Raw genomic sequence first — 144,179 nt, 5'->3', positions numbered from 1 at the left:
AATAGAAAAACTTTGAATTTGCCAACAAACCTGGTAAATTGCTAGCATGGCAACACAAAAGAGAAAGAAAGAATTAGACAATAAATAATTATTGTTGATGAGGATAAGTATCTGACTAGCCCAAAAGAGATAAGAAAAGCATTTCAAATTTTTTATACTTCTTTATATTGTTGTGAGAAGAAGGACATTAAGAAATACTCTTAATGTACTCTTATGTAAGTGACTGTAATATACCCTGAGTGTCTAAAGAAAACCAGCTAATCTTGAATGCACCAATATCAATTTTGGAATTGCAGGTCACAATAAACCAGATGAAGATGGGCAAAGCACTAGGACCAGATGGACCGACCACAATTTATTATAAAAAGTTTCAGGATGCACTTACAGAATAGAATAGAATTTTGGTATCTGGCGCAGTTCCAACTTCCTGGAAAGATACATTTATTACTTTGATCCCTAAACAAGACAGTGACCTAACAAAGACTAAAAATTACAGACCTATTTCTTTATTGAATTGTGACTATAAACTATTCACCACAATTTTGGCTGATAGAGTGAAAAGGACATTGATTGAGTCAGTCCACAGAGACCAGGCTGGTTTTATACCAGGCCAACAAATGAAAGATAAATCTATTTCCAGATTTTGTTGCTTGCTTAGGACTTTAAAACTGTATGTAGGTTAGTGTCACACACATGGCAGACTACAATGTCCAGCTGTTGGAATGTGTTCTGCTTTGCCATTCATACGTTGTGAAGGCCTGCTAGTAAACATATATTTCCCAGCTTTGCCTGTTAGTTTACTGACAATTTAAAATCCATAGCATTCCTTATTTATTCTTATTAGTTTAACTAATAATAGAAATAGAGCGTTAGGAGTTTAAACTGTAAACGGCATTTCCGTGTGCTGCTCTGGTGTCGGTGTTCCGTTGCGCCGTCTGCGGAGCGGACAAACGCTAGCTCCCTTGGCCTGTAAAGCGAGATGAGCACTGCAACCCCAGAGTTGTCTGCAACTAGACTTAACTGTCAGGGGTCCTTTACCTTTGCCTTTCAAAACTTCAAAAACAAATTAGTAAAGGTAAAGGGACCCCTGACCATTAGGTCCAGTCGTGGCCGACTCTGGGGTTGCGGCGCTCATCTCGCTTTATTGGCTGAGGGAGCCGGCGAGCATGACTAAGTCACTTATGGCAAACCAGAGCAGCACACAGAAACGCCGTTTACCGTCCTGATGGAGTGGTACCTATTTATCTACTTGCACTTTGATGTGCTTTCGAACTGCTAGGTTGGCAGGAGCTGGGAATGAGCAATGGGAGCTCATCCCATCATTGCGGGGATTCGAACCTTCGACCTTCTAATCAGCAAGTCCTAGGCTCTGTGGTTTAACCCACAGTGCCACCCGTGTCCCCAAAAACAAATTCTTAGCCTCCTATTTTAATAGATTCCTATTTGAGATTCAAATTTATTGTGGCCTCATTTTTCATTCAGTGAAAAAAAGCTTGTTCTCATCAACACCGAATGTGTCACCAACAGGGGCAAGGAAAGGGTGTGGCTATTGGGCACCTTATTGCTATCCCCTCACACATTCACTTAATGCATGCAGAGGTTTACCCTTTTCATAAATCTCCCCATAGTTGTTCCTCAAACATAGTTGTTCCTCAACCAGGTGCCTATCAAATGTTTTGATCTAGAACTCGGATCACCATGAACAATTGGTCATGTTGGCTGGAGTTGATAGCAATTGTAGTACAAAATCTTGTGAGGTGACTGTGTTTTTGAATTTACATCAAAATGCAAGAGAACCCATAAGCTCTATTACCAGAGAATAGGGATAGCAGGTCCTCTCATGGACACTTTTGCATTGGGGTTTATACCAACTACAATATTTGGATCAAATCCCAGTTAAGTGCATTAGAAAACAGCTCACCTCACTCTGACATGCATCAAAGGCTGTTCCATTTGTCTTCGGGTCCAAATCCAAATTCTGTTTTGCAAAAAATGAAGCTTTGTGCCTCCCTCATTTAGAATTATGGGGAATTTAAACACAACAACTCTAACTCCTCCCTTCCTTTTTCATGGAATTAAATTTGCAATTAGTAGTTCCTCCTAAGTAGATAAAGTCTGTTGCAGTGCAGACCAAGAGTTCCAGGTGTTTTGTGTCTTTAAACTGTATTTAAAACAAAAAACAAAACAACAAAAACCAGGAACTGTATGTAACATTTTTGAGCATAGTTGTTAATGATGCGTTTAGTGTCATATCTGGTCTGATCTTTAAGCAATACATCCCAAAAGACAAAAATAGAAACTGATTTATCGGGGTCAAGTAAGAGGAAATATGTAGTTTGAGTTGGTTTAATTTTAAAGATGCCAACCCACAGAAGCAGCCCTTTTGTTGATATTATCTTTCCTGTAAATAATTACATTATAATTGTGCCTATTAGTCATTCCATTTCCAAACCATTAAATGCAGGCTATTTATATATTTTTCACTAAGACACATTTTAACTACTTCTTGCACAAAAGTATTTATATTTGAAATTAAAGCTGGGTTCTTTAAGTTTATGTATAGGCTGCATTTGTGCTTCCAGATGTTCATCATATTACATTTTTATTTTACTTCTAGTTTTGGTGTTTGACATGCATTTGACATGCCTTTTGGCATGCATTTGACCTCCCACATGCTTCACAACCCCTTCCTGCTTCATTTTTGTAAGCACCCCTAGAAAGGCAAACCAACAGGAGGCTTATGAAGCCCAAGGTGGACAAGCCCAAGCACATGGCTAGTGGTGAGCTGTATTGGTCTTGGAGGGTAACATGTTGTACAGGCTTCATTAGGCTTTCTCAGTTGAGAAATAAAAGAAATGGGACTTGGGCAGGACCTATCATTGCTCCAGGCATGGAATTCAGTAATTGGAGGGTATGGGCCCAAAGGTGCTCTTGGGTGGATCTCAGCTTTCTATGTTTACTAAGATGAACAGCTAAAAGGAATAGCTGGGGGCAGGGGGACTCAGTATTTGCCTGTTGCTTTCTTAGAACCCCCCCCCCCCAAAAAAAAAAAAATATCCTGAGCAGACTAGGTGTTTCTCTGGTCAGTTGGCTGCACAAGATAGAAATTTAGGCCCATGAAATATGCTTCAAAATCTCACACCATTATTGAAAATAGAAGGTATAACAGAGGAAACGCCTGAGAAGCAAGTTATCCCCCTGTTCTATTTTAATAAACTCAGAATGGGATTGCAGCCTGAGCTCTGTTATACATTCTGATTCTCAGCCAGGTTGCTAGAGTCATTTTACAATTTTCCCTTAAGGCAGGAGACAATAAGTCTTGAGATGAAACATTTAGCTTGTCCCTGTTAACTCTGGGGGTGACGAGTAGACCAGGCATTCTTCCAGTTCATTATGAATGTTCAGCACACAGCATGGTAATATTCAGTAGCACAGGCTTTTTATGTGTGCACAGTAGTGTGGGTGATGAATACACGATGTGGAATTGTGAATAACTTCACACAAAAACAAACAGGCCATTGGCAAGAATAGTTCAAGGGGAGTATTTCTGTAATGTGACTACTTGATGGTTTAGCAAATAAACTAATTCCAACTTTAATGATGTCTTTGCATCTGGCTGCACTAGCTGTCCTGAAATTCTGTCCCTGGTAAATTTATCACTGAGGGAGGAAATCCTTGGGAATGGTTGTCCTAGTAATGGGGTGAGCCCACAGATTGCATGGTTTTGTGCACCAACCCCAAAAAGGACTTAAGTCTGTCTATTAGGGTTGCCATACTTCTGGGGATTCCTGGACATGTCTTCATTTGGGGATTCTCCATGACCATCTGGTGGGAATTTTACATTTTAAAGCAAATGTCCTGAATATTGGTTTTTTTAATAAAATAAAAAGCTGGTTCAGGCTCTAGTTCTGTCACAGGTGACCCAGGTTCAGGTGGCTCGGGCTCAGCAGTGGCAGAGGGGCTATTGGGTGATTGCCTTATAAAAGCTCAACAACTTTTTGTGTCCTAATTCTTACCTCTTGAAATATGGCAACCCTACTATCTGATGTTATAATTCTTGATGCCTTGTAATTGTTCTTCAGATGGGTTCCAAGCGCAGTACAATTGGGTTTGGTTTCAAGGGTAATGCATATACACAAAAAAATGCATATAGCCAGAACTGCATTGCTCTTGGAGCCAACCCACAGTGAGGGAGCCAATCCCAGAGCCAGTAGGCTTTGCCCAGAAGCAGTGGTGCTGTATCGGGAGGGCCAGAGGGGCTGTTGGTGGAGAAAGTTGGTTGTGCAATAAAATAGGCTGATATATTCAGGATCTTCAGAGATTTCCACATGGCTATATGACATCTCATATCTTTTTATGCCATGGTAATTTGGGGTCTCTAATTCAGTTTCTTGCTATATACTCCCATCAGAATACCTCATGTGAAAGTGTTACATCTTTGTCGTTGTCAGAAAACATCAAAGATAACATTAAGGAGGCAGCTCAGCAGGTACCTATTTAGTGCAAGTGGTTAAAATTTTTGAGCCTAATTCAAGGGAATGAAGACAGAAGTGCCTGGCGTGCTCTGGTCCGTGGGGTCACGAAGAGTCGGACACGACTGAACGACTAAACAACAACAAGGGAATACTCTCTTTGTGGATGACAAGTTGCTGGTTAGTACTGGATGTCACAGGGGAAACTTCTAAGCATGGAGTTATAGAACAGGGAACTAGGAGAAATTTGTCTGAAGAGTTCCATCACTGCATGAAGCAGAAGTGAAGGCTTTCACCCATGATACAGGAGAGCAACAATAAGAAGCTATAAAAAAAACTGAAACTGTGAGAACTTGAATACTGACAAATTAATTGTTCAATGAGGACTCCATATACAGTATGTTAGGACTAAGCCAGAACTAATTAGCTGGTTTTGAAATGTTTCTCTTGTTTTTGCTAAAGATGTATTGAGTTGTCAGTGTTACATTGTTCCACCAAGCAGACCTAGCTCCACCATCACCCATTACCATTTCAATTGCCTTCTTCAAGTTTGGTTAATGTCTGTAGTTGAGAGCCACTTGTATCCCTGCTAATATTGTCTGTTATCCCAGCACCTATTTCCATTGGATTATTTGACTACTATGTACTGTTACCTTTTGAGGAATTCTAAATCAAAGCATCTGTTGTTATGTACAAGTGATATGGTGCTTCTAGTAATTAGCTAAGGGGGTTATAATTCTCACCCAAACACCGTTGATGCTTCATCAGCACTCCTAAAATGGAAAATAATGATGTCATAGACAAAAGTGTGTTAAAAATTCCAAAGGGTTCAGCTCTGTTCCTGCATAATTAAGTCTCAGCAGCCAGAACAGTACAACTAACAGTGAGGACATGCTTCGTTCCAGCTTCTCTATGCATCTCAAGGGAATAATATGATACACTGGCATTTTCTAAACAATGGCACTATGAAATAATATGCTGTTAAGCATATTTGTGTTGATATTTTAGAACTATTAGGAACCCTTACCAATGCATTATTCAGGAAAAAATGGTTGACTATTTTATCTTTCCATTCTACAGCCCTTTCCTGTGCCACTAGTTGGCAAGGTTCTCACAATGATTTAATTTATTGTGCTGGGCTGCATGTACCAATAAAACAGGGGATATTGAAAAGGTCACATTAGACCACAATACTGTTGACCTTCCCAGCATAAAATGAAACATTTAAATTAAAATATCCCATTGCTATTGGAGAAGAATACAGGAAAACAGTGACTTCATATTTGATTCCAGGGACAATTCTCATTGCATTGATGAAATGTCACAGCTTTGGTCAAATGCCTGCCAGCTTATTCAAAGAGGTTTTCTTTGTGTGTGTTTTAAAGGAACTAGGTATGCAGGAGTTTGGCTCTGGCAAAACACTGTTGAAAACAGAATGCTGGGCAAGGTTGGCCCATGGTCTGATCCTGTGGGGCTCTTCTTCTTCTACATTTGGTCTAGAAATACCAGCCTTGATTTAGCAAGTTTACTTAAGGGGGAAAGGAAAATTAAATCCACAACCTTTTGTCTTTACCCCAAGGATCATCCCCTGGGAGCACATTTTTCAACTATTGCATATAAGTGAATGGCAGCTATTCATTTGGATCAGCCTGTGTGAGCCACCAAACCCACTTCAAGCCGCCTGCTATGTGCTGTCTGCAGGGAGCCTGCAGCCGCCACCCCCTGTCCATCTCTGCTTTGTAGCAAAACATTTTTATTGCACTTCTGGCCACCATAAGCAGCTGGTGTCCTGAAACTGGCTTTGTGGCACTTAAATTGTGCATGCTTGATCCAAGAACAAACTTTTTCAATGAAGCAGCTCCGAGTTTCTTATCCTTGATGACTTCTAGCTATTACATTTCACTTTCATGTTGGACTTTTCACACCTGGAAGTATATTTATAGCAAGATGACATTCCTTACCTTTGGCACAGTATTAATTTCCTTTCAACACTTTACATCTCCCCAGTGTCCTTGCTTTATCCGCTTGATGTCAATCAATACTACATTCCACAGCACACGATTCTAGTAATTGTTTATGAGAACATAGGAGGGCTGTTCCCAAACTGCAGCTCTGCTTCTACAATGGACTTCCAGGCAAGCAACGGAGCTTCTCCTTCCTTTCCTGCCGCTTCCAGCCTCCTACGTGCCCTCAAAATAATCTCTGGAGCATTGAGATGGGGATGGAAGGGAAGAAGGTAAAATGCAAATTTCTGTTGTGGCATCATGATCCCACTGGCACAACATTGGATGCAACCTCTAATGTTTTTTTGGGGGGGTTGCCAATTAACTTTAATTGAATTTCATTTTTAGAAGCAAATTAATATGAAATTTAATACATAATTTAAAAATTGACTTTCCACCCCCTTTTCCATGGTGTTGGTATTCCCACCCTTCTATGCTGCATTTTACTTTTATCTATTCCAAATTTCTTTCATTACTATTACATTTTATTTTCCATCCACTGCTCATAATTTAATCCTGCCCACAATTCCATTTAACATATAATATTTTCAAATGTCCAAATAGGGAGGTTTTTTCCCTTCCAAATCTAATTCATTCCCATGAAATCTTCTTTGCTGTCATCTTTGCCACGTCCACATAGGTTTTAAAAATACTTTTCATGTTGCTATTCCTTCTGCTTTCATTCTACATGCATGTGACGCTGCCTGCTGATCTACGTACAGCCATATATCGTTTCCTCTTTAAAAAAAAATCCACTCTTCTTTTTTCCACTCTGTTGAACATTGAAGGGGGTGGGGGACGGGTAAAACATCTTTGGAGACTTTATGAAGAGCCCTTCCTTGTCATCCTTATTTGTACAGTGTGTTGTTGTTATGTTTATTGTCCCAATGCAAAGGGCTTTGGGTTTCTGGGAGCAGTCATTCCTATTTCAGTATAAATCATTTCCCAGATTCCCTTAGTCCTGTCAGAGTGAAATCACAAGCCTCACGTTGAAACCATTTTCAGCTCTTGGCCAGACTAAACACTCCTTATTTATCTTTCACATAGTCAGGTTCCCATCTCGGAGCCATTTTATTGTTGGTGTTTTTCCAAGTTTTTCTTTTCTTATAAAATGTTTCCATTTTACATGGCTATGTCCAGTTTATACCCCAACACTCCTTCTTTGGTTTTAATACTTTTTATTTCATCAGCTGGGATGAGGGAAAGAAAGAAAAACCTTAAAAACTTTACGAGCAATAAACGCAGTCCTTCCCTCAGCCCCTCTTCCCTTCTCTTCCACGGCGACTAATTAGCATTCTTTCTCACTCATAAATCAAACAGCCAGAATTTTACCTTGCAGCTTCTTTTGCACCGTTTCTGAGAGGGCACCTTTAACTTTAAGTCAATTAATCCAAATTGTTCTGACTATTAGGAAGTCAGCCACTTCTGTGGAGCTTCTGAGGCATCTCAACAATGGAGCCTGCAATGGCATTGCTTGTGTCTCAACCCTCAACCTGCCTGAGAGGCATCCTCTGACTCCTTCCAAACCAGGAAAGGGATGAATAATGACGTCCACGGCTAACCTTCACCCCCTGTACCACTGGGGTGGGTGGGTGTGTCAGGGGGCACGTTTGCCTTCACCCAAGTGTTCTCTGCTCCCAGAGAAGCAACTCCATGCAGCCATGGCTTGACCTGGAAGTATAATGTTTGAGATTTTTTAAGGATGAGATTTTAAAAAATATTTTCTCCCCTGAAATGCTTGTGAGTTTTTAAAAAAGCCAGCTAACACATTGTTATGGAATATAAGTGCTACAATTGATGCTACAGCTTTTCCCAAGAATCCTTACAGGATTCATCAGAGAAAGCCATTAGTGCACTCACTGGTGTAAAAATTGCATGATACCATGAATCATTTAGCAGCAAGCTACAGAAGTAGCAGGGGATTTTTTTTTTTTTTAAATGAAGGTTATATGTGCAAGCTAAGTTGCAATACATGAGCTTTCAACATGAGCCTTCAGCATTACACTCTCTGGCATTCAATGAAATAAGGATAACAAAAATGCAACGTCCTTAGAGGCCTTGTTACACTGACACCAGCAGGACTTGATATCCTTAGAATGGCTCCTGTTTTTCAGCTGTAAAGGATCTGTTTTATTTGCTGGATATAGATAGGAAACGCCACATTTCTCAGGAAACTGCCACCAAAAGTTGAAAGGTTATCCCAGGGATCAAGGAGGAATTTTGAGGGAGTCCTAGAGTGGCACTTCACTTACTTTCACACTGTTGGACAGATTGTGTTGATGTGTGTTATTTGGCTGTTTGGCATTCAGTGTGGGCAGGTAAGGAAAAGAAAATAACTTATTTCAGTGTCACCCTGAAGCATTACGGGGATAGCGGTACTCTTGAGTCATCACCCATAGCATGAGGCTTGCAAGTACCCTTAGGAGTGCCCTTAGAACCTGACCTGCACATCATGATGAATGCTGGTCATGCTGAATGCACTGGACAGTGGGGTCAATTACCCAGTGCTCACTTAGCAAGCAGGAAGACATTTCTTTCCTTCCTTGGCTGAGGAGCAAATATTCTGCTGGTTTATATGCCTGGCAGGTGGGGTGGAATGAGAGATGTTTCAATCTTATGTAATCATTGATTCCCCATGTCCACACATAACTATTTAGCTTATTGCAGAACCTCCAATTCGTTATATTTTACCAAACAAAACTCTTTTTTTACTACATGGTAGGTTCTTCTGAGTCTTCTTTCTGGATGTGGGGGCAAATGAACCACTGTACTCTATGTTTTGCTACATCTTGGCAGCTGTGATTTTATTCCCTAGTCTAGTTCATAAACGAAGCACTGAACATGATGGAGCAAGAGATAAATTAGGTCTGTAAGGTTTTTGGACTTCTTGCCATGTCTGTGAGCCAAACACTTATGGAGTATTTGCCTCCCCTCAAATAGGCATGGCCAATATGCACTTTACATGTTTGTACCCAGCTATAGACTATGGAACATATACTGCCTCTCATTGAGCCAGAAGACATATGGACAATATTTATTTATTGTTCAATATGATTTAAAATGAATATGAATTGCTTCCCAGCAAAAACAAAAACCTCCCAGTTTATATTTTAAGTGTGTGACCCCTTTTAAAATACTTTGAACAGGGGGCCTAGTTACTGTTTCTGTGGTAAAGGGATGCATTCCATTTTAAAAATAATTATTATTATTAAACTGTATATACCAAAGATAAAAAGTATAAAGAAATGCTGCTGTGGCAGGTTGAAAGCTGTACAGAGTTGGACATTATCATTTCCCTTGTTGTTCTCAAACATTACAGAATTTTAAGTTTTTCCATAATTATGTTTTGCTGGTTTAGATGTATTCTTTTAAAATAAGTAAGCTCAATCATAGTTACTATGGAACAAATTTTATCAACCCATTCAAATATAGTAGGAGATAGGCTTTCTCCAATTTTTAGCTATTATAATCTTAGCAGCAGTTACAAGGTTGAGCACTATTTCTTTACCATGTTCCATAATAACTTATTTTAGATAACCAAGCAGAAATATTTTAGATTCCAAGGGTATAGGTTATCCTAACATATCAGAGATCTTAGCTGGAACAGATTTATAGACTGTTTCTATCAGAGAACAATTCAAAAGTTCTGTTTGTAACCTGCCTTATTTAATCCACATGTCTAACATTTATCTAATCCAATATATTAACTTCAATTTATAAGGCATTAAATAACATTGAAAGAGGGTTTCAAAACAGTTCTCCTCAAAATCTGAAATCCATTTTCATTGTATCCTAATTATTCTTTGATCCAAATCTTGCACTAATTTTCTCATACATGTATCTTGTTCTGATCCAAGTCTAACCATAGAATCTTGCAATTAAGCCTTTATTCAATGGGTGTTCAATTTATTCAATTTATTGTGTGTAGCCAAAGGCCTTTACACTGTACAGAAGGGAATAAAAATAAAGCTTTCCTCTGAAATCACAAAACATAACCAGTAAAAGTTTGCAACATATAAATTTACAACACAAGGTTTTAAAATTAGGAAGCATTAACATATCTAGAAAGGAGCTTCTTAGCTGCCAGAGCAAATCTGGCTACCAGATATGTAATTTGAAGATTTTTATCAGCTAAAAGTTTGGCTGTCACTTTCTGGAGGGATAGGTCTGAGAAACAGTTTAGAATCTCCAAATGAAGAAATATTTAGCCCTCAGTCCACATGACCTCAGAAATTGGATCTTTGACCAGGACACCAATCAAGATAGAGCAGCTATTATAACTGCCTGCTATTCTATTTGGTATATAGTTTTAATTCTATTAATGTTTAATTGCTTTTGAATTGTTTCTTTTTCTTTATTTTTAGCTATTCTTGTTTTTATCTGTAAGCCGCCTTGAGTCCTGCCAGGGACATTACTGCTGCTCAAGTTGTTTGACCTGCCCCTTTGCTTTGCCTGTGAAGGAGTTTTCTGACATCAGCCCTGGCTTTAGGTTTCAATGAAAGCATTTTTCGAATTCTGCCACCAAAAATACTATTTATGTGATCCGGTGCCCTTGTCATTTATTGTATGTGGGTAAATGTTCTAGATCTTTAAAGACTAGTATAGGGGAACATAGATCTCACATTAGGAATGCTGTGACAAGTTCCCCTCTAGTGGGACACTATCTCCAGAAAAAGCACAGTAACACTGGCATACAATTTTTGCCATTTTGCAACTGAGGTCTGACCCATACAACAGAATTAGCACTGGGAAGGTACTCTTGAGACAAGAAATTAAACTTATTCATCTTCTCCATACAATCACACTGCATGGGTTGAATGCATCTTTTGATTTGAGGTGTTTCTTGCAATACCTCTTTCAGAAACCCTTCGCGCTTCACGGTCTCTACTCATAAATATCCACTAGTGGGCTTCCTCTGTGCTCTGCTAGCCAGTACGCAACAGTTGCCTCTACTTGTGCCCGTTGTGGGACCTTGTTAACTTCACAGGGTGAGTCAGCTTGCTCATGGTCCGGAAATGTTCTCATTATATTGTTTGGCTTGGGTTGCTACCATTTTCTTTTATATTGTCAGCTGAAGAAGGAGTTTCTCTTTGAAACTGGGATTACCGGGCTCCAGTCGTTTGCCACAGCTTCTCCACTGCTTCCAATAATTTTCTTGCAGCAGAGATAATGAAAAGATATCATTAACTGTAATACTGTACTTATTTTGATGATTCTGGAGTACTGCTTGTATGTACTACATGCCTTGTAATAGCCGGTACATTGTGACTAATACATATGTTGTACCTTGCTTGCCATATATTGTGTGTATGCTGGCCTGAATCTCTGTTTTTTCTATTTGTGTATGTTTTTATACAATAGGTTCCTTATTTTTATGCCCACCAGGGGAAAAGGCAGGATATAAATAAACAACATAACACCACCACCAGTAGCAGCAACAGCAACAAGGCATAAAACATCATGGATAGCTCTGTTGTAATTTCTAGGATGTTTAAGTTGAAATTTGAAGAGGGAAGACACCCTAATCTATCAGGCCATTTTCCCAAGGGAAATTGCTTCTACCAAATCCTTCCTGGGAAAATATATAGAACTATATTTCCTGAGTCTCCTTGAACCAGGAATATTACATGTACAGTGTTTTAGGAAGGAAACATGAGATCTAGGGATTCATGGAGCAGGGTTGGGGAAATATGGCTCTTCATATCTGCTTGTATTTTGCAATCTGTCCTTGGAAACATCAAAAAGACTTTTTTCCCCTGAGTAGTCTGAAGCAAACATCACTGAAAGTTAGTGGGAGGTTTGTATATACAAATGGTGGTTTGTATGTAACAGTACAAAATGGGGTCTTAGAAATAACAGGCATTTGTGTCAAGAAGTCTTTCATATTCATAATAAGCATCCTAGCTCTGTATACCTTGGTACTACATTATAATACTTTATGGTGTTGAACATACACATGCGCTAAATTTGCATTACATAAGCTCATTTTTCTTTCTCTTCTCTGACCTTCCTTGTATGGTTATCCTTTGCAGTATATTTGTCAGTGTCTTTCCTATTTTACCTGTCTGGCAAGCTGTCCATTGCCATCCTCATAACATCTGTCACAAATGGCTGTTGACACTATTCCTGTAGTCCTTCATTTGTCGCCATGTCTGTGGGATGTAATTGCCACATTTATCTTAGCTACCTGTTGTCAAGTAACAATGCTATTCCTCTTGGATGCAGAAGCTAATGTCTTCCTTGTAGTTCATTTAGGTTTTCATCTCTGAAAGTGTTTATATGGTCAGTGAATAGATGACAATGAGATCCCTTCAGGAATATTTTTTCTAGTATCATCACATATCGTTTTAACAGAAGGAATTGGCCAACCATGTTGCAGCAGATATTTATCTACTTTAATCTTGAACAGTTGTTTTCATCATAAGCTGTTTGGGATTCTTTCTTAATAAGAGACAGGGATATAAAATTATACATAGCTGTACAGAAAAAAGTAATATTTTGAGATATATTTCAGTATATAGTAGGGCTAACCAACATGGTGCTCCCCAGGTGCTTTTTAAAAACTCCCATCAACCCTAGATAGCACTGACAATGTTCAGGGAAGATGACTCTGGAGGGCACTCAGTTGAGGAACGCTTGTTATAGAGTATGTAAAGCCTGCAAACGTGTCACTTGCCATACCTCAAAAGCCCACAATTTAAAGAGCATTGGTTTTAAATGTTAGCAGTTCACTTTCTAGAGTGGTAGGAGTGGTAGATTGCTCCTCCCACTCACTCTAATAGACAGGATTTATTGTCAATCAGGTTTGTTGAGTTGTCAATCAGGTTTGTTGAGTTGTATGGGAGAGACCAAACTGCGGGTGGCAGTGGAAGACAGGAGTGCCTGGCGTGCTCTGGTCCATGGGGTCACGAAGAGTCGGACACGACTGAACGACTAAACAACAACAACATGGGAGAGAACAACCTCCTACAAGCCAGACAATGTACTTGCTAAGCTTCCTTAAAAAAACTTTGAGAATGGGAGGGAAAAGCTTTCCCCAAACAGGTCAAATAAAAACAGGTCAAATAAAAACATCAGGGAAAATGGCCAGGACAGAATTTGAAGCACCCAGGGTGGGTTGTATTACTTCCTACTGTCACAGAAATCGAGCTTGCCACAGAAAAGACCTATGTTCTTTTTCATATGGTGGAGGACGATATCCACTGCTGGAATGTCTCTAAGCAGACTAACCTCAGGGTGCAATCATACTGAAATCTAACTACTTGTTGGAACCCCCTCGGCTGAAGCATAAGTATTCAGCCTGTCGTGGTGAACAAAGGATGACATTGCTGTCAATGTTGCCTCCCTAAAGAGGTCGTGGGAACTGAAAGTGGCAGAGGTTGCAGCACTCCTAGTGTGTGGGACCATGGAGAGAGGTGCAAGCCTTGGCAAAATGGGAAGTATGTTATTAGAGAATTTCTACCTCATTGTTGCCAGCTGGAAAGGCACAAAATCCTTAGTGAACCTGATGCTAATCTGAACAGCACAGAGTACATTGAGAGTATATATGCCCTTCTTTTTCCTTTTGGACAAAATAGCTGGGAGCAAAAAGATGACAAAAATCACTTTGAGGATGAATGATAGTGTAGAGTATCTGTGAGGAAACTAATGGAGTCTGGCTGAATGATGCATAGCTGTTTGCACACAAACAGGGCCTCTACTTCAGATACACACCTGGCAGAAGTCACAGAAACCAAGTACATGACATTCCAGGAGAACAGTTCGAGGACACCATCCAGAAGGGCTCAACAGTGATTTGGCCCTCAGCACCCTTCTTCAGTAGGATAGCTGCAAGTAGCCTTAGTACCAAAGCCCTTCTCTAATTTCTAATGTGTGAGTGAGCAGGAAATGTTGTGCCTTTATAATAATACCAATCTGGGCTGAGATCTCGGTCTACTTCAATAGGACCTTGAACCTCAGTTGTCTCTACCATAAAAAATCTGTCTGGAGAGATGAAAAGTACTGGAGCATACTCATGTTCTGATCTAGGTCACAATCTGCCTAGATTAAATCAGGTGAGTTTGCACTGGAATCCAAGTTTGGCAGATTCCTGCTCCCATCCATAGTCTAGGTGGGCATCCCTGTGTTGGAAACCATGCAATGAAGATGGCCTCCTTCAAACATGTGATAATATATTTTGGTTTGGGAGCACTGCATGCACAGCAGTTCTGAGCGGGCAAAGTCAGCTCTGCACATACCTACAGGTAATTTTGCTGGTTTCACAGTATATGCCTAAAGAGGGTTACTGTCTTTTAGATATAGGATTGCATCATTGTATGCACTACTATCACTTGTTATATGATTTTATTTTTTAATTTCAGTGTGTTTTTATTACATGTCTCATTTAACACTTTAGGCATGACTGAAAAACAGTGTGAACAATTCAGACAAAAATAGCAAAAGAGGAAATATGCTTCAGCACCATGGACAGCTGTGCCATGAAGTACAGAGGTACCTCGGGTTACAGACGCTTCAGGTTACAGACGCTTCAGGATACAGACTCTGCTAACCCAGAAATAGTACCTCGGGTTAAGAACTTTGCTTCAGGATGAGAACAGAAATCCTGTGGTGGCAGCAATGGGTAGCCCCATTAGCTAAAGTGGTATCTCAGGTTAAGAACAGTTTCAGGTTAGGAACGGACCTCCAGAACGAATTAAGTTCTTAACCTGAGGGACCACTGTACAGTAGGCTGAAGAACCGCCCCCCCCCCCCCCAGTTTGTGATCTTTGCAGCCAGCAGAAACTTAACTTGGAACTAGAGTTCAAGATCCTATATCTTGAGTACAACAAGCACCCAATCTGTTCCCCACACAAGAGGAGAATACCAGATTCTTCATGCCAGGCCTGGTCTATCCAAAGGTTTAATAATACTAGGCAAGCACAGTGCCCAGCGTGGCATACCCTTGTTCTCTTCCAGACCAAAGAGGGCTACAGGCCTCAGACACAGACAGCTTTGTATATGCTATTAGGTTTGGTTCTACCTTTTTGATGTTCCTGAATGAAGCCCCAGATCCCTTGGCAATGTTAAAGAAAGGTTCTTCTATCTAAGCAATATCATATTAATATTACATAACATGAGTGACTTTTTTCAATTGTACATTGACCCCTTATTCCACTTTCCAATTAGAGAGAGTTATAACTGAAGTGTGTCATAATTCTAGCTTAATTGAAAATCTGATGATCTGCACTGCAAAAGAGAAGAAAAATTATATTTTTAAAGGTATATATAAATGTTTATAATTGTACGACACCTAAAGTAAGAGCAAGCTATGAAGGAATCAATTATGTTTTAACATGAACTTAACTTGAAAGACCAAAAAAAAAAAACCTCTTACAATTATTTCAACTTAAAATCATGGATCATAAACATGCTGGGCAAGCAATCCTTAACAGAAGAGAAATATTATAAGTGGTGCCTATTTTCTTGCTCCTGGCATCTTCTTTTCTGCAAATATCATTATCATTATATGCTGTCAGAAATTATCAATATATAATGTTCTTACATTGCTGCTTATTATAACATACTACAAATGCCTTAGCTAACACCCCCATTAGCTGAGTACCAACTGTTCATGTGAATTTTGACCCTTTATATCCAAGACTCCCACAGTGTTGTAATTCTCATATCTTATTATAATATATAGCCCATAACACTGCAAGCTAATAACATAATAGCACAGCGAAAGTTTCATAAGGAGAGAAAGATTGTAGTTACACTAACTTCTGTAAGAAAAAGTAGCTTATTGTGATGAACATACAGATTAACTTCAAAAACAATAGACATTTACATCAATATCTGGTACCTATTACATTAGGCAGATTGGGGCAGATGAGCTTTGACTGCTATAAGATAATGTAATGAGCAGTCCTAGTCATTGTCATTCACAGCAAATGTTTATACCTTCCTCTGCTGGTACCACACATCACTTTGCAGGCACAGCTGCTTCCACTAGACATATACGAGTTATCATTTTCCACCAATGACAATAGGGATGGGGGAGAAATTCAATCTGGTTCATATTTTAATGTGATACTCCCTAGTTCCCACCTCCCAAAACAATATGCAAACTGAAATGCTGCTATTCTTTGCAATGCACACTTCTCCACATTTTGCAGAGCTGTTTTCTTAGTGTAGACTACTAATGCAGAATCACTTCGCAACAATTTCAGGAGGCTACTCGTGTGTTCATATTCTACTAATAGACGTGACTCTGACTACTTAAATTTAGCTCACACATGCAAACTAGCAGTTCAAAAGCACACCAGTGCAAGTAGATAAATACAAACTGCTGTGGTGGGAAGGTAAATGGTCCTCAGTGTGCCAGTATCAGTTTAGTCATGCTGGCCACATGACCCAGAAAGCTTCCTGTGGACAAATGCCAGTTCCCTCGGCCTGAAAAATGAGATGAACGCCGCACCCCATAGTCATCCTTGACTGGACTTAACTGTCCAGGCGTCCTTTATCTTTACCACACTTGGATTGGGGCCATAAGTGTTAAATTTGTTTCCTCCTCTCCAAAAACTTTGGTTTTGTTTTTCCTTTCCTGCTTCCTTTTGGAGCATTGTCCTTGATTTTTTCTCCAGTTGGTTAATACAGAAATGTGTGACTTTTGCTTTTTATGAAGTTATACATCTTTAACAAGCAGAATATTAGATTCCAGATTCTCTATTTTGTCAAAAGAGTTTTCTTTGATCAAAACTTGTTTTCGTTCTTTGTCTGGAAGTATGTTGAAATGATTCAAAGAGTTTGTTTTACAAAATAAGAGATATAATCTATATTCCAACAACTTTTTTTCATTATAGATTTCCTGCAGTAGCAAATGGCATTGTGGGATGCTGATGCTCACCTGACCCCCAGTTAGTCAGGTAGGACAAGACACTGGTGAGGTCAGCATGGTACAAACACACTGGCAGAGCCAATCAGGTGCTTCTGCTGGTGTGTTTGTACCATGCCAAACTCCTGTATCGCCTTGCCCTTCCTCTCTACCTCTCAGTAAGCATCAGTGATGTGACTGACCAGAGATCAGGTGAGCAGCATTTCATCATCATCTTCATCATCAATAACATCTGAAAATCTCAGGGCAGTGCTCTACTATTCTGAATAGTCAGTGTTGATTTTAGTGTGTTACAGATATTTATAAATGTATATACCTAGAGCAGAATCCTAGAATGGCTATTCAGAAGTAAACAAATAAATTATTATTATTAAATTTGTTAGTCAATTTATCTTGCCCAAGGAAACTGAAAGTGGCTTACATCCAGCTTAACAGTGCGATCATATGGCTGCCTGCTCAGAAACAAGTCCCACTGAGTTCAGTTGGGCTTGCTACCAGGTATGTAAGATGTAAATTGTAGCTTAAATAAATTCTGTCATTGTTTTCCACCTCTGAGGAAGAATCTTTTAGCTCAACATTTTGCCCTAATGAGCTGACTGATGGTTCCTGTGCACTTTTGAGGTTCCACACCTGCTTACTTACTGTTCAGTTGATATCTTTCCAACTCTTATCATGGTTTAAATATTATACTGACAAATATCCTGCATGGAAATTACGTCATACAGAACTACACTATATTTCTTGTACTATTTATGTCCTAAATTCACTGAGATAATTTAATTACTGTCATTTGAAAATGCCCCTTTTAATAAGGTACTCATTGGTTGCATTATTTGCAGGAAGAGGTTTTTTTTTTGCTCCCCAATCCATCTTTTAATTTAAACTATTTTTAATGTTTTATTCAAATTTCCGTATATTCAATTAAGTCCTCACTGAACAATTTGTAATTGGGGTTAATAAAAAGAAACTCATTCAAGCAGCCTTCAAAATTTTCTCCTCTGGCATTGAAGTTGAGTTCACAGGTAGAAATATACTCTCCCTCCCCCACACTCACAGATACATGAAAAAAATGAACTAGCTGTCCTCCTCCACTGAGAAAAGCTTCACGGATCTCCAAGGTAATGTCATCTAAAAATCTATAAATGTGTTGCCTATAAAGAAAATAGATTTTTGAAAGCACTGATTACTTTTGGTTTACCTTTTCTGTAAGAAAAGTCAGTATAGAAGAATTTAAATATCTGTTGTCTAATTTGCCATTAGTGTTTGTTTTGTTCAAAAACTGGATAGCTCAGCAGATACAAACAGCCATATAAGCAATTTTGTTTATTTCTGAATGGCTTTGGGACAATCATAGTAGCTGCTATAATAAATGTGAAGTTGATAAAACTGTGACACATTCTATATCGGTGACCAACATGGTTGGCAAATGTATTACAACTCAAGATACAGGTGCCACTACAAATCTCACTACATATCAGCTCTCCTGTGTCTTGCAGTGGTATTATCTCTCTGAGGTGAGGAGTGAACAGCAATAGAGCACAGGGATAGTGGGTCACAGTACAGGCCTGTCTACACTCATGATTTGTCTTATCTGTCTTAGCAGAAGTTGGATGCGTATCTGTCATGGAGATTCCTGCATTTCAGGGGGTTGGAGTCGATGACCCTCGGTGTCTACAACTCTACAATTCTATGATAATGAAGCAAGACTTCCCTCCAATCTGCACCCCAAGCCCTATCTCCCAGGAAGCAACCTTCCTGGGATTAGATCCCAGGTTAGACCAACCTGGGGCACAATGAAGGGCTGGATTGTTTGCAGCTCCTTGCTGTGTTGGTAACACAATGTGGGACTACGATGGAGTGGCAGCAGGCTAGGGAAGAGGAAGTACTCTCCCGAAATAGCGACCCACCCCGGGACTATGCCAACAAGCAGAAGCTCTGTTCAAAGAGCCTCCCTACCTGGGAATCCCAAGGACTCTACCTGGGGCATTTGCATCCAAGAAATTGTCTCTGTCAAAGAGCTATGGCCATCCCAAATGAAAAGAGCATTCTGATCTCAGCCCTAGCCCTAAGACCAATGCCTGCTAGGAAACGAATACCACTGATATCAATATGCCTTTCTCCAAGTAAGTTGCCCTAGCATCACAGTCACAATGTTTGGATTACACTTTCGTGACAACATTCATACCTGCTACTTATAGCTTTAGTATCATACTTAAGTCATTCTACATGTTACATGCACCACTTCCAGAATTAGTTTCTACCCAAATGGTTTGGGTATGCTGCATGCTTGTGTGATGTAGTAATGACAACTATCCCCTTGGCATGTGTGTTGCTGATGTGTTATGACAATATAATAATATTTAAGTACTTTAGAATTATGTGGCTGGAAGTTTTATGTGTTCTGAGTGACAGATAGGTTGACTATGTAGGTGGTGGCAACCAAGTAGTCAATGCTCCTAAATCGGTAGTGTTCAATTTACAGCCAATGTTGAACTTTACATTTAAGAGTCAGGGGCCTGCAGAACATAATTTCCTATTTAGAATGTAGTTAATGGGATATCTAATTTGACTTGCATGGTTCACTCTGAAAGGTTACAGGCCATAGACTTAATGTTTGTGCCCTGTGATTGCCAAAGAAAAATCATTTTTTAATCATAGCAGTAGAATAAAAACAAAAGCAGAAATGACACTTGATAAGAAAGGCAGCCTAACAACAACAACAACAACAAAAACCCCCTCTATTGTAACATTTAGATGGATGAATCCATGCTGAAACACCATCATGTTGTTTCTCCTTATCCTTTGCTGAAATATAAGGAAATAATACAGGTACGTTATTTGCAGCAGCCCTGCAAGGATTTTCTCACCAGTTCTCCCCTAGGGCTTGTAACTTTTAGAAATCCACAGAGATGAGCCTGATGCCTGATTTATTCCAGCATCCCTATGGAAGGATACTATTAATATTCTGTTAACGTGAGCACTTGCCTGGACTCAAATAAAGTTTTGATTGGAGAAACAAATTACCTTGTACATCATAATTCCACAGAAATCCTGCACAATATAATGCTTGCTACTATAACTTGCTTGTATGTGATTGGCAGCTTCATTGTAGCGCAAAGTACCCACAATTTTTGGCTAACTGCTGTTCTATGCTTCTTTGATGCATACTTTGTTATTTACCTTCCCTGCTGCTAGCTACAATAAAGTAAGATTAATCTCCTGTCATTCTCACGTCAGCAGTTTCACAGCTTTCATGCATGTTGAAGGTGTGAAGACTCATTTTCCTCATACCTTTCACACTCTTTTTGCTTCTGTGGAGATGATGTATTTTACCTTGAAAAGGGGAAAAGTGAGAGAACTTTAAAATCTTAGATCAAATCTACACTGAAGTGCTAAAAGTGTAGAGTGTGGGGGGGGTAGTGTTTTTCCCCTCCTTTTTCTTTTTTGCAGTGTTCTCCTGATATGTCTAGCTAGCCACTCACCTTTCTTTGAAAATGGTGGGTGGTTGGAGTTTAAAAAATACAGGCAAACGAAACTGCTGTTTGAGAAGCACGTTGAGAGAGACAGCAGGATGTCTAGGGTGAAGAAATAGCTTCTCAATGCTGCTACTTTGGTTTTATTTACAAAACTTTCATCTCTATGGATAGATGGCAAATGCAGAGGATTACAGAACCCCCCAATTGAGAGGGTGTTAAACTATATATATCTGAAATAACAACAAGAAGAAACACTTGATATGGCTTATATGACCATGGGAGACAACCCTTTAAGGTATAAACAAACAAAAATGGATACAAATTCAAGGCAAAGCTCTTTCCCCCCATAAATACCACTTGAGGTAAACTGTGCTTGAGTAATAGACATTTTTTGTAATAAATCTCTTCTGTGAGCAATGTTATGAGCAATTTTTTTATTTGGAAAATTATATTTTCTTCTACAGTAAGCTTCCCCCCACCCCCAGTAGTTAACATCTACAACATGATGTTCTGGCAATTGCTGACACTTGATACATTCTCAACTGGGATATATTTTTTCAATTGTCTTTTAAAATAAAAATCTTAAAGATATTGAAAAGGAGCTGAATAATCCAATCTCTCTCTCTTTAAGGAAAACTAAAAAAATCACTTTCTTTCAACTAGTGGTCAAAAGCTTATGTCTAGACAGATTGTGATTTCTTGATATAGCAATCATATTCTGTGACTGTATTTTACAATAGTATTGCCATAGGAAACCCATATGCTTTCTTAAAAGGCTAATAAGAGGCCTGGGGGAAGAATTTTATTTCTGGGAGCAGAGTCCTTTTCACCATATTCTGTGTCAATGTCATTTCCCTTCAGCAATAGTAAATCTTGATATGACTTCACCCATGTGTGAGGCCCACGACAATTGCCCTCCCCCTAAAAGGGGCCTGTTTTAACAGCCAGTATGGCTAACTGTTGAGGAAATGCTTATTTGATAGTCCTAAATCCACAGGTCTTAAATTTTCCTTTTCAGTCTGTTGCCCTCCCTCCCCTTTGATGAGCGGTCTAAACGTTTCTCTGTTCTGTACTTCAAACTTTATGTTGTGCATCAATAGATCTGTGGCATATTCCTCTTACTGTCTGTCTATTACAACTCTGATGAAAATATGCTAAGCCTTTTATCACTACAACATATTTTGTGTGTATTGAAGCACTGTCAAATTATTACAAAACATCAGAGAATAAGCCATTTGAATATGTGAAGCCCAAATGGATATTTTACTGTTGTGTAATCTGCCTCAATAGCTAGATTTATTACAATTCAGGCTGTAAGCATTGCAAAGTGCAGACAAAAACCACTGTGCTACACTCTCACTTCACTCACTAGCATAACACCACTCCAAAGACAACAGGTTCAACACTTTGCTCTTTCAGATTTTTATACAGGAATTGGCCTATACCAGGCCCTCTGGGTGCTCTTGGCCTAAAACTCCCATCCTCCCTAACCATTAGCCGTGTTCTCTGGGTCTGATGGGAGCTGGGAATCCTGCTGTTGAATCATAGAATCCTAGAGTTGGAAGAGACCACAAGGGCCATCGAGTCCAACCCCCTGCCAAGCAGGAAACACCATCAGAGCACTCCTGACATATGGTTGTCAAGCCTCTGCTTAAAGACCTCCAAAGAAGGAGACTCCACCACACTCCTTGGCAGCAAATTCCACTGTCAGGAAGTTCTTCCTAATGTTTAGGTGGAATCTTCTTTCTTGTAGTTTGGATCCATTGCTCCATGTCCGCTTCTCTGGAGCAGCAGAGGATACTTTGGTTGGTTAGAATGTGGTGCTAATAACACCAGGGTTGCAGGTTCAATCCCCAGAAGGACAGTCACATATTCTTGCGTGGGGGTTGGGCTAGATGATCCTCAGGGTTCCTTCCAACTCTGTGATTCTATGATTGTATGAACATCTGGAGTCCACCAGTTCACCAGCCCTGGTCTATATGCTACACCTATCATAGGGATTATTATTCTTCTGCTACATTTTTCACACCACACATATCATTTAGTGCAAATCAAAATGACAGAGTAATCATACTTGCCCCATTGGCATATGGTCAGGCCTTATGTGCTTGATGTATAGAACAAAAAACTAGCTGATCTCTTTAAACACTTTTCAAAATAATTTAAAACACTGTATAGAGTAAATAAACGAAATACAGAACTATTTGCTGGAAAACTAGATCTAAGCTGCTATGCTTCTGACCAGTCCCATTTGCCATTTTATTTCCCATTATAACCATTCTGTTAACTTCCTTGGAAGTCTGATGAAAATATTAATTGGAACATTCAACATGAGCTGTGGAAAATGGTAGGCAAGTTACCCCCATTTTCTCTCCTCACACAAATTTTGTCTGAAGCACTGAGATGTTCATTCTCCAAACTCAGTTGTAAATTCTCTTTCAAAGGCAGGAACTTGTGCATCTTCTTACACAGGGTGAGTGAATTCCATTTCTTTGGAGAAAACCTAGAAGTGTAGAAAAAGGAACCACCACAACAACACCATTTTATTAAGTTATTTTATTAAGACCAGCATAAGGATAAAGAAAAAGAAAAAAGGAACCACTAGTTTCTCAGGGTTCCTTTTTGCTCCTTCTTTGGATTATCCATAAAAGGTATCAGCTTGCTTAAGCATAGTAGAAAATAAATATATTTTTCAACCTCACAGTTTTCCTTTCAAGCATAGTACATTGAGGACCTAAAGCATGGGTTGCAAACCACTGGCTTTAGGCCTTTAGTCCCCATTGTTTTAAAAATATGTCCTTTTCAGATCAGTTGAACCAACACCACAAAAGGTTAACATAGAAGAGCCACAAATCTGATTGGAGGTTGAGGACTTGCCCTTGAAAACTCATTTGTACATTCTTATTCTTCTATGGCGATGACTCATAGCTGAGTAAGATTGTCTTCCATAAACACAGTTTTAACAATGAGTCCATAAGTGACTGTGGAGGCCAATTCTGGATCCACACGTCCTTCCACAGTGGGGATATTGGTTTCTGGGCAGGAGTTGATCACAGTGTGAATTTGTCAAGTGTGCCTTCCTCTTAGCATGTTTCTTCCTTGCGTCCTGAGTTCGAGTGTCTTCAAAGCCTATGACACCTTTGGTAAAGGCTGTTCTCCAACTGGCTCGCAGGCCAGTGTTTCCCAGTTGTCAGTGTTTATACTACATTTTTTTAGATTTGCCTTGAGACAGTCCTTAAAGCTCTTTTGTTGACCACCAGCATTACGCTTTCCATTTTTAAGTTTGGAATAGAGTAATTGCTTTAGAAGACGAGCATCAGGCATCCGCACAACATGACCAGTCCAACGAAGTTGATGTTGAAGAATCATTGCTTCAATGCTGGTAATCTTTGCTTCTTCCAGTACACTGATATTAGTTCGTCTGTCTTCCCAAGTGATGTGTAAAACTTTTTGAGACACCGTTGATGGAATCTTCCGAGGAGTTGGAGATGGCGTTTATAAGTGGTCCATGTTTCACAAGCATACAGTAAGGTTAGTAGTACAATAGCTTTGTAAACAAGCATTTTGGTTTCCCTGTGAATGTCTTCATCCTCAAACACTCTGCACTTCAATTGGGAGAAACTGCACTCACAGAGCTCAGGTGATGCTGGATTTTGGCATTAATGTCAGCCCTTGTGGAAAGATAACTGCCCAGGTAGGAGAAGTGATCAACATTTTCCAACATTGCACCACTGAGTTGGATTTGTGGTGCTGCAGAGGGGTTATTTTGTACTTGGTGCAGCCAAGCTTTTTGTATTTCATCACACTCATATGAATGAGAAATAGAACACTCCAAAGATAGTAGCAGCCCTTGTTCTTGACTGGGTTAATTAGGAACAGAGAAGAAGTCTAGTTTCCAGCCCAATGCTCTTCCTGAGTACACCTTTCACTTTCACCTATGCGTGTGAATGGATGTCATTCATTCCTAAGGGGAAATGGATGTACCGCTTGGTAATGTCACATGTTGGGAACAAAAGTTGCCCATCACACTAGTCTGTGAGGGAAGATGTGTGGAAGCAATGCGTTTGCATTCTCATTGGAAGATAGCTTTACAATTATGGGGTATGGGGGGCTTAGTTAGCATAAAGAAAGTCAACTTTATTCAATATCTCCTGTCTTTCCTTAAAGTGGCAGCTCATTTAAAGAAACTTCATCTCTAATCTAGCAAATCAGGGTCATCATGACAACCAATCTCTCTCATATGTTAGGAGATGTTGGAAAGAAATGAAAGTATTTTGTGCAGGAGCTCTTTTGAATTCTCTTTGTCACGCTAGACACGTCAGAAAATTCTGTTAAATGCAAAGTATTCTTGAGGCTGACATGTCATAACAGACCCTTTAGCAATTTCAAAAATAACAATACAACGTGGTGGAAATAACAAGCCTGCCATTTTCTTTGCCACATTTGGATAGACAGCTCTATTTGTGACCTGAGCATTCTGGGATTCCCAGCAGAAATATCCCAAAATTCAATGCATTTACTAACTTGTCCCCAGAAACACTGTAATTTGTGAGATTGAAAGATAGCAACCACTTTGATAGTGTTTGCCAATAGTAAAACATATATAAAATGTATAATGGCATTGATTTTGCAGTCTGAAGGGATTCAGAAATAGATTTAAAGTTGCCAGCAGTGCAATTCTGCTAAAGCAGGCTAGCAAAACTTGTAACTTACCTAGTCCAAACACACGCCTCCAGTGCATTAGAACCTCGTTCCCTTGTTGCAGCCTTGGAACCGCAAGTGCATGGCATGGGTGGGAGGGTTTGTCAAGCATTTAATAGACCACCATAGAGAACTAGTGGGATGCATTCAGACTGGTGAATCAACAATTGTGCAGAACTGCAATGTAGTCAGAAGGGTAAGTCACAAGACATGGAGATCAGGTGGATTCCAGATGTATGATGTTTCAGTCAACAATTCAAAAAGTATCTATTTACCGAGACATTTCCTTGACTATTGATACCCATTCATTGCAATTGATCTTATCATTTTGTTCTATTGATCTGGCTTTATTCTGATATTTTGTTCTTGTTTTGTTTGTGAATAGCCTTGGTAGTTCCTTTTGAAATGTAAGACAATATATAAGTTCTTTTAATGAAATAAATATTTATTTATTTATTTTAGCAAAAAAAAGTTCAAATTCTCCTTGGAAGCTGATCCAGTTAGAATATTTTATACAATGAAACTCATCTCAAGATCCCTAGGAATGACACTTGGGGCAAAGACAATATAACAACTTGTTTCTTTGTTTTAATATTAATATAATTTACATTTCACCTTTTCAGCATACAATAGCATTCAAGACAGCTGAAAATGCAATAAAATAATAATAAAGCATACCAAAACCCAACAAACGTTGAAGTTTTGAAAATATTGAATGCAATATTGAAGTCAAATGTTAATAAATTTCTTTCCATCCTAATGCATGCTCTACTGGTTTTCATGCTTATGTAGAGTCTGCCTATTGGTAAGCACCAGGGACATCAGGAACAGCCAGCCTCCCACTGATTTTATAATTATTCTGGAAACACACACACACAGAAAGAGAGCCCCCTGTTGGTGTTTTTTACTTGGGTGGGGAGGATAGGTGAATCAACATTCAACTTACTGGTATGCCTGCGTGTAAATCAAGTTTCAAAGCTAATATCACTCCAAGGGCAAACGAAATCACTGTAACTGCTATTAAAATCCTGTGCCCAACAATTGTTACCCAACAATCTGGTCCAAAAGACAATAAAAAATATAGCAAGGTATGGTTGGGCAGACCAAAGTCCACCTAGCTCAGCATTCTGTTTTCAACAGTGGTCAGTCCAGTACTTCTGGGGGAAATGTATATTGGCAGTAAAATGTAAAATCACTTACATTCTGACTGCTTGTCAGCTTGCAGATTCCATTTAACCTCATTTTCTATTCTAAATATCTCAAAGTCAAATTAAATGTGATAGCAGTGAGCCCAGGTCATGGTCTGAAGCCCATTATTCAGCAACTATGCAGGTTTGTCCAGGGTCTAGATGAGGCATTGCAGGTCCCTGGGGGAAAGATGAGTTGTTATAAATACAATCAGTAAATAGCTGTGACATTGACAGATCCATCTCTTAAAATGTGGGCCTTACGCAATTATGCATAAAACAGGTGTAAGTGAGGTCAGTCTGATGAGAAAAGGGGCGGCGGTGGGGGGGGGGCTATCTCTGTGACCAACATAAATCTCTTCACAACCCTGCCCCCTGGCACTTCTCTCTAGCTAGGCTCACTTTTGGAATCAGATCCACTTAGAGGGGAAAGGGGAAGAGGTTAAGTGGTAAACTATGGAGAAGTAAGCCTCAGAAGAACATCTCCATGTGAGCTTTTGCTACATCCCCTGTCAGGGAACTGCCGTCGGAGCGGGAGGCAGAGAGGAGGCTCCCGGACGATGGTGGAGAAGGTCCTAGTAGGAGGAGGGATAGCCCATCCGCTGGGGGAAGGTAATCAGTGCAACACCAGTGGAGAAGGGAAGGAGATGGAGGAATCGGAGAGGTGGCTCCAGGACTCTTCGCAGGAGACCAGCGGAGAGGGTACTAGTACTCCGTTGCCCACACCCACCTTGCGCAGAAAACTTTCGCGCAGGCAACGGGGGAGGAGACTGGGCATCAAACAGCTTCTATGCTGGAAGCGGTTTAAGAAACGCCCACTGACGGATTCTGCCAGCGACTGAGGCAGCCATGGAACTTGAGGCTGTCCAGACAGAAAGGGTTCAACCATGCAACCTAGCCAGGAGTAAAGGCAATTTACGCACGAGCAACCCCTAGAACCATTACATCCCCATTTAAATGTGTGTGCACAAACTCACACAGTTTAATTATTAAAAGTGCAAAAAGATAAAATGATCAAATCAGATGAGCTACCAAACTAACAAGCAATTATTACAGAAGGTCATATTTGGGTATAAATACAGAAATACAACAAAACTAAAGCAAAAAAAAACATTAGGAAATGCCCCTTGACACTACTATTTATTGGTATTTTTCCTGCATTGCAGGGAGTGGGACTAGATGACCCTCAGGGATCCTTCCAACTCTACAATTCTACGGTTTGTTAAATTTATTTTTCATCTTTATCCATCAGTGAGCTCAAGACAATGATGAACTGAGAAAAACAATCCATACTTGAATCATGATTGCAAGAGACTCTTGGTTAGAGTGATAGGTCTGCCATTAGCACATCTAGGTTGGGTCTTAAAGACAAGGTTGTCCCACTGCTATAAAAATAAACCTGATTTAAGCCTCTATTGACTACCCAGAAAGCGTCAACAAACACCTTGATACTTGGATTGTTGTTAGCATCCCCTTTCCCTAGTCATTGTGAATTAAGTGGTTCTCACCAAGGTGCCTCTCCATTGCCTTCTCACAGTGCCACAGTCAATGCGCACATGTATAAAGTAAAAGGCTAATACTTCTCTTGATATCCAGCTGATATATTATTCATTTATAAAAGTTTTTTAAAAATAAAATATCTATAACCAAATATAGATGCATCTGGATGATATTAAAATGTGATGTATCTAATATCTGTATCTCTTGATTCATCACTTGTGATGTTAATGAAGAAATATAACCTCATACTAGAGATAAAGGACACATAAATTTGGGATTGGGCTTCTTAATAGGACAGTTAATCCATGTATAATCCTTCCTTAAATTAAATTCCAGTGCAATGTGACAGGATCTTCCTTGGAATTAACATTGCAATCTTCTGATCCATCTGTGAGTTCACACTTATTAGTGCAGAATTAGATATAAAGCAACTACTGTGGTCATGCAGATCATTAAGGATCTGCACAGAACACAAATCTCTGCAGTGAACTGGCAGGTTTTTGTTCTTCATGTGTTCACTTCTCATTTTTTAAAGGTACAGCATCCTTTTAAAAGTGCCAGATAAAACTTTGATGTTACAGTTGAATGGAGTGACATTTATTGCAGATGGTTTAAGTAATAAAACATGACAAGCTATCTAGATACACTGATTAATGACAACCTCAACTGTGCAGTAATTTGAAGATGGATGCTTTGAACATAGAAAAGTATTTTTTTCCTTGTGTTTTTCACTCAAACACTTCAAAAAGAGATTTTCAAATTCAACACTTTCCCCCCTGTATCTGCTTCACACATCCCATGAAAATATTTTAGCAATCATTAGCATAAGTACAGTTAAAACTGTATCTGAACATAAGTTCATTTAACAGAAAATCAAAACTGTATTAAACTCTCTGTTCTTCTACATGTTTTCTCCTGAAAAAAATGTTTGTTTGTGACCTGAAATCTAGATGCATCATTTCAAGACAGCTAGTCATATGTTTGAAGGAAATCCCTACACATCTTAAACCAAGTACCGGTAAGTCAGTGAAAAGATCATGCTAGGTCCTTTCACACCCACACCTCAACACCCACAAACCCTTAGGCTGAAGGAATAGATTTTCAGAATAGCTTTACCATGATCTGGTGCAAAATAGGCTATGGGTATGTTTAACCAGAGGGACGTGGGTGGAGCTGTGGGTTAAACCACAGAGCCTTGTTGTTGTTGTTTAGTCATTTAGCCGTGTCCGACTCTTCGTGACCCCATGGACCAGAGCATGCCAGGCACTCCTGTCTTCCACTGCCTCCCGCAGTTTGGTCAAACTCATGCTGGTAGCTTCGAGAACACTATCCAACCATCTCATCCTCTGTCGTCCCTTTCTCCCTGTGCCCTCCATCTTTCCCAACATCAGGGTCTTTTCCAGGGAGTCTTCTCTTCTCAAAACCACAGAGCCTAGGACTTGCTGATCAGAAGGTCGGCGGTTCAAATCCCCACGACAGGGTGAGCTCCCGTTGCTCGGTCCCTGCTCCTGCCAACCTAGCAGTTCGAAAGCATGTCAAAGTGCAAGTAGATAAATAGGTACCACTCCGGCGGGAAGGTAAATGGCATTTCCGTGCACTGGTTCACCAGAAGTGGCTTAGTCATGCTGGCCACATGACCCGGAAGCTGTACGCCTACTCCCTCGGCCAATAAAGCGAGATGAGAGTCGGTCACGACTGGACCTAACAGTCAGGTGTCCCTTTACCTTTATGCTTAACCAGAGCTGGCCCTTCCAAGATTCAGAGTGAGGCAGCTGCCTCAGGTGGAAAATTTTGTGGGGCATATAGTGGCTAGGAATGTGTGCCATGAGGTCTTAGCTGCTTACAGTCCTAGGGTGCAGTGGAGGATTCTATTCTATCATGAGTGCTGAATTCAGCTACAAGTCTAGTCAGATTTTGTGCACAGTATGAGGAATGCACCAGCTTGTCTTTCGCCCTGGGCAGCAAAATGGCTTGGGCCAGTCCTGTGCTTAACTATGTGCAACAGTAAAAGCCTCTTCACTGAGGTCAGAATTCAAAATCTTGAAAATACACATAGACTGCCACCCACTGTCCTAGCTCTATTGCTTGAAATTAACTACTGAATTAACAACCTAATTCAGTCTGAATATGTAAAGGTAAAGGTAAAGGACCCCTGACATTTAAGTCCAGTCGCGACGACTCAGGATTGCGGTGCTCATCTCACTTTACTGGTCGATGGAACCGACATTTGTCCACAGACAGTTTTTCCGGGTCACGTGGCCAGCAGGACTAAGCCACTTCTGGCAAACCAGAGCAGCGCACAGAAACGCCGTTTACCTTCCCGCTGGGACTTTGATGTGCTTTTGAACTGCTAGGTTAGCAGGAGTAGGGACCAAGCAACGGGAGCTCACCCCGTCACAGGGATTCAAACCACCGACCTTCTGATCGGCAAGCCCTAGGCTCTGTGGTTTAGACCACAGCACCACCCACGTCCCATATGTAGTATGTCTATATAGTTGAATGGGTTTTCACTCAACTAAATACAAGCACTCTTCCTTAACTAGGTGAAATTGGATGCAATTATACATATTAACATTTTAATGTTGCTCTGTTTTTGCAATGTTTTATTAGTGTGCAAGCGCCTGTCTTCAGTTACATACAAGGACAGAAGCAAGGGAAGTACTGCAGAATGGAAAGCTGCAGAAAATGTGCATTCTCCAATTCTATAATTTAATTTTAGAAATTTCCCTAGTTTAACTGGAATTCAAGAGTGGAACTCGGGTCTGAGAGAACCAAAGGGGAAATAAATGAATGGAACTTGGCAAAATCAGTCATTCCTAACCAATAACTGTACATCCTGAGCTTATGGATGACACCCCTGAGGCATCACACTGTCAAATGCCATGCTAGAAATGGTTTGGTGTCACCACGTATTGAACTAATGTGTAACTCCAGGTAGAGGTTAAGTATTCCTCGTACCACTTCCAGTGCCCTACTGTTATGTCACAGAAATTAGCAGATTACTAGCTCCAGGAGACCAGAAAGAAAGAAAGAAAGAAAGAAAGAAAGAAAGAAAGAAAAGATTTAAGTTGTAAGAGAGGCATGGCAATATTGAGGATAAAAAGGCTGTCCCTGATGTTTATCGTCAAATTCAATTACTCTGGGAAATATGTTTAAAACATTGAAAGTCTCTGTCCTTCAGAGTTTCTCTTTCTTGCTTTTTTGTGGTAGTTTTTTCATCGGAATTTGATGAGTTAGGAGTAAAAAGGATCCTTCAGTATTCACAGGCAATGCACATACATTAAAAATAATGAAATTGCTCTGCATACAGTAGCTTACCTAGCAGATTGTCACAGCGTGCCTTCTCATTAGGCTGCCTGCTTGAAGCCTTGAATCTTGGCATCAGGCAATGCAGGAATTTCCAGGTGTGAAAAGCCAGACACAGGTATTTATCTTCATTTCTAAACTGCTGTTCAGAGCACTGTGACATCCACAGAACTTTGTCTTCAACAAATATAGGAGGTCCAGATTTTCACATACTGCCAATTTCCTTCCAGTCTTTAAATGAACAGCTTAAGTTTCTCCGGCTGTTTCTGCGTTTCTTGGAGTAGAAGTGTATTATTTACATTATCTGTGATAGCTAAATGGAACTGCCATGTTAAAAGGAACCAGTTCTTTTGAGTACAAGATGCTGGGAGAAAGCAACATGGAGTCTTCCTGCCTTTGTACCCTCTTTGTGAGATTCCCAGAAGCATTTGGCTGGTTACAGCTGAAAACAAGATTCTAGATTAGATGGGCCATTGAATCTTATCCTGTTCTGTTAAAGTACTGTGGTGAATGAAGAGCTAACAAGGCAGAGGGCCTTCTCGGAAGTGGCGCCCATCCCGTGGAACGCCCTCCCACCAGATGTCAAGGAAGTAAACAACTATCTGACTTTTAGAAGACATCTGAAGGCAGCCCTGCTTAGGGAAGTTTTTAATGTTTGATGTTTGATCATGTTTTTAATATTCTATTGGGAGCCGCCCAAAGTGGCTGGGGAAACCCAGCCAGATGGTCAGAGTATAAATTATTATTATTATTATTATTATTATTATTATTATTATTATTATTTGTAGTGACGGTCATCTGCTTCCCAGGGCTGTGGGGAAAATAATGCTTCTGGGCCCGGGCACATGGCTTAATCCATTTCAATGCCTTATCCACCAACAAGTGGTGACAATTGCTATAAGGTACTCAAAACCCTCCCGATGGGCCCAACGTACCTGCAGGTAAATCCCTCCCTGGCCCTGAATGCAGTGATATAATATTTCCATAGCATGGTCATACACAAAATCTGCCTGCCCACCTTTGGGCAGGGCCATATGCTACATAGGGTGGGAGAGTGGTGAATTATATGCTAGGGTTGCCATATGTCGGGGAAAACCCAGGGCCAACAGGCCCATCTGGGCATTTTTACTTTTTTGAATGTCTGGAGTTTGGGGGGGGGGGTAAATTTGGGGGTGGGTGGGTTGGGGGGCCTGCACATGCTCGGAAGGGCACTGTGCCCTGGAAGCAGAAGCGCTACAGCAGAGTGAGGTCATCGCATCAAAGATCAAGCAGGGTCCTGCACCCGCTTGGGCTGGCAGGGCTCAGGCTTGACTGACTTGTGCTTCTGCTTCTCTGCAGACTGCAGCCACTGTCATCTCAAGCCAGGGAAAGAGGCACGTGGGGGTGGGGGTGGCCCCACCCATGCCCACACACCTCTTTCCCTGGCACAGGCTGGCAGCGACTTGGGCTGTCCTCTTTTTTGCTCTTCAAGATCTGAAAACCCTATTATACGCCCAGTGAGCAGACCTGTGAAGACAAAGAGCTGAAGTCTTCACTCAGGTCTGCTATTAAGATCCTCCCACCCCCTGCTTGTCTGTGACATGTCCATTCAAATGCAGTTGCCACTCACCGGATCACAAGAAGTTCTTGTGTTTGTTTGTTTTTTCTGCTGTTGTTAAGATGGCCAGGGTGGCAGCAGTGGCAGTGACTTCTTCTCATCAAAATCTTGCAACATCTCATGCACTCCATGAGCTCTCATAACAGCTCTGTGAGAGCTCACAGGAGCTCTTGAAAATATTGTGAGATCTCACCAGAACCCACTGCTATCGCTGCTTCATAGGCACTGCCACACGACCCGGGTGGGGGAGGAATGAGGATTAGGTGGGGAGGCACCTTCTCATTTCACCTCAGGCAGCGAAATGGGATGTGCCGCCCCTGAAAATGACTGATTGAAGTCAATGAACCTCTATAATGCTTTTATCCTAAATATCAAAATAAGCAGTTTAACTGGATTCATAGCTTACCCTCCAACATTTCTCTGATGAAAAGAGGATGTCGTACTCCATCCTCAGCAACATTCATCATCTGACTGGGTTGCCCCAGCCACTCCGGGCAGCTTCCAACATACATAAAAACATAATAAAACATTAAAGATAAAAACTTTCCAATACTAGGCTGCCTTCAGATGTCTTATGAAGGTTGTATAGTTACTTATCTCCTTGGCTCAGGGCTCACATAACTCCATACCCTCCAATATTTCGCTGATAAAAATAGGGACATCCTAGGGAAAAGTGGGACTTTCCAGGATCAAATCAGAAACCAGGATGGCTTCTGTAAATCTGGGGCTGTCCCTGGAAAATAGGGACACTTGGAGGGTCTGTCATAAGAAGTTGTTTCTTAGTGGAAGCCACAGTAAATATCAAAAATCTGTGATTTATGCATATGTATTTAATTTAAAGCATTTGTATACCACTTAAGCCTCATTCTGTGCCCAATAAGTGCAGTATGTCTTTGCCCGGCGGCGCTGGGACCATCAATGAGCAATTTTGGGTCATTGGTGGACAGGTCTGGAAACAGATTTTTTTCCCTCTCAACTTGATGGGCACTTGGTTGGGGTTTTTCCTCACCTTTACCCCAGTGAATTTATGGCCTTCATTGTTAGGCAAGGAACATTGTTTGTATAAGGGTATTGGGCAGGATCAGAAGGGTATAGGGGGCCCCATATGGACTCTGAGGGGAGGATTGACCACGACACCCCCAAGCTCTGTATTAGAGCATCTGCCTGGCTGGAATCTGCACCCTGGTTGCCCAGTGAGACCTTGCTTGTTTGGCTTGCACCACGACAAGGTTCAACACTGGCCGACTCTTGACATACAGGTTTGGAGTGGTCCAAACCCAGCAGATCCATTCCATCAACATGGGGCTTATGGAATGATGAACTGGATCCTGGGACCCAATGCCATGCCAACCCTCCCCCCGCCTGCTGCTGTCAATAAACGTTTGGCCTGATTTTATCCCACCAATGTCGTACAGTCTTGTTATTTTGCTGCTTTCATGGGTCACACAATGCACCTGGCCTGGGCACTTACATATCTTTAAGAGCAATGTTGAATAAATCTACCATAAATGCAGGATTGCACAGACACTTTTAAAAGAAGGTGAATGCCAATCTTAAAAAACAAACAAAGAAACTGAGAATACAGAGCACTATAATTCCTGAATGAGATTATCTGAACCCATACCTGTAGGTTGGGACAGAAGCCTCTGTAGATGGCCCAGATGACAATCTTACTTGACATAGCACTCTGCCCATACTTCTGGACCTCTCAGTAGCAACTGATCTGATAGATGACCAGAATGTCAAAGATGGATTGAATTGGGGACACTGATTGGCAGTGTTTCTGTTCTTACTTGAGGGTAGTACAGGGTGTCTGCTGCTGCACTCTGTGGAGTCCCAACATATGAACTTAGTTTCATTCACACATGAATGGTATTACAATGATGAGCATGCAAAGGTGAACCAGACCCATGCTGAAAGCTGAACCAGTGCTGCCTCTACCTTAATACCTTCACCGGCTTTCCAGATACAATGCTCAACAAGGAAATCTCAAAATATTTCACTTATAACAAACTCTTTGAGCTGAAGAATTTAATGAAGAGAATAAGGATTTAGTTGTGCATTATGTAATCTAACTTGCTCTCTGTCAATATAATTTCACAACAGAGATGATCAGAAATAAATAATGAAACTGACCTATTTTTGATGCAAGGAAAGCCATCAGTGGTGATTTATAGCCTGGCTGTGTTTCATTCAGCAATGCAGTTAGCAATTTATAATGTTTTTGATCTGTATAAATTCAGAGTAGCCTAGACCAAAACAACCAAATACAAGCTACAATTCACAAAAGTACCCATTCCAGGAATTATGCAGACTAAAAGCTTTTTTTAAAAAAAAAAATGCCCAAATTGCAGCAGTTAGACAGTTATAAAGATAGAAATGATGCAGTTGATACTGCAAAAATCATCAAACCATGGGCAGTGTTTCAGATTTCATTTATATGAAGGTAAGGCCTGCACATAACTGTTCAAGATTTGATGATGTTATCCCATTTTTCAAGTGCTAGAAACATCACTTCTATGTCGTAACCCAAACCCTGTTCCTCAGCACTTCAGTTTGCTTTTAAAGTAATTATCATTAAAGACAATGTGGCTGAGGGTATCTTCCACCCTATTTTCCCTATTGCTCATGCTTCTTTTGGTGGTTTGGCTACCCACAACTGACAGGTGAGTTCCACCCCCCTGCCCCGCCACTATTAATTTACCCATTTGAAATTAGGAGTGAATTATTCTTGGTTAAAAATACTCATTTTTAATAATAAGTTCACTTCACTGAACATTATATTTCCTTTCTTACAAGTGATGTCCTACATTTCAAAATATTTAGTAAAATCAATAGTGTTCTGTTTTCTTAGGCTGCATAGCACTATCATTTTGTTCTAGAATCAATGGAGGCATTCCTTTTTCCACATGGTCCACACACAACCTATATCTATTGCATAATTTTTGCCCATGAGAAGCACTTCCTGAGAAATTTGTTTCACCCTGAAAATAAAAGCTCATTACAAGCTGATTCTGCATTTCCTCACAGTATGTCCATTTGTAAACAGATCTAGGCAGTCCTGGAAATGTGTGCGTGTCTAACCACACCTGCCCTGTGACATTGTGTCTACTAAGATCACAATCAGTACATCTTTCTTCAATCACCTGGGGCATGTGCAGGGAGGAAAAAACATGGGTAACCTAATCAAATGGTTTTGGGTCCTCACCCACTTCAAATGTATATCTCAAATCAATCTTATTTTAGTGTTTTGTTGGAAGCCGCCCAGAGTGGCTGAGGAAACTCAGCCAGATGGGCAGGGTATAAATAATAAAATATTATTATCTTGTTGCAAGCAGCATGTTGAGGATGAGTATTGACTGTTCGGGATTGAGGAAAAACTACATTTTTGTTCTACAAATGGGTTAGTGTGTGCCTTACTCCTTGCTTCACCATGTTGTATATGCAGCCTAACCTATCAGGAACATGTGGATGGATGTGAAATACACTAAACAGATAGGGCTGAAGGAAGAGGTCTGAACAGAGATGAATAACAAGGCATGGCAATGAGGATGATATATTACATCCACTTGCCCTGCTTGTCCCTAGTCTCTGAGGACACCGGCTGCAGCCTCTCTACTCTTGGGCTTCCCTGAGCTCAAGGCACCCAAGCCTCCATGCTCTCGCTCACTTCCTTTTAATCCTTAGAACTGTAGAAGAGGCTTGTGCTGGGCTGAATGCTGAAATGTCTAATGACTACAATTGGCTTTAGATCAGGAGTGGGAAACTTTTGGTCTTCCGCATGTTCATAGAATCATAGAACTGTAGAGTTGGAGGGTCATCTAGTCCAACCCTCTGTGATGCAGGAATCTTTTGCCCCACGTAGGGGCTTGAACCCACAACTCTGAGATTAAGAGTCTCATGCTCTGCTGACTGAGCCATCCTGAGTTATGAGGCCATCAAAAAGAACCTATTTATGTTATGAATACTGCTATTCCTTTATCACAGGTATGGGGAAGCCTTGGCCTTCCTGGTCCTGCTGAACGTCAACTCCCATCTTCCCTGGCCAGGCTTCCTGGGGCTGATGGAGATGGTAGTTCCAACCACATTTGGAGAAGCACAGGTTCCCCACACCTGCTTTAGTTGATGCATTTCCATCTTCCAAGCCAAGGTGTGAGGGCTCATATAACTGAAGGTGTTGGCCCTCTAAAGCCTGTTCCCTGCCTCTCTCCTTTGAACAAATGGCACTAGTTGTATGATGTTCTCTCTGCTACCAAGATTTCCCAGCTGGATGGGGGGAGTGTGGGATTCTGGTGGACAAGGCTTTACACCACCAGATGCCCAAACTCTGTATTATCATGTGTGCTTCAGGGTTTTTTTCTGCCTCTCTTCATCTCCCTCCACCATTGCAGGCACTCCCTTTCCACTCCCCCTCCCCTTTAGGTACCCAGCCTGGGTGATTATGCAAAGGAACCTCTGTTTAAATAATCCTGACTAATAAAATGTGTAACTACAAATTCTTAATTGTTTACACGAAAGCATGTTTTCTGCTTTTATTGAACCTAGAATGCAAAATAAATAGTGATTAAACTGAATATGATATCATAAAGCATCTGATTTGCTTTTTTTAAAAAAAAGATGCACTGCCAGCATTTTAATCATTTGGCTGCATTATAATCTCTTTGTGATGCTGTAATTTTTTTCCTTTTATCTGCAGAAGTATATACAACTCTGTTGTTAAAGGCTGAATTATCCCCAATTGAGAAAAATGTAGTTTTGTAAGTTTGCTCATGGATTATCTGTTGCAGAATCAAAATGCTTCGGGGTATATTTGTCTCTTTTCCAAAGAAAAACTAATTTTAAAGAGACAGGATTCATCTAATGAACACTGCCAGCTTAAGCCCTGTGCAGGGGCTTCTGCTTGGGCAACAAAGCTTCCCTTCGCATGTCCCCTCAAAATTGGCTGGGGTGAGGGTCACACAGGTGAGGGTCACACAGGAGAGCACACAGAACAGTGCACAGGGAGGAGGAGGTAGACCATTCCCTCTAGCCAGCTGAAATGCTTGTGCAAATGGAATGTTTGTAATAGTGTGACACTGAATTCCACCCATAGCATTGCTTTGGATTTTGGTTGTCTCTTTAGATGAATTATAGATTTACAGATTTTGCCTTCATTCCCCACAATAGTATCAAGCAATGTAAGTGAACCATTTAGACAGGTAAGTGACTCTTATTGCAAGGATAGGATTCCCACCCACTTTTAAACTGGCAATCCAGCAACACGCTGGCATCAAAATGAGAGCATCAAAGGGCCATTTGGGAATCATATTTTTAGACTATATACACAGGTGCCAGGATCCAAAATCTGTTCACCTAGTTCTATAAATTCCTTGATACATTTGCTAATGATGCCTGAACTTCCCCATACACACAGGTCCTGCTTATTGAGCAAGCGTTTGTATCATGAAACAACAATTTCCATCAATTCCTGTGGTATTTTTAAAAATTGTTCCTGACCATATGGTTTGACCTCTGTAAAAGTGGGGGAGAGGGACACGGGAAAACTCATTTAAGAATGTTCTCTGATTTGTCTGATCACTTCCCACCCTCCCATCCTCAATCAGCAAAAGGCGAACAAAGATGTAAAAAATGCTCACTGTTCAAAAATATGAATCAGTGGTGTGTATAGTGAGGTTTGGGTAAGTGTTTGGATAAGTGAATTTTCACATAGTGAATGTTCATAAAGAGAGATTGTCCTGCAAAATACCTTTCAAATATAGGATACTTTTCAAAATCAGTTTGTGATTTGCCATGGAGGGTTTGCTGTGACCAAAAGAAAACAGAAAGTTCCACTATAGGAATAAACGTCTTTGGAATAGGCCTGGCCTGGAAAAGTGGTGACGAACCTAAAAGTAACCCCACAGCCATGTTCACAACCTGATAAATGCTTAGCAATCACCATCCTCCACTCCTGTTTTTGTAGTCCATCCATAGTGGGTGGAAGTTTCCTAGGAAGTTTACCATGTCCCAGTAGTGCCATAGATGAGCAGTTGGACTATGTTTTGATTAATTGATCACAAGTAGGGATAGGCAAATCTGTAAGTTCAGTTCTCCACATTCCAACATCAGTTTGGGTTCATATATAGAGCTTTCATGAAAAAGCATTAGCGTGTTTGTGTGAATTTCTCCTAACAGATATGTGTTTGCATTCAATTTTGCTCAATCTACATTACTTTCTGTAGCAGTTTCCCCCAATATTTTATACAAATATATCAGAAAGATCTTTCTGGCTTTGAGAGCTGTTTGGCAGTGGAACGGACTCCCTTGGGAGGTTGCGGACTCTCATTCCTTGGAGATTTTTAAGCAGAGGTTGGATGGCCGTCTGTCATGGATGCTTTCATTCCTGCATTGTAGGAGATTGAACTAGATTCCCCTTGGGGTCCCTTCCAATGCTACAATTCTCTGATAAGCATTTTCATGCATACTTTACCCCAGTATATGCATTTTTGTACACATTACTTGGTTTGAGAACTGCATTGCAAAATTTGCAGAAATACAAATGATGAAGAATGGCTATAATTCAGTTTTTGTATTGTTTAGTAAAGTTCAAGTTAGGTCGGTTCGACCATAAATGCCAAGTGGTACAGGTATTTTGAATGACCTTTTCCTTTACAGTTTTTATTTTGTCTTGAGGTCAAAAAGCACTGGCATTAATTCAAGAAGACTTTGTGGACTGACAAACTTGAAAACCTCTCGTCAGGAGTCCAGTTTCCCCAGGGAATTCCACTCGTAATATCAAAACTCTTCCCATTTCCCTCTGAAATCCCTGCATGTTTTGCCACAAATTGCAAATTTGCTTTGGAATTTGGCTTTAGGTGAACTTCAGCAAATATACATAAAGGCAAATTACAACCGGGGGGGGGGGGGGGGGAGACTCAGCCCTACCAATAGAAGAGGAAAAGGTGAACAGGGAGATTCTCTGAACGGAAGGAGCTGATTCAAATATGTTCTTGTTTGAGCATTGTTTATACTCCTGCTTGGAGCTCTAATCTTGGTTGTGTTTGTCAGATGTTTGACAGCATCCTCTGTCACATTCTCTCTGTGTTGGGAATGTCTGGTTCTCCATACTGGAGTGCTGGGAATTGTGAATAGTATTCTACGGCAAGCTACCTCAGCTCTCACCATCTGGTATTGCACACTGCAATCCCTCCTCTCATACACAGGCAATTCAGATACAATCCAGTTACATTTCTGTACTTTTTCACATAGGTTTTCTTTAGAACATTATAGTTCCAGAATTTTGACAACTGGGGCACAGGGTAGATTGCATCGTTCTCCTCCCTGCTCCCCAATAAAACTAGATACACACTTTGAACTCTCAAAATTAGATATATTATAAACATATTCCTTCATAATAATTTGTCTCAACTGACTTTCTATTTTATTTTATTGCATTTATATACCGCCCTATACCCAGAGGTCTCAGGGCAGTTTACAGAACAGAAATGTATGGTTTTTGTGAGCAAATGAAAAAGTTTTCTCTTTGAAATTGTGGGAGAGCCTAGTAATCCCTCTTTTCTTTTTCCCAGTCAGGCAAAATGTAAATTGTCTTATTTGTTACATTTATATCCCACTTTTGAAGACATCCAAGGTGGTGTATGTGTGTCTCCTACCTCACAATAATCCTGTGACATAGGTTAGGCTGAGAGAGTGTTACTGGCCGAAGCTTACTCAGTTAGCTTGATGACTATGTGGGGATTTGAACCGAGAGATTTGAACCTCGACCTTCCCAGACCGACAAACTTCTTTCTTTGGTGATCACTCATCGCTGAGTAAGATTGTCTTCCATGAACATGGTCTTAACAGTTAGTCCGTAAGTGACTGTGGAGGCCAATTCTGGATCCACACATCCTTTCACAGTGGGGACACAGGTTTCTGGGTGGGAGTTGCTCACGGTGTGGATTTGTCAAGTGTACCTTCCTCTTAGCACGTTTCTCCCTTGTATCCTGAGTTCGAGTGTCTTCAAATTCCTTTGGTAAAGGCTGTTCTCCAGTTGGAGTGCTTGCAGGCCAATGTTTCCCAGTTGTCAGTGTTTATACTACATTTTAAAGATTTGCGTTGAGACAGTCTTTAAACCTCTTTTGTTGACCACCAGCATTACAGCTTCCACTTTTAAGTTTGGAATAGAGCAGCTACTTTGGAAACGATAATCAGGCATCAGCACAACATGACCAGTCCAATGAAGTGGATGTTGAAGAATCATTGCTTCGACATTGGTGATCTTTGCTTCTTCCAGTTCGCCTGTCTTGCCAAGTGATGCATAAAAATTTTCAGACACACCATTGATGGAATCTGTTGAGGAGATGGCATTTATACGTGGTCCACATTTCACAAGGTTACAGTAAGGTTAGTAGTACAATAGCTTTGTAAACAAGCATTTTGGTTTCCCTGTGAATGTCCCGGTCCTCAAACACTCTGCACTTCAGTCAGGAGAAAGCTGCACTCGCAGAGCTCAGGTGATGCTGGATTTCGGCATCAATGTCAGCCCTTGTGGAAAGGTAACTGACCAGGTAGGAGAAGTGATTGACATTTTCCAACATTACACCATTGAGTTGGATTTGTGGCATTGCAGAGGGGTTGTTTCGTGCTTGTTGGTGCAGCACTTTGGTTTTTTGGATGTTGAGCAATAGGCCAAGCTTTTTGTAAGCCTCTGCAAAGATATTTAGGATGGTTTGGAGGTCATCCTCTGAGCGTGACCACACTATGTTGTCATCAGCATACTGAAGCTCCATGACGGAAGTTACGGTAACCTTACTCTTTGCTTTCAGCCTGCAAGATTAAAAAGCTTTCCATCTGTTTGATATATGATTTCTACTTCGTTGGGGAGTTTCCCTTCAACAAAGTGTAGGATGCAATGAAAATAATAAATAGATTTGGGGCGATAACAAACTAACACCTACACAACATTGGTGCACTTCAGGCAGATCCATGCCATTAAAGTGTATACTGAAATGTGTGTTGGGAGTGGCATGAATGTGTGGTCTGGATCTGCCCTTCCACTTTCTAGAGAAAGGGGTGTTCCTGGGATTTCCAAGTGCTTTTTGCATGTCATAGAAACAGTTTATGGGAATTAGTACATCCTTACTGCTTCCCTCAGACTGATGCCACTGTCTATATATTGGCAGGGAGACAGGAAGATCAGTTCTGCTTTGTGAGCCAAGGAGCAGATAGTCTCCTTCCAACCTATTTGCCGAATCTTTCAATTTAACCTTCATGGAGCACATTTGCCCTGTCAAATTCTTTGCTCCAAAGACAATGTGTGAATTAAGAAGTCTCAGAATGGACATTTCTACAACTCCCCCCCCCCCCCAAATTAGGTAAAAAGTGTACCCTCAAATGGTTATGTTATACCCACAATGGATAGGAAGCTGAAATTTGGAGCATATATTTCCAAAGGAACGTCAGTGACCAGAGAAGTCTGGAAATGGGGTGTTTTTATAACTCTCAGTTAAAAGTCAGGATGTGACATTTAGCTCTTGATTTGGGTGTTACATATATCCATAAAGCCCATTAGAAAGTACTGCTCCTGCCACTTTGCTACCTAAATCTTAATACAGCACTTTAAAAGAGATCAGAAAAACATTTCCAGTGGAAGCAAAGCATTCAGAGCAGAAGGCAACTCTCCATTTTCTACAGACAGAGAAGACATATTGTAGAAACTAATGGGTGTTTCTAGGTTCTATTGTACATGCACTGGAAACTGAGACCGATCATAGCAGGGAGAAGCTATCCCTATTTTGTTTTTATCTCTCACTTCTGTCTCTTGCACTGCAGTCTGTAAAAAGGAGAGTAGCTGAAAAGTGAATTCTTTGTGTTTCTTAAAAGCTTACATCCTTTTATCTGAAGTTGAAATTTTAAAAGTATAACATCTGTCAGAGAAGTTCGTAGAAAAACATGTCTTTGTTACACTTCCATTGCCATGATCATCTCCAAAATGTGAAATCCTTTCCAGCAGGGGGAATGTATCCCCAAGAAATTTAGACACCCAAAAAATGCCAAATAGTAAGAGGTGATAAAAAAATGCTAGAGATTTCTATTTAGAAAACACACAGCTTTGTTTGATCCTGTTGTTTAAAACTTTTAATGATGTGTGGATGCAAGTATCTACGAATTACTTGACCACCCTGGACCCTCTAGTATGGACGATGTCTATCAATCTCCAACACAGGGCAGTCCAACTTTTCAGACCAAGTAGGCTGCAAGAGTACTTCAACACAGAACCCACAGCTGACTGCAAGATAGTCAATATTATCTAATATAAATAATTAATATATTTAATTGAATATATATAATTAAATACACAATAGACTAAAAACCTACTTTATGCTCACTTATATCAAAGCTCTATGTTTGAAAGGGAGCTGTATAGTGGAAAACACACAAGAAAAGTGAGGTGTCGGGTTGGCCTTGTGCAGCCAACCCTTCCTGTGAGTCCTCGCAGGAGCACTCCTGCCCTTGGAGCTGGATTGCTCAGATTGGGAGCCCTAATCGGCCTGGTTGGGGCAGGTACCAATGGTGTAGGGCAAGGCAGTCAAGGAGGAGGAGGATGGACCAAACACTGCTGAGGCTCCCTAGGGCTAGATCTGGTGTTGGATGCGGGTGAAGGTCTGGTGGGGGAATTGTTTCTTTGGAATTGTTCCTTTGCAGTTATTTATCGGTGTAAGATCTTTATTGCCGTTTAAGAAAGTTTACTGTTTGAAGGGGGGTGGATTGTTGCTGTTTGAGGAGGTTTTCATATTCTGTTCAAATAAAAATAACTTGTCCCTCATATATTGTCTACCAAATATCCTTTGAGGAACCCGCAGTGTTAATTGGCAAAACAAGCTGTTGCATGCTTCCTAGTATTTAGGAAATACATTTAAATCTTGGTGTGCAAAGCATTCTTATCCATTCTTGAACACCACACAGAATCCATAGGATTTGGGGAAAGATGTAGAGTTAATGTGGGACAATGATTGCTTCAGTTAGTGTAATGCAGTGAGTACGTTTGGCTACATTATAATGTGTCACCTCTGATACTCTCTAATAATTATTGTTTAAAAAAAATAGCATATGTTCATTCCCTGCAAATATTTCACAAAATATTTGCTAAAGCGTGTTCTCCCTTATGAAGAGCACAAGTTGCGGGCGGGGCTGACAAGGCACCTCACTGTTGCTGGGCAAAAGAGTTTGGCCATCTTTAAGCAGGGGCGGGCTGTTACTGGGCAGATTTATATGTTGCCATTTATTGATTGACAGCCCTATACATTGCACACAGTGACGAACTTCCTCTTTTCGCTGCATGCTTTGGATCACCTGGAGCACTTGGACCGTCTGGAGGACAGTGGAGCGATCTTCTCATTGTCTGGTTACATTTCTTTATTTCCCCCTTATCTTTAATCCGCTCTAGTCCCTTAATTAATTTAATTCCCCCTTTTCCTGTTTGATTTCTCACCCCACCCCTTACCCTGCCCTTTGGGAAGATCCTCCCTGTACCTGTGAGTGCTGCCTGTGCATAATCCTCCTTGGCTTGCCTTTCCCAATAGGGAGGGAGCCCCCATTAGGGGCTTTCTTTTGCAAAATGGTTTTCCCATTTCGCCTGTTTGTTAATTGTGGGGCTAGTCAGGCTGTTCCCAGCTTAGCTGGAATCACTTTCGTTTATAGTATCCCCAAAGGTGGCTTTATTTTGGGTGTGTGCAGCGCTGTTGCCCGAATCTTAATCCAGCCTTGGGCAGGGGCACCATTTTGAGCTTCCTTTAATATTGCAATGAGTCAAAGATTCTTAAGAGCAGACGCAGGGAGGCCTACATTCAAGCCTAAGCCTGCTGCAGTTGTTAATTGTTGCTGTAAATTGTTAAGTCTCTGTGACTCATTCTCTCTCTAAGAATGTATCTTTTGCTTGCAGGCTCAGTTGCTATTGTATATCTTAGGCAGACAGAGTGGAGCCAGGGTCTCTCTGTGCTTCCAATGACTATGAACACTCTGTGTATGCTCTTTAACTATGCTGTTTCTGAACAAGTTTATTTTCTTCAAGTTTGTTTTGCCCTGATAGTGGCTACCACCATTTTAGAGACGAGCCATTGTGGCTTAGTGGCTAGAGTGCAGGACTAGGTCCTGGGAGACAGGGTTCATATCCCCCTCTTAGCCCTTGTTATAACAAAACAAAACTAACTGCTCCTTTTGGACTATTCTGTTGCTGGGTAGTTCGGCCCATTTGTGATATTGCTCCCAAACAGAACTTGGGGTTTCTTGAGGAGGTGCTTCCCTCTAAAGGGCAAGCAGGGGTACCTGGTCAGGCGGTGGGCTGCCTCGAGTCTGTTATTTCATTGGAATTATTTATGTCTGGCCTAGCAGGTGATCCTAAGGCTTTGCTCGCTTTGCCCTAGAATTTGATGGCCTCGGGCAGCGATTCTGGCCTGAATAGCGTCTCCATGTGGTGCACGAAGCACTGGTTGCACCGGTTAATCACATTGTTTAGTTTTTTGCAGACTATGGCAGGGCCTTTGCAGATGCCTCCAGAGCTTGCGTCTCCTGCAGAAGATGACTTGCTGGTGCCCCAGGTGCCTTCTTCCAGAAGGAAGCTCTTCGGAGGCGGCAATCCAGGAGGAGGGCAAAGAGGAGCAGGGATGATGGTTATATTTCCTCGCAGGTGCATCATCCCTGGGCTCTGATGACGATTCATACATCACCTTGGACCTCTCCAGGGGTCAGGGTGAGGCTGTCCCAGGTCTTTAAGGATCATCCTGGATAGCTCATCTGGTCAGCGCGTGGTGCCGGGAATGCCTAGGTTGCAGGATTGCTCCCCCATGATGTTTACTTGTACTGACGATATGGTGGGGCCCAGTCGTCAGTGCTGCCCTGCTGAGGTCAGGTGCAGCTAGTCGGGGACCAATGCCTAGACAAACTACCACCGAGCAGGCCAGAAAGCATGTTAATAAGGCGGTGGAAAATGAAATGAAATAAAATAAAATAATAAAATAAAATAAAATAAAATAAAATAAAATAAAATAAAATAAATATAGGTCCTTGCTTTAGGTGGTTTTTTAGGTGATATTGCACCCTGCTATTTCCTTCAAGGCTGTTGCCCTCTTTAGGGCAGATGGGGTGCATCTTTCCCCTATGGGGAACGACACCTGGCTGGATGCGGTTGCTTTGGGATTGAAGGAAGGGTTGCATTTGTGAGTGGTTGGCGGTGAGCTTCAGTGCTCAGTTGGCGGTTAGGCATTGGTCTTGGAATTGGTTGGTGGAGGGGTATGGATTCGGCTGTGCCTCTCCCTCCAAAATTGCTGCTGCTGCTTCAAGGGTTTTCCGTTAAAGGAACCCAGGGGCTCCCCCATGCTTTTGTCCGAAACCCCCTGGCAAGGGGCTAGGGCCACACAAGCCCCTGGGAGCATTCTGGGGAGAGGTGAGGCATGGTTCCCAGTCCTGTCTCTCTCCCCAGGTGACCTACCCTTGCTGACTTCGCGGGGGGTGCGAATGTCAGAGCTGTCCCTGTGCGGGGTCAGTTAGTGCTACCAATGCCTAAGCAACCACTCACATTGCTGTAATTTGAATAAAGTTGTGGCCAAAATTATGCCAAAAGGCTTAAACAAAAATTAAGTGTCAATTGTGGTTTTCTTTGGGGGGGTGTCTTGGGGACCTTGACACACAAAGCTTCACTACATTCAAAGCTTCTGGAGTTTAAATCAAAACAAGTATAACTATTTGTTTTCAACAGCAAACTACAATAGAATATGCCTTTTAGAAATGCAGCAGCAAGGTGATATTTTGCTGACGAAGGCATTTGAATGTTTTAGTATTCTTTGACAACATTGTGAGCAAGTTCAAAACTCTCAATTTGAGGAAAATGAACAGAGCTGCAACCTGGCAAGTTAATAGAGGAGCTGTATTAAGCTGCAGTCCTGTGCACATTTACCTCGAAGCAAGCCCTCATTGCACTCAGTGAGGCTTACATCAGAGTAAAGTTTTGCCCTGTTTGTTGCTTATTTGTGTATTAGTAGTGTCATGGGAGCAGCTTGATATTTGAGCCTATTTCAATGCAGAAATTTAATTTTCTCTGAGTGTCATTTTCTCACTCTAAGACATTTTTTCTTAAGAGTGTCTGCAGTGTAATGGCTCTGAGACCGCCCTCTCCCGTGTGTGTGTGTGTGTGTGTGTGTGTGTGTGTGTGAGAGAGAGAGAGAGAGAGAGAGAGAGAGAGAGAGAGAGAGAGAGAGAGAGGTATTATTTTCTACAATCCTTCCTTGGTTTCAGGATAACCTCTCATTTAAAATGTCTCCCCCTAGTGGTTTTCTTTGGAGATTTGTAAAAGTACTCATTTACTTCATGTTAGTGTTTGCATTTGTTTAATACTTTGTTTCTTCTGCTTAATTCTATATTTTCCCCCCAAAAGGGTTGCTATGCTCTACTTAACTGTGGTGCTTTCAGTAAGAAACACATTTGATATATTTCCCCAAAAGGCAAAATTACATCTAAATAACACAAGCGGTTGCCCTATATGGTTGTTTAGCTCTTTTCCTGCAAATGTGAGGCAATTATTATGAAATATATATTTTCTATTTGAGAGGAAAATATCATTAGATCATGTACTTAATTAAAATGGGAAGTTCGCCATTTTTCCTGATTGATGGACTGCATGACTCACAGGTAACACTTTGTTGCTTGTGGGGGGAATAAATCTGATTATCTGTGTTTAATTACATGTGATGAAGTGCATCAAAATGTTAGTTCCTCATCCATCACTCACATTTCCTACATTTTTTTCAGAATTCTGTCAATAAAATTATTTTATTGCAAAGTGTGACATTTTAAAGTAAGCTGCTACTGCTTGATTGCTAAAGGTCTCAGCTAATGATGCTGTTGATTTAAAACATTTGATATCCTATGCATGCATTGTCACAGAAGGGGAATTTCCATTATATTGTATCTGATCTCAGGGAAAATCAGTACAGTGGTACCTTGGTTTAAGAACAGCTTAGTTTATGAACAACTTGGATTAAGAACGCTCCAAACCCGGAAGTAGGTGTTTTGGTTTGTGAACTTTGCCTTGGAAGCAGAACAAGTTTCGCTTCTTGTTGAGTGTGTTCTAATTGAGTGTGTTGTAAATTGAGTCCCCCGCTGCTATGGGAAAGCACGCCTTGGTTTAAGAATGCTTTGCTTTAAGAACAGACTTCCAGAACGGATTAAGTTCATAAACCAAGGTACCACTCTATGTCCAATTCTGGTGAAACTAGGCTCATTGGGAGCAGCTGAGTTGCAGGTAAAGTATTGCAATCTGCTGCTGACCCCAGCCTCCCTTTAAAAGAATAGACTACTTTTTACGGTGTGGTGCTCCAAAGAAAAGTGTCATGTAAGACAGCTGAAGCCACCCCAACATATGAACCAGAGGCATCATAATGCACTAAAAACAAGGCGTGCACCTGTAGGCTAAAGAGAAAGAAAACCAAAATGTTCACACATTTGAGAAATACTGGAGAATAGGTGAGGTCCCTGCAGACTGGAAGCAGGTAAATGTTTCCTCCATCTTCAAAAAGGGAGGGAGAGAAGATCCAGGTTATTACCAGCCAGTCAACTTGACATCAATACCAGGAAAGGTCTATAATTAAACAGTCAGTCCATGAGCACCTTAGAAAAGGGTGCTCTAATTACTAAGGGCCAGCATGGATTTTTTGAAAACAAGTCATGCCAGACAAATCTCATTCCTTTTCCTTCTTCTTTTTTTTTTTTTTGATAGAGTGACAAGCTTGGTGGATCAGGAGAATCCTGTGGATGCAGTTTGTATTGATTTCAGTAAGGCTTTTGACAAAGTTCCCCATGATATTCTTGCAGAGAAGCTGGTGAAGTGTGGGCCTCATCGCCCTGGAAAAAGTGACAAGTGGGGGGCCACAGGCTTCCATCCTGGGCTCATAGTTATTAAATGTCTTTATAAATGACTTGAATTGAGGGAATGCTCATCCAATTTGCAGATGACACCAAACAGGGAGGGGTAGCTATTTTTGCAGAAGACAGAATCTGGATTAAAGATGACCTCAACAGATTGGAGAACTGGCCCAAACTAACAAACTGAATTTCAATAGGGACAAATGTAAGGTTGTGCACTTAGGCAAGAAGAACCAGATGCACAAATATAAGATGGGGAAACCTGGCTTGCCAGTAGTACATGTGAAAAAGATATAGGGGTCTTAGTAGACCAAAAGCTTAACGTGAGGCAACAGTGTAAAGAAGCTAATGCACTTCTACGCTGCATCAACAGAAGCAATGTCCACATCAGTGAAAGTAATAGTATTACTCTATTCTGCCTTGGTGAGACCACACCTGTGTCCAATCCTGGGCACCATTTAAGAAGGTTATTGTCAAGCTGGAACATATGCAGAGATGGACAAGCAAGATGCTCAAAGGTCTGGAAACCAAGTCTTAAGAGGAATGGTTGAGGAAGCTGGGTATGTTTAGCCTGGATAAGAGGAGATGGAACGGAGATATGATAGCCATCTTCAAATATCTCAAGGGCTGTCACATGGAGGGCAGAACAAGCTTGTTTTCTCCTGCTCTGGAGGGTGGGACCTGAACCAATTGCTTCAAATTACAAGAAAGGCAATTCTGACTAAACATCAGGAAGAACTTTCTGACAGTAAGAGCTGTTCAACAGTGGAACAGACTCCCTTGGAAGGTGGTGGACTCTGCTTCATTGGAGGTTTTTAAGCAGAGGTTGGGTGGCCAAGTGTCATAGTTGAGATTCCTGCATTGCAGGGTTTGGACTTGATGACCCTTGGGATCCCCACCAACTCTGCAATTCTATGATTTTAGGTCATGATGATGGGGGGGGGGATGGATGAGGCAGGACTAGGAAACACCTCACCTGAGGAGGGACACCTGAAGAGGGCTAAAGCTTAGCTATTTTTGTCCAGATTAATCTCGTATTACCATTTCCCCTCTTTTTTCAGTGGGGTTGTTCCCTTTGCTGTTTCTTTCCAGCTCCTCCCTTTTCCTTCCACATTCAAAATTTATACTGCCAACACTTTGAGGCATTGATCTAACTTCTTTTAGCTCTAAAAATGTTGTGTATGTTTATTTCACTGTATAAATTATAAATTGTTATTATTACTTCTTAATAACATGTGATCACTCAGTGTGCTCTATAGTTCTCAAGGGTGGGTAGCTCTGGATACTAAAGTCCTGTTGCACAAAATCAGTTGTAGTTTTGTCTCCCCCTCCCTCCATTATTAATTCATTTTATTGAACGTGGGAAACACAGGACTGGGAATTTACAGAAATAGGCTTGATGTCAATAGGCTTGATGCTCAGGACCACAATACCTCAAGGACCACCTCTTTCCATATGAATCTACATGGACCCTGAGATCATCTTCTGAACCCCCCCTTCATGTGCTTCCTCCTCAAGAGGTCCAGAGGGTGGCAACACAAGAACAGGGCCTTCTCTGCAGTGGCCCCCCATCCGTGGAATGGGAACTTCCCCAGGGAAGTTCGCCTGGCTCCTTCATTATACACCTTTAGGCGCCAGGCAAAAACGTTCCTTTTGAACCAGGTCTTTGGTTGATTTGATTGACATCCTATGCCCTTTTAAAATGTGTTTCTTTGTGTGGGGGGTGGGTTATTGGGTTGTTTTTATTTTGATTATATATTTTGTTGTTTTATATTTTGATTTTGTTCCCTGAGTGTGTGCCCTGAGACCTCTGGGTATAGGGTGGTATATAAATTCAATTAATAATAGTAATTCAATTAATAATAATAATAATAATAATAATAATAATAATAATAATTCCACTGCCTGCCATCAATTTGTACTGTTAAACCCTTGCCATTTACCGGTATTTTTCTTTATTTTGCACAAAGTTAATGTACATCAATGATATTTGAAATGGAGATTCTTCTTACCACTGAGAAATGAAATTGCCTTGCAACACCGCTAATCTGCAAGGGCTTGACAAACCCTCAAATTTTAACTCCAAAGGGAGTTTGTCCAACAAAAATACATCACACTGAAAGAAGAATGTGTAGTCTTTTCCTATACAATCTTGAAAACCATTACACTACACAATAAACATTTCATGTCACCAAAAAACATACACCCACCTTTCCAGGAGAGTGTTCACGATGAGGTAGAAATGCATGTCAGTGCTTTGTATGGGTGCAAGAAACTGCAAAGGGTGGCAACCAATGCCAATAATGGCCCAAATAGTTAGAAAAGAATTGTGCATCATACCCTAAACTTTGGACCACCCTATATGATGCAGACACATAGCAAGGGAATATGCCATGTCGGCTGCACTAATGCTGGCCATAGCAATGGAGCACAAAATAGCCCCTTCTTTTGGCAACCGAAATGATTTAGTTTGCACATATTTGCAGCCCCACTAAGGATGAGAGTTTCAGAAGATGAAGTGAGGAAGGCTGCTTGGGCATTATTCTTTTTATTTCATTCTGTTTTATAGTTATTACTTCTGTTAACTGCTTTCCAACTACATTTACATTACACAAAACACTTAATGTGAGAGCCTGCAAATCCAATATGCATGTTATTAAGAGAATGGAACTTTTATCAGTAATTGTGAAGAAATAAGCAGCTATTTTAGAGTGGGGAGGGGGGTAATGGACAACCTACATCAAGCCCTGGTTTTATTACTGGTTTTGTCTCTCCTCCCTTCTTGCAACAGTTTTTAGAAGACAATATTGGTCATGTGAAGTATTCTAACTGAGATTGGTATAATGCAATGCAGTCTCCAAATTTGTGCAGTGGGGGGAGAATTTCCCCCTTAGCGCACACATGATAAAGAAGTTTCCTGATTCAAAGCTTAACCACTCACTACAAGGGATAGATTTCCCCCCTAAAAGTCTTGATGTCAAGCTTGTCCACATGGATTTCAATAATAATAATAATAATAATAATAATAATAAATGTATTATTTATTCATAGAATCATAGAATCATAGAGTTGGAAGAGACCACAAGGGTCATCGAGTCCAACCCCCTGCCAAGCAGGAAACACCATCAGAGCACTCCTGACATATGGTTGTCAAGCCTCTGCTTAAAGACCTCCAAAGAAGGAGACTCCACCACACTCCTTGGCAGCAAATTCCACTGTCGAACAGCTCTTACTGTCAGGAAGTTCTTCCTAATGTTTAGGTGGAATCTTCTTTCTTGTAGTTTGGATCCATTGCTCCGTGTCCGCTTCTCTGGAGCAGCAGAAAACAACCTTTCTCCCTCCTCTATGTGACATCCTTTTATATATTTGAACATGGCTATCATATCACCCCTTAACCTCCTCTTCTCCAGGCTAAACATGCCCAGCTCCCTTAGCCGATCCTCATAAGGCATTGTTTCCAGGCCTTTGACCATTTTGGTTGCCCTCCTCTGGACACGTTCTAGTTTGTCAGTGTCCTTCTTGAACTGTGGTGCCCAGAACTGGACACAGTACTCCAGGTGAGGTCTGACCAGAGCAGAATACAGTGGCACTATAACTTCCCTTGATCTAGATGCTATACTCCTATTGATGCAGCCCAGAATTGCATTGGCTTTTTTAGCTGCCGCGTCACACTGTTGGCTCATGTCAAGTTTGTGGTCAACCAAGACTCCTAGATCCTTTTCACATGTACTGCTCTCAAGCCAGGTGTCACCCATCTTGTATTTGTGCCTCTCATTTTTTTTGCCCAAGTGCAATACTTTACATTTCTCCCTGTTAAAATTCATCTTGTTTGTTTTGGCCCAGTTCTCTAATCTGTCAAGGTCGTTTTGAAGTGTGATCCTGTCTTCTGGGGTGTTAGCCACCCCTCCCAGTTTGGTGTCATCTGCAAATTTGATCAGGATGCCCTTGAGTCCATCATCCAAGTCGTTGATAAAGATGTTGAATAAGACCGGGCCCAAGACAGAACCCTGTGGCACCCCACTAGTCACTCTTCTCCAGGATGAAGAGGAACCATTGATGAGCACCCTTTGGGTCCGGTCAGTCAGCCAGTTACAAATCCACTGAGTGGTAGCATAGTCAAGACCGCATTTTACCAGCTTCTTTACAAGAATATCATGGGGCACCTTGTCAAATGCCTTGCTGAAATCAAGGTAGACTACATCCACTGCGTTCCCTTCATCTACCAGGCTTGTAATTCTGTCAAAAAATGAGATCAGGTTAGTCTGACATGACTTATTTTTCAGAAATCCATGCTGACTATTGGTGATCACAGCATTCCTTTCTAGGTGCTCACAGATTGTTTGCTTAATGATCTGCTCCAGAATCTTCCCTGGTATTGATGTTAGACTGACTGGGCGGTAATTATTTGGGTCCTCTCTTTTCCCGTTTTTGAAAATAGGGACAACATTTGCCCTCCTCCAGTCTGCCGGGACTTCGCCTGTTCTCCAGGAATTCTCAAAGATGACTGCCAGTGGTTCTGAGATCACATCTGCCAGTTCTTTTAATACTCTTGGATGCAGTTCATCTGGCCCTGGAGACTTGAATACATCTAAACTAGCCAAGTATTCTTGTACTATCTCCTTAGTTATTCTGGGCTGTGTTTCCTCTGCTGAATCATTTCCTCCAAATTCTTCAGGTCGGGCATTGTTTTCTTTATCGGAGAAGACTGAGGCAAAGAAGGCATTGAGGAGTTCAGCCCTTTCTGTGTCCCCTGTTTGCATTTCACCATCTTCTCCTCTGAGTGACCCCACTGTTTCTTTGTTCTTCCTTTTGCTACGAACATACCCATAGAAGCCTTTTTTTTTGCTTTTAACCTCTCTAGCAAGCCTGAGTTCATTCTGTGCTTTAGCTTTTCTGACTTTGTGTCTACACGTGCTGGCTATTTGTTTGAATTCCTCTTTGGTGGTTTCCCCCCTTTTCCATTTTTTGTACACATCCTTTTTTAATCTTAACTCAGTTAAAAGTTCTTTAGATAGCCACCCTGGCTTCTTTAGGCACCTTCCATGTTTCCGTCTCATTGGTATTGCCTGAAGTTGTGCTTTTACTATCTCCCTCTTAACAAACTCCCAGCCATCATGAACTCCCTTTCCTTTTAGTATTACTGTCCATGGGATCTCACCCAGCACTTCCCTAAGTTTTATGAAGTCGGCTTTCTTAAAGTCAAGAAATTGAGTCCTAGTATGCTTGGCTGCTCCTTTCCGTTGTATAGTAAACTTCAGAAGAGCATGATCACTTGCGCCTAATGATCCTTCCACTTCTACCCCATTAACCAGGTCATCGACATTGGTTAGGACCAGATCTAAAATGGCTGTTCCTCTTGTTGCTTCTCCCACTTTCTGGACAATGAAGTATTCCCCAGCCACTCTGGGCAGCTCCCAGCAGAATGGTAAAAACATGATAAAACATCAAACATAAAAAAATCCCTAAACAGGGCTGCCTTTAGATGTCTTCTAAAAGCCAGATAGTTGATTATTTTCTTGACATCTGAAAGGAGGGTGCCACTACCAAGAAGGCCCTCTGCATGGTTCCCTATAACTTCGCTTCTCTCAGTGGGGGAACCAGCAAAAAACCCTCAGAAGAGGACCTCCGTGTCTGGGCTGAATGAATGAAGTTGGTCCGTCAGGTATACTGGGCCATCCTTCTCCTTGATGTCAATGGGAAGCAAATTATTTTCCTCCTGGTTCTGTTAAACCTACAAACGTTTTTCACATATTACATGCATCATTATACATATACATATGGCTATTATATGCATATACACTACAGGTTTCCGAAAGCAAACAACATATAAACAGACCCCTGCAACAATGTTGATAACTATATAAAAACACTTATGCTGCAGAAACACAATACAGCATGGAGCTCTTTCATTCATATTGTATGTATTATATATGTGTGTGGGGGGGGGGGTTGTACAATTAGTTGGTTTTTTTTAAAAAAACACAACCAATGGCAATATGACAATGCATGATAGTCTTGGACCTAAGCAGGCCCTTGGGAAAAGAGGCCGTCTAATTGATCCAAAGCTCAGTTGGGTCAGAATGACTGGGTTCCATGTATAAAACAATTTTAAGCAAACTCTTCCTCCATCTCCCCTAACAGAAATATATCAACATAAAACTAAGGCTTTTGTCCTTGTGTACTTATATATATACACACATGCATGAATCCATGAAGGACACTTGTTAGAGGTTTCTTCTAATGGAGTTGTAGTGCTGAGAGTGAAAAGTTAAAGGTAAAATGTTACCGTTTGTCACAATTACGCCTTCTATTGGCAGGCATTCTGAACTTTTCTGTTTGATAACTAGACACAGAAATTTGAGTTCTTAAAGCTTTGCAGCCAATTTAAAGGCTCATTTATTTCACTGACAGCAAGATGTATATGGCTGCCTTGCATGCAGGATGTCTGGGGCCAAATTCTGCCACTTTGTTGCTCGCTTGTCTCTCAGGAAGTAAATAGTAGCAATTTTTCAACAAAGGAATACTAGAGCAAGGTGTTTAGCAAATAAATGAGCACAATATGACCTATGGTGTCCTGAAAATTACTAAAATTCATGAATAATAAAATGATCTATAGATTGTTAGCAGAAAGCTATAGCAAAGGCTAATTTCTAGCCAGTGAAGCTTCACAGGATAATTTGTAACTTTTAAAATTTTAATGACTTCATCATTTTTTAACCTTTTTAAAAAACCAGTATAATTGTTTGGATGCAACCTTCAAACAAGACGGCCTATGTAGAAAAGGTCTGTATGGATGCTTCAATCATGTTATGAAATATTAACTGTTTCTGTCAGAAGGGGGTCTTCAGTTTTGTTTTTCCTTTCCTTCCACATATGAGGAAGCAACACAGAATGAAATGGGAATGGAATACTAGAATGTGAGGGTAACATCAGAATGCAGGCAGGGGCTTTTTTTAACATTCTCATTTCTTAAAGGTAACATTTCTGCTTGCAGAAATGTTTGTAGAAACTAGCACAGAAAGGAACTCTTCTTTCCCTCTAGCATGTTTTTGCTTTGTTTTCAAATGTGGAAGCCTTCAAATTTGTATCCCTAAGCTGCAGTTTGATGTGGTACGGTCTACTTCTACTTTCTAAGTTACACTGGACACCCTGAAATCCCACTATTTGCTTTAGGGATGCCAACTTGAATAAAATATTGGGGGGCAGATAAGCCCTGCCCCACATATTGATCACAAAACACTGTGCATGCACACCATTTGAATGACAATGCCCATTAACTTTTTTGGGGGGGAGGAGGTCCTCTCAAATATTTTCTTGGGGGGGCTGAAGGGGCCTCAGCCCCTAGAGGTTGACTCCTATGCTTTCCTTTACATATTAATTTGCAGTCAGATGGTGGCAGAGCATTGAGTGGTGCCCCAAAGTCGTGACTAAGAAAGACATGGACCCTCCTCCCCATTCACACTTTGCATTTCTTAGGGTAGAATAGGCTTACATTTTCATTGTCGTTTATGCCTCTTCTGGCCCAGATAGGAAATCAGGTGGTTATCACATGCCAAGCTCAAAGAAAGATGGCACAATTTGCTGTCACAAAGTGATTGACCAATTATGCCACATTGGTGCTGATAGTCCCTCTGGTCTAATCTATGGACCAATTTTTTAAACTCATTATAAATAAGTTCCCAGAACTTCTTCATTTCTTCGCAAGTCCACCACTTATGGTAGAAATTGCCTTCTTTGATTTTACACTTCCAGCAAGCCTTATTTCCTGTTTTGTACATTTTCCCTAGTTTTGCCGGTGTGATGTACCACCTATACATCATTTTTTCCAAATTTTCTCTGAGCGTAACACATGCCATGAATTTCATTCCACTGCTCCATAATTTCAACCACTTCTATATTGTATCCCAAGTCCATTGCCCATTTTGTCATGACCTCCTTTATTTCTTCATCTTTAGTGTCCCATTCTAGTAAGACTCTCCTGGCTTCAGTGAAAGTGAAAGGAACCCGAAGCCTGCGGAGCGCAGCCTGCACTCCGAAGGCTTCAGGCGGCTATCCCTGAAGCCTGAAGCTCTCCAGGCTTCAGCAAAAGCAATGCGAAGCCTCCGGAGCGTGGAGGGAGCGCTCCATCTGCGCTTCGGAGGCTTTGCATTGCTATCGCTGAAGCTAAGGAGCCTGCATTCGCTCCATAGGATTCACACACATTACCCCTTAATTTTTGGAGGGGGAAAAGTGTGTCCTATAGAGCGAAAAAGCCCCTCCGTCTGTTGGCCAATGCTGTAAGCAGAAGCAGGCACAGCGCTTGCAGTAATTAGGTAAATGCAAAGGACCCCTGGACGGTTAAGTCCAGTCAAAGGTGACTATGGGGTTGCAGTGCTCATCAGGCTGAGGGAGCCGGCATTTGTCCACAGACAGCTTTCTGGGTCATGTGTCCAGCATGAGTAAACCGCTTCTGGTGCAATGGGACACCGTGACGGAAAGCAGAGTGCACAGAAACGCTGTTTATCTTCCCTCCGTAGTGCTAGCTATTTATTTACTTGCACTGGCGTACTTTGAACTGCTAGGTTGGCAGGAGCTGGGACAGAGCAACGGGAGCTGGCCAACCTTCTGATGATCAAGCCCCAGAGGCACAGTGGTTTAGACCACAGCACCACCTGCAGTAATGAACCTTATTGCTCAGTAATAAAGGAATCATCACACTGCACATCCATCAGATAAGCACGTCAGTTACAGAAGCTAAAGTTCTCTCTCACTCTTATTTATACCTCCCTCCTTGCATTTTTCTGCTGTGACTCAGCTTTTCTTAATTTTGTTCTAGCCTTTTCTTGACCCTCCGTTCTTCTGCTGAGAGTGGGAGAGGGGAAGGAGCTAAATCAGGACTGTCCCTGCTCCTTCTCTGTCAGTGTCTGTGGAAGCCTCAAGCCTCTCTCCTTCCCCCTCACTCTCTGATGATGAATCCTTCCTGTCCCCCAGCCTGAGCCTGGTTCAAAGTCCTCCTTCAGGTGCCTCCTGGACTCCTGGCTGCCACCACCCTTCTTCGTCCAGCCAGGCCCTGACATTAAAACAGCAAAAGAAAAAATTCAGGAAATTCTCAAGAACTTGACTTCTCAAGTCTCATGCATGTTTTGATGTTTTTTTTTTTGGGGGGGGGCAATAATTTGATAAAGTACATAGCTTTTCCATACTAAGCTTGACAGTGGTCTATGCCTGGAAGCCTATGCTAATGGAAGAAAACGGGGGCTATTTTGAGACCTCTGTTCTTCTTTACACTTCCTCTGAGTCTGATCTCTGTGAAGTATGTTATATCAATGACAGTTCTGAAACATCAGATAATGTGACAGTGAATATGAGCGCTCTCTTGTGCTTTGAGACCATCTAGTTTGATAAAAGTCTTAGCAGTCTAGCTAGCATATGATCAGATTTTGCTACCACAGATGTAGGCAGTGAAACATTCTGACTATGCTGAAGGCAGTTTTTTTAGTGTATGGTCAGATTCTTCCCTTCTAATTAAGCAGGACTTGAATTTAGCTTTAAAAGCTCCTAAAATTTATGGGTTGCACACATGCATATTTCTGCTTGCGCAATGAGACTTCCCTTTGTTCTCCTCCCTTCTACAGTCCCCCCACACCCTCAAAATCACCCTCCAGAAGGTTGAGGGGCTCACTGGATCAGAATTTGGGGGCATGGAAGGGCTGCAAGGGGAAAGAGAGGAAGGGGGAAGGAGAAAAACTCTCCCATGCTGCCTTGAATGCAACCAATGCATAAATACATAAATCAGTCAGCATGAATGACTGCTTCAATATGCTGTTCACTCTTGCAATATAACATGATGTGGTGTGCAATATAACATATAATGAGTATGGTGTTGCACTGGCTTCCATTTTTGCAGTACAAAAAAGGATTGATCTAATGCAGGGGTGTCAAACTCAAATTCATCGGGGGCCGCATCAGCAGTTTGGTCACCCTCAAAGGGCCGGTTGTATCGGCCTAAAATATTTGAGCAGGCTGAGACCCCCAAAGTTGATGGGCTTTGACATTTAAATGGGATGTGTGTGGCATGTGATAAATTATGTGAGGTTCGAGCTGGTCTTTGACCCGTAATAAATGATGATGATGATGATGATGATGATGATGATGATGATGTGAGGTGGGGCCTACCTGCCCCCCTCAATATTTTATTCAGCCTGACACCCCTGTTATGAAAGATTACTAAAGTCTGCCCCTGTGGTGATGTATCATAACATTGTGCAGGCCCAGTCTGAGGGCACCTTTACTGGACTGCGTCTTGTGGCTGGGGCTTATCTACGCCTTCTCTTCCTTCTCCGCCTGGTGCTGCCTCCTCCCTGTGCCAGGTGCTGGCGGGGGGGGGGGGGGGGAGATGTGCCGGTTGCAACCCAGTTTCTGACGGGGGCCAATGCTGCTTGTTCTTCCCTCTACTTTTCAACACTGCAATATATCGCTACCGTATCACAACATCACTATCACAATGTTGAAAAGTTGGTATCGTCTGCTTTTAGGGGCTGATGGGCTTACTCAGTACGGACAGGGGCACTCCTAGGAATTTATTGGATTTCAAATCCCTGGATTTCAAATCCCATTGAGGGGGGGCAGGGGCGGACTTTGGTAATATGGCACCCACCCTGAGTGAGGACAAACTTTGGTGCCCCCCCCCCATAGAATAAATAGGCATCGTTATCATTATTTTGTCCTCCCTTGGCTCGGGGCGGGTAAGGCGCCCGCACGGCCCCAAATCTGGTGCTGGTGGAGGAAGCACATTTCCACAACGGGCCGAGCTGCCCCTGTGGATCCTGCTGCCTGAGGCAGCCGCCTCCCTTGCCCTCCGTGGCAAGCCGAGGCTGAGGGGGACGTTCGCTTGCCCAGGCGCCGGGCTTCCGTCCACTTGCTCCGGTGCGCTCGCTGCAGCCCTGCTGCCAGCTGCCAGCAGCCGTCGGGGAAGGCGGCCGGGCTCCGGGGCTCGGTGGGGCCCGCCGGCAGAGGGCGGCGCTGCGCCTCGCCTGGGCGTGGAAGCCCTGCTGGCACGTTGTCTCCCACGCCGCGCGTTCGCGTCGCGCTCCCGCCTCCATCTCGGCTCGCTCCCTCCCGTTCTCCGCCTCCGCGCCTCGCCTGCCAGACTCGCATCCCTGCCCGGCGGCGGCACAGCGGAGGCCGAGCATGGCACCAGCAGCGGCTTCCGGGGCGCGCGGAGGAGCAGCCTCTCTGCTCACCTCCACCTTCGTGCTGAAAGGCGACGCGGCGCACAACCAGGCGATGGTGCACTGGATGGGCGAGAACAGCAGTGAGAATGGCGGCTACACGGGCCACATGACAACGTCTGGCGGGCCGGATTCGGCCCGCGGGCCTTGTGTTTGACACCTGTGATCTAATGTGTAGAAATCTATTTGCTTCAAGATGGTTCTGGAAACTTCTCTGTGTGATACAAGATAGAAGCTTGTATCTAGCACTTTCTAGCTGGTGCAAGCTGCCTTTTTTCCTTCTTCTTCTAACAAATAAGTTTCCTTTGTGCTGAGAGCAGGTGTTGTTTGGGTTTAAGCTGGTTCAAACTGGTCCTGTATCCCTTTCTCCCAAGGTCATGCTGCCAGAATGATCCTGGCTTTCACTTTCTCTTTCCTTCTTGGTTCTGTCTACAGTACTTATTTCCAGTGTGGTGATCTGTACGTTGTATGTTTAAGTGTTAAAGGTTTAGTCTTATTGTTAAGTTGTTGTTTTTTTGCTGCAACTGGATTCTTAAGCACTATGCCAATCCTGAAGTGTTTTGCAAACTGTCATGCTTATTTGCCTTCAGCAAATAATACTAGATGAAGTTGCTTGCCTTTGAGTTGCCTCTTGAGTTGTTTTTTGGAACCCTGCATCATGTTTACTTTGATAACTATTCGTTGCGACTTGCTCTGGATTGTAATGGAGCAAAACCACAATAGGTGTAACATATTACTGTATTGGCCTGAATATAAGCCTCATTTTTTCCCCAAATTCCGACCATGAAAGTTAAAGTGGTGACTATTTGCGACCTTATGGTATGCAGCCAGGAGCGTGGGGTGAGCGCGGTGAAGCGGCACCTGCCCCTCGTGTAATCCCTCATCCTCTTCCCCAAGGCCAGGAAGGGAGAGGGCAAGGAAGGGGAAATGCGGCAACGTGGCTCCCCACCCCCAGTATGAAGCCAGGAGCAGCGAGGAATGGAGTGGCTTATATTTGAGTATTTTTTCTTTTCCCCGCCTCCAATTTTAAAGGTGCGGCTTATATTCAGACCAATACAATATCTGCTTGATTTTGTTTAGACTGAACCATAAACATGAAGAAGAGATATGTGCAGAGAGGCCTATAGGTACTCTATCTATATTTGTGTGTGTGTGTGTGTGTGTGTGTCCGCGAATGTCCACCTCGTCTAGCATCCATTCTGGCGAACGTCCGCAGCAAACCCGGAAGTACCAGAATGGGTTACTTCCGGGTTTGTCGCTCGTGCATGCGCAGAAGCGCCAAACCATGCTTTGTGCATGCGTAGAAGCGCAAACCGCTCTGCACGCCTGCGCAGACACGACGCTTTGCCCTGTGTCCTTTTTGGCTAGTGGTCGGGGCTCCAGAACGGATCCTAGCCTCAAAACAAGGTATGACTGTATATGCAAGGAGCTCTATAGGTACCCTTTCTTTATATTTTGGATTCAGTATAAGCAAATTAGACAAAATCAGGCAAATAAAAGTAGACGATTACAGACCCAGCAAGTGCAGTGTGGCTTGGAACTTCCCTCTAATTGCACAAAGCAGCTAGTGCCGACATGGCTGTAAAACTCAAGGCCTGGAAGGTTTCCAAAATGGAATGTCCAGCTCCCTGCCGTGAGAATCAACCTTCAGTAACCAAATAACCAGAAACTATTTGCTCATGCCATCAAGATCATAGTGTGCCAAAAGTAGTTTGCAGGGCTGGGGAAATTAAAGAATGCCTTAAGAGAAAAAGTAAATTAAACTCCAGATACTTAAGCGAGCAAGTGAGCAAACAAACAAAGACCCAAATTCCTGGCAGTCTAATTACAGGGGGGAAATTCCTCCAAATGTCGAAGTGTCCTGCCTTCTGAGCCTTCCCCAGGGGAATGTGTTCATAACCTTTCTCTTGGTCATCTTGTTCAGTTTTTTTGGATCAGGTGTTGTTATTGTATGCATGGTTAATAATGCATGCCTTAATAATGGAAAATACTATGGTACTTCTAATTTCCATGTAAGGCTTCTCTGGAAGGATCTGTTCCTCCTTTGTTTACTTAAAAGAGTAGTGCTTGCTAGGAGCAAAGACTTTTTCAACTCTAGAACAAATTCTCTGAGGAGATATAATGCAGGCCAGCAAGCCAGGGCTGAAATTATCTGGGAATGCTCAGGCTGTAAACAACTCATCTTTACTGTTCCAGCTCTTAAATTCTGTTTTAAATAGATTAATTTCAGAATTACATTTAGAATAAAGGATGCGCTTCAGCTATCAAGTCTGCTGAAGTTGTTAATAAGAGTAAGAAGTTGTGCTGCACCATTCACAACCACATGAGCTATTATTATCTGCATAAGTGAGTCCACAAGTGGAGAATTTGAGCAACAGGGCTCACTCCAGCTTTTAATAGAGGAGGTGAGGACACACTTGCTTGACTATCTTGCCCCCACTCCATGGCAGCCATTTGCTGGTGGACCCTATGAATTTTGAAATGTGACTGCAGGCCAACAGCTAAGATAAAGTCATTAGGCCAACCTATGTTGGTGAAGAGAAACTGTTAAATGGACACGTCAAATTTTATGCTGGATCTGTAACTAGATAAACAGGGGGGAAATAAGCAGAGGAATATATTGGGGGGGGGGCAATGTGCAGTAGTCACTAGTATTGGAGCCTTGCACCGGAACCCTGGGCTGTTGATTGCCACCATATCTACCTGAATGCCCTGTGCTTTTCAATTAAGCCTCACGTTTAAGAAAAGCAGTAAGCTTATTAATGTATTTCTTGCAATTGGGGCTTGAGGTCAGTACCTGTCAGTTGCCTGATTACTTCAAGCCCACCTGGGATTGCCTGCTCTCCAGAGTTTCAGATCAGGAACTCTGGAGTGTAGCTGATCTAAGTTGGGTTGGAAGTCACCAGCAATTGACTGAATAGTGGTGACTTCAAGTCCTGTGGGAACATTCCTTTGTGGCATGGCTTGTCTCCCAGTTAATGTTGCAATGGGAAAAAATGGATCATCTGATGTCATGGTGATGTCAGTTGATGTGTACACAACCCCACCTGTCAAAGAGGCCTACTGGGGGTGGCGGAGCTAAGGATCTGGCCTGCCAGGCTGAAAAGTTTCCCCACCCTTGCTCAATAGTCCAGCCATAGTGTACTGCACTAAGCTGCAGCTTCCAAACCAGGCTTAAGGGCAGTCCCCCACACAGCACACAACAGTAGTCCAGTCTTGAGGTTACCAACACATAGGTCACTGTAGTCAAGCTATCCTTGCCCAGGAACAGGTATACATGTTTGCAAAGCGGCTGTGGGGCTATACTATTAGTCCCTACCTCATCACCACTCAATTCATTTAGGCTTCCCACAGTATTAAGCATTAATACCAGCCCAGAAGTTAGCAATCTCCCTCGGCCTACACAAAAGGACCCCTTAACCTAAATTCAGCCATTGTTTGTACTCTGCTTCTTCAACCCTGCAAAATATTAAGACCCCTTTTGCTTGACACACCTAGCTCCCCGCAACCTGACACATTTAACCAGCTGCAGTAGACATTAGAGGAACTTACACTGATGAGCTTTGTGGTTAGCTAGCTTCCCAGAATTGCAGAGGGTACAAAGATGGTAAGGGGAAGAGGGACACAACACAATGAGTTGCCTCTAAATCACAATACTTGCCTGAACTAGATTGACACCCACCTCTAGCCAGGGAGTTGACCACAGAAGTTCTTGTTCTTGTAGTTTTGTCTGCTTGTATTAGACAATTGTTAGAGAAGGCAAATGCTTGCTTGATAGAAAGCAACACAAGAAGAACATGTCCACACAAGGACAAAGACCCCTTTCTACCAATGGGGCACAGCAGGGATCACAGGGGAGACGGGAGGGTGCAACATACATGTAGAGAAAGTACATAACGTGTGTTCCGTATATAACGTGTGTGCCTCGCTGGTTCAGCTTTGGAAAGAAATCCCTGAATCCAAATTTCGGTGCTGAAATAAAACTTGTGAACTTCCACTCAATTGTTTGTCCTTATTGGCTGGGAGCTTCAACAAAAGATTGGACCAGCTGGGGCCCTAAATCGTGCAGCGAGATTTACAACTACATGGGAAGTTGCCTGATGTGCGTAATGATGAGGCACTGGCTAAATGGATGGCCCCACACCCCCTTTGCACCCACACTGCCCTTTAAAGTGAGCAGCATCTGAATACACCTAGTGCATTTGGGAGAGCACACCAGAATGCACTAATGTGAATGCACTAGTTTCTCCTCTCAGTGATATGTGCAGGTCCCCATCTTTACCTCCTGTCTCATGTCCAGTCTGGCTCCTAATAAAATCTTGCTGTGTAATCCTGTTAATCCTATTAATTTTGGTGCAAATTGCTCCCAGGTATGTGGGTGCAGGATTACAATTGTTGCAATCAGTCAGTCACAACCTAGTAATAAGGGTGATGATGAAGACAAAGATCCCTGGTGGGAGGCCAAGGATTTTACAGGTACACAAGACTTCCCCCATTTTTACAATTGAACTATTGCAAAATAATCAAAGATGCAAGCAATGTTAACAAATTATTGAAATCCTGCAGCAAAACGGGGGGGGGGGGAGAGACGGCTCTTGGACAAGAGAAACAAGAGCAACTGGTTGGAGAAAAGGAAGTAACACAAAGTAGGTCAATTAATAAATTAAGATGCAATGAAATTAAATGTTTTTTTAAGTCTTAAGAGACAGTGCCTTTCTTTCTATTTGCCCTCCATAAGAAAACTAAAGAAAGGTTGTAGCTAACTAATCAGCAAGCTTTTCCTAAAAATGGTCATTGAAAGCAAACTGGGAAATAATTTGAAAATTTGAATCTGTTCTGGTGTAGTAGATAAAACTCTAAAAGATATGAAATAAATTAACAAGCTTCCCTTAGCAAACCACTGACAATTATTTTTGAAAAGCCATGGTAAAATTGACAAAGCTAAGTTTTAGAGCAAAGGCTCTTTCTCATTTTCAAAATGGCAACATTCACTCCCAGCACTAACTTTTATTTCTAGAAACCTCCCCAGTGAACCCCGGGAACCAAACAAGAAGGGGTGCTGGAAGTGTAATTGTCAGGGGAAACAGCAGGTGTGCATTTCACCCTTGCTGTGTAATGCCTAGAAGAACTTACCTGTATTTTGACACTGCAACATTCTGTGTATCCATGGTGGATTTGTTGCCATATTCCTAGTTGGAGCCTCCCACATGAAAATGCTGGTGCGAAACAATGCATCTGGGAGGCAAAGCAAAGAGCAGTTGCAAAAGGAAACCACTGAGCGGAGTTGACAGGAGCAAACTTCCTCTTCCGCTGTGTGGGTTGCAAAAAGCACTGCTGCTAGCAGAGAAACAGCAAGCACATTCAACACACTTTAAAAGTGCATGGCTCTCCTGAAATAATATTGGGAAGTACACTTGGCCCCTCACACGCATCTAAAATTCCCAGCATCCTTAACAAACTAGTTCCCAGGATTCGGGGGGCAGGGCAGGGGAGCAGTGTGTTTGACCAGTGTCTCTTTCCAATGCTTTGGCCTTCCCATGTAAGCTTGACTCATCTTAAAAGAGCACTCTTTAAAGAGCCAGTTTCATCCTTACTGTTGATTCAGTCAATCTTTAAAGCTGTTGTTCATCAAATATGCCAACTTGCTGACAAATATGGACTCCTACTTATTACTGATTTTGCTTCAGAAACTCTGTGCTGCACATCAGGGGTTGGGTGAGGGGAAGCTTGTTGGATCTACTTTGCAGTGAAAACAACAACAGCCTAACAGCTGCCAGCAGGAGCCAAGTGCAAAAATGCACACACAGCCCAGCTGCAGTATCAGTTAAAGGGATTATAATACAATGGGATTATAATAATTCAAGTAGAGAGGATTTTAATTTCAAATTAACTTTGTTTGATGCATTCGCAAAGTTGCTTGATTAAAGGGATGCAGAGTAATGGTGGGAGGCACCAGCTAAGAAACCCCCAAGGGAACCCCCAGGGGAAGAAGGCTCAGAGTCAAGGGATTGGTGGTGGTAGGACAATGAGTGGTCAGAGGGAGAAGGAGCAAAGTGGGAGGAGAAGGTGTCAGGGTTGAGTGAACAGGAAGAGGCTGTGGCAAAGCATAGTTCAGACTCTGAGGCATAAGCAGAGGCTGGAGGGGAGGGGAGACAGGAGGGGTGCTGAAGAGTTCAGGGAGTCTCCCCCTCCTGCTGCAACCAGCTCCCCTCCCTCCTGGTCTCTGAGAACCCATCAAAAATGAAATGAGCAAAGCAGAGGGTGGTTGTGCACAAACACAGCCTGAGACTGTGAGGGAAGGACCCTGGAGAGGAGGCATCCTAGTGGGCACTGGGAAGGCAGGTACCTTAAGTCCTCACAACTGCTTCATCAGGGCAAGACCTCCTAGACAGAATTGCTGAGAGCTGTGTTTCCTTGACTAAAAAGTTAACTTCACTGGTCTTGGATGACTTATAGTTTTCTTGCAGACCGACCCCTGACTCCAGCCCTGACAGGCAGATACTCAGACCACAGAAATACAATTGGTAGATAGGGCTCTGTGTGATGTCATTTCCTATCCATTCCTAGAGTGGAAGGAGCACATACTAGTTCCTGTTCCTGTTCCTCTTCCTTTGACCAGCATTGGATGTAGACATGTCCCCACTTGCTCCAGCTTTGGGCACATGCTTGAAGTCAGTTATACTGCAAATGTAAGTATTTTGCCTGCATAGTTTTTACTGCTGCCTTTGCTGTGAATCAGTGACATTCAACTGCGTGTATGGAAGGCTTCCTATATATACACTGCTGCTGTATGTGCATGGGGTGTTCCATGCAATTAGAAATCTTACTCAAATATAGACTTCTATTATGAATTTCCTAGTACCCCCCCCCCAAGTACTTATTCATGCAGCTCATATTTAAATGATGGAACTCGCTACCACAGGAGGTGGGGTAGCCACAAACCTAGATGGTTTAAAAAGAGGATTTGACAAATTCATGGAGTAGCAGATGGCTATCAGTTATCATAGCTATTAGCTACGGAGGTTGTGTTTTGCCTCCTCAGTGGGAGGCTGCAAGGCTTCTGAATACCAGTTGCTGAAAACCACAGGAGGGGAGAGATGCTCTTGTCCTCAGGTCTTGCTTATAGGGGCATTTGGCTCGCCACTGTGGAAGGACTTTCTGACAGCAAGAGCTGTTTGACAGTGGAGTGGACTCCCTCAGGAGCTTTTGCTATTCTTCCTTGGAGGCTTTTAAGCATAGATTGGATGGCCATCTGTCCTGGAGGCTTGAGTTTAGATTTCAGCACTGCAGGGGGCTGGACTAGATGAGCCTCAAGATACCGCCCAACTCCATGGTCCTATGATCCCATGACTAGATATGCCAGGAGGCTCTTCCTATGCCCTTATTTCTATTTCCCCATTGTTAACTGTATTTTGCTTTGTCGTTGTTATTCTAAAACAAAAGATGGACTTACGCTGCAGCTTGCCTACTGCTTAACAAATATCTGAAAACGGGTCAATTTTCACTGACAGTAGAACAAAACAGAGCATGTGTGAGTACTTTCCTCTCGGCAAGAAATACTTGCCATTGTTGTAATCTGCTAATGGCTTCCTTACCTTAGTGTAAATTCTCAGGGTCAGCCCTGTATTGCAAAGAAAATAAGAACATGAGAAGAGCTCTGCTGGATCAGGCCAGTGGCCCATTTAATCCAGCGTCCTGTTCTGGCAGTGGCTGGGCTGATGTCCAAGGCAGGTCTGCAAGCCAGGCCTTAGTGCAACCTCACACTCTCCTTCTGCGGTTTCCAGCAACTGGGATTCCGAATCATACAGCCTCCAATAGTGGAGGCAGAACATAAGTATCATGGTTAGCATTGGCAAAGGAAGAGGAGTCTGGGCGGTGCGCCACGCCCCCGGGATGCGCGCCAGCTCCGCCCCCGCCTGCTCTCCGCCCCCCGGTGCCAGAGCATGAAGCTCTGCCATTGGTGGTTAGTAGCCACTGATAGCCTTTAAATCTAATAGGGAATGATTAGTGCAGCAGCCCCAGGATACTGAGTGGTTTGGATATTGAGTGGTTCTAGTCATTGTCAACATGCCCTTGCATTCAGCAAGCAGATCTGCATCCTGCCTAGGATATGAAAGACAAATAGGTTAACGCTGCTCTTTCTGAATTCTGATAACTGTCAGATAGTTTGAAGAATATGTTTTTGTCTATATCATGACAAATAAATCAATATTGCCTTTTAGTTTCAATGATTGTAGTACTTGGAGATATGAAGACTAGCTTCTTCCTTGCACAAAAGCTGTTGGTAGTCAAAGTTAATTGTTCCCTAAATCGTAGTAGTAGTAATAATAATAATAATAATAATAATAATAATAATAATAATACAGACAGTCTCTCTCAAACCCTTCCATAACATTTTATTTTCAGGATTATATGACATTAATCTTTTAAAACCATGGTTTAGCAAACAATTACTGGTATGAATACATTTGGGGAGGAAACTAAGGACAATTAATAAGTTTTTTAGTTCCATCTAGTGGGAAAGATGTGTATGTTGTTTTGTAGTGAAATTGGCAACAATCACGTCAGAAATGCTGAAAAAAGAGAAATGGCAAATGTTCTGTTAAATATAAAACTTCTACAAATGGGGAGATATAATAATAATAATTAAGAGGGAGTGCTTATGCTAGTGTTTGTTGTTTACTCGGTTACGTTGGAGAGAAAAATGGGTTTGAATTTTCAAGCTCTGATACGTTAATGCAGGTTATAGCTTAGATCAGAAGAAACCAAACATGGCTGGGATTTTCCTCAGATACCCAAGTAATTGAGAAGTGAAGGGAACAAAACTTAGGCAAAAACCACCATTGTAGGCTCTGGGTTGGCTGAGTAGGTTAGAACTTCAGCCCCATTGAAATCAATGGGGAAAGATAGTCACAGCTTTCAACAATTCTATAAATGAATGGAATTTATCTTAAATAAAGGGACTACAAAGGTCCTCTATTCCAACCCCCTGCAATGTAGGAATATTTTTGCCCAGCGTGGGGCTCAAACCCATGACTCTGACATTAAGAGTGCCATGCTCTACCAACTGAATGTTTCTTTATTTCTCTGTTTTTGCACTAATTATACCTACCTTTATATTTCGCCAATTGGAGTCTTTATATCTTGACATGCCACATCATGATGATACCTCTCCTTTCCTTAACTCTGAGAATAAACAAATAAATAGTAATTGAAAACTTGGATATACAGTACACCAATTCTATCACTCCTCTTTTGATTCTTCTTCCTTTATACCAAAGAGCATAATTACAATCTACAATAATCAATTTATAAAAGCAGATCATTATGTGTAACGCCGAAGTCCTTCAGTAATTTATTTTTACCGTTGTAACACTGAGCTGCATTATTGTCGACAGAAAATCATGTAAATTCTCTGAAGCCTCTTAAACAGGCCCTCAGGGTAGAGAGTTATAGCATTCTTCTGCTACAGGCTAGTTATACTTTCACAGTCAAAGTATAATGTTAGAACATAGGGCATGAAGAGCCAACTCTTCAAAACTGAAGCAGAAAAATAGGTGGAGAATTATTTTCATACAAAAGGTGCATTACTGAGTAGCTCGGTTGAGCTGGAAGTCTGCATGTGAGTCAGACCTACCACTAGTACTATTACTATTTAGTGACATTAATGTATTAATGACCTTCTATACATTAAGGCAAGGGACGCGGGTGGCGCTGTGGGTTAAATCACAGAGCCTAGGACTTGCCGATCAGAAGGTCGGCGGTTCGAATCCCCGCGATGGGGTGAGCTCCCGTTGCTCAGTCCCTACTCCTGCCCACCTAGCAGTTCGAAAGCACGTCATTGTGCAAGTAGATAAATAGGTACCACTCCAGCGTGAAGGTAAACGGCGTTTCCGTGCACTGCTCTGGTTTGCCAGAAGCGGCTTAGTCATGCTGGCCACATGACCCGGAAGCTGTATGCCGGCTCCCTCGGCCAATAAAGCGAGCTGAGCTCCGCAACCCCAGAGTCATCCGCGACTCGACCTAATGGTCAGGGTCTATTTACCTTTACCTTTATACATTAAGGCAATGTACAACAAAAACAGCAAAAGAAAAATTAAAAAATACAAAAAAGGTATTGATACATTTAAAACAGAACTAAAACCATACGAATAGACAAAGATCCATATATCCAGTTTGGAATGCCTGAGACAAAAAATGTCTTTAATTTAATGTCCAATAAATTTCATTATGGTTGGTTTGTGGTTCTGAACGTCCCTTCTTGTGTCACGTATGAATGTAGGACAGAATGTGGACAACACAAAACAAATGAGGTCAGCTACTAGAGAGAGGACCTTCTCAGTATTGGCACCCACAGAAAGGTCTGCCTAGTACTGGTATGATACCCTTTTTAGGTGCCAGGTCAATGGTCAATATTTTTTTTTTTTTTTTACTCCTTTTTATATTAGCTGTACTGATATCATTATCTGTTGCTGGTATTAATTATGTGTGAGATTTTAGTATCATGTTGCATTTTATGTTTTTAATTTTCAATTTTTCACCCTAGGGGCCTTTTGTCATTAGGTGGTATATAATTATTGGGGATAATAAATAAATTCATAAATTAAATTGTTGTATCTTGGCCAGAATGCTATTCCACGGAACAGGGGCAGCCATACTGAAAGCCCTGCTCTGAGTTATTGTGGAGTGGACTTTTGCAATCTTTGGAAATTGCAGGTTTTTGAAGACTTTGGAAGTGCTGTGCATATAACGGATCTACAGCATATGTGATAACGTGGTTTATCTAACAGCTCTGTGTACAAAGCATGTTCTCAATAAAGGAGAGCACGTGTTGTGGATGGGGCCAGACAAAGCACCCAGGGTTATCAGGCAGGCTAGTTTCAAAGGGTTGGAACTTGATTGGTGGTTGGTGTTACTGGGGTAAATTTGATGTTGCAAATTTAGGGGTGGGATCAGTGCTTATTTAAGCAAGGTGCACAGCATTTCTCTTTCTCTTTCGCTGTGGGCACCGGATCACCCGCCCACCCTCCCTTGATTGGGCTTGCACTTTGACCTTGCTATGCCTGTCTAGGGGTCGCCTGCATTGGTGTGGGGGCCTGGTAGGAATTTACCTTTTGGCTGATTAGTGTGTGCCAATTGGGTTTTGCCTACTGCGTAGCAAATCGTCACAACTTGTAAGGTTGGCGGTTAGGCATTGGTTAAAATTGGTTGGTGGAGGGGTGTGGATTGGCTGTGCCTACCCCTCCAATGCTGCTGCTGCACGGGAATTCCGTTAAAGGAATTCAGGGGCTTACCATCCCCCTCGTCCAAACCCTTGGTGCAGGGTGCGGGCCGCGTAAGCTCCTGGGAGCAGGCAGGGATGGTACTGAGGGTCTGTGGCGCAGCTCCAGTTATCCCTTGGTCCTGTTCCTCCACACTGGCTCCCGCCGGAGTCCGGGAGTCAGTGCTGTCCCCAAGGCGGGGGGGACAGCTAGTCATAACCAATGCCTAAGCAACCACTCACAATTTGTATGATAATAAAGTTGTGGCCAAAATTATGCCAAAAACCTTAAACAAAAATAATGTGTGAAGTGTGAGTTATTGGGTTAGGGTGTTCAGCACACAAAAAGTTGCCAATATAACAGAGCAAGCAAACATTGGCTCAGGTTGACTACTCTTCTTATGCATGGGACTTGGACATCAGCACCAACTTCAGATGTTAAACACAGCTAAAAATAACAAAGACATACCTCTGCTAATACCTAAATAGTCATTGACACTATTTGCCACATCTAAGGCAATCATACACCTCTATACTAGCATTGGTTAGCTCTGCTAGGATCAAAGATGTCATTCTGACCAACAAGTTCTACTGATAATTGAATCAATGTACTATTAGCATTCCCTGGGAAGCAAACACCACTTGTTTCCTCAAGGGACACCCTCGATATCTGTTTTCATTGGTTCAGAAAACTGTTGTGACCACCCAATCAATCCATGACAGGATACCTGCTTTGTTGTACCTGCTGATGACTCAGTATCAGTGCCGGTAGTCATTGAATGTCCCTTTTGTCAAGCTTTGTACTTGATTTAATCATATTTTTTCTAGGAATCTCTGCTCTCTAATTGGTGTCTCTCAAATGACATGTCCTCTAAATGGTTTCCCTGTTTAGTTTTAGTTTTTTTATCCCAGACTCTCCACAGTTCAACCTTTGGAATTCCTCTAGGAGAATGGTATATGCTTCTCTCATGCAAGCCTGCTCAACTTCATGAAAGTCCATGGAAACAAACCTTGTAAGCCTTAACGATATCTTATCCCTTTGTCTCCTCTCTGTATTTCTTTTCTTCAAGTTAGTCAGGTCCTCTCAAGGGAACATGTTTTATGTTCCCCCCTCCCATGTTTAAACCATATTATGAGAGTTCTAAGCAATCCAAGCTTGTGAATCACTAACCACTGAAATATATGTATGGCCCTAGGGTTACCTACAAAAGCTTTCCTACCTTCATCCATCCCATCATCATCTGAGCCTCTTTCCTGAAGCTTTTATCCCTTCTGAGTCTTACTATCAACCATATTCAGGTGGACAAGCTAAGGCAGACTAAAGAATTTGTGCCTAGTCTTCATCCGGTCCATGGAACCCCACATTCTTCAAATCAAGATGAAATCTGGAGAGTCATCTCCTTTCCTCCTCCATTCCACAGAACAAGCAACTGAGAGTATTTCATTTCACCTTTTGTTCTCTACCTTTACTGTTTCCCAAATTGTGCTGTCTTTCTACTGTCATGTGATCCAGGGGTAGGCAACCTAAGGCCTGGGGGCCAGATGCAGCCCAATCACCTTCTCAATCTGGCCCACAAACGGTCTGGGAATCAGCGTGTTTTTACATGAGTAGAACGTGCGCTTTTATTTAAAATGCATTTCTGGGTTATTTGTGGGGCATAGGAATTCGTTCATATTCCCCCCCCCCCAAAAAAAAAATATAGCCTGGCTCACCACATGGTCTGAGGGATGGTGGACCGGCCCACTACTGAAAAAGGTTGCTGACCCCTGATGTGATCCAAAACAAGGTAATTTGCATTCAAGCATTCCCTTGTGTGACTAGGTTTCCACTGCAGCTCTGTCAGATCCCTCTCCCTGCTCCTTCTCTGGCAATCACTGAACTGAGTGCGTCCATCGAACTCTAGCATAATAATGCACTAATTCTAAGTCATTGGTCAACTTTGCATACATGCAAACCCAACATTCATCACCTCTTCCCAACTCTCCCTCTCTTCGCAAATCACTACAACCACCAACCACACGCTGCACACAAAATCTGGGATTTTAGAATAAGAAAAAAAATTAGAGTAGTAGGGATAAGTAAGCTGATGAAGTGTTTTGTGAATCAGATTAAAAGCACATCAAATAGTGCACCAATTTTCATATGCTGTCAAACAGTTTTAAAAGAAGGGGGTGTTGCCCTTACCCCGTGTTTTGTGTGCTCATCTCTGAGCTCTGCACTTTCTCTGTGCTCAATAGATCAGTTATACTTTGTTCAAAGTGCTGAAGGGTGATTTGATAGGGTGATGGATGATTATCTTCCAGGTCACTTTCATCCCATGATGCTTGAGGAAAGAGACAGAAAGGTAAATAGATCAATGGAAAGTCTTAAAGAATCCTTGATGTGTTCTTCCTTCTCAAAGCAGCTCAGCTATCTACAGGAGCTGCGGAAAGGGAAGCCATGGGGAATGGCAAATGAAGAATATATTTGCTTTGGAGTGAAGCCCATTTCAGTAGAAGAAGGAAACTTTCCGTGAATCTGCTATTTTCTCTCTTAATTTTTTCACTTAAATATTAAGTTTAACAACTTAAACCATAGCTGTTAACTTTTCCTTTTTCTTGTGAGGAATCCTATTCGGAATGAGGGAATTTCCCTTTAAAAAAGGTAAACATTAAGAGCTATGACCTATACATGCTAGCATTTCACTACAGAAGAAGAACCTTCCTTATTATCCTCCAGATATTAATTGCACATTGGGTTGGATTCAAAGAGTAAATGTAAAGCAAACATATTCTATTTGGGTAACTAACTTCTATTTTATACTTCCATCCAATCTCAATATGTGTTTTTTTTCTGGAATGCATTGCTCCCACCCTTAACATCCACACCACTCCTTCTTTCAAAGGCCTTTTCCAAATGTGCAATCTAGGTAGAATAAGTAAGCATGAGAGAAGAAGCAGGTTCTGTCCAGAAACAGCATGCATTCAATTTCAGCATCTTAAGTGAGCCAACACACTAACAAGGCAGGGTTCTCATTGCAGCAACAGGACCCATAAATGAATGTACCATAGTTGAGGATGGAGCCTTCCACCATGATATCCATGAATGTTCATTTGATTCAGACTAAAAGACTGAAAAGGGCTTGTGTTTAAACGTCTCTAGACAGGGGGTTGGCAGGGGGTTGCACTCGATGGCTCTTGTGGTCTCTTCCAGCTCTATGATTCTATGATTCTAAGAGAATCACATTCTTCCCTCAAACCTTTCAGCTCCACTCTTTGCCTCCTTTCTCTTCCTTTCTCATTTTCCACTTTTATAATTTGCTGATTTTACACTGTAGGCTAGCAACTAGGATTTGTGCTAAATCACAAGTGCTTCATGAGTAGGAAACAAGATGTTTAAGTATACTCCCTGTTTTCCTGGCCATAGGAGCATACTAGAATCCAACCTATATTTTAATTAAACTCTATAGAAGCTAGGCCTGAACACTCTTCATGCATTGTATTAATGTTTGAGGGAGTAGGGCTACATCAACTAACCCCACACCTGACATTGTGCACTCTGACTTGCCCTGCCCACAGTACAAAACAAACATCTGTAGTAGGGAATCGTTGAATGAATTTCAGGGGGATAAGACAAACTGGTCTGTGTGACATTGGAAAATGGGCTAATCAGTACTTCTGATGAAGGCTGCTGACTATGCATTATGTAAATGGAGAATTCGAACCCGGGGAACTGTTTTTGATGGCAGGGGTTCCCATAACATATATAGCTCAATGCACACTTTATGGCCAATGCTGTCTGGAAATGGGCTGCAATTACCTGATGGCCAATTCAAAGGAAAAAAGGAAAAACTTAAATATTTCAACAAAAGTAAAGTGTTGGTTTTTCCTTTCCTGATTTCACAAGAAAGCAGTGTGTGCATATATTTAACAAACACGCACATTTTACCTGCCCACAAACCCACTAGGCATTACACCCCAAGGGGCAGAAGTAGCCTATTCAGTATTCAGTCTGAGTGTATTTATAGCCAAAGAGTCGAACTGTGAGGAGAATTTATCAGGGCTGTGAAAGGAGCATCATGAATTATTTACCAAAAAAATCAAATTTTATAACCCTTCTCAATCTTTCATAAACTGTGTCTTCCCATTTTATTTGAAATTTTACCTGCAATCCTAATACAGCATAAGTCAGAGAAATGTCTTTCTGAAAGATTTGTAAGAGCACAGGTAGAAAGCAGGCACACAATAGTGCCTATACTTGAAAGAATTGCTGGAATGACTAGTTAAGTGTTTAATTTTTAAAGCATGCAGGGGGATGTGACAGATCTCTTTTTAAACTTCCATAACCCCTTTCTTTCCATTTAGGAGGAAAGAAAGACACAAAGCATCAGTCACACCAGTTCTTCTTTAAAGATCTTCTCCCTCCCACCCTGTTTCAGAAAGAGCAGAAGGAAGGCAACCTGCAACTCTCCCTCCTGCCAGTTCTTTTTTGTTCCTACTGCAAATTTCTCCTTTTCATCTCTCTCCAAAACCAAAGAAATCCTCTGCACAACCTCCATGGCTGAAACCCAGTTCACTTCTCGCCCTCTCCTACTATCTCGTCTCTAGGACAGTTAAATATACAATTGCCGTTTTATTTTCTCTCTCAATAAAACTGGATTTTGGGGAAAGCTCTGATGTAGTCTGTGCTGCTCTCTGAGTGGGCATTCTGCTACCTAGGCTAAATGATCTGAAAGTTACCCAGATGTGCTCCTTTGTACTTGGGAAAAGTGTGACTTTCAGCAGCCTGTCTACTATTCAGCAGAACAAAACCAGGTTCAGAGTGGGAAAGGGTCTCCCTTGCACAGGTTAGCTAAACTCTCCCCAGCCATTTGTCTTTCAGAAGAGTTTATTACTTGGCACAAAGTAACGTTTCCAGGCATGTATAAAGACATATGGCCAAAGCAAGACAGCAGTATTGTCAAAGGATTCATGGGGAGGGGGCAAGAACACTTTTGCAAGTACACTTTTGGTGTTAAATTGTTCTTCTTGTTATTTATTCTCATGATTCTAGATGGCCCCACTCACACCCAATTTACCATATTCTGCTAGCAGTCAACCCCTGGCATGCCCTGAAGGGAGCTTTCTTCCCCCCAAATTATTTTTATTGGTTTTCATGTAAATGCATTAACAACACATAACTACCATAACTTGTCCAGTGATACATTAAGTTTCATATGCAGTACACAGTACATAAGCAATATGTTTATTTCTGCATTATCAGTTCAATATGTTCTTGAAGTGCCTTTAATTACCCTTCTGTGGCGAACAAGGCGTTCTGATAGGGCCACATTCCAAATATTATTTATCTAGATTTCAATGGGGCTATCTATAGGTTGTTTCCAGTATTGGGCTATTGTTAATCAGGCTGCTGATAAAAAACAATAACTAAACCTCTGAATTTAAGGTAATTGTTTAAATTTGAGTCTAAGGATAACAAGGCAAGAGCCAAATTGGGTGGAAGGGATTGCTGCATAATTTTGGAAATAATGTGAAGCACTTTTTGCGTGCTGAGGTCCCCCAAAACACCCCTACCTCAATAACTCACACATCACTCATAAATTTTTTGTTTAAGGTTTTTGGCATAATTTTGGCCACAACTTTATTCAACATACAAATTGTGAGTGGTTGCTTAGGCATTGGTTATGACTAGCTGTCCCCCCCCCCCACCTTTGGGGACAGCACTGACTCCCGGATTCCAGCGGAAGACAGTGTGGAGGAACAAGATCAGGGATAACTGGAGCTGCGACACAGACCCTCAGCTTCTCCCCGCATGCTCCTAGGGGCATACGCAGCCCAAACCTGATTCCAGGGGTTTGGACGAGAGGATGGTAAGCCCCTGAATTCCTTTAACGGAATTCCCGTGCAGCAGCAGCATTGGAGGGGCAGGCACAGCCAATCCATACCCCTCCACCAACCAATTTAAACCAATGCCTAACCGCCAACCTTATAAGTTGTGACGATTTGCTACGCAGTAGGTAAAAACCAATTGGCACACACTAATCAGCCAAATGGAAAAATTCCTACCAGGCCCCTGCACCAAGGCGGACGACCCCATGACAGGCATAGCAAGGTCAAAGCACAAGCCCAAACAAGGGAGGGCGGGCGGGTCACCCGGTGCCCACAGCGAAAGAGAAAGCAGCTTGCTGTGAACCTTGTTTAAATAACCTCTGTTCCCACCCCCAAATTGGCAAAATCAAATTTACCCCAGCAAAACCAACCACCAATCCAAGCCAGGCCCCTTCAATATATCCTGCCTGGCAACTACAGGGTACTTTGCCTGGCCCCATCCACAACACGCGCTCTCCTTTAGTGAGAACACTTTTTCTCAAAAGAAATATACCAGTGTGCAACTCCACCATGCATGAAATATGAGCCTCACTCTCTGCAGCCTTTCAAACATAGGGGAGAGATGCTAGTGCTTATTTTGACTAGACATGAAGGAGTCCAGTGCTAGTGAAATATAATTTTAACAGAAGTCTCCAGCCAATGAGCAGAGATGGTTCATTGGAATGGGTTGTGCCAAACTGATTGTCATTTATTATCTGCAATTATGATCCCTAAGTCTTTCCCCCATATTGTCCGGAGGCCTCCTGTATCACCTGTATATTGTTCTAGAAGAATGCTATAAATTAAAGACACAACTCCTTTTATTTCATATCTTGATTTGTTAAAGACTCATATGATGTAAGAGAACGAAGGCCTTCCGCCTTGCGTTCCAAGCATCTTGCAAATGTGCATAACTGAATAGATTGAAACCAGGTTAACTGGGCATCATCCAGTTTCCCCATGAGCTCATGCTTAGAAATTGCAGGAGGTTTCTTTTTTCCTCACGTTTTTAAATTGTCCATATTTATCCTCCTGTCGGAATAATGGATGGTCCAACAGTGGAGTCAGTGGTGAGGGTTTAGGGTCCCAATCCCTCCACACCATCAGCACTGCCTTTAAAATGGGTTTTGAATCTTTGATGCAATTTAGACACAGGTTTATCATTCTGTGTGAACTAGGCCTAAACATTATTTGGTCCAAGAGCTGCTGTCAAGAACCCTACGTCATCAGGTACAAAAGGTTTTGCTATCTTTGTTTTCTATTTATTTATTTATTAAATTTGTATGCTGCCCTTTGTCCGCTGATGCCAGGGCATCTCACAGCGTAAAAATACAAGATAAAAACACAAAATACATAATAAAAAACAAGAACGGAAACATAACAGACGAATAATCCCTCTCCCATAAACACATTTAAAAGGATATAGAATGTTAATTAACCAAATATGTTATCTAGACATCTTAGAAAAGTAGTTCCAAAACTGCTGGGTTGGGTGACAGTCCCTCAAACTATTGTGGGCAAAAATTGCATCACAAGGCACACGAATGAAAGAAGCTGCATCTGTTTAGGAATCACCTGCTTAATTTCAGACTCTCCAGTCTTGGTCCAGCCCCTCTGGAAAAGCATTGCAGAGCCATAAAGTGTCTGCCGGAAACTGGAGCAGCTCGTAGAAGCCACCCTCTTGTGTGGTAAAATATTCAGTCTTTTTTATATGAGGCAAATCTCAAATGAGAACATTTAATATAGTCCAAGATAGGAATAGGGTATGAATTTGATTCAGCACACCTTTAAAGCTAAATCTATCAAATTCACATCTTTGAAAACATTATGAAACTGAAACACTGCTATCCTTTGAAATTCACACTTATCCACATTTTGTGATGTTGTGCAGACATGCTTATATTAGCAGAAAGGGTGCAGAAAAACAAACATATTTATCGGGGGGACCTGTGTTATATTGCTTGGAAATATGTGTTTATTAGTAGAAATTCAAACTAAAGTGCTTGGTAATTTTTATAAGGTTTTTTTTATTGCAAATTGCTGTAGAAATGTGGAGACTGAGTTTCAGATGGTGACACTGAGAACTGAGGGAACAGAAATAGGAAGGTCTTTCCATCCGTAGTCTAAGACATAATCATTTCCATTGTACTAAATTGAAACTATGTCGTTTCTGAAATTAGGAACTACTTTAGGAATAAAATCATTATCTTTGCTTCAGGAGTTGATAGTTTTGCATTTCTTCCACCCGATGTTTTCATAACTGATAAAAAATAAACATATTGGGCGGTGGTATGTGAGTTAATTTTACTCAAGAGTTGACCCATTGAAACTAATGGGCATGACTAAATTAAGCCCATTCATTTCCGTCCATCTGCTCTCAGTAAAACTTTGGTGAATACTACATACAACCTCCAGAAATTCGCAACATTAACCCTTTATTTTCCACCCATACTTCAACCCCAAACCATCTGTTGGTCCTTTTTCCTTGGAAAAGCAAATTATGTATGTGTGCATGCATGCAGTTGGCAAGCCCTGGGTTACAGTGACAAGAGGAGCATTTTTATCAGTTTTGTATTGTTTTCATTGCTCCATCTACCATTACCTGATAAGAGTTATCAGCAGTTGCTGATAACACCTGGCAGTTTAGGAAAAGGCACACAGTATTTGTAAGATGTCTAGACAGGTGCAGCCTGACCAGTGAAGTAATAGCCTCTTGGAAGCAGCATCTCTGCCTCTTACTGCAGGGAGTGGGAGGCACTGAGCAGTGAGGGGAAGGAAAGTTTGGGGTTGCAGAATAGCACCAGTGGAAGCTCTGGATTGGCTCTGCCAGCCGACTGCACAGCCCTGACCTCACCACTGCCTCAGTGTCATGGTAACAGTGCTGCTGGAAGGCTATTGCTAGTTATGCGCTATCAGGCAAGTCACTCCTGGTTATTGGAATAATTTTGGTTTGTTTAAAAGACTCTGGTGCCTCCTTTAATGCAAGCTTGGAAAGCAGTGTAAATACTGGGGGGTGGGGGGGAAATACAGTTGTGATAATCCCAATCCAGGGCAGTGAAGTCAGCAATTTAACAAGCAAAGGCTTGTTTGGAAATGAAATGCCCTGGCCAAGCAGGATTTGATGTTTAATCCGTGGTTTGGTCTGATAAATGTGGCTGGAGCTACTGACGAAGAAGCTCTGCTTCTGACTTGGGTTAATTTATCCTCCACGAAGGAGGGATGTTGCAGCAGGGCTTTCAGGCGAATGCTAATGCCATACCTCTCTGGTCCTTGCTACTGTTTTGCCTCTGCCTGTAGTCCTTGGATGCCTCTCTCTGCATCTGAATCCTAACAGTTATCTTGGCTAAAGTCCTTCATAAATGCTTGACCTTAATGCTTGTTCCCTTGCTACTTACCAATGCCAACCTGAAGTCCTCTGGTTTGATTCTGTTTTGCCCCCCCCCCCCCCATGAGCCAAATTATACTGACCTTTGAAAGGCTCCTCTAAAAACCTCCCTGTGTGTGACAACTAAACAATTCAATTTTTGTAATGTAAACTTTGCATATAGGTGGTTTGCCATTTCAGTTGTCTATAAACATCTATGCATTTTTATGATATTATAATAATGAATCCCAGCTAACTGGTTTAGTTGCTAATTAAGGGCTAATTGACTTCATTGGGAGTTGGCTCAGGCAGTAATTGCATCCAAGTCTCCGGGAAAGGAAAAAATTCTCTCTGGGCAAATCATAATGTGATTGCTAATGTTGTATTTGGCACCTGGATATTAGAATGTGGGTCTGAGATTTCTGCATCGGCAGAAAAACAAATCTTGCAGCAAGAATGTCTTGTTCAGATTGTTTGAATAAATATATACTTGAAAGTTAACTACATACTCTGGGCGGAATCACTTGAGTATTTACTGCATAGCGACTGTTTTAAATCTTGCCCCATGTCCGTTCTTTATATGGAGAGCCAGAGGCTTGAGTACTCTGGCCTTCTGGGTGGCTGAGCACCATCCATAATCCAATGAAAAAAGAGCATGTGCCACAGATACCTGCAAGCTTCCTGTTGCAGATACATTTCCTAATGGCTATTACATGTGCAATGGATATTAACATATCAGTGAAAAAAGACCAGCGGTTTAATCTGCAAGCTGTTGTGCAATTAAGGTAATTATACATTCATGGCACAAAATGATTCAGATCTGCATTAATTTATACAGCTTTCTTTCTTACGGAAAGCTTGGCCTATCACGTAATATCCAGAAAACCAAAGTGCTGCGCCAACAAGCACAAAACAACCCCTCCGCAGGGCCACAAATCCAACTTAATGGTGTAACATTGGCAAATGTCAATAATTTTCCCTACGTAGGCAGTTATCTTTCCACAAGAGTCAACATTAATGGCAAAATCTAGCATCACCTGAGCTTTGTGAGTGCAGTTTTCTCTGGATAGAAGAGTAGAGTGTTTGAGGACTGGGACATTCTCAGGGAAACCAAAATGCTTGTTTACAGTGCTATTGTACTACCAACTTTACTGTACACTTGTGAAACAAGGACCATTTACGAATGCCATCTCCAACTCCTTGAAAGATTCCATCAATGGTGTCTCCAAAAATTTTTACATATCACTTGGGAAGACAGGGGAACTAATGCCAGTGTACTGGAAGAAGCAAAGATCACCAGTGTCAAAGCAATGGTTCTTCAACATCAACTTCGTTGGACTGGTCAGGTTGTTTAGATGCCTGATTGTCATCTTTCAAAGCAACTCCTCTATTCCCAACTTAAGAATGGAAAGCATAATGACAGTGGAAACAAAAGGGGTTTAAAAAATGTAGTATAAACACCAACAGCTTGGAATCACTGGCCTGCGAGCGCTCCAATTGGGGAATAGCCTCAAGGACTTTGAAGAAACACAAACTCAGAACAAAAGGGAGAAACAAGCTAAGAGGAAGGCATGTTTGGCAAATCCTCGCCCTTGATCAACTCCTGCCTGGAAACCTATGTCCCCACTTTGGAAGGATGTGCAGATTCAGAATTGGCCTCCACAGTCACTTATGGAACACTGTTAAGACTATATTCATGGAAGACAATCTTACTAAGGTACGAGTGATCGTCAAAGAAGGAATTTAGACAGCTGTATGGGTTTTTAAATCAGGAATATGGCACAGAAGTACGCCAACTCTGCATGTGACGTACACAATAATGATTGTTTGTGCTTTAGAATGAGGAAAAGCAGACACTAACAAATATGCAATGCACAAGAATGTGGATACATGTTGCCAGGCCCTGCACCACAGGTTAGTCAGGTTGTACACTGGCTGAGCAGCTTGGAAGGGCCCCCAATGGCCTGACCTGGCCATGCTGCCATTCACCGGCCCCCTTCAAGACCCCTGGATCATTCACAGTCGTGGGCAGTGCTGCAGCTTTTGAATGGGGACCATGCTCAGCTCTTATCTCCTTTTTGGAGATGTCCCAGCCTATTGATCTATTGATCGCATAGCTCTATGGACTGGGACATTGCATTTTGGCTAACATAAGATGGTGGGTGTCCCCATTCAAAGTGCCACTACCCATCCTCCATGAAAGCATATTCAAAAACCTGACAAAGGTGGCATCAAAGCAGTAGCTGTGAAACCGTGTGGCAGCCACAGGTAGGGCTGAGTGGTGTCCGGTTTGAGGGGTTGTTGGGGGGTGGTAGCCCATCATCAACACCATGCAAAGGGTCCCCTGAAATCTGGTGTTGGCCCTGTGTGTTGCAGTGTCACATACCTGCTTTAGCTTGTAACTGTGCCAAGCATAAGATACTAGCTTTCACCTGGTTTACACAAACACCATTTGGAGAGTCCAAGGGGCAGGTCGAAAGTTGGTATGATCATACAGATAAAATTTTGCCACATGAACTTCTAATTCATGCTTAGACTGAAACTCTGTTTGTTGAATAGTTCAGTTTCAGCTAAGCATAACGTCTTCAGTTTCGGTGGTGATGGTGAAGCATTTGGAGAAGCTAGTATTACTAATTGTATGACTTGCGTTAAAAAAGAAAGAAAGTTCTAATGTACTTGAGGTGCAAGATTCTTATATACTAGATGAACACATCATATTTCACCCTTGCTGCTTGATTACATTTATCCCAATATATTCCAGTACATGAATTGTGGCAGTAATGCAAAGGTAGCAGTAAATATAATATTTCATTTGGTTGGGTGAGAAATTCTTGGTGTATTATTGAAGGTATTATTCAAGCATTTTGGGAAAGGCCATTTTTTATTAAGAGAGAACTCTTGTTAAAGAATAAATAGCAAAGTTCATTTTAATAAAAGCAGTGTTGACACTGGTGTCTCTTTCATTAAAACATAAACAATATTTTTATTATGGGAAGTTGGTCTAGGAATGTTAGTTATGGTGGGCATAATTCAGCCTCATTTAAACTTATTTAAGGCTGCACCTTATTGAATGCAGTAGGACTTACTTGTGAGTGAATATGCATACAATTACTATTTACGCCTCACTCTTTGTTTTTCACCTGAAGAGCTCACTATGCGTGTTCACCCTAGGCAAACATGTACAGAATTGCACTGTAAATCTTTCCCATTAAAATTATTGGGAATTAAAATGGTTTGGTTTTTGCTTCAAGAACATCAATAAAATAGGACGATCCTTTGCACCAGCCCCATTGAAGCAGTTAGCATGGCACACTATTTCAGTACGTTTTGCACTAGAGTATGCACCAAAATGAATGTAATCACTATCCAACAGATGACATAAGATGTTTGCTATGTCTGTATACTGGAATGAAACAGTAAGCTCCAATCCCCCCTCTCCCCCAATATGAATTAGGTGCAAGAGAAGAAAGATCTGTAATCACAAAACCATTGTATCTAAAAAGGTTGACCATCAACTCTGGTTTTGAAATACTATATTTGTTGGAGCAATCTTGCTTTAAACATCAGCCAGTTCTAAACATAGGAGCCAACTCCTAGGGGGTGAGGTCACTTTACCCCCCCCCCCAAAAAAAAAAAAAATTGACGAGGCTGGCCCTCCAAAGTTGATGGGCACTGCCAGTTAAATAGTGCTTGCACACCACATCTTGTGATTGATTATGTGGGGTGGGGCTTACCTGCCTCCCAATATTTCATTCAAGTTGGCACCCCTGGTTCTAAAGCTTGTTGAAATAAATAGACCCCGCTCCTATATGCTAAAGTTTCATACAAACAGGATTGCTTCTTAATGTGAGTTGCCTACAGAACTTTAGGATATTTAAGCCACTTCCTCAAACTACTTACACAATCAAGGATTCATCTAAGGAAAGGCATTTCAGTCCCATTGCTTCTAGTGGTAGAAGGTTCCTAACTCTCCCACTGACATCAATGATACTCCATCGTGTTTCTGTATGTCTTGATTGTGCCTTAAAGCTGTGTGTGAAGCATTCACTTTTTTGAAGAATATGACGGCCTTGAACAAAAAAGTAAGGTCATGCAGAATAGTTAAGGACTACTGGGAAATGATTTATAATGAAATGAAAAAAACTGCTTAAAACAGCATTCCCCCCAAAAAAACAGAGGCATTCCTTTTAGGAAAGATACAGACAGAGGTACCCAGGGGTCAGAAAAGGTTATTTATGTATGCAATGGCAGCAGCTCAGATTTTGTTACCCAGAAATGGAAGGTGGGAGAGGTCCCAAAGGAGGTCAGCTGAAAATAATGGAATATCAGAGCTAACAGCCAGGAGGGTAAGAGAACAAGAAGGAGTGGAGGAAGATGAATGGAAATTATTTGTGGAACATTTGGAAAATAACTGTAAGCAAGTGAAAATGCTGGCAGGATTAATATAAATTCAACAGTATAACTGAAATTAATATTATATGAAAAAGGGGTGGGATAGACAGCAGAAATAGAATATGCAATATATTTTGGAAGTATAAAGGAACCATGGAAGGAAAAGAATGGAAGTCGTTAGATGTAATGCTTTATATTTTATTGTACGAAATGTATATTTGAAAATTTAACAACTTCATCACTTTTACATCCAGCTTCATCACTTTTACATCTCCCCCTGCCCCCAGAATGTGGAGGACTTGGTGGACTAGGGCCTGGGACATCAGGGTTAAGATTCAAATAAAACTCATCATGTGATTTTGGGCAACACACTCTTTCAGCCTAAACTATCTCACAGAGTTGTGAGTAGAGTGGTACCTCGAGTTACAAATGCCTCAGGTTACAAACGCTTCAGGTTACAAACTCTGCTAACCTGGAAGAGTTACCTCGAGTTGAGAACTTTGCCGCAGGATGAGAACGGAAATTGTGTGCCGGCGGTGCAGTACGCCTCTAGTTTCAGGTTAAGAACAGACCTCCAGAACGAATTAAGTTCATAACTAGAGGTACCACAGTATAACATGGGGAAATGGAGAACCATGAGTGACAGCTTGAATGACAGCTTGTAGGAACGGAGAGAGGATATAAATGTAATAGCGATGAGGAAGAAGAAAATATGCAGCCTGTATGATCCTGAAGTAGCTGTGCTGGGTTTGGAATAATACAAACAAACCCACATATGACAGAAGAAATAGAATCTAGAACGCAATGGGAAGTGACTATTCTGGTGAAGCTCCCTGATCCACTTGACCCAAGGCTGAGCTACCCTTGCTTTATGTACCCTATAGAAAACCCTTCCCCATCTAATAATCAGCACCCTGTACCCTTGTTTCGCCCACACTCATGAGCACAGACTTTTTTCAAACTTTTGTGTGGGTGCCTCCCTTTAGAGCACACAGACTGCCTCACTTTCAGGCCCAAAATCGCCTTTAGATAAACGTGTCTCCTCATGACTTTGTAATAGATTCATCACTTTGCTCCAGATTCAAAGACAAAATTCTGTTGCACTGATATCTTGAATTCCAGTGCAAAAATCAAACCTGTGAAGATTTTGCTCAGCTCTAGTCGCTAGTAAAAAATAGAAAAAGGAATTAATTCCAAATGAATTTAGAAATAAGCATTTAAACTATTGAAATGTGCTACAAAACATCTGACCCTCTAAATGGGTTCAAGCGTAACTTACTGTTACCAATCACAAGGTCATTGCTGTAATTTAAGTGCCTCGTCCGGTGCGAAGTTGGGGGGGGGGGAGCATTTATAATTGATCGAGCTGTTCCAAATGCTTTGCTCATCTCTCCAGACCACTTTTTCAGCTGCCTGAGGTTAATCACCAAGTCCACCACATGCTAATGCCCTCTGTTACATCATAATTAGGATGAGACTGACGGAGCTGGGGAAGGCTGATGAAATTATTCATTTTTTCCCCCTGAGAAGCCAGATGTTGCCAGATAGATTTCACTTAATTCTCTGACAGCTGCAATAATAGGCGAAATATGCAGCGGAGACTATAGTGACACTGATAACGGCATAAGGAAAGGAATGAGAGGCGTGCTGCGTGGCCACTTCATTATGATTATTCATTACGGTGGATCACCTCGTTTTATGTGGCAATTAGAGAAAACTGGGGAGGGATTTAGTGGCCAAAAATGTGGAGTTATTTTAAATCTGCAAATAGAGGCATGTGTTAAGGCTATGATGGTATATTCCCAATCAGCAATTCACCATGGTTCTGTGGTACTTTGTAATAATAAAGAGTTCCACAGTACTGAGCTGGCACTATTAGAGCAATGGATTATTAGGGGACATGGAATCTCCCAACATTCCTACCTACCCATTTCATTGTCAGTGTATCTTTATTGATCATTGAAACTGTTCAGTGGTCAGGATCAAAAGATTCCACAGTGTAGGCCCATAAAGGTGAACACACCACAGCTCACAAAGGCCTTGGTAGAATTCCTAGTTTTATTAGCTGCCCAGAGTAGGGGAGAAAATAGAAAGTTGCTGAGTTCTATGTTAGTCCACAAATGGGATTAGCAGACTTCGGGTGGCTGGTGAACAAATGTTCTGCACAATGATACTTCTTGTAGGTGCATACTAGCCTAACTGTAAGGTGGAAGAATGAAATAAACACAACTATTGGAATATAACAGAACTACATTCACTAGCAATGAATAGTGACTAAACAAACAACATTTGAGAAAACATATTAATCACCCCCTGTGGTACTTAATTTTAGAAACTCTTTATAGAGAGGTCCATTTTCTCACTCCTCAGTGGCTTTTAAAACAATCAATCAGTTGGTCAGTCATCAGGTAGAGACTTCTTTCCTCAGAAACAAGCCTCTGCAAAAGCATTAGGGCAACTGAATTTTGGGTCAACTTGTAAGGGTTTTTGCAACATTGCTTTGTATATTGCCTTGAATATAAATGTGGAATGGCATTTTTTTAAAAATAAATAAGATATTGAGAGCAATTCAATGTCACACTATTTTGATTGTTTCATCAGCACAAATATTTCAGCTTGTTGGCAGAACTATATCCCCTCCCCTCACCCTCCATGCTGTTCCGGGGGTTATTATGACATACACACCCCTAGCCAATTGAGGGACGTCGGGGGAAGAGAGGTGAGGAAAGTCCCATTGCACCAGCAGGACTCAGTTCACTAGTTTCCACTAGCAGCTCAACTGTTTAGTTCAACCCAGGCCTTTACAACAGTTTACACTGCCTAATCAGAGATATCGGAACTACAGACATTCAGTTAGCAACTGATTGTTACTTTAATTTATTGCCTCCTGCTCTTCTGTTTCCATAGAATAAGCTGCTATTCTGAGACTTTTCAACTTGGCTTCTACGTCAGCAGATGTATGCTGTTTTTATCCATAAGAATACAAATCAGATCAAAAATATCTTTGCACCAACACGTTGGTAAGCAATGTGTAGGTATGTCAAAGATAGTTAATTTTTGCAAATCTTGAATATGTGTATTGTTATATGTGGGGACATAAAATAATTTTAAGAAATGGGGCAAAGGGTGCTTTACATTTCAAGGAATGTAAATGAAAGGACCCAGATTTGCATTTTGTGTGTATGTTTAATTTTCTTTTCAATTCAGTTGTATTTTCTTTCTTTCTTCTTGCATTAAATCATAATAAAAAAAGATAGTTAACTTACCTGAGGTAGAAAAATATTTATCTTCCAGGGTATTTCTGTTTTTCTGTTTAGGGATAGAAAAACTCTTTCTTTTGAATTCTCCCCACTCCCAATTGATCCTTGTTATGAACAAATACAGTTCACATTTGAGTATGTTAAATATGCAGTGACTTTCAGAAATCTCGCCTGTTAGAGTAGAAATCACTATCTCTGTCACAAATGTTAGCTGTCCATTGTCTGTATAAATTAGAAAACTGTAACAACGACTGTCTCTGAAGAATAACATTTAATAGAACAATGTTCTGAAAACAGCAATGAATGAACCTGTCGTGTTTGGCCAGGAATACATTTTTATTGAACTATTTGGAACCAAAAAGGGGGAAGTTAATCCCAGGTCTTTGGTCATTTTACAATAACTAAAAGGCAGGGGTGGCCATTTGGACTGGATCCTGTAGTCCCCAGTGGCCCAGCCCATCTTAATTTTAATCAAGTTGAGGTACATACTGAGCTTCTCCTCAGTTTACTCATACTGTGCTGCAAGATGGCAGACCAGTGGCAGTGGCTGAGGATACACTGAGGTGGGTGTCAGTGTCCCATTCAATTTAGTGGACCAGCCTTGAATGTTTATTTGGTTCTGACATATTCTAATCCTGATTTGGTAACTTTGGTGGCCATTCCAAAATTTCTACTTTGACTTTGCCTCAGGGCCATAGAAAATGTGCAAAAACAAGCAATCTATTGAGTATTTTATTCTCTCTCTCTGTCTCTCTCACTCTCTCTTACACACACCTTATCCACAAATCTTTTTTCCCCATGAAAAAAAATCCTAGTCCAATTATTTCTTTCTAGTTAGGGCTGTTACAACTCAATGCTAGACAGCAGTTTAAAGCAGAAGAATTCCAAGGGGAAATCCCATAGGAGAAACAGAATTTTCTCTCAGCCTCAGCACAGCAGGATTTGTGGTATGGTAGCAATCGTTTCCCCATCAAATTTCCAAATTGTAGCCCTACTCTTCCATTTTCATCTATATGAATGAGTGGGGGGAAGTGTCCATCCGTTTGGATGAAGTGCAGAACAAGAACAAAAATCAGGAAAATGGCTGGGGGGAAACGCTAAATCAGATGATGGGAAGGATGCATTTATTTTTGCCTAGGGAAGAAAAATAGCTTCTGCAGATAAATTAGTATGTTCTGCAGTTGAGAAGCTTTACTTAGCAGACATGAAGTTTCTCCCCTTTCAGAAGAAAGGTCAAAGAAAGCCTAGAAGAATGGAGCCCAGATGATCATTTTGGATATTGATTTATGTCGCACTTACTAAGACACATGTACCATAATGTCTGAAGAGACTCAGTAGCTAGAGACTCCTTTTACATTTGAGATGCTGGAGGCAGACACAAGAAAAATGATACCTACATACCAAGTAAGTTCCATCTCCAGAAGGCAAACACTAGCATGAAACTAGCTAAAAGAGTGTAATGAGATAATGAAACACTTTGCTTTCACAGTCACTTGCTGCCTGGACATATTTATTTAATCCTGGAGCCGGCCTTTGAATTCACTAAAGCTAGAAATATACTGAAGACCAGTGAAATGTAGTGATAGAGCCGGACCTGCGTTCCAGTCACTGTCCAGCTCTGAAGCAGGTTACTTTTATATATTATTATGTAGCTGCACATATTTGACTAGAGGACGGTGTCACTGAGAGCAGATAATGCCAATAGATAAAGTGTGTGAGCATAAGAAAAGATAATAGAAATCAACTGGAACAGAGAGGGATCAGATGGATTTTTTTCACATTGGCAAATATGTGCATAAAAAAATCAAAGAAGCTCAGCGGTAATATAAACACAGAGAGAGAACAAAGCAGTCAGTGACACTGACTAACAAATTCTTCGCATTCCTTTGGGGCAGCCTATGCAATGAAGGCCCTGTTACTGGTGATAAATATTTTTTGCCAATTATTTTTTAAATTATTAAAAAATGTTACCGAATTAATACAATTTAATACAATTTTCCAAAACTGGTTTCCCACTCTCCTTACAATATATGTCCAAGATAGACTCCCATTGCTGCATTAGTTCTTAATTAGTCTCTAGTTGACATAGAATCATAGAGTTCGAAGGGTCTAGTCCAAATGGCGATCCAACCTCTTCTTAAAAACCTCCAAGGAAGGAGAGTCCACAAGCTCCTAAGGGAGACTGTTCCACTGCTGAACAGCTTTTACTGACAGAATTTTTTTTCTGAAAGTTTAGTCGGAATCTCCTTTCTTGCAACTTGAAGCCATTGGTTCGAGTCCTACCCTCCAGAGCAGGGAAAACAAGCTTGTTCCCTCTTTCATGTGACAGCCTTTAAGATACTTGTAAATGGTTTTAATATCTCCTCTAAGTCTCCTCTTTTCCAGGCTATACAGTACCCGGCTCCTTCAAGCGCTCCTCATAAGGCTTAGTTTCCAGACTCATGATCATCTTTGTTGGCCTCCTCTGCACACGTTCCAGCTTGTCAACATCCTTCTTAAATTGTGGTGCCCAGAATTGGACACAATTGTGGTCTGACCAAGGCAGAATAGAGTTGTACTATTACTTCCCTTTACCTGGAGACTATACTTCTGTTGATACAGCCTAGAATAGCATTAGCTTTTTTGCTGCTGCCTCACACAGTTGACTCGTGTTAAGCTTGTGGTCCACCAAGACCCCTAGATCCTTTTCACATGTACTGCCAATAAGCCAAATGTCCCCCATCCTATATTCGTGCATCCAGTTCTTCCTGCCTAAGTGCAGAATCTTACATTTATCCCTATTGAAATTCATTATTGTTAGTTTGGGTCCAGTTCTCCAATCTGTTAAGGTCATTTTGAATTCTGATTCTATCTTCTGCGGCATTAGTTACTCCTCCCAGTTTGGTGTCATCTGCAAATTTGATGAGCATCCCCTCAATTCCTTCATCCAAGTAGTTTATGAAGACATTGACCAGCAAGTGGCCCAGGACAACATACTGTGGCATCCCACTTGTCCCTTTTTCCCAAGATGATGAGGAACCACTAATGAATACTCTTTGCGTCAGTCAACCAGCTACAAATCCACCTAACAGCTACCTCATTCAACCCTGGTTCCTTGCAATAATATCATGGGGGACTTTGTCAAAAACCTTACTGAAATCAAGATACACTATGTCCACAGCATCTCCTTGATCCACCAAATCTCTATTTTTATTTTTTTTAAAATGTAGTAAATTGAAAATTACAGAATATGCAGAATTGGCTAGTTTGACTTGTAAAATTAGAGATCAAAAAGAGATTGACTTTAAGGAGAATTGGAAAATGTTTTTAGATTTAAAAACTCAGTGTAAATATGTTAAGACACAAATAGGATTTGACTGAGAACAGCAGTGGAAAGGTCAGTGGAAGTTTTTGTTTTGTTTTGTTTTGTTTTTTGTAGAAGCAAAGGCATGGAGTAACTAAAGTATGTAGCATGAATCCAAACTTTGGGGAAACCATGGAGGAGGCGGAAGTTCGAGGTTGAATGATTGATTGTAAAACCTGAAATGTTGTTAGATTATTGTGTGTGCGTGTGTGTGTATGTGTGTATATATATACAAACAAACAAACAAAAAACCAGTAAAAAGTTATCAGGATTTTCTTTCTCTCTGGATTCTATCTGCATTATTTAAGTGATTTTTCTAACAGATTATTCATCTAGCCAGAAGTCATTGTTCTCATTTATGTCAGAAGCAGGCCAGTGGTGTTTTTTGGTTTTGTTTGTTTGTTTGAAAAAAGGAGGAAACCTAAAGATTAAACATTTTTAGCTAAACATTTTAAACGAGACCCACAGGTGTTTAAAACTGTGCAGCCAGGACTGGTTGTGTTTGTCTGTTGCAAATATACTAGTGGCAATTCTAGGGCTGTTGCAGTGAAACATGTGTACTGGCTAAACATGATGGGTTTTGGCATAAAGGATTTTAAAAACACAATGAAATCTGCTAGCATCTCTTGTGTTGGCTCAGAGTTGATTTTGCCAAAGAGATTTAGACGTTTCCATCCTGTCGCCCCCACTCTGGCAACTGAGTTAATTTGGCAATGGAGATTCTCAATATTGGTGAACCTACAAGTGTTGAATGTCGCTGATCATGAAAGCTTACTTAGTCCACTGAGTGCACACACTTCCTCTCTCTTTCCCCCCTTTTGCATATCCTCTGTTGTTGGGTGTGTGTTTTTTAACACAGATGCTGTATACAAGAAAGTTTAATGATGCTGCCTTGTCAGAGAACTGGGTCACCATATTGCTGCTGATTAGCAAGCTGTTTCTGAAGCAACCTTTGCTTATGCATTTTTTGAAAGTTACTTTCATACTGTCATAACTTCTGGAGGGCACAGATGTTCCCTTCCAATTACTCTTAAGGAGATTTTAAATCTGAACTGCTTTGGTTGACAACTGCACTGTGACGATGCATACTGAAATCAATCCCCAAATTAGCTACCTTTTTTTGTTCAGAATGGCAAAGAAAGTTTCTCTCAGTTGTATATAGAAACAATGAATGATATCCAGCAACCATCAAGAGGTGCCAGGACTTACATGGTCACTTTTTTGCTAAAGCTGTTTAAATGAATGCCAAGGGCAGACAGGCATGATGGATACTAATAAGACTATGGAAGATTTTGTTTACCAAATCCTAATTTGATTGCACTCTACATTAGTCAACTCAGATGAAATGCAGATTCATGCACTACATTATGCTCTTAGGAAGGGATATCAAAACACAAACTACATGCACTGTGGGCCTATGAAACACAAAGGGTGCAAACATATGACATGCCATTATTTTTCAGTGGTCATTTTCAAATGTGGACCACATTTTATAGATACACTCTGAACATTTATAGAACTAATTACATGCATGCGTGTCCTTTTTACAACCGGAATGGGAGTTTATTTATCACATCTGCATCCTGATGTTTAAATGAGTTCAGAGTGGCATGAACTTCACAACAAACTTGTTTAAGGTTGAAAGATGCTGTGACTCACTAGGCCTGTGTTATTAGTTGTGTAAATCACCAGGATTACTAGGTAGCCTTGTGCAGCGAGGTTTACCTTTTCGATGAGGGAATGATACTCAGCTATTTCTCTCAGCTTCACCTTAACCCCACATGCCCAAACCAGTCAACAAGCTTCATAATAATATCCCCTTGTTCAACTCTGACTCTCTAGCCAGCTCACACACAGTGGTTGCTCATTCTTCCAGTGCCAGCAATTCCCAAGTGACCTCTCTAACTAATAAAAAGGCATTTTTTAAATAAAAAAAATTATCTTCATCCATGCTTTCACAAAGTATTTCTCACTAAGTAGGTCAGATAAATGGACTGAGGCACCGTTAGTGGGTGGTTCCCTAGACCAGATGGATGGGAAGTTGCCTGCTCTTGATGGGGTTATATTCCCTCTGAAGCAGCAGGTATGTAGCTTGGGGGTACGCCTAGAACCATTGCTGTCGCTTGAGGCTCAGGTGCCCTCAGTGGCAAGGAGTGCTTTCCATTAGGGCTAATTCAAAGTAATGGTTTTGACCTGTTAGTCCTTAAATGGCTCGGGGCCAGAACACCTCAATGCCTCTCCTCATATGAACTATCCCAGACACTGAATTCATAATCTGAGAGCCTTCTCCATGTGTCTCCTCCATGAGAGGTCCAAAGGGCTGCAACACAATAATGGGCTTTTCCTGCGGTGGCTATACATTTGTGGAATTCTGTTTCCAGAGAGGCTCACATTGGGTGTCAATTTGATAGATTTAGCTTTAAACACAAGCTGACTAAAATTTCTCCCCCAGCCCTACTTTGGAGTAAGTACCACTTAATGCTGTGGGCCCTACTTCCAAGTAGACATGTATTTGTAAGATTCTCATCCTTTTGCTGGTACAGATGTGTGATGTTTGAGTTAGAATAGCATTTAAGGTAATCACCACTTTCCTATAATGACTTCCAAAATGTGTATTTTGGGTTGCATGATTCTTACTAGCCACATGTAGATGAGCAATATGGCCATTTAGGAAATTAAAACTGTACTAATGAAAATGCAAGTCTTGCCTCTGTCTAAATATTCTTGAACAATAAAGAAAATTCCATTAAGGAAATTAGGAAGGACTTTCCTTTATTGCCTCTTTTTGTAAAATCAGATCAAGCAGTATTCCCGCATATGCTATTTGGTACATTAATCTGCTTCTTCAAACAGTGTGCAACCAATTGCTAAAAGTTACACAACATTGCATTATTTTAAATGGACCACCTACATTGCCCTAAAGATATTCTCCAAGATAGCTTATCTGCTTCAGACACAGTATTGATGGCATACATTTTCTAAAATGAAGTTCTAAAAGATGACTGTACAATAGCAGTGCAATGGCATCATGGTGTGTTTAGAAGAATAGTTTAATTCCTCAGCTTACCAGGACAAAGCAGCTGAGAGATCCCAAATAAAGCACAAATCAAAGTAGCTATACTTTATTTTTATGAATATTGTTACGAATAGAAACAGGTGGTGATATATGTGTGCACAGTTACTTAATAAACTACCGTATTTTTCGCCCTATAGGACGCACCGTCCCATAAGGCACACCTAGTTTTTTTTGGGGGGGGGGAAATAAAGGGGAAAAAATTATTTTCCCCCCAGGCGCAGGGCTGGGGCGGGGGAAGCCCAAGCTTCCCCCAACCCCAGCCCCCAAACAGGCAGCTCTCTGCAAGCCATGGGAGCCCAGCGCTGGCTCCCGCTGCTTACGGAGAGGTCCGCGAAGCCTGGATGCGCTGAGCTCGGTGCGCGCAGGCTTCAGCATGCAGGCAACTCTCCGCAAGCAGCGGGAGCCCAGCGCTGGGCTCCCGCTGCTTGCGGAGAGGTGCGCGAAGCCTGCATTCACCCCATAGGACGCACACACATTTCCCCTTCATTTTTGGAGGGGAAAAAGTGCGTCCTATAGGGCAAAAAATACGGTAGATGGTAACATTTACTTCATTACAGTTACCTTAATTTTTTTAAAAAAATGTTAACACTATATGGTTCCTCTCAGTGTGAATGATCTGCCACTCTAAGAGGATATGGAAGAGATTCAGTTCCTCCCATAGCCAAACCTAAGCCAAATTCCCTATAACACTCCTATCCAGTTAAAATTCAGCAAGCTAGGCTCTGAGGACTATATTTGCAATCTTCCGTTAAGACTGCAACCTCTTCCATGTGGAGTCTCTCAGGTCTTTTGCTTCCCCCCGGTCCAGCCAGGGCCGTCTTTTCTATTTGGTTTAGTGGGTCCTGCGCCATGGCGCCTGCCCAGCAGCGGGCAGCAAAGCCTACAGCTAGCGGTGCTTTGCTGCTGCTTTGCCACTCACTGTAGGCTTGGGAGTCGCAGAAGCTGCATGAGGAGCAGCTGGCCCACTTCCGCTCACGGGAAAAAGGCTCTGGAGGGAAAGACCAAACTTACTTGAGATTGCCCCCCCCCTTTTTTTAGTGCGTCCCCTGCCAAAATTTTGTGTGTGTGTTGTGTGGTGAGTTCCCCCCGCATTACTGGTTTGGGTTCTAATGAGCTGCCTGCCTCTTTAAGAGGCTTCCACTCTGCTGCCAAGGCTTTGGATTTTTGCAGGCTCTCTTCCCTTTCCCCCTGTTGCCTGCTTTCGGTTTTTTCATCTCCGTTTACAGAGCTTGGAGAATATCTGCTCCTTTAAGGAATCAGCATTGATACCCCCCCCCCCCAATTACTGAGTGGGTGTGTGAAATCAGGTGAATCCCCACCCTCTGGGAAAAGTTCGCAACTCAAAACTTCCCCCTCCAAAGCTGATTTTGTTCAGAGCTCCTCCTGCTTGGCGCCACTTTGGGGGATATCCCTGCTTCTTGATGGGAGCAAGTTCTCTTTCGGAAGAGCAAGTCTGGGCTGGTGGAAGGAATCCTGCAAATGGTGCCACTTTGTTAGGTGTGGTTTTGTGTGTGTTATCTCTCCCCTCCCGCTTTTTTTTTCTCATTGGGAAGTTCTAGGACTAGTGGGAAAGGAAGCATGAAGGACAGCCCCCAGACTTTTGCAGGTGGAAATAATATGGATGCATGTCCAATGAAAAGGACGTTCAGAAGCACCTAATGTTCCCTGGACTTTTGTTTTACACATAAAAATCTGCTTGCTCCCACAGACTTGTCTTTCTGACCCTGCATCAAAACACTGCTTTGGAGCAACTTCTTTCTGATTGGTGGTTAAAATGACTGTTGGTTGGTGCTGGTGCTTGAGGATGATGAAAGCTGCTTAACAAAAAAAAAGTTTTTTAAAATAAATAAACAAATTAAAATAAAATAAAATAAAATAAAATAAAATAAAATAAATTCTTGGAAAAGATTATTTAAAAAACGCTTCCCAAAAAAAAAATTCCTTTAAAAGAATCAAGTCCTTTAAAAAAAATTCTTTCTAAAGAAGTCCTTAAAAGAATCCTTCCAAAAATTGTCTAGTAGCACCTTAGAGACCAACTGGTTGATATGGTATGAGCTTTCGTGTCCATGCAGACTTCTTCAGATATCTGATATCAGGTATCTGAAGAAGTGTGCATGCACACCAAAGCTCATACCCATAACAAACAGTTGGTCTCTAAGATGCTACTAGACAATTTTTGGAAGGATTCTTTTAAGGACTTTTTATAAGGAAAAAAAATTAACGACTTGAGTCATTTAAAGGAATTTTTTGGAAGAGTTTTTTAAATAATCTTTTTCAAGTTTTTTTTATTTTGACTATGGCAGACCAACACGACAACCTACCTGTTGTTGTTTTTTGAATAATAATCCTTAAAGCCATGTTTCAGTACAGTATAAGCTATGATCCAACAGGATAAACTAGAATGTCCATGAACTGATATAACAACAACAGCAACAATTTTATTATTTGCCGCCCAGAGTGGCTGGGGAAACTCAGCCAGATGGGCGGGGTATAAATAATAAATTGTTGTTGTTGTTTGTACCCCATCTATCTGACTGGATTGCCCCAGCCACTATGGGAGTTTACCAGCTTCTGATACATTGGCTCCTTCATATAAAGGGAGAAACATCACTAACAGTACCATCTTTGAATTGATTTGTAGTGATTGCCCCATTCCCTAAAGAAGTGGATGTTCTGCTGGTAACATGGAGTTTGATCACCCTCAGCTTTTCACTTTCCTGCCACTACAGGTAAGTTATAGGTCTCTTGTAGAAAAAGGAAAGAGAGAAGCTTGGGCTATAGAGAAAGCAGAGGTAGGCACGAGATTGGAGTCAGCCAGGCCCTATTTGACCCAACCTAAGTCATCAGGGGTGTTAGGGGATGGGTAGTACCTCTGGTGGGGGACATGCCATGCTACTTCTGGAGGAGTTTGCCCATGTTTGGTCCCCAACCTGCACTCATCTTGTAGGAGCCACAGGTGAGAGCTATCAGCATGCGACAGAGGTCTTACCCAGGAATGGCTTTGAGTAGCCAGCTAAACCAGGTGAGAGTAGTTGATGAGTCTCAAACTCTCAGAAAGTTAGGGACTTACCCTGCATATGAAAACAGGCTCTGGTGGATTGAGTGGACAAGACCAATAGTATGTTCGACATTCAAGAAGACGGTTTCTGAAAATTCTGTAGAGGGAGATGGGCAGATATGGCTCATCAGCCTGAGAAGGTAGCTCATCTAGGAGAAGGAAAACTCTGATCCTAAATCTTCACTGCCTTGCAGGATATCTTCAAGAGAAGAAAAGGTTAAGGAGTATACCATACACATATCCAGAGTTAAGGCCCTAAGGTGGTTAGATGGCACCTTGTATGCCTCCTTCCTGTAACTCCTGCAGCCAAGCTGGTGCCAAACGTCTTGCTCTGCTTTCCTTTGGACCACATCAGCAAGGCCAAGATTGTCATCTTGGCAGCCCAGGACTTCTATGCACACTGCCTAGGGTTGCTCACCAGTGAGGTCACTTCAGTGCTACAAATGCAGTGGTTTGACTTCATCCCCAGAGGCACACTCCATTGTCTCTCGAGACAGATGCCAACAACTCATCAGGAATCAACTTTTGTGAACATAACTTTTTGATGTCTCACAACATCCCTATATAGAGAGGTTAAACAATGAATGGAGTACTTGCTTTTGAAAGACTTTATAATCTTGTGTGGAGGATTGGTTGATTTGTCCTATGTGCACAGAGAGAAGTTTGATTGCTACATTAGTGAGGTCAAGAAGAAGGGTGTTTAATTCCACCCCCACCCCCCGAAACAGGCTAATTGGTAGGAGACCATCTGCCACATCCTGAAGCATAGCTGCTTGAGTCCTCTGGAGAGATCACACTAAACCTTCTCCATTCACTGTAAAAACATTTATTGCCTTAATATCTAATCTGATCTCAGTGTGTAGCACTCATTTTCAATTGAAGTCTTTTATTGATTACTATTTGACTTATTTATGTGCCTTTAATTAAAGCCATAGCACAATGGTTCACAATAGGATAAATTCATTGATCTATCTAACAGTGACATCCATGAAGCGGTAAAACTGACATTAAAATAACTGTGGCCCAGGAATGCCTGGCCAAATTAGTAACCACCACAGTTAGTACCTGCCAGATATTTGGCAGGTGATCATTCCACAAAACAGGTCATACCACCAAGAAGGCCCTCTTTAATATGGTCATGTGATGCATTTCCACACAGCACAGAATGACCAGGAGGGCCACCTCTGAGTATCAATGTGGTCAGTCTGAGCAATATGGAGGAAGGCATTGCATCAGATAGCCTGGTTGCATGCTGTTTATAAATCAACATCAACACCTTAAACTTGGACTTGGTAGCAGATTGGCAGCCAGTGCAATTTCTTTAGCATATGCTCTGTGTGTATGCTGTGAGGTGCTAGAAGCCACATTTTGCACCAGCTTCAGCTTTTGAACCAAGTTGTGGGACAGCATCACATAGGGAGCATTGTAAAAATCCAGTCTTGATGTTACCAATGTCAGCATTAATAAGCTATTGGACCTTCCAATGATCCCAAGCATACCTCAAATTCCAGCAAGGCTTGGTTGCAGAAGTCCTGGAAAGTTCTACAGTGGCCACCACAGTCACCTGACTTGAACCCCATAGAAAATCTCTGGTGGGATTTGAAGGTGGTTGCACCATGCAAACTCAAGAATATTGCTGAACTGGAGGCCATTGCTCATGAGGAACGGGCTACGATTCTTCAGAAATGGGGCCAAGAGTTGCTGTCTGGTTTGCATCTCGTTTGCAGCAGGTCATAGCAGCAAAAGGCTGCTCTACTAAGTACTAAAGATGCTTGCCATGAAGGGGTTGAATAGTAGTGAGACTGGAGAAGCCAGTATAAGTTGCAATTTTAGCTGAATTTGGGGGAAACACTTGAAGCATCCATCGTGTTGAGCTATTTCAATTGCTTTTGTTTGATTTGCTCATTGTAAACATCTGATAGTCTAAATTTTGATAATAAACCTGATTTATAATGGGGGCTGAATAATTTCGATTGCAACTGCATATGTGTCACAGCATGATGGAAGGCAAGAACATACAGGGTCACTTTTCCACTGCAAGGGAGATGAGGGAGATGAGGAGATGAGTCAACTTTCCAACAACCCTGTAAGGTAATACAAAGGAGCACTTGCTCTTAACTCCAACATTCACTGACTGGAGGAACACAAGTGTAAGTTAGGGAACTTTCCTCAATTTGGGCAAAATCCACCATTAGCGTGGAAAGGAAAACTCCACATTCACTGTCTGTTAACAGTGACATGTGACCAAAGACACAGACCATCAGCTACAAAGTCATTTGAAATAACATTGGATCAAACAGCAACTGCATCACTAATAATGATAGGCGCTGGAAGACCCTAAAAATGAAACGTGAGATGAACCTGATGATTTTGCAATACATATATATATATATATATATATATATAAAGGGTAAAGCTAAAGGATCCCTGGACTCCAGTCAAACGACTCCAGTCAAAGGAGACTATGGGGTTGTGGCACTCATCTTGCTTTCAAACCAGCGTTTGTCCACAGACAGCTTTCCAGGTCATGTGTCCAGCATGACTAAACTGCTTCTGGTGCAACGGGACACTGTGACGGAAGCCAGAGCGCATGGAAACACCGTTTACCTTCCCACCACTGTGGTACCTATTTATCTACTTGCACTGGTATGCTTTCAAACTGCTAGGTTGGCAGAAACTGGGACAGAGCTTACTCCGTTGCAAGGATTTGAACTGCTGACCTTCCGATCAGCAAGCCCAAGAGGCTCAGTGGTTTAGGCCACAGCACCAACTGCGTCCCTATACATGTAATACATGTAGGTCCCGCTTTGTAGGCACAATACATTCCTGGTTTCTGCCCAAAATGGCTGCTACCAACCAGCAAAACACAAATAAATAAGCAAGTGGGCAAACTCTGGCTTTTCAGATTTCTGAATTAGCTGTTAGTGTTGTGAGGTTTGGGTATAATTCTTGGTGTTTGGATAACTGAAATTTCTGATAATGACCATTCCAGCAGTGGGACCTGCATGTACTGACATTTGAGATGTTGAAACCCACCTTTTAAATGCTAAAATCCACAGCTGACCTTTGTCTTGGTGACAAATTTCAATCAATGAATCTATTGTTCATCATAAATTTCAAATGCTGTGTTGCAGATTTGAAAACATTTTTGTATAAGCTCAGTATAGTTTTAATCCTGGGTGCAACAAAAATATAAAGAGATGAATTCCAGTCTAGTTCACATTTCTTATAAAAGTTAAGATCTAATAGCTATACCTAGCAAGTACTGAAAACCAGAGTATGATTTGACTTTTTGCTAATAAGCATGTGCCTTGGGATAATATTAATGTTAAACATGCTGAAATGTTTGCATGTGTTCGAAAGGTCAAAGCGTTGGAAAGTTATTTTGTTTGGGGGCTCAGATTGACACTTCGAGCAATCAGTGCTGTTTTGCTCTCTGTGTTGTTTAACAAATCTCCTGAGCCTTCCGTTTCTTAAATCAAAAAGGGCCAGAGGCGGGAAACCTCCATAAATGCGCTTTGGAAAAAAGAGTGTGCTAATTTCTGGCTTGCCTATCTCACATTTGCTGCACTAAATTCATATGAAACACCAATTAATCAGCTTTGGGGTTTTTTTAGTATTATGCGCATTTGACTTATTCTGATTTGACTTCAGGAGTGCATGAGCCACCATAACCTCCATGTCTTCTCCTTTTGCTTGAAATAATCCACCCTTTCTTTTAATCTCATCATTACTTTCCAATTGTTTTGCAACCAGTAAATGCTAGGAGAGTTCATGAAACACCTTATTAGGTTTTGTGACCTCTGGGTAAGGAGTTGTGATTCAAGCAGCCAATCATTTATGCACTTTGTCTTTTGGAATAAAACCCTGATACCCATTGAGTGAGTTTATGTTGAAGTAAGGGTAGCAAAAATGCAGCTAAGAAGCTCAAATAATATATATGACTGATAACCTCATTTGGAAATTAGACCAGTGTCTGGACTTTAACATTCAAAAACTTTACTTGCAGCAACTTATAGATGAATTAAAACACAATATTTACAGTCACATGCTTCTCCAAGCATGGGCTTACAGTTCTTCTAATTTCCAAACAACTGTATTTTTCTCTCTTTCTAGAACTCAGCACGTAGCCTTCTGTATCTCACTTAGGCCATGTCTTGCAGGTCCTATGAGACATTTCCACTTTTACCTTCTTCTGCAGCTTTGCTTTCTTTTTTTCAAGCAGAGAAGTAGCACTCGAACACTATTCAATTTAGCAGTATTCACAGTGGACTCTAAAACACGGTAATCTTGCTTAACATAAAATGGAATCTCTCCTTCACTAGAGACCTCCCATGTGACCAACATTAGCCAATCACATGACAATTCAGTTACCAACCAATCAAATTTAAACACATAGTAATGAACAGTGCTTTTTTTCTGGGGCAATGCAGGGGTATGTATACCCCAAAACATTTTGTGAATCTAAGTTTGGCCTCATTGAGGGGCAGTATTTCAATATGAGTAGGGAAATGAGACTACCCCTAAACATTTTTTTAACAAAAAAAGCACTGGTAATGCATACAAGCACTTACAATTTCAGTGAATTAAATTACTATACTTAATAGTTTAGGACTGAGGTGTTTCACATAACCCCCCGAGTTTGGGTCTAAAACTCTAATACTAATAAGAAAGTAAAACCTACACAAATCTGGAGTTCCTAAGACAACCTTGTAAGCCTCATTCCAGCAACTCTTGCAGCCAAGCTGGTGACAAACATTTTTCTCTGCTTTCAGTGAAGCTAAGAGTGGGGCACTGTCATCTGGAACACCCAGGATCTTCATACACAAAGCCCAGGCTTGCACCCTGGGGAGGTCATTTCAGTGTGGCAAAAACAGTCCCTAGTCTCTTGGAACAGATGGATGCCAACAACAAACGGCTATATAATATGAAGACCTGAGCTCAATACTGGAAAAATCAAAGAACCAAGAGAAACCGAAATTGACAATCACTCATCCCTTGTTGTCACCAATGCACCCAATGCAAGAGGTGTTGCCCATGTAGCTTTGAATGGCAAAAGGAATCACTACCTCCACTATCAAGATGAATATATAATATCACATGTTGTACCTGTCAGTTGCTATAACGCTCAGCCTTTGGTTAATAAAAATGTTAAGTCCTTTTGCTATTAGGATATGGCTTTTGAAATATTGGAAGGAGACTCATTTTGCATTCTAATTTTTCAACCTGCCTGCTTGAAGAAAATGCCACAGCCACATTACAAAGTGCGTAGGCACCAAAGGTCAAATTTACAATTCATATTCTGACACAGTAAGTTTAATTAAAAGATAATAAAAGGCAATCATTTATTGATAGTTTTAACATTAATGAATGACTTTGACCTCAGGCATAGCTGCTGTTCCCTAGTTAAAGCAAAATATGACTGCTTGTCATTACAAGATTTTTATTAGTATTAATGGTTTTAACTTTCCTCCCATGTATATGTCACAATATGTCAACAGTTCATTGAAAAAAACCTATTGATATGTTTCCAGTTTGTAAACAACCCTAAAACCCTGTCTTTACAGATTCCTTGTGTTATACCCCAAACAACGTTTCACAGGTGAAAATACATGCACTCTTGTATCACCGTTATCTTCATACTAAGGAGAAGTGCCTGAACACCACATGCACCTAAGAACATAAGCAGAAACTGCCGGATCAGGTCCATCTAGTCCAGCATCCTGTTCTCACAGTGGCCAACTAAATACACTTGCAGAATTCCAAAACCTGAACTTTTCTGTTCTCTCATTTATTGTACAATACATTTAAAATCAGATGGGAATTTGTTGTTTAAGTCACTGATTGAGAGTACAAAAAAGTCAAACAAAAATAATTGTCCTGGAGCAAGTTGTTGTTGTTGTTTAGTTGTTTAGTCGTGTCTGACTCTTCGTGACCCCATGGACCAGAGCATGCCAGGCACTCCTGTCTTCCACTTGAAGTGCCAAATGCAATATATTTACTATGAAATCCTTGTTTGGGTTCATCGTGGAGCTCAAGCTACACGTAGTTTAAACCACATCAGTTGAAGTGTAATTATTACATTATGCTTCTTGTTTAAAACAGAAATAGCATACTGGCCACCTTCCAGGATTGGGAGCATGGTGTAAATAGATAGAGGGCATTCGTCCCCTGCCACTGTTTGAATGAAAATTGCTCCCTCCTCTCAGCTTGACGATCCCACTGAACTTTCATCATAGGATTAAAGGCAGCAGGGATGGGGAGGGGACTTCCTCATAGGGACTGTGATAGGGAGAACAGGGTAAAACTGATCCCTGAATCTTCATTAATACATAAATGGTAAGGGGGGGGGAGAGATCCTTCTCCCCTCCCTGTGGTCCAAATGAAAAGCATCCTCCCTCACACTACCCTGGGCTATTTGACAGGAAGTTGAATGTTGAATTTAATTCTACTATCTGTATTTTCCTGCAATGTCACAGCCCTAAATAATTGGCTGTATACCCTTCGGAGTACAAGCATGTACACAAAAATAAATGTCCAGCCCAGGTGTGGTCACATGTGCTGCTCATGGAAGCAGTTGCACAATGTGGAGACCCCCCCCCCCCCACTGTTAGAGAGAACTGTTTCACACATTAGTGTTTCTTACTCACTTAGCTGTGATGCTTTACTTACTTTTTTAACCCTTTCACCTCTGCCACCATATAACTAAATACCTCAGCTTCCTGAGGTTGTGAATAAGTGTGGGACAAAGCAGCACAGGTTCAACTTTAAATTGAAAACAAAGTAAATTTTATTTTATTTTAAATAAGCAGGTGGTGGTGTAATTTTATGGTTACTATTAGGGATTTTTTCAGGTTCAGTTTTATCCTTTCTTGAATTCAATTCTCCACATTTCCAAATTGGTTTGCAATTATTTTATTTTTAAAAATAAGTTCTCATGAAAATTCACCAGCGTTTTACTGCAGAATTATTCCAATATACTGTATATTAGGAGAATTTCAAAATACAATGCATTTTATGTGCCATTTTCACAATATACTTTTCCTCAAAACTTCACTTCGGCATAGGCATCTTTGTACACATTACTTCACCGAAAAACCGCATTACAAAATTCAAAGAGGTGAGAATTTCGAAAGATGGCTGTGTTTCAGTTCACATACTGTTTTGGGAAGTGCAAAATAAGGAAGACTGCATTTAAATGCAAACGGAATATAGTTTCTTCCCCCATCTCTAACTGGTATGTGTTGATCTTGGTTGGTTACTGTTTCTTCAGTGCAAAATGGTTGCACTGTGTGGTTGCTGCTTCTTTAAGAGGAGAGTTAAGAGAAATTTAGTTCTTCCACCTAATCAAAGCCAATTCCCTAAATCACTCCTGCTCAGTTACCGTAACACCCATTCATTTGGCACTCGTGACTATACTTGGCATAAGGCTCATGAACTCTTCATTCTGGAGTTTCTCAGGTTTCTATCAGGACTTCTGCCACAGTCTTCACACTGGTCCAGTAACCTCTGCTTCTCCAGCTTGCAGCTGAGCTCCTCCTCTTGTTTTCTTTTTCACCCATCATCTTACTGACCTTGGCCTCAGATTAGGCTTTTATTTCAAAACAGAGTCAATCTCTAGCCAGCCATTTTGAATCTGTATGAAATTCTCTCACCAGTTCTGGTTCATTGTGAAGAGGCAGAATATTTCCTATCAGTTTTTAGTTCACAATAATGGGTTATGAGCCTGTATTTCCAGGCTTGAGATCCCCTTTGCTATAAGCACAGCTTTTTTTTCTTTTGCATTATTTTATTAAGTAAGGGAACCATGTCATACTACATGCATAGTGCTTTGGGGGCAGGGGATGTGGAAACCATGCCACTGTTCCTGCAGGAGTGATCACAGGCCTCAGGCCTTTTGTGTTCTGCTCCTGGAGATCAGTTCAGCAACAGAGGGTGTCCACAGCCACATTTCAACAGATGGGCTCTGCTATAGGATTTCTTCTTGCACAATGATTTCACTAAGAGTGACTGAGAGTAGCCTGCTTTGCTGTTTATTAGTTTTGTAGTTTTAATATTGTATGTTTGCTACTCTAATTGGAAACCTGATGAATAGGGTTCTTTATCTGCTTTTTCGCAGTTGTAATTTTTTTACAGTTCATGCATTGTAACCTACCCTTAGATCTATCACAGTGAAGGATAGGCTATAAATATCCCAAATAAATAAATAATGTTTATAAAAGAACTGCAATTTCAACTCCATCCTAGTAGAAAAACACTGAATATTAATTTTGCTAGCCCCAAAATTCTTTTGAAGGACTAGACTATAGGAGGTATCTATTATTGAAGGTCTGTTGCCCACCCTTTAATTTAAGCAGTTTGTGTTCTCTTATCAGGTACTGGGAGGAACTGATTAAAATAAATATCATCCTGGATGGTGGCAATGAACAAAATGAATCTTCCTTCCATTGTTAGTGTATCTGACACTAGATAAGGCACAGGGTGGTGGTAGGTGATCTAACCACTGTTGTTTTCCAGAAGTGAATATGCTTTTTAATTGATGCCCTCCAAAAGAGCTGTTGGTGTGCCATTGCTGTTAAGACCCATGAACCAGATACAATCAGTTCAAATTTTACCTCAGCCATGAATGTAATGGATGACCTTAGGAGCACCATTCTCACCAAGCCTCTCCCAACCACAATAATGTTCTTATTTGAAATATGTATATCTCTCACCTTTCAAGGCAGCTGTTGAGAATAATGAAATATAAGAAGAAAGGCAATATGCAAAAAGAAGTGGCAATAGAAGCATGCAATGTAGCAATGTAATAAGACAGCCAGTACGAAACATATTAAAAAGTTGGAGGAAGGAAAAATCCAGAAGAATGGCATGTGATTATGGCAGGCAAGCAATGACATTCAGCCTTCCTAAATAGGTAGGTCTTAACACCACATGGAAGAACAACAAGATAGAGGCAAGATGAACCTCCTGTGATAATACTGTGATAATAATTCAAGCCAGCCTTACAGCATTGTTGTAAGGACCACTGGTGTAATATATATTCATGTAAATCATTTATTCGTCTTTAGGGGAGCAGAATCCATTTCATTCACATAGCCTGAAGAGTCTAGATTGCAGTTCTTCCTGCTTGCTTCACCTTTATAGATATTTCTGCTCCACTTGGCTTCTTTTGCTCTGACAAGATTTGCAGAAGCTAATGTGGAACCAGGAAGAATGCCAAGAAACGGCTTGCTAAAGTTGCTAAAGTTTTGACATGAAAGTCTGACACCCCCCGCCCCCGTCCCGCTTCCAGTAGGAACCTGTTCCTGCATCATAACCATTTGATCTATTTTCTACAACAGGTTTTATAACATAGGTCAGTGATCCTAAATTCAAGTTTGTAGCAACTTTCTGTTTCACTAGTTTCAGTGTCTTGGGGAAAATCCAAGGAAGATTTGTTCATCCATGATCGGAACTGGTGGATACATAACTTCTATATTAACAATCTTCTAATTGGTTGTCTCAGTGACAAATGAGAGTACTAATTATCTCTATAGGAAAAAACCTTCAGCTGAGGAAGTCCTGTTTTGGCAGTCAGCACTTCTGCGTGAGTGTCTGAGGGCCCTGCTCCTTCCTGCCACCTACCATCTGGCCCGGGGCGGGGCCTGAAGCCTCACAGGGACTGCTGCGCTCTGCTGCCCAGGAGGATTCTCCTGTGTGAGTGTCTGAAGGCCCTGCTCCTTCCTGCCACTTACCATCTGGCCTGGGGCGGGGCCTGAAGCCTCACAAGGACTGCTGCTGCGCTCTGCTGCCCAGGAGGACTCTTCTGCGTGAGTGTCTGAGGGCCCTGCTCCTTCCTGCCGCTTACCATCTGGCCCGGGGCGGGGCCTGAAGCCTCACAGGGACTGCTTCGCTCTGCTGCCCAGGAGGATTCTCCTGTGTGAGTGTCTGAGGGCCCTGCTCCTTCCTGCCACTCACCATCTGGCCCGGGGCGGGGCCTGAAGCCTCACAGGGACTGCTTCGCTCTGCTGCCCAGGAGGACTCTTCTGCGTGAGTGTCTGAAGGCCCTGCTCCTTCCTGCCACTCACCATCTGGCCCGGGGCGGGGCCTGAAGCCTCACAGGGACTGCTGCGCTCTGCTGCCCAGGAGGACTCTTCTGCGTGAGTGTCTGAGGGCCCTGCTCCTTCCTGCCACTCACCATCTGGCCTGGGGCGGGGCCTGAAGCCTCACAGGGACTGCTTCGCTCTGCTGCCCAGGAGGACTCTTCTGCGTGAGTGTCTGAGGGCCCTGCTCCTTCCTGCCACTCACCATCTGGCCCGGGGCGGGGCCTGAAGCCTCACAGGGACTGCTGCGCTCTGCTGCCCAGGAGGACTCTTCTGCATGAGTGTCTGAAGGCCCTGCTCCTTCCTGCCACTCACCATCTGGCCTGGGGCGGGGCCTGAAGCCTCACAGGGACTGCTTCGCTCTGCTGCCCAGGAGGATTCTCCTGTGTGAGTGTCTGAGGGCCCTGCTCCTTCCTGCCACTCACCATCTGGCCCGGGGCGGGGCCTGAAGCCTCACAGGGACTGCTTCGCTCTGCTGCCCAGGAGGACTCTTCTGCGTGAGTGTCTGAGGGCCCTGCTCCTTCCTGCCACTCACCATCTGGCCCGGGGCGGGGCCTGAAGCCTCACAGGGACTGCTGCGCTCTGCTGCCCAGGAGGACTCTTCTGCGTGAGTGTCTGAGGGCCCTGCTCCTTCCTGCCACTCACCATCTGGCCTGGGGCGGGGCCTGAAGCCTCACAGGGACTGCTTCGCTCTGCTGCCCAGGAGGACTCTTCTGCGTGAGTGTCTGAGGGCCCTGCTCCTTCCTGCCACTCACCATCTGGCCTGGGGCGGGGCCTGAAGCCTCACAGGGACTGCTGCGCTCTGCTGCCCAGGAGGACTCTTCTGCGTGAGTGTCTGAAGGCCCTGCTCCTTCCTGCCACCTACCATCTGGCCCGGGGCGGGGCCTGAAGCCTCACAGGGACTGCTGCGCTCTGCTGCCCAGGAGGATTCTCCTGTGTGAGTGTCTGAAGGCCCTGCTCCTTCCTGCCACTCACCATCTGGCCTGGGGCGGGGCCTGAAGCCTCACAGGGACTGCTTCGCTCTGCTGCCCAGGAGGATTCTCCTGTGTGAGTGTCTGAGGGCCCTGCTCCTTCCTGCCACTCACCATCTGGCCTGGGGCGGGGCCTGAAGCCTCACAGGGACTGCTGCACTCTGCTGCCCAGGAGGACTCTTCTGCGTGAGTGTCTGAGGGCCCTGCTCCTTCCTGCCACTCACCATCTGGCCTGGGGCGGGGCCTGAAGCCTCACAAGGACTGCTGCTGCGCTCTGCTGCCCAGGAGGATTCTCCTGTGTGGGTGTCTGAGGGCCCTGCTCCTTCCTGCCACTCACCATCTGGCCTGGGGCGGGGCCTGAAGCCTCACAAGGACTGCTGCTGCGCTCTGCTGCCCAGGAGGATTCTCCTGTGTGGGTGTCTGAAGGCCCTGCTCCTTCCTGCCACTCACCATCTGGCCCGGGGCGGGGCCTGAAGCCTCATAAGGACTGCTGCGCTCTGCTGCCCAGGAGGATTCTCCTGTGTGGGTGTCTGAGGGCCCTGCTCCTTCCTGCCACTCACCATCTGGCCTGGGGCGGGGCCTGAAGCCTCACAGGGACTGCTGCGCTCTGCTGCCCAGGAGGACTCTTCTGCGTGAGTGTCTGAGGGCCCTGCTCCTTCCTGCCACTCACCATCTGGCCTGGGGCGGGGCCTGAAGCCTCACAGGGACTGCTTCGCTCTGCTGCCCAGGAGGACTCTTCTGCGTGAGTGTCTGAAGGCCCTGCTCCTTCCTGCCACCTACCATCTGGCCCGGGGCGGGGCCTGAAGCCTCACAGGGACTGCTGCGCTCTGCTGCCCAGGAGGATTCTCCTGTGTGAGTGTCTGAAGGCCCTGCTCCTTCCTGCCACTCACCATCTGGCCTGGGGCGGGGCCTGAAGCCTCACAAGGACTGCTGCTGCGCTCTGCTGCCCAGGAGGACTCTTCTGCGTGAGTGTCTGAGGGCCCTGCTCCTTCCTGCCGCTTACCATCTGGCCCGGGGCGGGGCCTGAAGCCTCACAGGGACTGCTGCGCTCTGCTGCCCAGGAGGATTCTCCTGTGTGAGTGTCTGAAGGCCCTGCTCCTTCCTGCCACTCACCATCTGGCCTGGGGCGGGGCCTGAAGCCTCATAAGGACTGCTGCGCTCTGCTGCCCAGGAGGACTCTTCTGCGTGAGTGTCTGAAGGCCCTGCTCCTTCCTGCCACCTACCATCTGGCCCGGGGCGGGGCCTGAAGCCTCACAAGGACTGCTGCTGCGCTCTGCTGCCCAGGAGGATTCTCCTGTGTGGGTGTCTGAAGGCCCTGCTCCTTCCTGCCGCTTACCATCTGGCCCGGGGCGGGGCCTGAAGCCTCACAAGGACTGCTGCTGCGCTCTGCTGCCCAGGAGTATTCTCCTGTGTGGGTGTCTGAGGGCCCTGCTCCTTCCTGCCACTTACCATCTGGCCCGGGGCGGGGCCTGAAGCCTCACAAGGACTGCTGCTGCGCTCTGCTGCCCAGGAGGATTCTCCTGTGTGGGTGTCTGAGGGCCCTGCTCCTTCCTGCCACTCACCATCTGGCCTGGGGCGGGGCCTGACAGGCCTCACAGGGACGGTTGCTGTCACTGCTGCTGCGGCCCAGGGGGTTCCGGAGTGGCGCAGAGCTTTTTAAAAATGTTTTAGATTTTTCCTTGTCCTTTTTATTTTTATTTTTTTGCATATGCGGGGACGTGGATGGGGGTGGGATGGATGTTTAGTTGGGAATTTGTTTGTTTTTAACGGATTTGTAATTTTTATAGTTTTTTATTTGTATAGTTTTTTGTTTTCTGGGGTCTTTTGTTTTAAGGTCTTATTTTGTTCTTAAGGGGAGGGGTCAGGGCTGCCGGGGAGTGGGTCCCAGCCAACAAAATGGCTGGGGCATGTTCCACAGAGGGGGATGCGCTGGGACAACCGATCTCAGTGATCACGGGTAGGAGGAGGAGTTACGCTAAGACCAGACCATGTCATTACAGAGGAGGCAGGTTTAGTCGTTGTCTGAGGACTATCCCTGCCTCCGGGTCTGGTCCTGACCGGACGGATACTAGAATCAGCAAGGGATACCCACATGACCTGAAGGTGCTGCTGTGCAATGCCAGGTCAATGATTCATAAAACCACTGCAATCCATGACTTGATCATGGATGGAGGATTTGACCTGGCATGTGTAACAGAGACTTGGTTGGATGAAGCAGATGGGCCTGTTCTTGCCGCTGCTTGTCCACCAGGTTTCTCTTACGCACAGCAACCCAGGCCTTGTGGGCGGGGAGGGGGGGTTGCAGTGATTTTTAGGAAGTCATTAGTTTGCACCAGGCGTCCTATTGGGAAGACCCAGTTTTCTGAGTGCATGTTCTGGAAGTTGGGCAATAGGGGCAGTACAGGATTCCTTCTGGTGTACCGACCTCCCCGCTGCACCAAGGATTCCCTGCCCGAGCTGCTTCAGGTCGTGGCGGATGTCCTCCTGGAGACACCTAGTTTGGTTGTCCTAGGGGATTTTAATATCCATGCCGACACGACCTTACAAGGGGCCGCTCGGGACTTTGTGGAAAGCATGGCCTCCATGGGGCTGTCCCTGAATAAGTTTGGCCCAACCCATAGCCGCGGACATGCCTTGGACCTGGTGTTTACCTCAATGGATGTTGGTGATCTGACACTAAGTAAAAGCGAAACAAAAGAAGTGCCATGGTCAGACCACTTCCTGGTGCAACTTGACTTCTCCGCGACCCTTCCCCTCTGCAGGGAGGTGGGACCGATTCGGATGGTCCGCCCCCGCCACTTAATGGATCCAAATGGTTTCCAGAGAGTGGTAGGGGATGCTTTATCCCATGTTGATGGCCTTTCAGCTGATTCCCTGGTGGCCCGCTGGAATGTGGAGTTAACCAGGGCTATTGACTGTTTGGCTCCGAAGCGCCCTCTCCGATTGCATGGAGCCCGGACAGCCCCATGGTTTTCCACGGATCTGAGGGCAATGAAACAATCGTTGAGACGGCTAGAGCGCCGGTGGCGGAGGACCCATTCTGAAGCTGACCGGACACAGGTTAGAGCTCAATGTCGAGCCTACCAAGTGGCAGTAGCGACGGCGAAGAAGACTTTCTTCACCGCCTCTATTGCATCTGCAGAAAACAGCAGCAGGAGACTTTTTCAGGTGGTCCGCAATCTAGCGGAACCACCTGCTACATCGGGGCCCAGTACGGGCCACATGATCTCCTGCAATGATTTTGCAAAGTTTTTTGCAGATAAAGTCGCTCAGATTCGGGAAGAGGTCGATGCCACCGTGGGAGCAGGGCCAGGGCGGGAGAGTGCTAGAGTCCTGTCTAGTCAAATTGCGTGGGATCAATTCCAATCTGTTACCTCCGAGGATGTGGACGAGTGAAACCAACCACCTGTCTCCTGGATCCTTGCCCATCCTGGCTTATAAAAGCTAGCTGGGAAGGGCTGGGCGATGGGCTTCGTGGGGTGGTGAATGCTTCCCTCCGTGAGGGAGTCTTCCCAGACCCGCTGAAAGAGGCGGTTATTAAACCGCTTCTTAAAAAACCATCTTTAGATGCGGCCACGATGGCCAACTATCGCCCAGTCTCAAATCTTCCATTCTTGGGCAAGGTGATTGAGCGAGTGGTGGCTGAACAACTCCAGGCACGCCTGGAAGAAGCGGACCATTTGGATCCCTTCCAGTCGGGATTCAGGCCTCATCACGGGACTGAAACTGCCTTGGTCGCACTGGTTGATGATCTCCGGCGGGCTAGGGACAAGGGTGAGAGCTGTTTCCTAGTTCTGCTGGATCTCTCAGCGGCGTTTGATACCATCGACCATAACATCCTTCTGGACCGTCTTGAGGGGCTGGGAGCTGGGGGTACTGTTATACAGTGGTTCCGCTCCTTCCTCCTGGGCCGTGTTCAGAAGGTTGTGGTGGGGGATGAGTGTTCAGACCCCTGGGCTCTCACTTGTGGGGTGCCTCAGGGTTCTGTCCTCTCCCCCATGCTTTTTAACATCTATATGCAGCCGCTGGGAGAGATCATCAGGAGGTTTGGGCTGGGTGTTCATCAGTATGCAGATGATACCCAGCTCTACCTCTCTTTCAAATCAGAACCAGTGAAGGCGGTGACGGTCCTGTGTGAGTGTCTGGAGGCGGTTGGAGGATGGATGGCGGCAAACAGATTGAGACTGAATCCTGACAAGACAGAAGTACTGTTTCTGGGGGACAGGAGGCGGGCAGGTGTGGAGGATTCCCTGGTCCTGAATGGGGTAACTGTGCCCCTGAAGGACCAGGTGCGCAGCCTGGGAGTCATTTTGGACTCACAGCTGTCCATGGAGGCACAGGTTAAATCCGTGTCCAGGGCAGCTGTGTACCAGCTCCATCTGGTACGTAGGCTGAGACCCTATCTGCCCACGGACTGCCTTGCCAGAGTGGTGCATGCTCTGGTTATCTCCCGCTTGGACTACTGCAATGCGCTCTACGTGGGGCTACCTTTGAAGGTGACCCGGAAACTACAACTAATCCAGAATGCAGCGGCCAGACTGGTGACTGGGAGCAGCCGCCGAGACCATATAACACCGGTCTTGAAAGACCTACATTGGCTCCCAGTATGTTTCCGAGCACAATTCAAAGTGTTGGTGCTGACCTTTAAAGCCCTAAACGGCCTTGGTCCAGTATACCTGAAGGAGCGTCTCCACCCCCATCGCTCTACCCGGACACTGAGGTCCAGCTCCGAGGGCCTTCTGGCGGTTCCCTCACTGCGAGAAGCCAAGTTACAGGGAACCAGGCAGAGGGCCTTCTCGGTAGTGGCGCCCTCCCTGTGGAACGCCCTCCCACCAGATGTCAAAGAGAACAACAACTACCAGACTTTTAGAAGACATCTGAAGGCAGCCCTGTTTAGGGAAGCTTTTAATGTTTGATGTATCACAGTATTTTAATATTCTTTTGGAAGCCGCCCAGAGTGGCTGGGGAAACCCAGCCAGATGGGCGGGGTATAAATAATAAATTATTATTATTATTATTATAAACCAAGTTTATACAAGTCATAAATTTGTGGCTGCATTATATATTATTATATACAGTGGTACCTTGGGTTACATACGCTTCAGGTTACATACGCTTCAGGTTACAGACTCCGCTAACCCAGAAATATTACTTCAGGTTAAGAACTTTGCTTCAGGACGAGAACAGAAATCGTGCGGCGACGGCACAGCAGCAGCGGGAGGCCCCATTAGCTAACGTGGTGCTTCAGGTTAAGAACAGTTTCAGGTTAAGAACGGACCTCCAGAACGAATTAAGTACGTAACCAGAGGTACCACTGTATTATATCTTATTATCATAGATTCCGGCGTATTAGGCGACTGGGCGTATTAGACGACCCCCCAAATTAGCAGCTGCAATTTGGGGATTTGTTTTATAAGCCCAGTCACATAATACGCTGGGCAGCTCTGCGTCGGGAGAAAGCCCCCCGGCGCGGAGCTGAGCCTGCCGCTCGCTGCTTCGGAGCCGCCCCAGCAGCAGCGGGGGGGGGGGCCTCCACTCCTCGCCACTCATACCCGGCGTATAAGGTAAACCCCAACTTTGTAACCTCTTTTCTGTGGTTAAAAAGTCGCCTTATACGCCGGAATCTACTGTAGTTCCTCACTTTCACAAAGCCCTGTTAACACTACTCACATGCAATATTCTTATTCCCCATTCAAATATAGCTCTTGTTGATGATACATGAAGCATTTATACACATCTATATCAGATGGCCAACAATGTGACTGGAACAAAAGCAGCTTCTTGGGTGACAAGACCCATGGTTTCAAATAAACATCTCCTGGGCTTCTGCAATACCATTAGTAGGCCATTGGATGTGCTTTACCTTACATGGAAGTGAGGCAGTCTTGATGGAAGGAGATGAAGCAGGAGCTGTATACAAGCCCTACTGAGTCCTCAGCAGGATGCCTGCTGAGCACTGCCTTCCTCTCAGGTTGGGTAAAAGGCATCCAATGGCCTACAAATGGTATCACTTCCATTCTTTTTCCTCCAAGCCACATGCTACTATATGCAAACCTGGCTACATTTTCTCATTTACATGTTTATTTACCAGTTCTCCCTAAACCTGTATTCTTAGCCCCACCCCAAAAATCTTCACTTTCTTACTCCATGAGACCCCTGAATGTCCAAATGTTGCATCTCAGGATCCCATGAATTTAATATACATATATAAATCCACTATTTGGAAGGACATAAGACATTATTCTGTGTACTTGTCAGTGTATGTCTCTTCGATTGATAGCTCTTTACTGCAGTCAATTTTCCTTAGAAATGAGCTATTCGTATCTTTCAAAATGAATTTGTACCAGCTCAGGTACTCATTTGATTATGTTGGCTGCTCAGAAGGGGGTAACAACACCTCGAAACTGTAGTAATCCATTAGCTGATTATGAATTTGAGGAATCTGTGCTGTGTTTGGAGCCTAGTGTTTCTTCTGTTCCTACCTGATCTTTAACAAAGCAGTTTACATGTCCTTGGTCATTGCTCTCCATGGTTCCTTTAGGCATCTGCTGATGTTGGGATTACAGGGATTACAATATCAATGTCCTCCTCTGATCTTTATGACTCTGACTGGCTTGTGGTTTTTCTATGCTTTTCTTTAATTGGGATGCACATTTAAATCAGCTCTTTCTGGACTACTGTGTTATAGTTTCCATTTACATAATACAATACTTTGCATCCAAGATTTTAACTTTATGGGTTTACTGCTAGTGTACCTAAAATTTTTTACAGTGGTCCACCTCTAATTTTACACTAATAATGTTGCATTCCAAAACCATAAATGAAAGATAGTCTAGCTGAAAAAGAACGTAATGGTGCAAAAGTGACAAAGAAGATGAGGCAGCACAACAAGGCTTCCCAGGTAAAGTTAACTGTTGAACAAAGGCAGTAAAAGAGAGAAGAGGACATAAATCTGATGGCTTGTAAACAAAGGCAGCATGACATGTATCTAATTTAAACTGCCTTTTCCTTTGTCAGCATTTTCTGTGTCCTCATCCTGGAGACTTCTCACACCACTCATTACAAAACAAAAACAATGGGAAACTATACTGAACAGGTAATTTTTTAAAATTAAAATTAGGACAAAAAAGCCTATGATTAGGGGTGCTTGAGCAGCACTGTAGCTAGCCTTGCTTGTTAGGTGGGGTAACCACGTTTGTAGGTGGGGCATTTTTTTTGGGGGGGGGGTGCCTTGTCATTGCTCATACTCAACAAACAGTGCTTAGAAAGACAATTTCTGGCCATCCCTCATAGTACAGCTTTTACAATGCTCTGTAATGTTCGACGAAAAACTAATTGATGATGGTTCTTAGAGAAGGTAATTGGAATTAGAATTTATTTGGTAAATTAGGAACAGAAATAAAGCTAATTGTAAGGAAAGAAATCTGTGGATAACACATGAAGACATTTAGCTAATAACTGCAATTTGCAAAATATACTTAAATACTAATGTAACTGTTTAAGATTTCATAGCGATAAAATAAAACCCAGAAGTTTGCTTTTTACATGCTATTATTTAGCACAATTTACTTGCACATAAATTGGGTTCTTTCCCTATGAAAAACAACAACCATGCTTCTGGCTGTTGGAGTATTTAAACAGAAGTTATCTTTCAGAAAAGCACAAGATAGGAATTAAGTTTCAGTGTTGCATATTCAGGCAGCCCTGTAAAGGGAAGCCAGAGTGGCAGGTGCAACCCAGTCAGATGAATGGGGTACAACATTATTATTATTGTTGTTGTTGTTGTTGTTGTTGTTGTTGTTATTGTTGTTGTTATTGCAGAAAGAATAATTAGGGCATAACTAGAAACAAGGGACAATAATGATTCTCAAAATAGGGGAGGTAAAGCATATAGCAAGACTCAAAAAATTTGTTGTAGGTGGTAATTTTAATTTAATACCCAGCCTTCATCCTGAGGTCCCAGAAGGGGTTACAACAATTTAAAAGACAACATTAAAACCAGAATTAAACATTAAAACACAGAATTCCATCATAGTGCAAAGGATTTCTGGTATGTGTTCCAGCATGCACAGTCAATTCACCCATGACTCACTGCTAGGCTTGTTGGGTATTACCAACACCAAAGAACAAGGAAGCCCAAAGGTACTGAGGATTAGGTTGAAATCAACAACACTCTGGATCACAATGTCACTCCTTAACTTATTCTGAGCAAAAATCCCTCTTCCTCATTGACAAATTTGCGCTTTCTCCCCATCTTGCACGTATCAGTGCAAGCTAGTCATTTTCTTCTCAGGAAAACTACTTGTGCCACTTGTGAAATGTGTAGGTGTAACTAGGTAATCTGGAGTGGATTTTTAAAAGAAAGAATGAAACTTAATTCTCAACACCTTTGGGAATCCCCTTGGTTTTTGGATTTATTTTTATTTTTATTTTTTTTTTGCTCTCCCTTCTCTTTCAGTGTTTTTGCTTTAACCAGCACCCCAAAGAATTATTAACACTGTCTCTAGAACATGCTCAACATGCCCCTGCAGGAAGCTGTGCAATTCGTTCAGCAAAGATATGATTATCTATCACGGATGAATTCTTGAAGCCCACCCCAGGACACTCCATGATTCCTGGTCACATACAAAGGCAGCATGGCAGTTCCAGAGCTCTCCTTATGCCAAGAGCAGGCAGTGATCTACACCAGCCCCAAGGACGCCATGTGCAAAAGGCTCTTGGCCCGTCTTCTCCAGCTTGCTGCTTCTCCTCCCAAGAACTGAAGGTCCCTTTGCCAAGACAGCAAAGCATAGATGGCACATGGAGGCGATCTGTGTTTCCTCCCTCCTCTGTGCTTCTATCTAAATCTGAAGAGGTTGCAATTCTTGGCTATTTGACATATGGTGACTAATGAAATTAGATAGCTAATTTATTGAAGGCTGTTCTGGTGATTTATGTGGTCATCACCTCATCAAAAGAATGAAGTTGGTTTCTTTTAACAAGGTGACAGTTAGAGGGCAGAAGAGAAGTACAATCTCACTGTAAACACAATTTGGGTGGTTTATTTTCAGGCCCAAAATTATTTAAAGTCTAAGCATGTGCCCTGGGATTTATTTGTCCTACAAACATTGAATTCCTAAGGCTGCAATCCTAGGAGTGAGTCCTATTGTTCTCAGCGGGACTTACTTTTGAGTAGGTATGTGTAGGATTACTTACACTTACTTAATTAGAAATGCTTAATTAGAAATAAATCCTGAGGAAATAAATTGACCCTTACAGTAAACATGACTATATATAATCTGAGTTATAAATAATGTGAGAGGTGGATGGGGAAACATGTAGATGGGCAGAATGTTTATTCAACTTCTATCCCCTTTTTTATATATTTAGTCTTCAGGATTGTAAGCTTGGACCAATACTTTTATTTTGATTTATATACAGAACCTAGTTAATTTAGGCTTTATAGGAACTGACTTCCTAATAACTGAAGTGCTTTTAAACTGGATATTATTTTAAAGCTATAAACTAATTCAGTGGCTGATATATATATACCTAAGTCATACTCAGCGTGCTCCATTGAAATCAATGGATTTACAGTTCCACTCTGGAAATCATCCAGTCATTTCGCTCTGGGGATGTAGAAAGAATTGCGTGTGCGCGCACACACACACACACACACACCTGCCCAACCAAGCTTTAAAAACCTCATATAGATGATACCCTTGGTCCCCCCCCTCCTCTCAGTATGGTGACACACCCAATGATTTCTACTGTTGTCTCACACCGCACCCACAGGTATGAATGAAACTTTGTGTGATATGGCGGTATATTGATCAAGAAGCCATAGTTCCATAACAGAACAGGTAACATACAGTGTAAAGGGAATATTAGAAATTGGGACACTAGCATTATAGCCAGGAAAATGTATGCAATAATCCCTGCATCTGAATGCAGTCTGTCAGTCTACTGAGCATTCCAGTCCTCACTGGGCTGTGTTTTTAAAGCAGTTTTTTTTTTCTTTTTGCACCCTTGATTGTATTTTTGAGAAATGTTGGCACTGTATGCACTGTGAAAGAGACTGAAAAAGCAAGGCAGCCTCTTCCCACAGATTTACATTCTGATAAATGCAACGCAACAGTGGAAAGAGGGATGTGGAGAGAAAAGGAAAACAAGGAAACCGCTACCAGTTTTTAATGTTGCATTGCTCTTATAAATATGAGCTGGAATGAAGACAGAAGAAGTCAAATGGCAGCTGGTCTGTCAGATGAGTCAATGGAGTCGGACCAGTAACCCATTTTCTCCCTCTCCGGCAGTGAGTTGTAATAAATGCTGATGTACAGCTGTTTGGGGAAGAAAGGCACCAAAATCTGGTTAGTTCCATCCAGGTGTATTGTATCTTTCTCTCTGCTAAATCCAGGTAGGATGAAATGGGCATCTAGCCCCTGGTCATGAACCGGCACATGGGTGGTGGGTACAGATTCAGTCGCTCTGACTCAAGGAATGAGGCAGTTGAGCAGCTTGGCAGCTGTATCCATGACTGAGCAGTCCTATTTAGGATCCACTCTGCTCACCCCGAAAAGGGCGAGGGGCTAGAAAAGGTGCTCTAAACATAGCCCCCCTTTCCCCCTGACTGGAATACCATGCCCAGTGGGGTCGTAAAATACAATTGAACTTTGGGACATGGAATATACAGAATTTGTTGGATAACACAGATAATGAGCGTCCCGAACGCAGTACTGTCATCATTGCAAGAGAGTTGTGATGTTTTAACATTGATATTGCAGCACTTCAAAAAACTTGAATCTCAGGAGAAGGACAACCGAAGGAAGAAAAAAGAGGCTACACATTCTTTTGTAAAGGTCTACCTGAACAAGAACATTGAATACATGGAATAGGCTTTGCTATCAGAAATGATCATGTGAAGCACTTGACAGAAGTCCCTACCAGCATTAATGAGCAGCTTTCAACCCTTCAAATAAAACTCACCAAAAACCAACAGGCTACTATTCTAAGTGCTTGTGCACCAACACTGGATGCCGGTGAAGACAGTAAAGAAAGTTTTTATTCTCAGCTGTATGCCAGCCTGTCAGAGATGCTTAAGGAGGATAAAATTATCCTCCTGAGTGATTTTAATGCGAGAGTTGGGCAAGATTTCGATCTGTGACCTGGAACTATTGGAAAATAAGGAATTGGCAACAACAACCAGAACGGAATCTTACTTTTGATGATATGTGCAGCGCACAACCTTGTTATTACCGACATACCCTTTCAACAACAAAAAAAATTAAAACTTCTTGGTCAAACCACTGGCACCTCTTAGACTATGTAATTGTCTGAGCTGAAGATCGCCATGATGTGCTCCTTACCAGGGCAATGATGAGTGCCAATGACTGCTGGACAGATCACCAATTAATATGTTCCACAATGGCTAACAAGATTATACCTCAACGCAGGCTTCAAGGAAGGAAACGAGGGTGCAAAATGAACGCTCAAGCCCTTCAAGATCCTATAAGCAGGATTGCTTCCAAACAACTCTTAAGGACCATCTCCTTTGGAGTTCCCTGACAACATTGAGGAGCACTGGACCAATCTAAAAACATCCATTATTGCAGCCTATGAACCAAACCAAGTTGGATACCAAACCAAGAAACACCAGGACAGGTTTGATGAGAATGATAGTGAGATTGAATGCATTATTGACAAGAAAAGGAAGGCCTTTCAGATCTGGCAAAGAGATAGAAACTGTGTCACTAAGAAAAAATCTATGCCAATGCTAAGGCTGAGGTTCAAAGAAAAACCAGAGAACTAAAGATCACCTGGTGGATTAAAAAAAGCTCAAGAGATCCAGCACTTAGCCAACACTCATGATGCACAGCTTCTTAAAAGCCACAAAGACCATCTATGGGCCAATAAATCATGGCATATGTCTCCTATGCTCAACAGATGGTACCACACTTTTAAAAGATAAAAAAGCTTTTGCAGTGCACTGGAAAGAATATTACCAGCATCTCCTTAACCGCAACTCCCCCGTAGCTGCTGAGGTCCTCTCAAAAATTCCACAAAAACACATTCGAGATGAGCTTTCAGTATCTCTAAATCTGGGACAGTTGTGTACAGCTATTAACCAAATGAAAAACAACAAAGCCAGCAGACCTGCCAAAGGCTTCAAAGTGAGCGGAACTGAACTTGCACAACAACTTCATGCTTGAACTTGGGACGAAAGACGAAGGCATGTTTGGCAAACCCTCACCATGATCAACTCCCACCCGGAAACCTATGTCCCCACAATGGAAGGGTGTGCAGATCCAGAATTGGCCTCCACAGTCACTTACGGACTCACTGTTAAGGCCATATTCATGAAAGACAATCTTACCTGGCTACGAGGGATCACCAGAGAAGAGGAAGACTGTGTCCTTCTCTCTGCTGCAGTCAGGTAGGATGAAATGGGCATGTTTTGCTTTGGATAAAATTGGAATTGAAACATAATGTGCACTATATAAAATAAACATGTTGAAGGAGGAACTCCAAATTAATTGCATAATGCAATTCAGGAATCCACGACCTACCACCAACACACCACCCACCAGTTTATGTTTGTTTGTGCACAAAATTGCCACTTTTAAATCATTATCTCTAAGATGTAGAGCTAGATAGTTAGCATCTGTTTTCTATTTACCAATTTCATGAGTGAGGCATTTATTCACTGTGGGAAACCTTAATAGTGTTTATGAAGGATCCCATGAATGCAGCATGCTCTTATTTTCTGCTCCATGGCGTGTGAATTAGGACTATAAAAAATAAAAGTAATTATCATTCATGAATTACTGTCAGCTAAAATTCCTTTGAAGCATCATATATTCTTGTTTCTCCAGAACATATGAAGAAACTTGGAGGTAGGAGGGAAAGAGTCTAGATTGTAAACTATTTCATGAGGGAAATTAGTTGATATTAGAGATGGAGAATTTATTTTCGTCCATATTTTTAAGTGAACCGACTTTATTTGAACCTCCCAGACTAATACACAGATCAGGACATCATTATCTTTCTGATTTTGCAAGTGTCTGAATTTCACAACACAGTTCCTGCCTCAAAATCCATATCAAAATGAGAAAGAAAGATATATGTTTAGAAATGCATACAGTGAAAAAGAGTATGTACTGAAATATGTACTTTTTGTGATAAAATACTCTTTTAGTACGCATTTAAATGCAATTTTTTTGTCTGCTTTTTAAGATTAATGCAGAAATGGACTTATGAATAAACATATATGAAATTGACATGAACTGGGAATGGTCTCATTAGTCTATCCTTAGTTAATATACATATTTAAATGTGAGAAACGGAAAAACAACTGTTCTTCATAGTGACAGAGGAAAGAACAAGAAAAACACACATTAAACAGATGTATTCTAAATTTAACCATGTTACTTCCATAGATATATCCACTATTCCATGCCTTTGTGTTGTGTATTGAGAATATGGAACTAAAAAAGAAGGTATGCAGTTTTCACAATACAGATCTTAATCACTGCACACATATTATTTGCAATTCACTTAATTGTTCATGATCGTACCATTAAAAAGTACGAAGAACCCTGGAAGTCGTGCAAGGCATATCTAAATTATTTTTGCATACCATGTATACATATTGTTGTGGTTCGAGGACCCGACCCCCGCGAAGAAGAAATGAATACACCAGGACACGTGATATATGGTTTATGGGCATGAAAAGGCCACAACTTTATTGGTTACAGCAGTGGGAAAAGGTATTGGCTTAGGCATTGGATGTCCACCACAGGGGTTGAATCCCAGTAGGTGGAGCCTGTTGATGCTAATACAACTAAAGGCTCTCCCCTGATGCCACCGAGGGTCGTGCCATGGCCTCCCGCCAAGCAGGCATCGGACAGAATACACGACCGCCGGATTCCTTTAACGGAATACCCAAAATTGAAGGCGTAGGCGATGGCCACACCTAGCCTTCCCACACACCACAACACAATAATCCAATGCCTAACCTACCCACCAATACCAGGAAAGTTGTGACGATTGCTACGAGGCAGGCAAAAAAACCAAATGGCCTAATGCCATGTGGAAAAACTCCTACCAGGCCCCCCGCCTAACCAGGGCGACCAACCTAAGGTCCATAGCAAGGTCGAAACCCTAAGCTGAAGGGAGTGGAGGGTGGTTGACTCTCGGCGGAACGAAGAGAAATGAGGCCGGGGAGAGGGCTGGCGCGGTAATTTGAAGTTACCTGGGCACGCCCCCTGCCGGCTCCCGATTGGGTGCTGGCCAGTGGGCGGGGCGCCAGCCAGGTAAACTGGGAAAGCAGGGGGCGGCTGCCCCCTGCAAGGGGCAGTGCTCGAGCTCCCGCCCACAACCACTCCCCTCCCTTCCAGGGAGGAGAGTCTTTGGCAAAATTACCTTCCAAACACAGTTGTAACTATGAGAAGTTAGCTATGGTATTTTCCAGAGGTGTGTTCAGGTCACAGCAGTTGTCTTGTTTATTTGTCTGTTTTCGAGTCACTCTGTGCTCTCTCCACATGGATCTGTGTTTGGGTTCTGAGTTGTGTCAAATGAAGCCCTGTTTTTCCTGATTCACTATAATGGGGTATCTAAACATGGTGGTCAACGTGGGTAAGAGCAGGCACAGGAGTCTCTCCAGAGTAGATTAACAATGCCTGTCAAATGCAGACCAATAGGTCTGGGGGTCTTTTGTGGGGGAAGTAACTCTCTTTTCTTCATATTCACTTCTGGGGGTAGGTGAACAGTAGCTTGTTTCTCAGTTTTTCATACCTTATGAATTATGAGGTGGCTGACTTGCATACCCTTCAGCATTTCTCCAATGAAAATGGGGATGTCCCATTCCATAATGATAATTTTATGATTTATACCCCACACATCTTATTGGGTTGCTTCAGCACTCTTCGTAGCTTCCAACATATATTAAAAAATACTAAAATACTTTTTAAAAAAACTTCCCTGTAGAGGTTTGCCTTCAGATGGCTCGGGGGTTGGATAACTCCATACCCTCCAACATTTCTCCAGTGAAAATAGGGACATCCTAAGGAAAAGTGGGACCTTCCAGGATCAAATCAGAAACTGGGATGGCTTCTCTAAATCAGGGACATCCCTGGAAAATAGGGACACTTGGAGGGTCCGGACATGTAGAGCTCTGGGTTTGTCTGTTTTTGTTAAAGCAGAACAACAGAGGATTCCCCCCTCCCTTAAGTTTTTAATTCTCCCCCACCCCCAAAATCCTACTGTTGTGCATTACCAGAAAAGTCTAGAGTTCTTCCATTATCTGCAAGCAACATTTTGAAGCTCTTTACTTGTTATTACAACACCTATGGATGTAAAGAAGCACTGAGTTATAGGAAGACATACAGAAACAGCAGATTTATGGAGTGGCAGCATCAGGCCTTGTGGGGTGACATCACGCTTTGACTAATCAGAGGAGTAAAACCAGATCAAGTGATGGGATGGGGTGGAGTGAGCCACACAGGTCCAAAGACAGCCTAGAAGAAGCATGGACAAGCTGGAGTGGCCAGGTAGGCCTACTAACAAAGACACACTAGGCCTAGTGGCAGTGCAGACATGAGTGACCCAAAATCAGAACCCAAACATCTCCATAAGACAGCAGCAGGGAGACCTGGGTTCAAATACCCACTCAGTCATGAAGCTCACTGAGTGACCTTGGCCAGTCACCATCTTTTAGCCTAACCTACTTCACAGGGTTGTAGTGAGGATGGAATGGGGAGGAGGAGAACCATGTACACCTTTCTGAACACCTTGGAAGATGAAGGTAGTATATAAATTAAAATTTTAATTAAATTAAATAATACAGAGCTGTGCTCCTGTTGATGGAGAGAACATAGTCGAGCAAACAAGATAGGAGCAGCAAAGAGAAAGGAGCAGCAGCGGCCTCTGCTTAACCACACCACTGCCAATGTGAGGAGTGCAATCCATCCTGTGGCAATTTGTGAAGCAGAAGGACAATGTGAGCTTATCAAGGCTGCAGCAGCAAAAGGAAGGGAGAGAGGAGGCAGAGCAGCCCTAAATATAGGCTTCTTTGCCCCCTCCGGTTGGGCACTCATCTACCAACCCTCTCTGCCTGGGAGAGAACAGCTCGTGACTCTTTCAAGACAAAGGAGGTGAGGAAAATCCACCCCCAATGAAGTTGGGGACATCGTTCTCTAAGAAGGTGAAGTGCACATACCCGGTGAGAAGTAATAATTGACCAAAGACCACTTAATGATCTGGTCCTCGGATCACAATGCCACACTGTCTTTCTGGTTGTTGCTTCATTTCCCAGAAAGCAAATTCAAATGGTTTTTAAATCTTCTCCTCAGGTGAGACATCTGAGGAATTTCTGGTGAAATCAAACAGAGAAGAAAAACATCTTCCAGAGGTTTTGTAAACCTTTATGTTTTTGTTGCAGTTTGGTTCTTCTAAGTTGGTTTGTAGTTTTCTGTGCTGGAGGACAGACTCTTATGGATTGATTCCATTTGTTATGCATCCCCAGTCTTCTGAATGTTTGAGTTAATGTGGCACATCTTTTTTATTGAGAGAGGCATATATAAGCTCTGAACTAGCTGGCCTTTTATCATGTTCCCAGGTGGCAAGCCTTGGCCTCAGCAGCATGACTTAATGCATACGCAGATTACTGAACTTGGCTGCTTATGCTCACGCCAATCTGTTAGGGTGGCATTGCGCCCATGGAAAAGTTGGCTGAACCACTGCCCTAGGGCATAGTTGCCAAGGAATGATTTTTATGAGCAGCCTGTCTGACGCAGAAGGTTCCATATCTATGCAAGAATTCATTCATCTGTGTTGATACTTACGCTCCAGTATCTTATGGCTCCTTACACTTAATCGTACCTGTTGGCCCTCTTTTGCTACAAATAGAACACCTGAATGATACAGGCACAGAAAGCATATGGGGCACTGAACACTCAGGGCTGCCTCCAGGCAATCAATCGTGTTGCCTATAAAACTAGTAATTCAATCTGCTGGTCATTCATTTCTCCCATGTTCATTTAACAAACTTTCACTTAGAGGCTTGCCTCCCCACCCCCACCCTGCACTTTTTAAATAAGCCAAGAAGTAAGATACCGGTAAAAATAAATCCTTTTTAAGGCATTGATCCAAAACCCATTATGTTTGTTCACTTCAGCTGGCTTGGGATGAGGACCTAATAAATAATGCTTTGCTAGAAGGGTTTATGGAAGGTCAGCATTTCTTTCTCAATATTTCCTCCAGCAAGTAACCCCAAGCAAAAATTAATAGCTGCATCCAAATTCAAATACCACTTAAATGAGCTCAGGAAAGGGCAGAAAGAAAGTCTCTTGAAGCAAGGAATGAAAGACGGTGGATGCATCACTCCTTATGTGCCCTAGGGCTCATCATAATATATCCCACAAAAATCACTGTTGAACACAATATTCAGCTATATGGGTCAACAAGTAGGAAGAGCTGCAAAAAAATGTTGCAGCGTGGACTTCTCCTGTTCCCTCTTCCAGTCTGTCAGCCATGCCCTCCTTCGCAGGCACTTGATTCTGTTTCTCTTGTGACTGGGTTTTCAATTTTCCTCCCCAACAATCAGCATGCTGTTGCCACCTGAACATGCTCAGCCCTCAGCCAAGTCATGTGGCTCCTCACTTTTAGTTTTGCTTTTTATATTTGTATTTCTGTAAACCTTGGGGTTCCCCAAAACTGAATTGGGAGCTAAGTCAAATGCTAATATGAAGGCTCTTTTGAGACATTCCTTTGTGCTATTTATGTACCAAATTTGTCTAAGTGACTGTTTGGAGGCAACATTCCTGTACATCATCCTTTTGAGGAAGAGATAAATGTCCCATTTTCTAGCTCTCAGGATATACCTATACCAAATCCTAGTGCTTTAAATCAGTGTTTCCCAACCAGGGGCCATATGCCCCCCTGGGGGCCCCAGGATATCCAAGGGGGCACAGGTGAAAATTGCATAAATGGGGGGCCACAGCATGAGGCTAGGGGGCCACAGAGGGAAGTGACAAGTGAAGGAAAAAAATCACATTAAAAAATCTTGATTGGCTGGCTATCTGCTTGGCCAATCACAAGCGGGTAAGGGGGCACCCCACCAAGGGGTTACCTAGCTCTTCTTTTTGCCACATGCATTTTCTTGGAGCAATCCTGGTTTGTTTCCAGCAAGAGAGGGTGATCGCTGAGGCTCCCATTTTGGCCAGCGGTAGAGCCTGTGATCCAGAACCCCCAGGTCAGGTAAGTGCAGTTGTGGGGTGGCAATGGGTAAGGCTGGGCGAGCTGGAGCTGCTTGTTGCTGCTTGTTGCTGCTGCCAGTGCTGGGTACAGTGGCATCCTGAACCTGACTCCGCAAGGCATGGGGTTCAATCCCCCCTAGTGCCTAGCAGATCGGGGCCTTTGGATGTTGCTGAGGGGCACAGGGCCCATCGACAGCATTGTCCCAGCTCTGCAAGGCACAGGGTGAAATCTGGCCTAGCGGGGTCGTCTGGTGCTGCTGACTTGCACCTAACTAAGTGTCTACGCAGAAGAAAGCCACACAAACTTCATTGGGCCTTCCTCCGAGCTATAGTGTTTTATCTAGGTAGCCAGGGCTCTTTTTGCACCAGGTCAGTGAGGCCCACTTGCTTTTTATAATTCTCCTATATTTACAGAACTCCCTGTGTGCCTTCTGCAGAACCTCCAGGTGTCCCTTGGAGGGACATTTTCCAGGGGCATTCCCAGATTTACAGAAATTCTCCCAGTTTCTGATTTGATTCCAGAATGTCACACTTTTCATTAGGATGTTCCTATTTTCATCAGAGAAATGTTGAAGGGTATGGAGTTTTCTGACCCCTGAGCCATCTGAGCTCTCCTTCCTTGGAGGTTTCTAAGCAGAGGCTGGATGCTTTAGCTGAGCTTCCTGTGTTGTACAAGGAAGATGACCCCTGGGGTCCCTTCCAGCTCTATAATTCTATGTTTTTCTGCTTCAATAATATTTCATTATTGTCAGGGGTTCAGGAGCAGAGGCACAGGAAAGGGAGGAAATGGAGAGCGAGGGGGAGGAGTCCGAAGGAAATTTCAGCGATGACAGCGGTCCGAGGTCTCTGAGTCTTTCCAGCGAATCGGAAGATTCACAGAAAGAGGCTCCCATGGTCAGAGCAAGGGGGGTTCCAAGGGGGACACCCCAGGAAGAAGGGGCCAGGGGGGACTCAGAGAGCAGCACTTGGAAATCCGGACCAGCGTCCACACCAGAGTGCAGTAGGGGGGAGGAGTCCCAGGCATCGGGATCAGGCGGCGCGCTGCCAGCGGGAGGACATGAGGCAGGATTGGCCACGCCTCCATCGGGGAGCGAGGAAACGGTCGAGAGGAAGGTTGAAGGCTGGGCGCGCGCGCCAAGTTCAAATGTACAGGAGGGTGCAGCAGTTGGCAGCCCGGATAGGGAGCCAGGTCCTAAAGCCCGCCGAAGAGAGAGGGAGGAGTCAGGGGGGTCTACGTCTGCGTCGGAAGAATCCAGGAAGGAAGGGACCCCGGGGGGTAGCAGGACCCAGAGGAGAAAGGAGAGAAGGAAGAGGTGGAGTAAGGCTAGAGTCTTAAACTGGTGTACAGGGGGCGGAGATTCAGATGGAGCTTCACCTGTCTAAACCCTAGACGTAGAGCTGGGGCGCTCCGGCTTGAAAATGGAAACTGTACTTCAATAAAGACCTTTGTGTATTACTACCGGCTAGCGTTGGTCCTCTGTGAGCTGGGACCTGGAGCCAGCTCTGACAGTAAGCTCCATCTCATAAAAGTTTTGCACCAAGAACCTCGTAACGTGAGTCGACGCAGCGAGGGAAGAGGAGTGGTGCTTCGCGAGCTCACACAAGTCAGGCAAGATGACTACGGAACAGCAACTAGCAGAACTGCAAAATGCAGTGACACAACTCAACGCGGAGGTACTTGCATCCAGGAAAAGGGAGGAGGAAATGGAAGACTGCCATGTTCACGCCCCTGGGCACCTATGAATACAGAGTTATGCCCTTTGGATTACAAAATGGCTCCCACTGTTTTCAAGCCTTCATGCATCACGTACTGGCGGGTCTCCTCTACAAGAAATGCGTCTGCTTCTTGGACGACATCCTGATATTCTCAGAATCAGAGGAGACCCACGAGGGAGACGTCAAGGAAGTTCTGCAGAGACTGCAGGAGCATAGGCTGTACGCCAAGCTGGAGAAGTGCCAGTTCGACAGGAAGGAGGTAGATTTCCTGGGCTACAAGTTGTCGGACAAGGGGCTCGCCATGGACAGCGCCAAGGTTCGCGCAGTGTTGGACTGGAAGAGCCCGCGCAATCGGAAGGAGGTCCAGCGGTTTGTGGGTTTCGCCAACTTTTACCGCAAGTTCATCAAGGGGTTCGCGATGCAGACAGCGGCCATTACCGACACGCTCAGCTCCAAGAAGAAGAAGTTCATCTGGACGGAGCAAGCGGAGCAGTCCTTTCAGAACCTCAAGCGTCTCTTCTCGTCCGAAGAGCAGCTACTGCATGTGAATCCCAGCAGACCGATGAGAGTTGAAACGGACGCCTCGGACAGAGCCGTGGGCGCAGTACTGTTGCAGCAGGACCCGCATGGGGACTGGAGACCGTGTGCCTTCTACTCTCGAAAGCTCAGCAAGTCAGAGCAGAACTACACCATCTGGGACAGGGAGTTGCTGGCCATTCATGCAGCCTTCAAGGCGTGGCGGCACTTCCTCATCGGAGCCAAACACACAGTGCAGGTTCGCACGGACCATAAGAACCTGGAGTACTGGCGTACGGCAAGGTTCCTGAACCAGCGGCACATACGATGGGCGGAGTTCTTTGCGGATTTCGACTTCAGGATAGAGTACATCCCAGGCGACAACAACATCATGGCAGATGCACTGTCCAGAAAGCCGCAATACCTCGAAGAGGCGGCACCAGCAGCGGCCAAGCACATTTTCGCGCCGAAAGCGTGGGCGTGCGCTTCAGCAACAGTGGACCTGGATGCTGTCCGTCGAGCGCTGCAGGAGGACCCCTTCGCACAAGCCAAGATGGAGGAGGTGCACAAGGGCACGGCGAAGGACGACGAGTTCCAGATACGCGACGGATTGCTCATCCGCAGAGGGGCCCTCTACGTACCGGGAGACGACCTCCGCGCGAAAGTACTGCAGCAGTTGCACGACGCACCCACCGCCGGGCACTTTGGCAAAGAGAAGACGGCAGAATTAGTAGCCAGAGATTTTTGGTGGCCCAAGATGCGGGGGGAAGTCGCGGATTACGTCTCAAGGTGCGACACCTGCCAAAGGGCCAAGTCAGTGCACAAACCGCCGGCGGGATTGCTCGAACCGCTGCAGACACCGAGCGAACCGTGGGAGAGGGTGGCCCTGGACTTTGTCACGGATTTACCCAGCTCGAGGGGCAAGACGGCAGTGCTAGTGGTGGTGGACATGTTCACCAAAATGGCCCACTTCATTCCGTGCGCGAAGGTGGCCACGGCGGAACAGACCGCCAAACTGTTCATAGACCACGTGTTCAGGGTTCACGGTCTGCCACGGTCTATCCTGTCCGACCGGGGGCGACAGTTCATCTCGAACTTCTGGCAGAAGCTGATGGGTTTCCTGAACATCAAGATCAACCTAGCGTCGGCAAGACACCCGCAGACCAACGGACAAGCGGAGCGAGTCAACGCCATCATGCAGCAGTACCTGAGATGCTATGCAAATCAGCAGCCGGCAACATGGGTGGACTACCTGCCGCTCGCTGAGTTCGCCTACAACAACACGAAGCACGTGTCCACGGGGGTGACACCGTTCTTCGCTAACAACGGGAGGCATCCCAGAACCTTCCCGGGATTAGAGAGACTGGGGGAGGGGGAGCCACAGGCAGCGGAAGCCTTAGCGTCAGAATTGCAGGAAGTCCACGAACAGCTTCGGAGGCAGTTAGAACTAGCTAAGCACGCATACAAACTGCAGGCTGACAAGCACAGAAGGGTTGGGGAAGACATACAGGTGGGAGACTGGGTTTGGTTAGCAGCTCAGGCAGTGCCGACCAGATCGTTAGCGAAGAAGAAACTCGGACATAAGCAGCTAGGACCTTACCAAGTCGAGGCACAGATCAATCCAGTGGCCTTCCGGTTGACACTTCCGGAGGGATCCAGAATGCACCCAGTGTTCCATAGATCAGTGCTCACGCCCTACAAAGCACCTCACAGATTTCAGGTGCCGGGCACGGCACCAGACCCGCTCAGGGAGACGCCCACAAGGAGGGGGTCGCCAAGAGTGGACCCCATCAACCAGGTCACAGAGATTTTAGACTCGAGATGGGGGGAAGAGGGAGTAGAATATTTTCTCGCCAGCGAAGGTACCCCGGCCAGCGCCAACCGTTGGGTGCCGGACTATGCCTTGGACGAGCCTCTCCTCAAGGAAGAGTTTCATGCCTTGTTCCCACACAGGCCCATGCCAGCCGCGTATTTCGACGACTGGCTTTTCACACCCACGCTTTCAGCCAGCACGTTCCAGGGGTTCACCTCGGACGAAGCACCGGCCCTAGGAACACGTTCCCCGGAGGGATCGCCCTCGGGGTCTGCCTCAGACCGCTCTTATTGGTGGGACGATCGATCAGAGGAGCAGTGGAGCAGGAAGTGGCTGAGGGGTCCTTGGCAGGCAGAGGCCCCAGAGGTGACCGGGGGAGAGACGGACATGGACGTGTTGGGGGAGGACCTTGGGTTCGAGCACGGCGGCCAAGAGATGGAAGCAGAGGAAATCGAGGTCGGCGAGAGAACGGAGGACGAGCCGGACTTATCAGGCTGGATGCACGCCAAGGGGGACGAACTGTATCCGCCATTCACCCCCACAACGACGGAGCACCTAGCACCCACACCTGAAGGAGGGGAGGGGGGAAGGGGGGGCTTCGAGGGGGGGATGGATGTCAGGGGTTCAGGAGCAGAGGCACAGGAAAGGGAGGAAATGGAGAGCGAGGGGGAGGAGTCCGAAGGAAATGTCAGCGATGACAGCGGTCCGAGGTCTCTGAGTCTTTCCAGCGAATCGGAAGATTCACAGAAAGAGGCTCCCATGGTCAGAGCAAGGGGGGTTCCAAGGGGGACACCCCAGGAAGAAGGGGCCAGGGGGGACTCAGAGAGCAGCAGTTGGAAATCCGGACCAGCGTCCACACCAGAGTGCAGTAGGGGGGAGGAGTCCCAGGCATCGGGATCAGGCGGCGCGCTGCCAGCGGGAGGACATGAGGCAGGATTGGCCACGCCTCCATCGGGGAGCGAGGAAACGGTCGAGAGGAAGGTTGAAGGCTGGGCGCGCGCGCCAAGTTCAAATGTACAGGAGGGTGCAGCAGTTGGCAGCCCGGATAGGGAGCCAGGTCCTAAAGCCCGCCGAAGAGAGAGGGAGGAGTCAGGGGGGGTCTACGTCTGCGTCGGAAGAATCCAGGAAGGAAGGGACCCCGGGGGGTAGCAGGACCCAGAGGAGAAAGGAGAGAAGGAAGAGGTGGAGTAAGGCTAGAGTCTTAAACTGGTGTACAGGGGGCGGAGATTCAGATGGAGCTTCGCCGGTCTAAACCCTAGACGTAGAGCTGAGGCGCTCCGGCTTGAAAATGGAAACTGTACTTCAATAAAGACCTTTGTGTATTACTACTGGCTAGCGTTGGTCCTCTGTGAGCTGGGACCTGGAGCCAGCTCTGACAATTATGTTCCTATCGTTATATGTAATTGTATTTTGTATAAATTATACAGAAATAAATAAAACATGTTCTATTTACAAACAAAACATTTAAATAGCTACCTTTCTACTGGTAGGACAGGGTGGGGGGGCCACAGAAGGAAACAAGGTCGGAAGTGGACCACGGTCGGGAAAAGGGTGGGAAACACTGCTTTAAATTATGAAGAAAAACCCGTCCCTAATAATTTAAAAATGCTTGAAAAGAAATGCGGGAGCAAGGCCATATATCCTATATATTAATTAAAATGTGCTCTGTCCCTGTATGTATGTCGTAAGAATGGTGGAAAATACTACTTTCATCTTTGTCTGAAGTTTACCCGATTCTTGCTCCACTTCCTGACTTTAATACTGAATAGGACTATCAGTGTTTATAACATGCTGTACAAAATACTGGACTTGTTGCTGCATCACTAAACATGGTGATACACCAGAGATGGAACAGTATTTTTTGAAGACACAGAGTCACACATTTTTGCTGTGGCTTTTAATGTCTTTAACATTAACTTTCAGTGGCCATAATATAATTCCTCCTTTTTCTATTCTATAGATCAGGAACATAAGTCATAATTACAAAAATGAGCATTAAAACGAGGTGCCTGGAACAGTCATGATTAGGCAGCCTTTGAAGCCCCTCCTCTAATATTGTGTATGTATAACAATTTCAATCCACAAGACTTATGTGAAATAAGCAAGCAAGAGTGAAATGAACCAATTTCAGAATTCACTGCAGGTTTTCAAAGACAGATTATTCTTGAAAATTTAGCAGCATATTTTATTGTTTCAGGTTTGTTTGGCCCAACACTCAAGACTAGTTACTGTAATACCAGTATCAATATCTTTCTACCTAGCTATATAGGTAAAAAGGAGTTAGGTGATCCTTTACAGTCTGGCTGACCTTGATATTTCAAGAATTATTATAAATCAAGTGAATTACTCATGACTTGAGGTATTTCTCCCACTGCTATTGCAACTCATGTGACAAACAGAATATTGTTCAGAACAATACATTGTGGAGAAATGGCTACCAGGATGCCCTTGGATTGGCCATGATCTCAAAGAGCAAAACCATTGTTTCTGCAATTTTGTTATAGCTGCAACTGCACTCATTATGTATATGCCTATTATTAAGCCAGAGGGTGTTTCTGAATGGAAGCAGGCAGAAATAGCTGGTGTGTCACATGGCCACTGTCCCTGTCCAACAGCTAGGGTTTTGCACAAATAAATCCTTTCAACAAAGCTGAAACCTTACCAACAATGGGATGCTCAGAAAGGAACAGAAACTGGATCCAGTTCTCCCATTCCCCCGTCCTGCCAAAAAGCTGAAAAGGGCGGGCTCCATTTTCTTTAAAGGACCATGCACATATTGTACACAGCTCTTACCCATTGAGGACTAAAGATTGCATGACTGACTGCTGAGTCACAGGATATCATCCAAACTTTTTTTGTCTCATGGCCAAATTATATGTTACACATGTGACCCTTATGGAACCAAGGTCAGGTTCAGGATCTAGGAATTATTTTCTTCCCTTTGTATCTCATGGTTAATTCAAGGATGCAAACAGTGAGTTGGGGTCCTTTGTGTGCCCCACAAAAATGAAAGAAATCTGAGAGCATTGTGACATAAATTGTCCAGATGTGTTGCAAATACTTAAGCCAGGTTTATATTCTCACTAGCAGGTGGCAGCAAAGAGCTATACGTAGCATTTTGGGGGTCTCTGCTGCTTCAGCCAATAGGAAATATCCCAGCTGCTAAAATGGCTCAGTAGCCCGTCATCCAAACTGATTTCAGCCAGGAAGGATCACACCACTTATAGTACTTTCAGCCAGTATTCATTGAAGTGTTTTTGTTAATTCATTCAAGAATTTGTGTACCACTTTTCATCAAGAAAAAGATCACAAAGCAGTTGCCAAAACCCAACAATATTAAATAATACAATATAAATGATACAACAACAAAATACAATAGGCATCCGATGATATCAAAACATTTGGGCATGTCACAACTTATGAAGAATATCTGGAAGCCAAGACTTACATATCTAGCAGATAGAGAATCCAGTAAGTAAAATCCCTTTACATCCGTGTACATCATTTGATTTTTCATCACATGTTTATTACACTACTCTTGATTATTACTCACTAAGCTAAATGTGTGAACCGAGTCCATTAAAAAGTAGAAGAAGAAGAAGAAGAGTTTGGATTTGATATCCCGCCTTTCACTCCCTTTAAGGAGTCTCAAAGCGGCTAACATTCTCCTTTCCCTTCCTCCCCCACAACAAACACTCTGTGAGGTGAGTGGGGCTGAGAGACTGTGACTGGCCCAAGGTCACCCAGCAGCTGCATGTGGAGGAGCGGAGACGCGAACCCGGTTACCCAGATTACGTGACTACTGCTCTTAACCACTACACCACACTGGCTCTCAAGTACAGGTGATAATTATTTTCTAGCATTTATTGAAAGCATTTATATTTTGCTTGCTATGAAATCATCTTGAGCATTAACAGTCTGTAGAAAATGTAGCTTTAAAAGTTATGGAAAATGGCTGAAGCAGCAGCCTCTTCAACAACCAGAAAAGGCCTCAGTGAAATGATCAGTTTTCAACAGGCCCTGAAACCACGTAACTGTCTAGGGAAGGCTATTTCATTTTTGTTTTTTTTAGTTAGATTTTCAAAAAAAAAGAAGAAAAAAGGGGGGGAGAGATAAACTTACATCAAAAGATCATATAAATTCCACATGCTGAGACTCCTCTGAATCTCCTGACTCCCCCCCCCCATCCCATCCATGGCTCCTCTTGATTCTATTTTCAACTGCATATCAATACTTCTCCATTTTTTAATCTTTCTAAGTTATCTATACTTTCTATTACATAACAAGTGTATTTAGAATCCTCCTAATGTTTTGATCTGTTTGCAATGATTTTGTACATACATTATAAACATTTCCCATTCTTTTTTAAATTTCTTGTCTTCTTGGTCCCTGAGCTTCCCAATTAGTTTTCCGATTTCAGCATAGTCCATCAATTTGATTTGCCATTCTTCTTTGGTCGAGGTTGTCTCTTCCTTACATCTCTGGGCTAACAGCATCCGAGCGGCAGTTGTAGAACGGTTTCTTTTGATCTTTTGGGATCTTGGTACCTATAATTCCTAATAAAAAAGCTTCTGTTTTTTTTTAGTGAAGTTTAATTTAAACATTTTTTTCATTTCATTATATATTATTTCCCAGAATTTTTTGATTACATTACAATTCCACCACATATGATAAAAGGTACCCTCTTTTCCTTTTCCTTTCCAGCATATATTGGTACTTGTTCTATACATTTTTGCTAATTTTACTGGCGTTAAGTACCACGGATACATCATTTTCATATGGTTTTCTTTCAATGAAGAACATGCCGTAATTTTCAGATCTGTTTTCCATAGCCTTTCCCAATCCATCATTTGTGTATTATGTCCCACATCTTTCCCCGGGGAAGGCTCTTTCAAAGTCTGGGTCCTACAGCAGAGAGCGCCCGCTTCCTAGTTGCAAGATGAACTTCTGCAGCCTACAACACAACCAACCTTAGATATTTGGTATGTAAGTTCCTATTTTTATTATTATTATATTATTCATTAACTTTTTAATCTCATCCATCGAAATATCACATGGTGGTTTACAATAAAGAAACACAAAATGCATAATAATAAAAAACAATACCCACTCCAAAGTTGATTGGAACAACTCATTCATACATTCAAGTTATCCTTCCATAGTCACCAAGTGAGGAGCATGTATTTATGAAAAGAACTCTTTTGCATCAGATCTGTCTGTCTTTCTTCAGCCATTCTCTCCCACACATTATTATATCAGGGTGAAGTAGCGTCAGCGATGGGGGAGGCAGAGTTGGCACACTCATTCCCACTCGCATAAAAGATTTAAATGCCAGGAAGCCCTGACAATTCTCTGACAATTTTTCCATGCAAAGAATATTCCATATACCATGTAAATGATTCTTAAATTCTTCAATTCCCACCCTCGTTTGTTGCTATACTAAACAGCATGTATTTTCAACATTTCTTTTATTGACAAACTTTTAAAGTTTCCCAAAGTTATTCTCTTTCATTTTTTTCATTACCATATTCTGTGACAAGGAACCACTAAATCCCATGACAAGGACTGACATTTTAAAGGAGGAAGCTTTTTGCAGAAGAAAATGCAAGTCTCTTTGAGATTAATTTACTATAAACGTTTTCTTAGACAATCATAACAGACAACTTCATTAAAATTCAATTTCTCTCTCACTTAGCTATGACTACCTTTTTAGATTAATATTCTCCCAGTGTTGACTCAGGATCCCTCATTGATATGCTTAGGCACTCTGACCTTGGGATGTTAATCTGAACACAAACATTTATCTCCCTGTCTTGTCACCATTTTAGCTTGTGTCTTATGATCAAATCCCTTCAATAGCTGGAGATCCATCACTTTGCTGCCATTGGCCCGATGTGATTTATGGATGACAGCTAGAAGCAATAGTTATTTTGAACTCTTTAATGCTCCATAAAATACAGCCAGAAATGTCATACTACTACCGTCCTGTGGTAACTACATATAGAATAATAGAATTGTAGAGTTGGAAGGGAATGTGAGGATCATCTGGTCCAACTCCTTGCAATGCAGAAATCTCACCTGAAGCATCCAGGACAGGTGACCATCCAACCTCTACCTAAAAACCTCCAAGGAAGGAGAGTCCGCAATCTTCCAAAGGAGCCCATTCCACTGTCGAAAAGCTCTTACCATTGGAAAGTTTTTCCTGATGTCTAGTCAGGATCTTCTTTTTTGCAATGTGAAGCTAAATAAAAAGAGATTTTTTTAAAGAGAGAGAGAGAACGAGAGGGCAAAATATGGGGACTGCCAAACTCCAAACCCAAGGAGTTAAAGGAGTTTAAATAAAAGGAATATTCTGGAGCAACTAGGTTGCATTCCTCTTTTATGGCTTGCTTACTTTTTTGTGAAATGAGGTTGACATATGTATATTTCTGCTCTACATTCCATTCTGGCCTCCCCAAAGGCCAAATATCATAAAGCTTATCATTACTGAAGTGTTCTTCAATATTCTGGCAACAGTGACAACCAACAGAAGCTAAAGAGCATTGTTATTTTGAAACTGCCAGAAATGAAAAATAGAAAGGCCAATTATATTTGCTCATAAACTGTATTACTTTTCAGCTTGACTCATGATGTTAAACTAATGTGGTGTCCCCAACCCCACAGCAATTTGCAATCTAAAGGTTGCAACTTTCATTCAGTTTTTTGCTTTATCTTTAATCAAAACATATGGATCAAATTATTGTGTACATGAAATTCTTGCAAGTTTACCCTCCTATTCCCCAAAAGGTAAAGTCTTCAACCAATTATATTTTCCCACATGGCCAGGCATCAGCTACTAAATTAAATATGAATTCAGGAGAAAAATATATTGTTATTACAAATTAAGCTGTATAGTTCTGCCTCTTTGCCTTTCCTCATATTATGCTGGAGAAAAGTTTAGAATTGTTCCAAGCTCTGTTTGCTCTTAAATCTGTAAATATTTATATATTCTACACAGTTGCGTGTTTGTGACCGAAGTAGAAACTCTTCTGTAATTCAAGCAAATTCTGATGTGTGAAAGGACCACAGAATTTCCATCAAAAAACATTCTGTCCAAAGTGTGGCTATGTGATGAAGTTCTAGCTTCTATTATGATATGAATGTCAGGTTCAAAGCATTACATGTAAGTTGTAAAAATGTCCCATTTTCTAACTTTTCTGGCCATTCATTAGGTTCCTTCCTCCCCCAGAGCAGGAGAAAACGTGCTAGCATCATCTTCCATGTGACAGCCCTGCAGATATTTGAAGATGGCTGTCATATCAACAATACCAATGAGAAAGAAAAGTGGGAGGCATCTAAGGAAACCGCTGTGGCTGCATAAGGAGCTTAGAGATGAGCTGAGAGTTAAGAAGGGCATGTATAAGAAATGGAAGAAAGGGGAAATCACAAAGGAGGAGTACGCAGTTGCAGGGGGAATGTCAGGCTGGCTAAAGTTCAGAATGAGCTCAGGCTTGCAAGAGAGATTAGAAATAATAAAAAAGGTTTCTTTGGCTATGTCTGAAGTAAGAGGAAGAACAAGCAAGTGTTAGGTCCTCTGCATGGGGAACACGGAGAAATGTTATTTGGTAACAAAGAAAAGGTGGAACTATTCAACCCCTACTTTGCCTCTGTCTTCAACCGAAAGGAATGCGAGTCTAACCTAGTGATAACAGAATAAATGATGTAAAGAGGGAGCTGCAGCCCAAGATAGGAAAAGAGGTGGCATGGGAACATCTAGCTACTTTAAATGAATTCAAATCTCTAGGGCCTGGTGGACTGCATCTAAGAGTACTAAAAGAGCTTGTGATGTAATTTCATAGTCTTTGTCTACTATCTTTGAGAATTCTTGGAGAACAGGCAAGGTCCCTACAGACTGGAGACAGGCAAATGTTGTCCCCATCTTCAAAAAGGGGGGGGGGAGACCTAAGTAACTACTGACCAGTGAGCTCGACATTGACACCAGAGAAGGTCCTAGAACAGATAATTCAACAGTTGGTCTGTGAGTTAAGACCCAGCATGCTCCCAAATGTGCTCCCAAATGCTTGAAGTATAAATTGAACAGAAGCAGAATCCCTTCTGAGGCAGCCAAAGGCATGTGTGAGGCCACATACTAGACAGGGGTGTGGGTGTCAGACACCAGCCCCATCAGTAATGTCCCTATGTGTGTTGGCCCCTCATCTCCTGACTTATGTTTGGTTTGCAGGCGATTCTAAGTGTGTTCAGCTGAAGGCAATGATAATCCCCCTGAAATGGGGACAACCAGGGTTCCTGACCACTTTCCACTTTGAAGTACACTTCATCTTCCCATTTTAGGGAGAAAAAGAGATACAAATTCTCATTCTCATCTTTTCCAAGTACCTCCTTCAACCATGTCTGTGCAAAATTTCAGATTGCTGAATGGTATGGAAGCACCCCAACAATGTTGAAACTCATGGGCTTCTCTTCCTGGGTACTTGCTAATGCAGTTTTCAAAAGGAATTACTCCACATCGTGATAACTTAAGGGAAACTACATGTTCAGATACAGTCTATCTCTGAATGCCAAATCCTGAGGACATACAATGGAGGGCAGAGAAACATTGACTTTGTGCCTTGCTTGGAAGTGTCCTAGATGGGCACTTTTGAGAACATATTGTTGGCCTTGGTGGACTATTAATGCCATCTGACAGGGCCTCCCATATGTTTTGTACTTGGCTTTAACATTAAACCCATTAAACTGACAACAACACTGTGTGATGAAGCTTGTAAGAAAAAGATGAAAATGCTCTGTGGTAGCTCATTCATATTTTGAAGCATTGGTCATGGATCACTTTGATATTCTGATTTATCGAAGAATGTCATCAAGTAAATATGTCTTGATCAAGCCCTATCTTGTTCTAAAATTAGTCCCCATAAACAATGTTTTGAGGATAGTCTTGATTGGGGGAAGGTTAAGAAAGGGTTAATAGTTTACACGGTTTGCATAACACTTAGAAGTTACTTTTAGTAACTTGTTAAGCAGAACGAACACACACACACACACTTGAGATATTACATGCTTCCTTTCCAAAAAAGCTTTCTGTTCTCCCCAATAGAAGTGCTTTCTATTGGCAAATTCAATTCATTCCTCACAGTGTTCATTTATATTACTGAGGGTTCAGTGAGCATTTTGGATGGATAAATGAGTGATAGGTTTGAAAGGTAAAGTTTTGCTGTTTGTTGAAACAGCAATGGAAATCAGTCTTTTAGAGCTGAGATGCTAATTGGAGATCAGTGAGCCTGAAATATGAATTGTGTATCCAAAGTTATTCATGTGGAGAATATAGTCACAATGTTTAGGGTCTTTTAAGAACCACGTTCAACGTCACAATTTTCAATCGCCAGAGTATTCAGCAACTTTCTGTCCCTTCAGTGGGAAAAACACAGGACTTCAGCTGGTGTTTTGCCTTCAGTGAGCACATGGAGGGATAATGTGGGATGAATACACAAACTCCACTTCTGTCACCGTCAAGCCCTTCCCTGAGGTGGAGGGTAGCAGTCTGCAGCAGGAATTATTGTGCACTGGTGGAGGCTTTGAACCCTGATTCACACACTCACCCTTACTCCCCACCCTGGTATGCCCAGTAAACATAGAAGGGAGACACCTGAAGAGGGCTACTCCAGGTCTACCCTGTTGACTCTGTATTATTCTTATCAATATGCTCTCACACCCTGGTAGCTAAGCAAATCCGGAGTTGTTTCTTAGTACAAATTTCCCCCCCTATTATACACTATTTTGCATGTGATCTTCCCCAATATACACATTTTTGAAAAACAATTTCCTGAAATTTAATGTATTTTTTATGTTATTCTCACAAAGATTGGCATTTTTATGCACACATGACCTCAGACCATTCATCTGTGCACACATTAGCTGCCTGGAGAACTGAATTGCATAATTCAGATGACGGTGACTTTGATTATTTTCTCTGCAGCCAAAGATGGAGAAGCTCTATACAGTCAGCAAAAACAAGACCTGGAGCTGACTGTGGCTCAGATCATCAGCTTCTTATAGCAAAATTCAAGCTTAAACTGAAGAAAATAGGAAAAACCATTGGGCCGGTAAGATACAATCTAAGCCAAATCCCTTATGAATACACAGTGGAAGTGAGGAACAGGTTTAGGGATTTAGATTTGGTGGACAGACTGCCTGAGGCTCGTAACATTACACAGGAGGCAGCAACTAAAACCATCCCAATGAAAAGGAAATGCAAGAAAGCAAAGTGGTTTTCCAACGAAGCCTTACAAATAGTGGGGGAGAGAAGGCAAGCAAAATGCAAGGGAGATAGAGAAAGATACAGGAAATTGAATGCAGATTTCCAAAAAAATAGCAAGGAGAGACAAGAAGGCCTTCTTAAACGAGCAATGCAAAGAAATAGAGGAAAACAATAGAATGGGGAAAACCAGAGATCTGTTCAAGAAAATTGGAGATATGAAAGGAACATTTCGTACAAAGATTACCATAATAAAAGACAAAAGTGGAAAGGACCTAACAGAAACAGAAGACATCAAGAAGAGGTGGCAAGAATACACAGAGGAACTATACCAGAAAGAAATGGATGTCTCTTATACCCCAGGTAGTGTGGTTGTTGACCTTGAGCCAGACATCCTGGAGAGTGAAGTCACATGGGCCTTAGAAAGCACTGCAAATAACAAGGCCAGTGGAAGTGATGGTATTCCAGCTGAACGATTTAAAATTTTAAAAGATGATGCTGTTAAGGTGCTACACTCAATATGCCAGCAAATTTGGAAAACTCAGCAGTAGCCAGAACATCAGTCTACATACCAATCCCAAAGAAGGGCAGTGCCAAAGAATGCTCCAACCACTGCACAATTGCACTCATTTCACACGCTAGCAAGGTTATGCTTAAAATTCTACAAGGCAGGCTTAAGCAGTATGTGGACCGAGAACTCCCAGAAGTGCAAGCTGGATTTCGAAGTGGCAGAGGAACCAGAGACCAAATTGCAAACATGCGCTGGATTATGGAGAAAGCTAGAGAGCTCCAGAAAGACATCTACTTCTGCTTCATTGACTATGCAAAAGCCTTTGACTGTGTCGACCACAGCAAACTATGGCAAGTTCTTAAAGAAATGGGAGTGCCTGATCACCTCATCTGTCTCCTGAGAAATCTCTATGTGGGACAAGAAGCTACAGTTAGAACTAGATATGGAACAACTGATTGGTTCAAAATTGGGAAAGGAATACGACAAAGCTGTATATTGTCTCCCTGCTAATTTAACTTATATGCAGAATTCATCATGTGAAAGGCTGGGCTGGATGAATCCCAAGCCAGAATTAAGATCGCCGGAAGAAACATCAACAACCTCAGATATGCAGATGACACAACCTTGATGGCAGAAAGTGAGGAGCAATTAAAGAACCTTTTAATGAGGGTGAATAAGGAGAGCGCAAAATATGGTCTGAAGCTCAACATCAAAAAACTGAAGATCATGGCCACTGGGCCCATTACCTCCTGGCAAATAGAAGGGGAAGAAATGGAGGCAGTGAGAGATTTTGCTTTCTTGGGCTCCATGATCACTGCAGATGGTGACAGCAGTCACGAAATTAAAAGACGCCTGCTCCTTGGGAGGAAAGCAATGACCAACCTAGACAGCATCTTAAAAAGCAGAGACATCACCTTGCCAACAAAGGTCCGTATAGTTAAAGCCATGGTTTTCCCAGTAGTGATGTATGGAAGTGAGAGCTGGACCATAAAGAAGGCTGATCACCAAAGAATTGATGCTTTTGAATTATGGTGCTGGAGGAGACTCTTGAGAGTCCCATGGACTGCAAGAAGATCAAACGCATCCATTCTTAAGGAAATCAGCCCTGAGTGCTCACTGGAAGGACAGATCGTGAAGCTGAGGCTCCAATACTTTGGCCACCTCATGAGAAGAGAAGACTCCCTGGAAAAGACCCTGATGCTGGGAAAGATGGAGGGCACAAGGAGAAGGGGACGACAGAGGATGAGATGGTTGGACAGTGTTCTCGAAGCTACCAGCATGAGTCTGACCAAACTGAGGGAGGCAGTGGAAGACAGAAGTGCCTGGCGTGCTCTGGTCCAGGGGGTCACAAAGAGTCGGACACGACTAAACGACTAAACAACAACAACAGAGTCTCTCCTCTCCCTTCAATGGTTGTGCATGGTTGTGATCGAGGGCCAGCAAGTGGATATGCTTAAGTCACAAATGTAAATCAGGGCTTAACTTGGGCTGGGCCGAGCATTCCTATATTTATAATATCTATTTAACACATGGGAAAGATGAAATGTAATTTTGTAGTACTCTTAAAAATAAATTTCATCACTTGTTGCAATTCTGTTTTTGGTTACTGATGTAATCCATGGTAAGATTGGCATGTGGAAAAGCTACATGTATAACCCAGTTATCTCAACAAAACAAATCACCAAATAAGTGTTGTCCTCTATTGTCAAAAATGTCATCCTATTGGGAACATCGTGATGGGTTTGTTTTTCCTGTCCTCGGGAGACTGCCTCTCATTTCCCAAAGAAATCTGAAATATCTCAGATAGCATGAGCATACATTGTGTTTATCTGAACACAAGCAAGATGTTTCAACAAATTACAGTTGCTGTTATTTTCTTTTTCACTTTTTCAAGTAAGAATATTAAATCCCGCCCCCCCCCTCCACTATCACTTCCTCTACCAGCAAACTCAAGTGGCAAGTGCTGCAAAAACTGAGCCCAAATGTGCCATTGATGCTTGCTTGGGGAACACCATGGCTTACAGAAGTGTCTAAAACAAATTTTTATTCTGTAAGTATACTGACTGAGAACTGCTTTACTAGACACTTTGGTCAAAAGTAACTTAAGGGGGGGGGGCTCCAAAAAGAACTGAACTTGCCCAGTGGCCATAGAATGGTAGGAATATAGCTTAGTTAGTATGTTCAATTCACAAATCGCTTCTCACAACATAATGTCCTGAAGTGGTTTATAGTAAACATAAACATATTAAAAACATAATCAGAGTAA

The 144,179-nt window shown here is 42.7% G+C and overlaps 1 protein-coding gene and 2 long non-coding RNA genes across 5 annotated transcripts; 1 reads left to right on the top strand and 2 right to left on the bottom strand.

Annotated features, from left to right (window-relative positions):
* Nucleotides 1–26,311: 26,311 nt before the first annotated feature.
* Nucleotides 26,312–33,599, bottom strand: LOC310675416. Its single transcript, XR_014510128.1, has 3 exons — nt 33,522–33,599; nt 31,531–31,960; nt 26,312–26,892 (listed from the first exon to the last, which is right to left on the bottom strand). It is a non-coding gene; the product is annotated as an uncharacterized lncRNA (long non-coding RNA).
* A 27,807-nt stretch (nt 33,600–61,406) lies between these two features.
* Nucleotides 61,407–99,173, top strand: LOC310675381 (uncharacterized protein). Of its 2 annotated transcripts, XM_083435912.1 has the most exons (5): nt 61,407–61,629; nt 66,790–66,911; nt 87,993–88,105; nt 97,406–97,493; nt 98,017–99,173. In XM_083435912.1, the coding sequence occupies exons 2-5, from the start codon at nt 66,856–66,858 to the stop codon at nt 98,117–98,119; spliced, it is 360 nt and encodes a 119-aa protein (XP_083292038.1). In that variant the 5' UTR covers nt 61,407–61,629; nt 66,790–66,855; the 3' UTR covers nt 98,120–99,173. The 2 variants fall into 2 exon arrangements, 1 of the variants encoding a protein (XP_083292038.1); XR_014510082.1 differs by lacking the exons at nt 87,993–88,105; nt 97,406–97,493; nt 98,017–99,173 and adding an exon at nt 75,827–76,131.
* On the bottom strand, nt 65,378–99,660 carry LOC310675423. Of its 2 annotated transcripts, none has more exons than XR_014510135.1 (5): nt 99,322–99,660; nt 97,835–98,021; nt 73,668–73,806; nt 69,335–69,408; nt 65,378–65,457 (listed from the first exon to the last, which is right to left on the bottom strand). It is a non-coding gene; the product is annotated as an uncharacterized lncRNA (long non-coding RNA). The 2 variants fall into 2 exon arrangements; XR_014510136.1 differs by lacking the exon at nt 65,378–65,457 and adding an exon at nt 68,663–68,795.
* Nucleotides 99,661–144,179: the final 44,519 nt, after the last annotated feature.

The sequence above is a fragment of the Podarcis tiliguerta genome (assembly GCF_965153285.1).
Source record: "Podarcis tiliguerta genome assembly, chromosome: 4".
Classification (NCBI taxonomy): Eukaryota; Metazoa; Chordata; class Lepidosauria; order Squamata; family Lacertidae; genus Podarcis; species Podarcis tiliguerta.
This window is presented reverse-complemented; position numbering and strand designations above follow the sequence as displayed.

Excerpts from the sequence above, each read along its gene's own strand:
- LOC310675381 (XM_083435912.1), top strand. The coding sequence starts at position 66,856 with ATGTCCCCACTTGCTCCAGCTTTGGGCACATGCTTGAAGTCAGTTATA. Across the intron at positions 88,106-97,405 it reads ATCTTTGCACCAACACGTTG|TGATTGCCCCATTCCCTAAA; the intron begins GTAAGCAATGTG and ends ATTGATTTGTAG. Across the intron at positions 97,494-98,016 it reads TCACTTTCCTGCCACTACAG|GATATCTTCAAGAGAAGAAA; the intron begins GTAAGTTATAGG and ends ACTGCCTTGCAG.